The following is a 112,220-nucleotide window of genomic DNA, read 5'->3' as shown; positions in this document are numbered from 1 at the left end:
AACATTGGGCTTTTCTAATCATGGCAGAAATAATCAGTGATTTGAGAAGATTTATTAGCTTTATAGGGGATTATTTAGTAAAATTTCTAAACTAAGTATGTCAGTATTCAAATCACCGTGAATAATTCTGTGTCAGCTCAGAGGAGACAGTAAAATGGGCAAGAAATCCTAACATTTGGGGCTAGCCATTTTTAGGACAAATTGAGATTTGCTATTGATCTCTGTGAAGCCAAAATTTAGTCCCAGAAGATTTTAAGGGATATCCCTGCAACATGATGATTTGTTGCTTCCTACACATGCCTTTTCTGCAATTACAGGACAACTCGGAGCATGGGAAAAGAGGGTGAGTTTGGAAAGAGCGGAACACAGCTCTTTTGAGTAACTATGGGTTTACAGCAGGGTTCATGTGCCTTCCTTGGACCTTCTCCCTCAGTAATGAATGAAACGTGTGGGGCATCCTCTCCTATATATATGTTCCATTAATAAGCAATTATTTAGGCCAAACAGAAACGCTTGGATTCACTGCTGACTCTGCTGGGGTAGATACAAAATTAACCCCAGATTCAAACTCAGAGGAGAGGAAAAGAGCAAGATTCACTCAGCAGCACCCTCTTCAACCCAAAGCCATTACCTTAAGCTTAAGATTACCCGTTAATGATGGTCTCTGGCACCTCGGATCAATAAAGGGTTATCTCAGATCTCTCCTGCAACATTCTAATTTTCTGTAGGCAGCAGCATTGGCTGTCCAGGGTTTATGTTATGCTATGTCAATGTGACCCAGAGCCTTGTCACTGGACTCCAATGTCACCTGCCTTGCCCTTACTCTACTGAGCCTGATAGTTATTTCACATGTAATAGAATTACACCAGAGTAGATGTGCTGTGCTGAATAACACAACTCCACTGGGACTCCAAATAAGATCAAGCTATCAGCACCTTCTCTCTGCTGTGCTTCTGTGAGATGCAAAGCGTGCAGGAGGGAGAAGCCTAGCACGCCCTGGAGCTGGCCCCACAGGAATGATATTGCTCTTATTTCCATTCTCCAATTTTCGGAGACTACCATAAAGGCTACTCAGGTAATGCACTGACTGTAACTTCCCAGGCTCCTCCTTGGAGATGCTCCTTTTTTGTCTCCATCTCCTCTCCCACCCCCTGCCAGCACGATGGCTTGAAGAGGGGCTGCTTGATGAGGTGATGTGAGGGTGAAGTCACCATAGAAACAGGGATTCTGGCCTCATTTACACACTGAGCTGCTCCCCGTCAGCCTGGAGGGAACACAGAAGCTGTCGTAGGGATAATCACAGCTCATTGACACTGCCCGTTGTTCAAAACCATGTAAAGCAATATCAGTGTACACAAGGAAGGATATTTGGGCAAATAATTTTCTCAATTGCTCTTCTCATATACAGCCCCTGAATCGAAAGCCCTACAATAAACCTGTTACATGTACTTCTCAGTATACCTATGGAGCTTTTTCCATGCGCATGTACCAGGTATAAAACCTGATATTCTGATTTTACTATTTTGGTGTGTGCCAGAAGTCATCTAATTTCTCCAAAAGCACTAGGGCATTATGTAAGAAGCTTGGATGTGATTCAGGGTGTAGATAAGAGCATAACAGGAATGATAGAAATTCCAACAAATTGGTAAACAAAGGATCTGATTCACTATTGATTTATTAATCTTCAGCTTGCATTAGTACAGTGATTTTTCCCTAGCCTTTGCAAATGTAAATTAACAAATAAAATGTCAACTTATCATATTCAAAATCCATTAAAACACAGGAATGAAAAAACTTATTTTCAAAATTACTTATGTTGAGCTCTCACAGGTGTGTGGGAGAATAAAAAACAGAGATAAATTTGCCAACATTTTCAAAAGTTCCTAGTCCAAGAGTTATCTATGAAAATGGCATTAATCTCACAAACTTAGATATGTACAGAAATCCACTGATGCTAAAATACAAATCATAATGAGTAATTACCAGAGAGACTAAAGACAAAATAAGAAGATGGGTTATCAGTAATAAGATGACATTAAGGCACAGAGTAATTCAAGAGGCACCACTGGTGAAAGGGAACAAATTGTTTAACACCAGCTCTTGGAAAACCTGTTTAGATGAGGGAAAGGCTGTGGATTTTATGTACTTAGACTTCAGTAAAGCCTTTGACACCATATCCCACAGCATTCTCTTGGAGAAGTTGACAGCTCATGGCGTGGAAGGGTGTACTCTGTGATGGATAAAGAACAGGCTGGGGGGCCGGACCCAAAGAGTTGTGATGAACGGAGGCAAATCCAGTTGGTGGCCGGTCACGAGTGGTGTTCCCCAGGACTCAGTATTGGTGCCAGTTCTGTTTAATCTCTTTATCAATGATCTGGATGAGGGGATTGAGTGCACCCTCAGTAAATTTGCAGATGACACCAAATTGGGTGGGACTGTTGATCTGTTGGAGGGTAGGAAGGCCATATAAAGGGATCGTTGGGCTGAGACCAGTTGTATGAGGTTTACCAAAGCCAAGTGCTGAGTCCTGTACTTGTATCATAACAACCCCGGGCAGTGCTACAGCCTTGGAGAAGTGTGGTTGGAAAGCTGCCTGGGGGAAAAGGATCTGAGGGTGTTGATTGCCCTTGTGGCCAGGAAGGCCAATGGCATCCTGGGGTGTATTAGAAGAGGGATGGTTAGTAGGTCGAGAGAGGTTCTCCTTCCCCTCTACTATGCCCTGGTGAGACCACATCTGGAATGTTGTGTCCAGTCTGGGCCCCTCAGTTCAAGAAGGACAGGGAACTGCTGGAGAGAGTCCAGTGAAGGGCAACAAAGATGATTAAGGAAGTGGAGCCTCTCCCTTATAAGGAAAGGCTGAGGGAGCTGGGTCTCTTTAGCTTAGAGAAGAGGAGACTGAGGGGTGACCTCATTAATGTTTACAGGTATATAAAGGGTGAATGTCACGAGGATGGAGCCAGGCTCTTCTCAGTGACAACCAATGACAGGACAAGGGGAAATGGGTACAAACTGGAACACAAAAGGTTCCACTTAAATTTGAGAAGAAACTTCTTCTCAGTGAGAGTAACAGAACACTGGAACAGGCTGCCCAGGGAGGTTGTGGAGTCTCCTTCTCTGGAGACATTCAAGACCTGCCTGGATGCCTTCCTGTGTAACCTCATCTAAGTGTTCCTGCTCCGGCAGGGGGATTGGACTAGATAATCTTTCGAGGTCCCTTCCGATCCCTAACATTCTGTGATTCTGTGATTCTGTGATTCTGTGATTGACAGCGGCTGAACATGAGGCAGCAGTGTGCTCAGGTGGCCAAAAAGGCCAATAGCATCCTGGCTTATATCAGGAATAGTGTTGCCACCAGGACTAAGGAAGTGATTGTGCCACTGTACTTGGCACTGGTGAGGCCCCACCTTGAATCTTGTGTTTGGTTTTGGGCCCCTCATCATAAGAAGGACATTGAAATACTACAGAGAGTGCAGAGTGGGGCGGCAAAGCTGATGAGGGGTCTGGAGCACAAGTCTGATGAGGAGCAGTTGAGGGAACATACTGTGATACTGTGATATATCATTCTATGAATTTTGCATCTGGAAACTTGTGTGTATGGTAATGGGATGTCACCTGGAAGTCAGTGTAGCAAGATACAGTTCCAGTCTAAACAATTATACATATTCATAAGCTATCAAAACAAGCATGCCAAATTAACATGGAAGAAATTAAAATTAAATTAATAGTAAAAGAGGAATTAAAAAAACAAAACAAAACAAAACACTCCAGAGTCTCTCAGCTAACAAAATGAAGTGTTTCGTCACCCATTTCCTTGCTTCAGCCCATTTTTAAAAGGTAAGGGTCTACGTACCCTACCAATCAAAGGGAATTGGACACTTCAGCGCCTTTAAAGTTGCGTAGCTTCATTTTATGCTTGCCTGCTAATGCAATGTCCAACTGCTGGGATGTAAAGGATCATTGAAGAAAAATCACCCACTGTGGAGAAAAGCTCTAGAAAGGTCTAGAAAGGTGACCTTATTAGTCACTAAGTGTATGAGATTGGGATGGTTCTGCTTCTCCCAAATTCCCTTTAGGCACAGAGGTAATACTCTCTAAACCCCTGCAGATGCAAACATTGTTCTTGTCACTTAAAGCTGTGGTGGAGCACAATAATGTAAGGAGCTCTGCCAGCTGCTTGAGCAAGTCACGAGGAGGATTTTAAGGATTAACATGAGTAACAAAACCCTTATATTGACCGTGGGCCAACGCTCGGTGCGATGCAAAGGTTGTGGCACACTCTCGTTTGCAGAAGGAAGCAGACAGACCACCTCGGAGCCTGTTCATGAGTAGCTTGTTTAACCATCCATCTAGTGCTAGAGAAGAGCTCTGAGGTTTCCTTCAGTCATTTTCTTTTACATATGAAATCCCTCCCTGGAAAGGGCTGTTTGAATGTGCTGCTACTGTGCTAGTGGCCAAACAGGAATAATGGTTTTCTTTAGCAGCCAATGAGTATGCTACATCAAACACAATGAGACAAGGTACAAGGCTGATTAATCTAGAGAAATTCCATATTTTAATTTTCATTCCTTCACACTTCGCTATAAAATTTTCTGTACCATTCCTCTCTCATTAGCCTTGTTAAGTAACCAACGAGCTTTAGATACTAATGCAACATATAGACTATGCAGATATATGCTTATATAACAGGATTTATGCACATTTAGTATAATCCTATCCTCTGAATACGAGAAAGTAGAGTTGAAGGAAACACAGAGAAACAGATATATATATATATATGTAAACTTTTTTTAGTGTAAATAATGTCTGAAGTTACAATTTCTTTTTAATTATTATTATTTTTTAATCATCCTAGTAACATAAGGTATAGCAAGTCCTGGAGAGAGAGAGAGAGAGAGGAGTAGAAGTAATTTTTTTAATAGAAATGGTTGAGCAGCACTGGCCTGTTTAAAGGCATGCTCAGTTCTGTCACTCTCTGAACAATAAGTACAATTGATTGCTGTAGGAATAAAAAGCAGTATGAAACTTCCTGCGGCCTTCAGAAAGGCTGAATGAAATGTGTGACAGTAAAAACAGAAACAAGCCTTTGTTTGATAAGGATTGATTCTAATAAGCAAGAGACCTAATTTCACCTAGTTTTATTTTCCATTGACAGAGCCAAAGATTGCTTTATTTTTCATTATAATTTTAATTTTTTGGTGCCTTGTCACCCCCCGTAAGGCTAAGAAACCAGCCAAGTGTTGGAATGCATGGGTTAAACAAAGACAAGTTTGACATAGTGTATGGCACACAGACAGATTTGCTGAACTGGGATATAGGAGATCCTTTACAAATATGAAGGCTGAAGAGGTTTCCTTTACATAGCAGTGAAAAGCAGCATGATCTTCTCCCTTTGGGGTGGATTGTCAGAGAGGGTGCAGAAAGGGTATTGCTATGCCTTTGGTGGGACACCCCATCCCCTTGGTGGGGTCTGTGGCTATGAGTACATAGATGAAAAGAAGGTGCAGCCTCAATGTGTCATGCTATAGCTGTCTTTGGCTGAGATGTAGCCATTAAAGAGGAGGAGGAAGAAAAAGGAGAGACATACAACAAACAGGACCACCATGATTTTTACAATGATCTGGTCAAATACACAGGCCAAATACTCCTGTTTTAACAAACTATTTGATGCTGTTAACATGCTTTTATTTGATGAATTATATGAACTTAAAATGTTTCTTAGCTTTGCTTTTTCACCGAGGTGTTATTCCTCTTCAACATAAAGTTTTCTTCTTTTTGAAATATAATTGTTTGGTGCTGTGCAATTTTGCCATGCAGTATGTCTGGAAAGATTTTCCACTTCCAAGTAAATAAGAAAGGAGAACTTATAAAGTATTCATTGTTTATGCTCAGATTACTGCTTGGTACAATAAACATCAGGGCCATTTAGTCAACATACTAGAAACTGGTTGAGTTAAAGTCTTGAACTTTCAGTTTTCCATGGATAGAGAAAAAGGGCTCTGGCCCGGTGAATAAGTAGTCGTGTCCAGCACATCTCCTTGGGCAGGGAGATAAGCTGCAGCTTGTGCCAGCTGGGGCAGTGCCAGTACCATGAATGAGCACAGCATGGTCCAGCAGCTCCTCTTTCTGCCCAGCACAGCCCAGCATATTCCCAGGAGGGCAGAAGAGGTGAGTAAGCAAAGTGGACAAAGTGCAGGAGCTGAGTGCCAGTCAGGCATCCTCATGGAAAACAACCTCTCCAACCCACTTCTGAAATCTCTTATTAAGGTATTCTCTACTGAAAGCTAGGAGGTCAAGCTTGGGTCATGCTTTTAGGGTGTTATGTAAAGGGATTCTCATCTTAACTTAGGAAAATAAACTTATATGACTTAAACTGAAACTCTGCTTGGAGGAGAAATTCTTTCTCCCCCTTCTCTTCCTCTGCTTCTCTTTCAAACTAGTGTCCTTTCCTCTCTTGCATAACTATGTACAACTAAATGCAATCATAAGCTGAATAAAAAAATATGTCTCTACTTGAGAAAACTATAATGGGGACTAAAAAAAAAAGGTATTCACAGCTCTAATTTGAGTCAAAATGCTTTAAGCTACTTGAAGGCAAAAGATGACTGAAAAACTCATAGGTATGCTTTACCAGGGTGCCTAAGTCACCAATGCATGATAAGAAATCTAAGCAGGAAGAATGAAAAATAAATGAAGAAAATAAAAGAAGGTGGCAAAGAGAGAGAGGCAAAACTAGAGGGTGATACTAATAGGATAAGAATTTTCATATGAAGCCAGATCAAAGATATTTTAGCTTGTTGATGGGTATTTGATTGTGGTCAATAGTGGATGCCAGAAAAGAACACAAAACCACACACTGGTATCTCTCCCAGACAATTTCCCAGGGAAAAAAAAAAAAAAAAAAAAAAAAAAAAAAAAAAAATTGTGAAGAGCTTTTAGAGTTACATGGTCTGCCTTTGTTGTCCCAAACTAATTTTTCTTTTTTCATTATCTCGTTCAATCACTTTTTAAACCCATGTAGACCCTTACATTCACAACACTCTCTGGTAAGGAGTTGAACAGCATAACCACAAGAACAATTTTATTTTCTGTTTTCATTTGTTGTTTGTTTTCTTTTTAATCCATTAGCTGTTTGGCTCTTCCATTCACATTTGCACTTTTGCACTGCTTGTATGGAAAGAGGCTGTAACAGTGAACATTTTACTCACATTCAGTTTCGTCACTAAAGGCTGTAAAGACCTGAGTCACGTTTCTGCTCAGTCACCTCATTGCCAGCCTGAAGACTCCTGCCGTGCTTAGTCACTCTGTGAGCAGAGCCACTTCAAACACCGGACACCCCTCTCTGTACCTCACCCCCTTCCACCATGCCTGGTTTAAATGGGGGTCCCTTGGTAATCAAAATCTGCCTGTACCATCGAATTATACTGGACCAATAATTTATTTTCTGGTCTGCTCTCTACTTTTTAAATAATTTCTAATATTTGGTTTCCATTCTTTTGTTTGTCACTGACATTTGAGCTAGTGTATTAATGTAACTGTTCAGCAGCATGTCAGTGCTTCATTCCTGAATGGTAATAGTTAACTGAGAGCCCCTTTTTTTCTATGTGAAGTTAAGGTATTTTTTTCTGCATATTATTTCCATCCTCAGGTTTTTAGAGACTCTACAACAAATTATTATAATAAATGGAACTTTTACTGCATGAACTTTCCTGTATAGGTCTCTTCATATGAAACTTATTCTAGGGTAGATATAATTATTGTATTTATTATATCATGACCTACTCGTGATGTAAAATGCCTACAGAGATCTCACAGTAAATTTCCTAATGGAAATACAGATTTTATTAGCAAAAGAGTGGTTTAGCTTGTGTAGATTATACATATTCCTCTCAGAAGAGTAAATGATACGAGTAGAAACATTTTTGCACCCGTGTCAATTTTTAGAACTGTGTCAGCACTGAAGTTTTAGCCAGAATAGAAATTTTGAGAATAAAGTCAGCAATCCCAAATGACATTGAGAGATGGGCAAATTTTTCTGCCATAGGATTTGTCTCTACTATCAGCCATATGGCCTGACAATGTAGATGTAGAAAATCTGATGACCTGGTTTTCATTTGGACACTACTATGAGAAAATAAGAATCTGTATCTTTCCAAAAGCACAATAAAACTTGTTGTAGGTGGTATGAGATGTCATCACATGCCATTTTTGTTTTACTGTGGAAAGTCCATGCAGGGGTCTCATCCACTGAGGGAGCAGAAAGGACGCTAATTGCTGTCTAGTGCTTAAAGGTAAGGACTGCTGTGCTTGTCTTTCTATATGATGGTGTGTAGACAAAATGTAATGTCATTATGCTGACCTCATCATTGTTACTCTGTATATTCACTGAAACAAGGAGCATAGGTGTTCTTCTAGTAGAATCTATCCACCACTTTCATAGGAAAATTTCTTAACTCCAGCCCCAGAAATGTTTTGTATTTTCATTCCTTATATTTTCAACAAATTGTTCTGTTTAGTTGGTATGACTGCAATCAATATTTATGAGCTTCAAAGGCCTAACAAATCATTAAATATTATGAATTTTAAAAGTAGCTTTTTGCCATCCCACTGTTTTTGTTCTTCAGCATAATTGTTCCATTTCCTATTTTCTGATTGTCCTCAACTCATCATATTTATATATATCTGGTTCACACAGTCCCTGGGGTCCAGGCTGGAGAGTATGCCTTTGCATGGAGGGGGTGGAGTACCTTTTCACATCCCAGGATATGCTGTTTCAGGTGTGTTGGATCTTGTTTGTCATATAAGAAGAGGTGGAGAGGAGTGTGGGGCAGTGGCAGCTGGAAAGGGGGCAGCTGCTCTCCTCTGGACTTGCCATCCTCCAATGGCTGCACAAGGATCTCACAGATACATATATATATGTACATACAATATATAAAACTATGCATATATATGTATATACAATATAGAAACCCACTGATATATATATGTATATTTTATATGTGTTCACATGTGTGTATGCACACCTGTTTATGTATATACATATGTACAGTGTATTTGTGTATATATATTTTGTATATATACATATATGTATATGCTGGCATACCAATGGGCAGACAGGCAGACACACAGACACAGGTGTGTCCAGGACACTCCCACGCACAGCCATCAGAGGCAAATACCCCCTCCTCGGAGGGCAGGGAAAGGGAAATAAAGCCTTTTTTTTTTTTTTTTCCTTGTCTTTGTAATTGAGAGAGACTTCAAGCACGAAGTATTAAGAGCCACCTAAGGTTCTTCAGAGCAAAGACAAATTCAGCTCATGATAAAGAGGTGAAACAGATGCGGTTTGCCCACGGTACGAGTAAATATGCATTGGCCCGTTAGTCCTTGTGTTCAAGCGAATAACTAACACCAGGGGATGATTTTCAATAGAGTAGAGTGGGTTGCTTTTGTTTCGCCCCGTCCTGGCCGTGGCGGGTCCCAGTCAATGGGATGCGGTGGGGGACCGGCCACCCTCCCAGCGAACAAAGGAAAATCCTGTTATCGTCCCGCTGCTGGTGCAGCAAGCGCCCGGCATCCCTGCCTGGTCAGGGCAGGTTCCTCTGAAAGAGACACTAAATAATTGATGAGAATCGATTGCCAGCGTGGGTTGGGAAGGCAAACAGGACGCATCCCTTGCATGCAGCCTGTTTCTTCCCGTTTGCTCTGTAATCCTATTCTACCATGTGCAGATAAAGGGACGCAACTCAGCCTTCAGGCCTGGGCGGGGTTCTTGCCGTTTAATCTTTTCTTTTCTCTTCCCTTCGCTGCTTTCTTCCCTCCCCTCCCGCCCCCCCCGCTTTCCGTCTCCCAGGCCCAGTGAGGTCAGCTCATGAATATTGCTTCATTTTCCTGAGAGGCTCTGGCAGCGCCGGGTACCTCGTGCGCGAGTGCCCGTCTCTCCGTGCATGCATTTCGCCAGCCCCGTGGCAGACAAAGTGGTGGTGAGTAATGCGGCTGGTTTAGATTCAAACCTTTTTCTTTCTTTCTTTCTTTCTTTTTTTTTTTTTTTTTTCTCCAAAACGGAATGATATTCTGGATTCAGACACAACAAATCCACCAGGTATGAAGGGGGGACATGCGAAAATCCTCTAACGCCTTTAAAACCCGGACAAAAGGCAAACGCCCTCCCCAAACTGAAGGCGCGGTTGAGAACTGGGATGTCGGAGAGGGAGAGGAGGGAGGCTGGCGAGGGGAAGGGGGGCCGGGGGAAGCCCTGCCTGAAGCCCCAGGCAGCGGAGATCCCCGCGCTGACGGGTGGAGCCACCGGACCTTTCTCTTTTGTTGCTGCCGTTTATTTATTAATTTTTCCGCCTGGGCAGCTGTTCCCGACTGGAAAACCTGCGGAGACGCCACGTCCTGGCGCCACGTGGGTTTGCCTCTGGAGATGAGGTCGTGTGGCAGAGTTCTATGAGGACAAAGATTTCGGATTTGGGCTCAAACAGGGCTTTAGCTGTGCCAGTTAGAAGAAAAAATAACCAGCCAACTGAACGGTAGGCGGTAGCCGGTCCTAGAATTGGGGGCAGGCACGGTGCGGGTTGTGCTCCCAGCAGATCGCAGCTGAGCCTGATGACTTTGGTGCAGGGAAATATCCCTAAGAAATACAGGTATAGTGTAGTCTCCCACTTATCGTATTTAATTTAATTTTGAACCTCAGGTCAAAGGAAAAGTAGTGAGCAAGATACAGGATCTGAGCTGAGTCTTGGATTTTTGCAGTTTCTTTTGGTTTGGATTTCAAGAGTGACATTTCGTACCTGTACAGCTCTGAACAACAGCAGTTTGGGAATTCTGGTTGTGACAGCTAATAGAGATGCAAAGCAAACATTTTATGGTGGTGTGATACAAGTTAGTCCCATGTTTCCTTTTTACTAATTAATACATGGGAAGTTTCTGCCAAATTGTGTTCTTTTGAGCATTACTTTTCAGCATGTTGTTTAAAATCAAGGCGGTAATGACAGTGCATTTGAGAGGAAACCTAGTGTCCCTGCCAGTGAGAGCAGAGCAAACACAGTTTTATTGTCTAGTATGTTCCAGGGAGTAAACCAATCGTCAGAATGTGGTGTAATGTCTATATCGACTTTGTCAAGTTTGGTTTCTATCTTTATTCTTTGTTCTAGTAGGGAATGGTTAGGCCATATTCTAGGAGGGAATCGTTAGGCCGTGTTAGGAATGCTGTCATTTCTACTTTGGCCATGTTTTCCCTTTAAGGCCGGTTAAATAAAGGCTATGTGAAAACAGCTTGTGTATCATAGCCATTATTTTCAGAATATGTTAAGGAACATCTATGCAGCATGATATGCCTTTTAACAGCCCTTTTTAAGGATCTTTTGTGACCATGAAAACTCTACTTTAGTCACTATAGGGGGAAATTGCCATCTGAGCACCGGGCAGTGAATACCATATAGTATCTTGTACTGGGTGAGGCTGTTTTGAAAATCTGCTGGAGTCATTATGCCTCAGTCATATGTCAGTATAGCCAGTAGCAAACCTGAATCATAATCATCATAAGTCCTGACAAATTCTCTGAAAAACAAACTGGGACAAATATTGGTTTAGAAGATGATTGAAGGGCCCCTTTTCCTTTATGACTCTTTATTCCTGTGTTTTGGGGTCCTATACTTGTCCTGGAAGAGTCTCTCTCAAAGCTGAAGGGAAATCTGCATCCACGTGTGCAGCCCTTTGTACAGCAGCCTTTCCCCACTGGGCTCTGACAGACACCTGGAAGAGCCCTCTGAGGAAACAAACAGGTGCAGTAGTAGCCCAGACTGGTACTCGGTTTGGTAATGCAGATGAGCAAGAGGGAAGGTTGTGTGTGGATGGACATTTAACTGTGAGTTGCCAGCCCGTAGCGAAAGGGCTCGGCATCAGGGGGGAAAACCTCCCTTAACGCAGGTGGAGAAGGAGCTGATCTCAGCCTCAGCCCTGCAGTGTGGACTCTCTCCCGAAAACCACTCCGGAGTGACGCCGGGCTCTAGCCTCTGCCGGCAGGTGCCCGCGGGGCAGAGCCCGGGAGCAAGCGGGGCACTGCGGCGGCAGGGGGCGGGGACGCTGGCCCTCGGCGTGGCCACCGAGCCCGTATCCCCGCCGCCACCGGGCTGTCCTCCCCGTCACCACCCGACCGTCTTCTCCGCTTCTCCTCCCCTAGTTCTCAGGGCGGAGGAGGAGGCGGAGGACGCCGCCGGTGATGGACGTCTTCCCGAGATAGCCGCCGCCATGAGCCAGCCGCCTGCAGGGGGCGCCCCCGCCGCCTCCGCCGAGCCTCGCCTGCATCCCGAGGGCAGCAGCGGCAGGAAGCAGCCGCGAGCCTCCTCTCCGGCCAGGGCCCGCGATAACCCCCCGCGCCCACCGCCCACCGCCGCCGCCGCCGCCGCCGCCGCCGCCGCCTCCTCCCGTGTCCCGGCCGCCGCCGCCAAGGCCGCCTCGGCGCGGCCGCCGCCGGGCCAGGCCCCCAGAGCCTCCCGCGGCCGCGCCGCCGACAAGCCGCAGCGAGGCGCGGGCCCTCCGGGAGCTGTCCAGCCCGGCGCCGGTGCTGAACCTCCGCCCGCCGCCGCCGGGAGAGCCGCCGCCGAGGAGCCGACGCCGCGCACCGCTGAGCCCGCCGCGCCGCGGGCGGCCGAGGAGGCGCCCCCTGCAGGAGGCGGCGGCGGCGTGGGAGAGCGGGAGGGGGCGGCGGCGCCGCAGCCGCCGCCGCCGCCCAAGCACTGGCGGGGGAAAGCGGGGCGGTCTCCGCTGAAGGGCGCGGGGGAGGCGGCCCCGGCGCCTCCATCTTCCTCGGGCGCGGGGAAGGGCCGCGGCGCGGCGAGCGGCGGAGGGTACTGGAAGGAGGGATGCCTGCAAAGTGAGCTCATCCAGTTCCACCTCAGGAAGGGGCTGGCGGCGGCCGCACAGATGCAAACCAAGGGCAGCAACCACAGCAGCAGCGGCAACGCTTCCTCCTCCTCCTCCGCGGCCGCCGCCCCGGCCGAGCCTCCCCCGGCCGCCTCCGCCTCCTCGCCCTCTGCCATGGCGGCGGCCGGGGCGGAGGGGCTGCCGCAGGGCGAGGCGGGAGGTGGCAGGAGCGGCGCCCCCGAAGGCGCCCTGAGCCCGCAGCTGCAGGAGGAGATGCAGGAAGAGATGGAGAAGCTGCGGGAGGAGAACGAGAGCCTCAAGGTGAGGGGCTGGGGTGGCAGTGGCAGCAGGGGTGCCGAAGCTGGGGGCGAAGAGGGGGCTGGGGCCGGGCGATACGGGTCAGGCAGCCTCCCCACCCCCGCACCAGCAGACGGCTTCCCCGCTGCCGTCTCCCGCGGCGCTAGCGCTGGAAGCACAGTTAAGATGGCCCTGTTGGCCCTGTCGATGTGTGCGGGCGCTGGCACTTCCCTGCTTCGTTGCGGTGCTTTTAATGAGTTGGGTTGTATTTAGGTGGTGTTCCTGCAGGGAGGAGCTCCATTTTGGCCACCTTCCCGTATACATTCTGACATTTGTGCTTTTAACCCACCTGTTGTGTCCCTGTCCCCTTCTTGCCCTGGTGCAAGAATGAGATAGATGAACTGAGGACGGAGATGGATGAGATGAGGGACAGTTTCTTTGAAGAGGACGCTTGTCAGCTTCAAGAAATGCGCCATGAACTGGAGCGAGCCAACAAGAACTGCCGGATCCTTCAGTACCGGCTGCGCAAGGCTGAGCGCAAGAGACTCCGCTACGCCCAGACCGGAGAGATCGATGGCGAGCTCTTGCGCAGCATGGAGCAAGACCTCAAGGTACAGATGTGAGCAGATGTCACGGGGAGGGAGCGCTCAGATGGAGACACAAGCGTGCTCTCCATCCTCATGACTCAGGCATTTCCATCCATTCTGTTGTACACTGTGCGCCCAGTGCAGCTCATAGGATAGTAATGGCCAAGCTTGGTGATAGAAGCCCTTCAGTATGTAGGCAGGCTATTTTCAGCTTCAGCCCTATCATTTTTTGTAATGATAATGTGCGAGAAGTGACTCAAATATAAATTAGGACCTGGAAGTTTTGGATCTTTGATGATGAATGCAAAAGATATCCTATCACTGCAAAATTAAACCAACCTCACTGAGTTTTTCCATTGACTTTGAGGGATTTACTGTATTCTTTACTAAAGATTTCAGAGGACTGGTAGATTGAATAATTGCAGAGCAGCAACATGAAATCCTGACTCTTTGGTGTCAGTGGAAAAACTGCTGTTATCTTCAGTGAAGGTGAGATTTTCCACATCCACCTGAAACCATACACATCAAATTTCAATGTGTAATCAACTCTATTTAATCCATAACATCTGAATGAACCACAGACCATTGTTGAGGAAGAAGTTTCAGTCCTTGTTTAAAGGTTGTTGTTGGTAAAATATCCATCATCTCCATTCTCGATTGGTCCAATTACAGAAGAAAAAACGTTTCTTGCACTAGTTGAAAGTTGTTTAATTTCTATTTCCATCTACTGAACTTTGTTAAGGCTGGTACTTAATCGGGACTCCTGAATTTTTTTCACTTGATAGGTCTTCCTACATTACTGATGGAAGTACAGACCTCTGTTTAGGACTAGTTACGTATGTCTTGTTGGATTCAGTGGGCTGCAGTTGAAAATACTAATTTAATACATGAACAGGAAGACGGTCATTCTTAAACTTCTTTCTGATAAGTATGATAGATTGAGAGTCTGTTATTCCCAAGCCTGGTTTGCAGACTTGGATCATTTTTTTCTGAAAATTTTCCAGCTTGTTATCATTCTTATTAAAATGTAGACACCAGTCTAAGACATGTTTCAGTATTTTTCTCACTAATGCCATTTAAAATTCCAATGTATTTATCTATATTTCTGTTTGATATTCCTTTCCTGTGCATATTCAAAACCCACATTTGCTGTTGTGGCCATGACAGTTCTGTACATACAGCTGTTCATGTGGCTCTTGACAAAGCATAGTCTTCCTGGTCAGAAGCAAAATGACCCCTTTGTCAGGCGTCAGATGGAATTGCTGATCAAAGCAAGGGACATTTTGCACACTCAGAATGATGCTTAGGTGAACAGTGGAGACACGCACATTTGCAGACAGAATTTGAACGTGAGCCTTCATGTCCCAAGTGAATATTGTGATTTCAGCTTATGGAATGGATTTATTTGTTGACTCAATGTTATTTTGTATTAACAAGTAACACATACACAGGGCCTGGGAGAGAAATGGTAAGGGCACTTCTGGTGAGGTGCTCACTTGCAGCAAACGAGGTATCTACTAAGGCCTTAGGTTAAGCTGGACAAAGGGCTCACTTCAGTCAGGATTTCTCCCATGTCTTTCCCAATAGCAACACAACTGAGTATTTGGAAAGAAATAGTGTTTTTGCAAAGTGTTCCCACAGATCATTCATGTGTTCTGCTTTGGAGTAGGGATGAACGTCTAATGCCAAATTTTTGCCTAATTGAATTCTGCATGCTGGCTGACCATAACTGTAACTCATGGGCAAATCCTTGGTGTTCCCAAGTTCTTTTCTGAAGAATTTATATCCAAAATAATGTCTATTTTGCACAAGTAATATATTAGGGGACTTAATCCTTCAGAGATGCAGTCTTGCATTTAGCTCTATTAAAATGCATCTTGCATAAGTGAGTCCTGTTTCCCAAATGATCTAGAATGTTCTGTAGGATTTTTCTGCATTAACTGACACTCCACCAAATCTTGTTTCAAAAGATCACTACCAGTAATGATCTTGTTATTTTGTTGTATTTACTGACTCAGACTGTATCTATGGACAGAAGACAGATTCTGATAGGATGCTGTTAAAAATGCTCCACAAGATTTTCAATTTACTTTTGTTGGACAATCAGATGAGCAGTTCAATACTGAGTGTAGGAGAAGACATGAAGATGTAGCCCTGTCATGTGATTCACAGCTCATCCTGCAGTCTTTTTGGAGTATGGTTATAACTGAAATTCCCCTCCACTCTCCTTCTGTTGGGCATTGTGTGTCTTGAGTGTGCGTGCAGTGGGAGAGGTTATTGAATGATCTGGCACTACACTGCAGTGTTGTATCTGTAATTCACACACATTGGGTTTCTTGTCAGGGAAGGCTGAGTCACTAGCTGCTGCTGTTTTCTGATAAATCGGATTCTTCTAGACTGCTTGCTTACAATTATTAGTTTTTTCTTTAGAGTTTTATTATGTCAAAGAGAGCTCCTTGACATATAAACATAAAGATTGTTCTAGTGAAAGCCATAAAGGATAGCTCTCTGAGCTGCTCTAGCTAATGCTAAGAAGGATTAATTACACTTTCCAATGTTCTAAAAAAAGCAGGAAATTAGGCTCTTCAAACTGTGTGTCAAAATCACCATCATAACAGTGATTAGTGTACATTTAAATATTTTTGGTGCATGATTATAGGTTCTAGTGGTTTCTCAAAATTCAATGAGAGTTGCTTGAATGGCAAAATTCTTATTACTTTACATGAAGAAGAGGAATTGGATCTTGACTTTTAAGTCTATTCCTGTGAAAATGGATTTTTTTAAAAAAAAGCAAAAAGCAAAAACCTTAGCGTTCATTTTCATTTAAAATATTAAACATCATTTGAGTGAACATAAGGTCAGTAAAAATGACATTTGTTCATACTTTACTCTTTAAATTAACCAATAGTAGTAAATACTAGATATTTAGATTAACTGTCCATGCAGGAGAGAGAACTAGCAGGGTCGAAATAAAGATGTGTCTGTTTGCGGTCCACTACAAGGCACAGGTAGGGTAGATCTGAAGAAGGTGGGCCCTGATTTTAGATGTTTCTGCGTGTCAAGAATTTGAAGTGCATATGACTTAGTGCATTGAAAAACACAAGCTAGCAGTGATTGTGAGAAAACAGATGCTGCTCTGTCTACAGGAATAATGAGGGTTCTGTTTCACTGTTGACATAACAGAACCTAAGAAGGAGTTGGGGTTTAGTATCTAATGTGGTTTTCAGTGCAGGCCATGGGAAGATTATACCATTTTTGGAAGGAATCAGCTTGAATTTTGCATCATTTAGAATTCTGTCTGTAGATGTCCTTGTGTACAAGTTTCCTTTCATACCACTTCCATAATTAACATGTAAATGGTTGCTTAGGCACTAAGCACTGCAGCAGTAATTTTTTTTAATCTTTCTTCTGAAATATCATTTCATTTAGGTTGCAAAAGATGTATCTGTGAGACTTCACCATGAGTTAGAAAATGTGGAAGAAAAACGTACTGTAACAGAAGATGAAAATGAAAAATTAAGACAGCAGCTTATAGAAGTTGAAATTGCCAAACAAGCACTACAGAATGAACTGGAAAAAATGAAAGAGGTTAGTGTTATTATTTATTGCTACACAAAGTAGTTGAATTTCTCAAATTCTTATTGCTGAATTAACTGGTTTTATTCCTATAACTTATTCTGAGGGGCACAAAATATGTCAGGCAAAAGTTGAAAGTTGCAAAGGGTGCTGAAGTACAGCTTGAGGATTGGGAAGCTGAGAACAAACTAAAATACTCAGTGTTTCCTAGGCAAAACAGAAACCAAACTGTGGCTTTGTTTTTCCTGTACAAGGAGGGAAATATGGAGCTGAGTAATAGAGTTCAGAGGCTTTGAGACATTGTACTTGCATTAAGATACACAAGAAGAGCACTGAAGGGAGTGGGAGGAATCTAACTTTGCAGGTGATGTTCTCCACAAGGTTTTACAGAGACCAGAACTTTTCCCTTTCTTAATACTACTAAGGAGCAGCAGGCAAACTGAGACTGGGTGTTGAGCCACCTTCCCATCCTGTTGGCTCTTTTGGGAGTATCGGAGAGTGAGAGATTCTACCTGGCCTTCACTCTAAGCATAATTTTACATTATACCTAATTCATCTTCAGAATTACTCAATTCATCATTGTATAGATGCAAGATATTGTGCCATTGAGTAAGGAGAAAATTGTGTTACAGTCGTAATAGCCTGGCTGATAGAGATAACAAAGCATACAGTAAAAAGAGAAACTGTTGACGAAGAATGACTTCTTAGAACAGATTTTAGAAGCAGCTATCCACTTCATTGTTTAAAATTCAATGAATGCCACTGATTTTCACTTTTAGTAATATTCCCTAGTAGGAATGCCATTGTCTACTTTGATCCTGTATGAAGCAGGAGAAATGTATTTCAGTTGTTAAGAAAGGCAGGGAATTTTCAATTGTATGTAACTTACAGTATTTTTAGGAATGGCACGTGCTTACTTTAAGTGATGTAGTATGAAAAATATTATGTTTTCTTTACAGGAACTGAATTTCAAATATGTTAGTAGAGGATAAGCGTGGTTTTTTTTCCACCTTCTGCTGCTTTCCCAGATAATTGCACATTTGAAAAGAGCATGAAATCTAAGACTTATTCAGCTTCCTTTTCCTATGCCTGATACTTTCTTATTCTGTTTTCACTCTGGTTTCTGCCATCAAATATTACTCAGTTTCTAGGACTATCTTCTTTATGAGAGCATGATCTTTCTGTAATTATCCTTATGACTTCTTGTTAAGCTTGGCTTTTCTCCAAATTTTCCATTATTCTTGTCCATTCATGTCCATTCAGACTCTTGTAGCTTCCCATGTTGCATCCTTTCCTCCTGCTCTGTGATAGGTTGTACCAGAGTAAGCTTCTTTTGCCTTGCTTCTTCTTGTGGATCTTCAGATTACAATGAGCTGTAGTGGCAATTTAATAGCTTATGCTCTTTAGGAACTATGTATCTGCAGGAAATTAATGCAGTAAGTAGGCTGCTTCATCTCTGTCAGCAGTAGTCACTTTCTTGTTATCGTGATTCTTCCCTTTGGCTCACTATGCTGAACTAGGGGTTCTGCTGCTCTCTTACTGCTTTTTCCACTTCTTTCTTTAGCTTAAGTGTTTGCAGCTTTCTGTCTTTGCTCTTGGTATCAATGGAAAGATACTTGAGACTTCAGAAGAAAGTGTCCTGTTGAAACTAGGGGCTCCTCTACGCGATACTATTTTAATGAAGCTGAAACAGATGGATGATTCCCATTGGCACAGAATGGGGTCACTGAGCCAGGATGGAAAAATGAAGTAAGACTCTATGCCAGAGTAGAGGTGGAGTGGACAAAAAGTCAGAAATATGTCCGTATACTGAACTGGAGAGAAGTGCAATGCCCAGTCATTTTATGTGTCATCATAGTTAGGCAAGAGCTTTCATTTACATATTTCAAACAGGCTGCTGAGTGCCTTTCAGTAGGAGAAGGATGATTTTCAGGCTAGGACTTTCATCACAGCATGGGGCAAGTTGGAGGATGGTTGTGGAGGTGCAAGTCAGAGAAATGCAAGTTTGAAGTGCAGCCAAATTATTACGCACTTTGCAAGCATGCCATGACTTGGGGAATCAAGGTAAGGATGCTGATGAAGAATACTAATTCTTACAAATTTTAAACTTAGAATTTGTGAAGAAGCTATGAAAATGTTAACATGAAACAACCATGAAAACAACCCAAAGCACTCTGAGGTGCTTTAGAATTTTTCTGTGACAAATACCTTCTTCTCTGGCAATTGGAGGTTTCATGCATCTTAAATGTCATTGTCAGATAGTCATAATGTTAATTTTCTGTTTGCTTGTGAGTTATTTCCTTCAGTTTCATGAGTTTACAACCTTTTCTCATTTCAATACAGCCATTATAAACAATGGAACCTCCTGCTTAAGAAGTTCTACTCAGCATAAATAGGAATGCAAAGTCAAGACCTTTTCTCTGGATTGTGATTTTCACTTTATTGAGCTTAGAATTAATGAGACAGTTAATCTCCAAAGACAATGAAGCATTTTTATTTTGCAGTATAATAACAGTCCTCAGAGTATGTAATGTCTGATTTCTGTGCTTTCATGACATCAAATATACTGCAAAAACACAAACCTTCCAATTTTTCTTAATAACTATGTGTGTACAACTGCCATGGGAAATTTGTTCTCCTTTTATAATGAACAGTGTGAGATAGAGAATGGTTAAAAGACTTAATAGAAAATGTTGGAGGCAGAAGCATAATTTTGTGTCAGGTAGTCTCTAGAGCAGGACCAATTCCAAACATCTCTTCGTGTAGATTCTATATTGTTTTAAAAAACACCGTAGACTTGAGTACAAGCATATATAAAAGATAAATGGTAGCAGATGTTTGTGCAGAGACAAATCTAGAGTTCTCCAGTGAATATTTGGGTGAATATACTCTTGTGAATGTATTTGTCTATTAATATAGGGACGTAGTTGCTGTTTTCTTTCTTGGTTTGGAGCTTTTGAAAAAAATAATCAAGAATATTCCATGACAAATGGAAGTTGTTGTTGATGGCAGCAGAAGCTTGCAAACATCAAGGATCTGGAAGAGTGTTCCAGCAAAGCATACATTTTCTATCAGCTACATTTACTTTCAGTCCTCCAACTTGCATCTATTTCATTTAATGTTAGTCCTGCATATGTCCACATGGAAACACAAGATTTTTAATGTGCCTTGTCAATTCTTGGAATTTGTTTGTAGCAACTGCTGCTAATTTCCTCTTGATTATTTGTTGTTATTAATTGTAATGCTTTTTGGGAATCTGAAAACAAATTAGAGAAATTGTTTCCTGAGAGAAAGATAAAACAACTGTATCTAGATGTATTTTTTTCAGATGTAAAAGATTTGTTAAATAGCTGGAGTCTTCAATGTGTTCATTAATTTGTTGGTAAACATTTGTTAAAGCCTAGGTAACTCTTTTAGAGCTTTTAATGTTAATAATATGAACTAAGAATTTATTCATTTGCTATAGCTACATAAGAAACACCCAATTAGTCATGCTTTAGATGGTATGTTGTGAGACAAATGAAGTAGGAGGAAAACATGATAGGTGTGTTGGACCCCAGGCTTTACAAATCTTCACTGCAATGCGAATATGTAATTGCAAGAGGCACACTGTTTTTCAGAAACATATGTCTTTATGGATAGAAATAGATTGCTCCCTTAGTGCTCCAAACTGGGCAGATGCAAGACAGCTTACAGCTGTCTTAGGGTGTCAAGCCACCATTTTCTTCTTCTAAGCATAAGTTATTAGCCCAGTATGGAGCTTGTGACAATCAGAGATGTCTTTTGTCCTGTCAGTTCAGGCTGCAGGCAGAGGAGTTTGTGCCTCTGTATGCTGGTCTGTGTTCTGCTGGACTGGTGCCCGTCTTGTCAGTCAGTCTGGTTTATACACTGCATGGAAATGGGAGAAGCCAGCAGGGAATGGGAAACTGGGCACTGGAGCTGGGAGAGGAATCTGAATTCTGTTCCTGATTTTGATACTAACCTGCTGTGGGATCACAGGAAAGTAATTACACTTTTCTGCTTACTCTTGCAACCTTTGCCTGCCCTGTTTATGCACAGATTAGCTCTCCATACATCTCTGAGTGCTCAGGCTGCACAGAAATCAGGAGGGTAGCTGGAAATTTCATAACAAAACCTGCTAAAACCACCCCCCCAAAACCCAAACCAAATCAAAACCAACCAACCAACCAAACCCCCACAAACCACCCAAAGAACTCACAACAGCAAAACATCTCCCCAAAAAAACCCCAACAGCAACAAAAAAACCCAAAACAAAACACACACAAAAAAACCCCAAAACAATCAAAAGAAAACAAAATGGAGGCTATGGAAAGAACTGGTAAGGGATGATCCTGTCCCAGTCTCCTTGATCACTAATACCAGCTTGCCTGTTATGTCTCATAAATAAAAATCCACTCTCTCTCCTTTCTCTCAGCCCTTTCTCTCTCTAACCTACTTCTCTTGCCATTTAAGCACAACCACTTATTTCCAGTCTTTCTCCTGTAATTCACAAAATCTCAGATTCTCCAGATTCTCTCTGTCTTGATCCTGTTTTTGTTTTGTGTTTGTTTGTTTGTTTGTTTGGTGTTTGTTTTTTTTGCAGTCTTCTGTCTTCTAAATCACACTCTTGTCCTTCTCCATACCATCCTCTCCTTCCCTGCATCCTTCCAACTCTTCTTGAGTGTCCAATCTCCTTCCTGGATTTCAAGTCTTTTCCAGTTCATTTCCCTCTTATTCTACCCCAACTATATTATCCTATTATCCCCATTTCTTAGTTACAGCTTCTGTCTTCTGCAAAATTCATAATTTTCCCCTGATTTTTCCACTCCCTTATATAAATGTGTACGTCCTTGGTTTGTTCTGTTCCTTTCCTTGTTTTCAAGCCTCAGGTCTTCACTTTTGCATCTGGACTCAGAGACATGAAGGATCACACACTATGCTAGGAAACAGCAGCTATATCACTATGAACACTGGAGAGAAGGTTTCTGGTTCTAATGCCTAGCCTCAGCTTTATCTAGACCTGCATGAAGCAACAATTTGCCTTATGGGCTGCGGCTGGAACATAATCTGTCAGCTGGAGAAAATGTGCAGGTTGGTGGCTGGGATTAGAGAGGATGTGGTAGTTTGTAAATACAGAATTTTCACCAATTTAAACTGGTAAACTCTAAGAAATGATCATGTGGTAATGAGTAGGAATGGAAGATTTCTGAAAGGTTATAGTTTGGCAAGTTGATGACTTATCCTTAGACAGATGCTTGGTGTGGAATATCTGCAACATCTAAAATGTGAGGTTGTAAGAAACTGGAAACAAGTCTCACAATGAGTGGTGGTGTGCGGAATTTCCATTAGGCAAGGCAACCATATCCAACAGCAGCATTACAGTTTTGGATGCCTTCAGAATCAAAACTTTACTGACTGCTATTTGTCTTAGTCCCTTCTCTGAGGACCTTAAGCTTCATCTCACAGTCAGGGCTGCCAGTGGTGCCATTGGCCTTTGAACACCTGATCAATGCTTCCTTATTTGCAAGAGTCCATTAAAGTGATTCCCACAGCTGACTTGAAAAAAAATTGTTATAAGTCCATTGTATAAATCATGTGACTTCCAGTTGTCTAAAAACCACTTCATCTATTCCTTCTTATTCATCTGATGGTCTGTAGAAGATACCCCAAATGATGCCATCCATGGTTCTCTGTCTTCTGCCTCTTACCTATAGCTCACGGCTGGCCCGTCACCTGTTACAAAGCAGTGCTACATGCAGTTGAACTGCTCTTTTTTGTAATACACAACCCTTCTTCCTCACCTTTAGAGTTTTTATCAATCCATGGCTGCACTACAGACATTGTAAGCTATCCTGTCATATCTCTGTGATCCCAGTGAAGTCATAGCTCTGTAAATGTCCATGGTTTTCTTTCTAGCTTCTGTCTGTTGCCCATGCTGCATGCATACAAGTCACTGGAGATGGATACTTGGTTGTACTGCTTTGAAAGGGGAAGTTTGAGTCTCTTCCATCATACTGTCTCCTCAGTGCTTCCTAATTGCACCTTAGGCTTGCATTCTGCTTCAGAGTTTAAGCCTCAATTCAAATAGCTGGTAATGGAAGGGGCAGGGACAAGGCAGATAGAGAGATGAGATGCTAGTATGCCTGCTGATGTAGCTGATCAGCTTCACAGGATCAGTGTAGTAAGTGATACTCTTAAAGTAAGTACAGTAATTTACTTGCTCCTGGCACCAGATGGCAGCAAGGGAGGATTTAATAAGTCTCTCACAAGCCCGGTTCCTTCCTGGGTCATTTGGAGGATCCAAATACCAAGTGTATCAGCAACACTTCTACTAAAAGTACCCTTAAGCAGATAGTCTTTTGTGATCTGGAATCTCACTTTGCTGCCTCATGAAAATTCAGTATGCTTTGGTGGAAAGAACAACAGGTTAATGAGGAGGCTTTTTTTTAAAAGGAGATGAGAAACAAGTCTCTGCCTGTGTTATACAAGAAAAAAGCAAGAAATTCCCCTGTCTTCAAGAAAGGCTCAGGGATTCTTTAAGTGCCACATCCCTGCAGATGCACAACCCCCAGTTACTTCTGTCAGACTTGCTTGTGTGAAATTCTGTTACCTTTGGTATCCTGCCCAAATATTTTGTTCCTTTAAAAACAGGACTCAGCAGGGATGCTATTCATCATCTGTGAGGGTGTGATTCTGGCATCTTTGCTCAGAGCACACTGTGATTTCACAGTGAGCAGGATAAGCAGAGTTTGCTTCAGTTTGGTTCTTTGAATATGAGAAAATAATCATAATGCAGAAAGAAATTTATCTCAGTTACAAAATCTCTTATAGTAATACTCTAAAAATGTCATGTCATAAACAGGAAAAAATATTATGTGTATTTGAGAAGCAGTTTACACTTAAACCTCATAAAATTACATTTTAATTATGTAACAGCCATCAGAAATTCACATGAGCCATTTGCTTAAAGAAAGTTTATTGAAACTGAAAATAAACAGCCTGATGGTCAATAATAATGCAGTTCAAAAACATATGTAATAAATAGTGAATGGTTTCAAAAGAATAAAGCTTCATAAATATCTTATTGTGAAGAGGTTTTGTGAGTAAAGATGCCTGGGGGGTAGTTTTTTCAGAGAGTCATTGAAGCTGGTGTGCTGCTTTGTGGATTCCCATTGAATTGTCTTAAAATTTACAATGATGTGTAAAAGGAGTGAGAGGATTGCTTGTTAACGGAGAAGTAATAATGAAAGAGTGGCAACTGTAGTGAAAAAGAGGGTATTTGGAATATGTTTGAAACAGAAAATAATTTAGCCATCACAAAATAAAGTTTAATCAGTTCTTTCAAACCTGTAAACATAATGCTGCTAGTCTGGTTTGATGGGGGCATAGAGTTTCTTCCTTGTGGCAAAATGTCACTTTGTTTTCCTTGCTTTCTGTGACGAGTATCAGTGGCCTTTGATTTGCAAGTTCTCCTGTCAAAGTTGTTATGGATACTACATACAATCTCCAGGTAAAATCAGAGTCTCATTGCAGTAAGATCTATTTTAAAGAGAAAAAAAAAAAAAAAAAAAGACCATCTTAAACAAAAAAAAACCAAACCAAACAAAACAACAACGAAAGAAAACAGAAAAACTCCAAACAAAGAAAAAACCACAACCAGCAACCAAACAAAAACCCAACAAACCAACTAAAAAACAAAAAGCCCAAACAAAACAGAAAAAAAAAACCCAACCAAACAAAAAACCAACCTAACCAGAATGGAGGCACAGAATAAGAGCTGAGCTTCCATACATATGGAATCTATGTGTTAGAGAAAGGACATGAGTCCCTACATCCTGGTCTTAAGTCAGCACTTGTGACCTTTTTTTTTGCTTAGAGCATTCTTCTCAAAGTTGTTCTTTGCTACAGAATTGCTTCTGTTAGTAAAAAACTAGATTTGTAAAGTAAGTTGGGCTAAGGAATAGGTCCACACACTGACGAGAGATTGCTAGCACATCCCTCGGATGGTTTTTGGCCTGGATCAGCTACCAAATCCTCAGGGCTTGGGTAAGATTTGGGGTCTAGCCTGGGGGAGAGCTCATTCCTGATTGACAGTTTGGATGCTGTCTGGCTTGCTTGGGAATAAGCTGTAGGGAAGTATAGCTGTATTGTCACTTTAGCTGAAAGGAGACCAAGTTGTGCAGTGCCAGTTGGCGTTGAGTCCTGAGAACAGTCCCTGACCCTTTCATTTATTAGTGTGAAAACTAGGCAAAGGGCCTCTGGCTTGGTATGGAGCCGGATGAGATGGCAAATGAGACCCAGAATAACAAGTCCAGTCCATTGCTGCCATGTGAATTCCCGCTGCTGAGAATTATTGACAAGGAGTAATCACCAACAGTGAACCTCTGGGCAACACCGTACCGTGAGTAGGGCTGTGGGTGAAAGCCCCACATGAAGCTCAGCAGGGTATCCAAAGCTTATTAACACTCAGGTCTCTGGCAAGACCCCAGGGGTCAACACTTGGCCAATTGTGTTTAACATCTTCATTACTGACCTGGATGAAGTCAGCAGGACAAGGGACGTGATCCTTCCCCTCAGCTCAGCTCTGGTGACGCCACACCTGGAGCGCTGGGCTCCTTAGCAGAAGAGAGACATGGACATACTGGAGCAAACAAGGGCTGTGAAGACGATTAAGGGCCTGGAGCATGTGCCAAATGAAGGGAGGCTGAGAGATCTGGGACTGTTCAGCCTGGAGATGTTGGGGAGCAGATGTTGGCAGCTCCTTGCAGGATGAGCAGTTCTGGGGGACAACATGGCTGGGGGGGCATGTGCAATCCTAACCAGGAACACGGACACCAGGATTTAGATGTTTGTTCACTACAACCCAGAGGTTTATTTTTCACCTACCACAGTTTTCATACTATTCAGAAATGCAAATCTCTGCCATTTTAGCAGATTCAGGTTTTGATAACACTACATAGTTTAGAGTTCTAAGAACTGCTTTTCTTATTTTGAAGTAAAGGGCAATGTATTAACATTTTAGATATCCATATCCAGGTGTGCTTTTCTGAAGTGTTTGGTTTTGCTGAGGTGTTGTCACATATTATGTTGTGGTTTGTTTTGTTTTTGTTTTTGTTTTTGTTTTTGTTTTTGTTTTTTCCCACTGCTAGTATTAACAACAGCATAAATCAAGATGCATAGAATTAGACTTGTGGATATCAATTCTGTTTTGCTTTGTCTGACCCTAGTTGTATGATTGTGTTAATTAACTTTGGCCATCTCAGCGATGAATCCAGGTTAGGATAATAACTGAACTCTTTGCTTAGGTCACAGATGAGTACTTGCACTTAGAAGGTATTTGCCATGCATCTGTTTCTGTATGTGTTGTGTGTAATGAGAGGCTCTGTAAAGCATAACTGATGATGACATCCAACTAGTCTAATTACCAAGCGTGTTTTATATTACAGGCTTGGCTGAATAATTTTAATTTTTACAGATGCTATCAGTTTAGATCTTTGATGAAGTGATTAATTGGAAACACCAGTAACAGTGCCCTAGGAAGAGTTTTGAACTGAAACATTGCCTTGATGACACACATAGGTACACTCTGAGGTTCGTTTTCCTTGTGGCGTGCTTCTAGGTGTATTGTTGCTGAACTCCCAAACTTTGGTCAGGTTTCATGCATTCAGAAATTATGAGGCCAGAATTGTATAATATGACCAACCAGTCTGGCTTGCTGAATAACATGAGTCATAAAATACTCCCAACTATTTTATTTAAAGTGATACTTACTTTTCAGAAAAGGGTGTTGGTCTGTGTTACAAATTGACAGCTGAGACAGTCTAACACATCTCTTCCTGAACTGTCACAGGAACAGTTACAATTTTGCCCCTTCCTTCTCATCTGAGTTTGCTCAAAGCTAATTACTAGCCAGGAGATGTATGTTCTTACTACCACACTAAATTCAGGAGTCCAGCATCAATGCCTTGATTTTTTTTTGTTGTTGTTTTGTTGTTTTGTGTTATTTGGTTGGTTGGTTGCTTTGGTTTTTTTGTTTCGTTCTGTTGGTTTTATTTATTTATTTATTTTTAAATTTTCAGGCTTAGGGTTGGTATCATTTAGCCATCTGAAAATTAGGCATTTAACCTAAGTTAGGCATTTGGCTTCCCTCAAAGGAGAAAGATGGATACTTCTTGGAAGTGATTTATTCCACTTGTCTGAGGGTGGTTTGGCTCTATGGAGAGGCACATCCCTTTCTAGCTATTTCACAGGGAACCTCAGTTTTGACATCTACAGTGTGTTTCAAGAAGATGGACTCAATTTGAAATCACTGCCTTTTGAAATTAGGTCCATCTTTTTGAAACACCCTGTACACCTTAAGACTAAATTAAGCCTTTTGGTACCAAAATTACATTTGGACATTATTTCAGTTAATTATCCTCTATAGCTCCATAGCCTTTTTCAGAGATGTGGCTTTTCAAGAGATCTCTATTCTCTAGGCTGTTTTCCTATTGTCTTAGCATAGCTTTCACTCCATTTTCTTACATATGTATCTTCATATTTAGTCATATTAAACCAGATATTATTTGATTCCACCAAGATTTCTATCAATGACCATCCTTTTCAGTATTTAACATTTCTCCAACCTTTACTCTACCTACAGTCTTTATCCAATATTATTTTATATTTTTTCCAGGCAGCGGCAAAAAATGCTAATTAATGTAGAACCAAGAATTGATTCTTGTGTGACCCCATTCGGATGGCTGTGGCATTAATCTGCAGGTGATCTGCTGGTTCAGTGACATTTACAATGAAGAATCAGATGTTTGTCCGTGACAACTAGTTAAAAATGTGTCCCAGTGATGAAATATTTATAATGAGCTGAAGACTGTCAGTCTTCATATCGGAATGAGATTTTCACATTCTTAGCAAAGGGAACCTCTAAGTAAGAGACTTAAGTCAACCTCCACAAGGTTTTAAGCCAGTCTAAGAGCCACAACCCCTTCCCTTGCTGGTAATAAGCATTTCCCTTAAGAAGTTGAGCAAGTTTCATTTAGGAGAAAGAGGTAATTTGGAAGGAAGAGGCCATGGGTCTTCTGAGCCTTTTGTAGTCTGTGCAGCCTCTAGACACTCTGCTCCAGACAGCACTGCAATATTCTCCCTTCCCTCATTTCCATCTTTGCATGACAGAAACACCAGGAAAAGTGTGAGGTGCAGGCTTATGGTAGAGCAGATTGGTACCAGACAGTATGGGAAAGGCGGGTGTGGGGATGTCCAAACTTCTTGTAGCCTCCATGGTTTATTTTTTCAGAGCACCTTCTTTAGACGAGCTGCTCAACAAAACTTAGACCAAAACTTGGATTTGGTTTTTGGCAGGGTCACACTGGCATAACTTAAGAGCACTGCAGAGTCTGATCCTCTGTTTTCAATAACCTAAGTTCCCAAACACCCTTGAAACTTGCCCATATGTTGTATTATGGAAAATATTTTTCAGCCAGTTTACAAATGACTAGCTTTACATTAGAACTTCCCCAGTGAACACAGACAAAAGAGGAGACAATGAGTAACAGAAGACCCTGTCATAGTCACAGGACACAGAGGTGATTGCTGGATGGATTTATTTCCTCTGTTAACAGAAAATCTTCTCACTGCTCAGGCTTCTAGACCAAGTGCAGATCAAAATTTCTCCTGCTTGAATTATTCTTAAATTTTTGCATCTTCTCAAACTCTAAAATCTGATTTTTTGGTGAGACATCCCTGTAACTGGATGTGTTGACCAAGGTGCACTGCCTCATAGGGTGAGATGCAAAGCTCCTTTCTGTGCTGTGTGCCTACAAACCTACAGAGAGATGTGCATTTTCTTGATGCCATCCTACCCTGTGAATACAGGGGAGGGACTGTAAGAGGTGTCTCTACATTTAATACAACTGTTCAATATGAAACAAGCTTGAATGCAAATGTACACGTGATCAGCCTGCAACTTTGCCAAACTGGCTGCTGTATACATTTCCAGCGAGCAGTGTAGAGGTGCACGTAGTGTGCAGAATAATTCTTCATTTCCTTCTCATTACTTTTAATTTTCAGACTAACTTTTTTTTTTTTTTTGTCAGTATATGGGAACTACACTGATTTTTATATATGCACTTTTGTAACCAAGGCAATGAACCTAATCTGGTTGCTCGCACTTTCCCATTCTTCTAAAAATTTATTTGGAATCTTTTCTGAGATAGTCTTCTAAGACAACTGAAAACCTCTGAAGGTGATAATAGGCATGAGAAAGAGAGTGCTGGTGAATGGGGCTGCATCTAGCTGGCGGCCAGTCACTAGTGGTGTTCCCCAGGGGTCAGTGTTGGGTCCAGTCTTGTTTAACATCTTTATTGACGATTTAGATGAGGGGATTGAGTCCATCATCAGCAAATTTGCTGATGACACCAAGTTGGGAGGGTGTGTCAACCTGCTGGAAGGCAGGAGGGCTCTGCAGAGGGATCTGGATAGACTGGAAAAGTGGGCTGATTCCAATGGGATGAAGTTCAATAAGGCCAAGTGCCGCGTGCTGCACTTCGGTCACAACAACCCCCTGCAGCGCTACAGGCTGGGCGCAGAGTGGCTGGAGAGCAGTCAGGCAGAAAGGGACCTGGGGGTACTAATTGACAGAAAGCTCAACATGAGCCATCAGTGTGCCCAGGTGGCCAAGAAGGCCAATGGTATCCTGTCCTGTATCAAAAATAGCGTGGTCAGCAGGACAAGGGAAGTGATCCTTCCCCTGTACTCTGCATTGGTGAGGCCACACCTGGAGTATTGTGTTCAGTTCTGGGCCTCTCAGTTCAGGAAAGACATTGAAGTGCTGGAGTGGGTCCAGAGAAGAGCAACAAGACTGGTGAAGGGACCTGAGCACAAGACCTATGGGGAGAGGCTGAGGGAGTTGGGGTTGTTTAGTCTGGAGAAGAGGAGGCTCAGAGGTGACCTCATCACTCTCTATAACTACCTGAAGGGAAGTTATAGCCAGGTGGGGATTGGTCTCTTCTCCCAGGCAGTCAGCAATAGGACAAGGGGGCATGGGCTTAAACTCTGCCAGGGCAAATTTAGGCTGGATATTAGGAAGAAATTCTTTACAGAGAGAGTGGTCAGGCATTGGAACGGCCTGCCCAGGGAGGTGGTGGACTCACTGTCCCTGCAGGTTTTTAAAGTGAGGTTGGACATGGCACTTAGTGCCACGATCTAGTAAACAGACTAGAGTTGGACCAAGGGTTGGACTCGATGATCTCTGAGGTCTTTTCCAACCCAGTCGATTCTGTGATTCTGTGAAAACGCTTTTTAGATTTGGCAAAATCTCATGTGTATTTAATACATAGTTGCCATATTCATGTCTGTGACTGTGATTACTGGTATTGTTATGTGGTGGTGTTTTGGACTATGTTAACACACTGTCTGTCATACGGGGAGTCTCAGATAAAGGCTGGGACAGTGCATTGTACTAGGCATTGTGTACATCCTGACAAAAAGACTGACTCTATTTTCCCAAAAAAAAGACAGATAGCTGAGCTGAGAAATAAACAGCAACTTAGGAAGATCTAGGAAATAGGTTTAACTTGCATCACTTTGCAGCAAAATACCTTATTCCTGCACTTTGCCTCCAAAGGATGCATACTGTTCTGAGATTTGCTTTTGCATTTCAGGATTAGGAGCTGAGTGTAAGCTGATTGTGATCTCTGCCTCTTTAATGAGACCCAGTTGGGTAGTACTGGGGAACTAAGCACATCTAGCTCTTCCATCTTCTGTCAGGTTCAAATGGCAGGAGACCTCTTGCCCTTCAGAGAAGTTGCCTCTACTGTTTTATGATATCCTGCTAGATGAGAGAGTGTGCAATCCCAGAAGGCAAAGTATTGGAGTTTAGCCAGCTATTTGACCAGGTCATATGGAGAGCTTTGAAAAGGCAGCTTTCATCTTCTACTGCTAAGGATTTTTTTTTCAAATAAGAAAAGAAAGAACAGAAATGTAGTGAGAGCATAAATGTGCTGCTTCATTTTATGCCTTGCAAAGGATGTTTTTACCTGGTTATACCACAGGGTTTTCATTATTTACTCTAGCATTGTGGTTTCAGTTCAAAATGCAAAGGGTTTCTCTAGGTAAAGTGCAAATGTTGTGTATCTTTTACCTTCTTTTATTTTTTGTATTTAATTGGCAAAGGACCTGAAGATGATAACCAAAATATCTCATAAGTAAATGCAAATGAAATAATAAAAATATTGGAGGGCAGGTCCTCTTATCTATTCTGCAATATGAAGACATTCAAAAGACTACATAAGAATTATTTTTCTCTCTAGGGTGAAGTACTAAATATTTATTTTGTTTTCTATCATTCCTCAACAGTGTTTTCAAATATGCCAGTTTTAATATGAAGAAATCGTTGCTAGAGCTAGTAGGGATATGCTTAGCGTTTGCTTCATGGATGGGGTGCTGTGTTTCTTTGCTTTTCACTTATCCTCTGCTTTTCCTTTCCTTTCCTGCCTTAATCTTGCAAGCAAGTACAATACTGAAATACTCAAGACTCTTCCTGCTCTTGAAGGGGCTGGAAGGACTAAAGGATTGTATGATTCTCTGCAATTGTGTCAATGAGTCAGTGTCTTGAGTTTGTTGCTGGCAAATTGCACTTTTAGAGTTGTAGAATAAGAGAGATATTTTAGACACAAGGATTTTTTTTTTTTTTTTGAGGATAATATATATTTTTGATTTGTCAAAATGGGTAGCATCCATTTAGCTTTTTCTACATATTCTGATACACTGAATTAGAGTCTGTGGCAGTAAACTAAAAAATCTGTCTTGCATCTGATTTGATCCAGCTCCATGAGCCAACTGACCTTATTGACTGAAGGGAAAATGCAGAGAGAGACTTAGGGCAAATTTCCATTTCCCTGGTCATAGTCACTCTGTGCCGAACAGACACAAGTTGGTGCATCCCAAAAGTTGTTCAATATTCAGTGACTTTTCAAAACTGTAAAGATGATGGTAGGTTTGCTCTGATTTTTGCAAGTTCTGCAGACCTGGCACAGGAGTTTGAAGGCAGGTAACTGCAACTGTGTACAGTAAAGTTGTGTGCAGATGAGAAGGTTCAGTTGCAGATGTAGATGTTCAAAAAGGTGCATGCCCTGTGCCTTATCCTGCTCTGTGAGGAGGAATGAGGGCTATTTTGGGGGCCCTGTGCAGCCATAAATCCCTTTATTTATCAGGAATTCCTCCTGTGGTTGCCTGCATTAGGTCTTGGATCATATACACCCAGATGAGGCTTGAAATAATCTAACATAAGTGCCTTGAAAAATCTTGGCACATTTTGCTTAGGTCTTCTTTATTAATTGCTGAGAGATTTACTGTAGCTTAAGATCAGGTAACAAGAACCAGAGTTCGTTTTACAGCTTTCCTACTCAGTGGAGTGTGATGCTATTATTTCTGCATTATGTTATTCTCAGAGTAGATTTCAGTTCTTTTTACACCTGAGAAGAACTGAGCATCACAGGTGGTGTTAGGACCACACATTTGGCTTGCAGTTTAGGTCTGGCAAGAGAAGGATTATACCATCTGGTCTTCAGAAGTGCTTAGCATCTCCAGCAAGACATTGGATAAACTCCAGTGGAGGTTACCTGAGAATTGATGCTGCTGAACATCGCAACAGAATTGCCCATTGTGTGTTGTCCCATGTGTATATAATACAAGCATTATCTATGGTCTTATCTAGATTGTGGAAACTCCTCAGCATTGCCAGAACACACATGCAGCCCCATGTGTGCTGTCTGCAGTGGATGCTGGAATAGTCAGGTCAAACCCAGTTTTACCTCCTAGACTTTCAGATGTAAGCAGAGATTATAAAAAGTAATGATAAATGCCCCAATTACAGGTCTTATTATCCCTAGTGCTGTCTAAATATTTCATTAGTACTCAAGCAGTTTAGCAAACTCCCCATTGTAGAAACAGCATTATATGCATTTTTTGCTTGTTTTCTCCTGCAGATGGGTAACTTGGTTTGAAGTTATTAAAACCATAAAGCTGTCTGGTGAGCATTACTGATCAGATAGTGCAAAAGCAGTCTTATGTTTGTTACTTTTACCTTTATCTTTGTTTACACATAATCTTTGAAGAAACTTAATATGATTTTTTGAATTATATAGAAGAAAAATTATCTGAGCCCCAAAATTATCTTCCACAAAAAAATCAAATTCAAAAACCACTTCTAGAATATGAGGAGCAGATTTTTTTTTGCTATAGTTTGAGAAAACAGCAGAGGTGGCTGTTAGTGGCACTACGGTGTGTTTTGTGGTACACTGTGACATGGGAAAAGGATCAACAAGACAATAATTATATTAAAAGGTGAACAAACACTAAAACTTCTGAACAAAATCTGAACAAAAAATGTTATATATGAAGGTGACTGATTCACTCACTGGCCTTGTCTAACACTTGTTAGTATAGCAAAACAAGCAGCATGCAGACTGGTCTAGTACTGTCCAGTTGCATGCATGATATGAAGATTCACTTTTGAGAGTCTGGCTTGCTGGTTTGGTTTTGACATATGCTTATTTGAACCTTGTTTTTTTTCCTTTTTCTGTTTTGCTTTGATACTCCTTTTCATTAGCAGCAATATATTGTTTAATGACAGTTGAATTGGAAGAGTGGACTAGTACAGGGCTTGAGAGACATCATAGAAAGAGTAGCCACAGTAAACTGTGAAATGTACCTCTGAAGTAGCTGTCAAAAATTCATCATTTATAGCAGGATATGTGGCATTCTTTATTCAGTATGAGTATTGCCTCAGTGCCCTAACATTATGTTATGGGGCACTGTGATTTTGCAGATGATGTCTTAATCTCTAGTGATCAGAAATTGTCTGATGGTATTTTTCACAAGAAAAGAAATCATGTCACTTCCAGCTGGGCCTAATCCACTTACCCAAATCATCCTGCTAATTGAATTGTTCATGTTCTTCACTGCTTTCTGCAATAAAATTGTGTTGCTAAATACCATCGTTTGTTGGTGAATAATACAAACTCTGTGGATGGTTTGTTGTAATTCAAGCAGAGCAGAATACAAAGAATTATTAGTGCCTAGTCATTAGATAGTGACAACTATTGCTGTAATTAAAATGTTACTATCCTGACTACAAGAAGGAACTTTACCACAAAAGATATGGAGAAAAAGGAGAAAACTAGATTTTTCCTCTTGTGTCACACCCATAAAAATATTTTTTGTCCTCTGTAGTTTCTCTGTTTTTTGGTCATAGGAAACTTTTGTATGTATCTCTTACCTTTTGAAGAGTTGTAGGGAACACAATAAGTTGCAGCTCAGCATTTCAGAACCTCATTATATCTGGAAAGATGCTGAGTTTGGCAGGGCGACTAGAAGGCATTTAGATAATCAAGCAAAAATATAGTTTAACTATCTCTTAGTTATTTTATCAGTGAGTGGCATTGGCAAGAATCCGGTGCAAGGACAAGTTTGAAGGGCTAAGTGGTTTGAAAATGGGCTTTTCGAAGTGATAATACATAGTGGTATAATCAGTGGCGATACATATGAGGAAGCTGCACCTCTGAAAGTTTAACACTCTATAAATTTGCCCATTCAAAAAGAAAAACAATGAAAAAACCTTCCACATGCACATGCCATTTCTGTGATAGGATAACTGATGGGTGACCATGGAGAAGAATAATTTTGTTTGTAGACTGGATCTCAAAGTTGTTTGGTTTATTTTTAAAGGAAAATTAATTCAACAATTTTCGTGTCTTTTCTGGATTATTTTAGAATTCCTTGTTTCACATCTATCCAAGTATCACAGTTAAAATGATAATGATCTTTTGTTTGGTTTTGTTGTTTTGTCTTTTGAGCATTCAGTGTTTCTGCAAGAGGCATACAAATTTTAGTTCTGGTTCTTGGTGGATCCATCTGTGAATTTTAGTTCTGATTTTGAATCTGAGGTAGTTTTTCTAAATTCTTGGATAACACTATAGTTAATTTAAGCAGAAAGCTTAATGAGAAATAATCTGTTGTGGTTGCTCACATTTATATGTGAGTCCTTTCTAGGGCATTGACTTTTCCTTTGGAGTGAGCAGTCCATGAGCTTAGTGTCTCTTATGGGGACGATCTGCAGAGAAAAGAAAACAATTGGTACCAGCAGGCAAATAGGGCACAGGATCATTATGTACAGCATACTTACTTGCTGTACTCTGTTCCTTGGGGATTATGAACATGTTTTAATTCCCAGTATATAGAACTGTGTGGCTTTTAGATACAGCTGGATTCCCTGGCTGGTGCAGGCAAATGCGTGTTTCTCAGAGGCACAAATGATTCTTCTATCAGAGAATGATCTCAGAGGGAGATGGTGTTGGTTATATCACTGCTCTGCCTCAGGGCCTTCATTTTACCTGGGAAACATAAAAACTGGAAACAGCTGCATGTGGCATGTTATGTATGAACATATTCTCTCATTCACTTTCCTCTCTCCTGCTGTTTTCTTGATGATCTGTACTGACTACTGACAGTGGGATGGTTGCAGTTGTTTTCTACTTGCCCACTAATGAACCTTCTACCATCAGCAATTACGAGATTTTTGCTGGTTGTGCTAGTAGGCTTCAATTCCAGACCCTCCTGATCTAAAAGCAGGAGTTTCTTGAGAAGACACCAAAGAAGTTTGCTCGCACAGTGGTGCATACATGCATTTGTGAGGAGCTGTTCTTAAGCTAATATGCTTTGTTTCTCACTGGGACTTCGTAGTCCAAGAAGTTTTAAATTTTATTTACTTGAATATGTTCTGAAAACAGAACCAATCTAGTGACAAGGTCAATGTGTGAGTTTGCACGGAGTTTGTCTACAGTGTTCAGCTACGGAGGTGTGACCACAATACACTGCAAGCTTGAAGCCCGTGGATGGAACACAGAGAGAGGTTTCCTTGTAGATGTACACCAAAGTCAGCTGATGGATCTCAGTGACACTGTTTTATGTAGCTTGCCTATCACAAAGGGTAAGGCCACATGTCTGACTATATGCATCATAATGTGCCTTGGCCTCATTAGAGTTAATATAAAATGGGCAAGACTGAATCTGGGTTTCACTGCTTGCTCCAGTTTCCCTACCTGTAAGTTACCACTTGGCATACCTGCTTTCTTACCTCTCTTGTCATGTGTTAAGCATTCATTATGCACTAGTCGTAATATGTGTTAAATTAAAAAAGGTAAGAGACTGGTTAAACCCTCTTCTTCCATCTGCATTTGGTATCAAGGATTACAATAAATTAATTCATTGATAGTTGCATTTGACTTGCTATGTTTTAAAAGAGTGACTGAATTATATACATCTTTAGTGAAATATTCAGTGCATCTTGTTTTGTTGTTGTTACAGCAATCACTGAAAAGAAGAGGGAGCAAAGACCTACCAAAATCAGAAAAAAAGTCACAGCAGACACCAACAGAGGTATTTTGCAATAACAGTAGCCTGGTTTCTCATGTGACTGCTTCAGAGACACTATGGGAATGATATACATGATTTGTAGATTTGCACTTTGCTTGCTTGTTTGCTTTCCTCTTTGTTTTCCTGTATCCTGTGAAATGGAGAGCCTTTACCCCAGATCTGCAGTCAGACAACGCCATGTCAAAGATCATCTAAACAAACATCTGGTCCTGCAACAGAACCCACCAGTTTTCATGTACTCTATATTTTAGGGAAAATAAGTAAATAGGAGCATCAGGGAAACAACATTATAGGCCCTTTGTGTGCTGACTTCATGATTTTTGAACCCTGTAAGATCTATTATAGTGTTGCAAGCCTAGAAATGATACGGATTTTTTTACAAGCCCCACCTCCCGCCATGTATTTTCTGGGGACTGTGCAAACTTCAGTTGTGCATAAAATAGTCTTTTCTCCTCTTTTAAACATAAGTATTTATTTCCTTCTCTTTAATTTATTGATCAGTGAAAAAAATGATTGCAGGAAAATCTTTGAGTATGTAAAGCTATGTACCTGTGCTTGTTAATCTTGTAATTTAAGACCATCCACTGGAGGTCTCCTGTTTTACATCAAGTTTCTTCAAATACTTCTTTTTTCTTTATTCTAAGGAGGACAATGAAGACCTGAAATGCCAGCTACAGTTTGTCAAAGAAGAAGCAGCCTTGATGAGGAAGAAAATGGCTAAGATTGATAAAGAGAAGGACAGATTTGAACATGAGCTGCAAAAATATAGATCGTTTTATGGGGATTTGGACAGTCCCTTGCCAAAGGGTGAAGCAGGTGGTCCACCTACCACAAGAGAAGCTGAACTCAAGCTTCGATTGAGACTTGTGGAGGAGGAAGCTAATATTCTTGGGAGGAAAATAGTGGAACTAGAGGTGGAAAATAGAGGACTGAAAGCAGAGCTTGATGATTTAAGAGGAGATGATTTCTCAGGGACCACTAACCCACTCCTGGGAGAGCAGAGTGAATCCCTGTCAGAATTACGACAGCATTTGCAGCTAGTAGAAGATGAAACAGAATTGCTGAGGAGAAATTTAGCTGACTTGGAAGAACAAAACAAGCGCATAACAGCTGAGCTGAACAAATACAAGTACAAGTCTGGAGCCCACGAGAGTTCTAGACACCACGATAATGCCAAGACAGAAGCGTTACAGGAGGAGTTAAAAGCTGCACGAATGCAGATCAATGAGCTGAGTGGCAAAGTCATGCAGCTCCAGTATGAGAACAGAGTCTTAATGTCCAACATGCAACGCTACGACTTGGCCTCTCATCTTGGGATCCGTGGAAGTCCCAGAGACAGTGATGCAGAAAGTGATGCAGGAAAAAAGGAGAGCGATGATGATTCCCGTCCCCCTCACCGCAAAAGGGAAGGCCCCATCGGTGGGGAAAGCGACTCAGAGGAGGTACGCAACATTCGATGCCTGACACCCACAAGGTCTTTTTATCCGACAACATCTGGGTGGCAGAAAAGCTTCACTGACAGGCAGCAGATGAAGGACATTCGCTCAGAAGCTGAGCGGCTGGGCAAGACAATAGATCGCCTAATTTCTGACACGAGCACCATCATAACAGAGGCGAGAATTTATGTAGCTAATGGGGACCTTTTTGGACTGATGGATGAGGAAGATGATGGCAGCAGAATACGCGAGCATGAGCTTCTTTACAGGATCAACGCACAGATGAAGGCCTTCAGGAAAGAGCTCCAGGCTTTCATCGACAGACTCGAAGTTCCAAAGTCTTCGGATGATCGAAGTGCAGATGAACCTTTGTCAGTGAGTCAGGTAGACTTTTACTTATTACAGCCTACAGGTAACAAGGCTCTGCCAAATGAATTAATCCTCAAATTTGATGTATGGCACATGAAAAGTCTTTATTCTAGACAGTGGATGAAAATTGCCATTTCTTAAATTATTTTAAATACTCATTTGGCCATCTGAAACCTTGTTCTACCAATGGGGCTGTTTGTGAACAGTGAATAAGTCTAGTCTCCTGGAAATGTAAAAAAATGCACTCTAGGGGGTATAAGATTTTATTCCTTTCTGGCTTTGCAACTGCATTTGCCAGAGCGGTGCCTTCATCACCAGTAAAGGCAGTGCAGAATGCATTTTTGGTACATAAATTAATATGATTGTTTTCTTTGTGGTTGAGTTCCAATTAAATAAATAAAAACAAAATCTTATTAAATTTAACAGGAGGAAACATTACATTTCCAAAAATATAGACAATATGACAAACTACACATCAAAATAAACCATGCAAATGTACTCTACAGAGTCACAGAGCCACACAGTAGCGTGAATATTGGAATTCCTGTAACGGATTGTATCTTGTTGAAGGCCTATGGGTCACTGCTTACATGCAGTAGTGACTAGCATATTTTCTGTAGTACATTTGTATGCAGAATTGTTCCAGAGAGGTTTTGGGGAGCAAATGCCCTGCTGACTCAAGATATTTTGCCATGAAAAATGAATATTACCTACCCTTATCTTATCATTAAATCCTACAGTTGGCAAATCTTGTTATTGCTCATGGTATTATCTAATGTTTTAGTAAGTCTCTTGCTGTGTTAATTTACTTTGTGCTATCCTGCTAGTTTACAGTCAAAGTAGTCGCCAGGTGAAGCTGAAAGCTATTATTTCTTGTTCCTATGCTCACTAATTAGTCTTTTGTTTCCTTGTATCAGAAAGTCACAGACGCAGTGAGTTTAAAGTTAATCAATTACTATACACGTATTGCATGAAATCAAACAGAAATGGTATTTAGCATGCTCACTTTCTGATCTAGCAATAGCTTCGAGCTTGTAGAGCTCCCATTAACCTGAAGGCAGAGCACTGCATGGGCTTATACAAATTTAAAGCAAACTAATTAGTATTTTCTCTAAAAAAATAACAGCAATTATTAATTTTGGCATTTTGTGGCTTGACCATGCAGAGCTCCTAATGGAGTCAATGGGAGATGGGCACTTGGTCCCTCCACGAGCATAGTCTGATTCACTATTTATTTTGTTTAAACTTTGGACATGCTATTCCATTAATTGACTGTTCTCTTTGTCTTTGTATTTACTTTCCCAGATGTTCCAGCCTATCATTTTACTTATTCTCATCCTTGTATTATTTTCATCCCTTTCATACACAACAATATTTAAACTTGTCTTCCTTTTTACACTGTTTTTTGTACTGTAAGCCATTCATCATTTACTGTTCATTGTAGTATTCTTTTCAGTTTGTTTATTTTGTCCACCCTCCAAGATAAGAAGTGCAAGAGACATAGTTTCTGTTATAGCCACTGCTGTAAAAACACTGAAGACTACTTGTTTGCCAAAACCAAAACAAAACCAAAAAAACTGCAAAAATTGTACCAAAAAGTCACCCAGTTGAATAGGAAACCCACTCACCACAGTGTTCCAGGTAAGCAAACAGAAAATGATATTTTTCACTTTGTTTGGTTTTATAATTTTTGAATAAAAATATCCTGAGTGGCTGGAAGCAATTTAATATTAATTGATTTACACCAAATCAGAAACAAAGCAAAAATATGCAGAATGACTCTGAGGAGTCTATTTTTTTCCTCTTCCTACTCCCAGAAAAAGAATTTTTATTCTAGCCACATACAAATAGCAAAATTACATTCGATGTGTATTCTGCAATTGTACATCACAGCTTCTATATATGTTGCATAATTGTGATGATGATGTTTTTCAGCCCTGTATTACGTGGATTAGACACCATGGAGGGGACAAAATCATACTGGTTGGTATATTCAGCACTATATCTGGAAATGTGGAAAGGAGCAGGATCTCCTGAGAAAGGGATGCACGAGGAGGAGGTATCAGAGTAGGCCAGGAGTCCTCTGAGAGATGTAGGCTGCTGCATTCTCTCTGTGCTCTAGAAAAATGGCCACAGTGCAGTCTGACTTGAACAGAAGAGAGTGATGTGAGTCACCTTGTCCGATGTCAAATAACTGTTCCTGACAACCTAGTTTATCATTTTCCAGTCTGTAGCTGCCAGGGCTCTGGATTCTCCCTCCAGGTCTCAGAATGAGTTTTGAATGAGCATGGTAACTCTTGGCTTGCTGAGTGATCCCCATCTAACCATGCCATTGGTAACAAGTGACCACAGGTGAGGGAAGCTTGTGTCCATAGATGTGCATCAATAGGCATTGAATATTCCTGTCTTGCCTATGGAAGGCTGCACTGAGAGTGCAGGCAACTCATGATCTTTCTATCACACTGAACACAGGCAGGTCCTACAAACAATAGGTCTCGCACTGTGAAAACCTCATCTGAAATGCCCAGTGGAGCTCAGTTTTCTGTTTTATTCATCCCATGTTGACATTACTGAGTCCCACAAATGTGAATTCTCCAAGGTGATCATTTACAAGTACGTGTATTAATGAAAGATTTGTGAATGCAGATGCCATGATAAAAAAATCTAGTAATAGTGGTAGTAAATAAAGCAGCTGTTTTTCTAGCTGGTAGTAAGATTTCCCATTCCTCAGGGCGAACAGTCCATCTCCATGCCAGGGTTGTGATCTGCTACATGAAATAATAGAGACACCATTTTGAGGGAAACCCCTCAGAGGGAAGCAGAAGTGGGGCAAGAAAATTTATTTTATGAGAATGAAAATAATAGTAAACTCACAATATTCAGTATTAAACAAAGCCTGTGGTTTTCTCCTTGTTTGTCAAGCTTTCCCTCAGCATACTCTGCAGGTGTATTAACCTTGATCACTTAAATCACTAAGCCTCAATTTAATCCAAGTATTTATTCCTACCAGGGGATGTTGTCATTATTTATTTTGTAGTCATCAAGATATGTCTAAAGGAAATTATAATTAATATATGAGATTAATAGGTAACCCTGCCTACTTTCCTGACTAAAGAGAAAGTCAGGCCCCAAGTAATTTTGAGGATTTTCTAAACTGTTGTAATTTATTCTCATGTTCCTAAAAGTTTAGTTAGTTCTACATATTAGAAACTCTTTTGGCAAGATATAGTCAAGCATATCATACCTTCAATGTAAATTTCTGTAACTGTAAAGATAATTCTCGAATCACTGGGGAAAAGGCCCTTTTGCTGCTTTTCTATCAGGAACTGTTGTAAGAAATTTTACAACTGCTTGAGAAATTACTCTTTTCCCCCCATAGATCTGCAATTTGGACATTAAAAGTATAATAATTTGAGGCTTAAACTTTTTGAGTTTCTTTCTGTTTTACTGTTTCCCTTGGGGGAAGAAAAGATCATTTGGGTTTTCTTAAATGTTACTGGCTCAATCCTATACAAGAAAAAAAAAATAGTACTTAAATCTGATCTGAACTTCTGGGCTTTCAGATTTTAACCCACACTTGTTTATACCTTTCTCAGCCTTGCATGTAAGAAAGATGTGTAGAGAGGACTTGATTTACACTGAACATATCAGTAACAGTACTACTGTAAAGCAGTAGAAAAGTTTAATACACTGAATTCATACATTGAATACATATTGGAAGTAATTGGAAAAGATTTGCTTCTTTCTTAGAAATCAGAAAAGGTGAGAATGAACCTCTTGAGGCAAAAGGTGGAGATAACCTCTGCACAGGACTGGCAATTGATTTCCCCATTGATTTCTCACAGTGTTTTTTCTTGCATATAGCTGGAGCTTCCCTCATCCTAATTCTGTCAGGCATCAACAAAGCAAATCAAAGCTGAGATCTTTTGGGACATTTAGGGAGCTATTACACAGGCTTCAGTCTGAAATCAAAGCATACTGAAGCATACAAAATCATTTTGAGAAACTCCCCACAGTCTTTGAATCTGTGATGAACAAGGAGAACCATGAGGACCTCTGAAAACCTCAGTACAGAGGAATCTCAATGAGAAATTAGATGTGTTTTTCATGTCCCTCTGCATTTAGCTTGAAGGGAGTGATTTGAACTGCTTATCTGTTTCACATCAGATATCGCAGAAAAGCTCACAGCTCTCAATTTTTCACTATTTTAAAAGCTGCTGAGAAAGCTAATAAAATTGGTATGGATATGCGTCTGTAGCCAGAAGATAACATCTAGCCAGAGAAATGTGTTCTGTGTCTTGCTAAGTTGGAATAACTTGGTCTCACAGAGAAATACAATAATTATACTTGCCAAGAAAGGAAGCAGACTCTCCCCACTCGGTCACTGGGCTGGTGGGCAAAGTCCACCTCCCCGGGGAGTGAGTATAATAAATGCAGCTGAACACGTCCACAGCCTCCAGCAGGATTGCGTGGGAGTCGGGTAGGGCAGAGCCAGGCAGAACACTGCTGGTTGCTCAGATTCTGCTTGCTGCATAGCATCTAATTTTGAAGAGCAATAATAAGAAGAATATAAGATTTTGCTTTCATGTAGCAACAAGCTGGATATGCCAAGTTACCCACCAGTTCAAATCTCAGTTATACCAATTGCAGATTCACAGTCCCTATTTTGGAATATTCTGGCAAAATATTAATATTCTGGAAAAATCATGATTGAATTTGAACCCTGAGATTGCCTTAATTTTGCATTTCTCTGAAAGATTAAATTTCAGTTTCCTGTGTTCCCAGGGAATTCATTGTATGTTCTTTCAGAAAGAAAACTTGCATCTATATCTATAGATTTAATTCTGACATTTTTACACTTGAGTAAATTTGCAGCTACTCCAATGAATTTTTATGTTGTTTAGAAAACAGATGCATGTTTTTTCTTTAATGCAACCACCTACATTCAATTAAATTCGTTTCATATTTAGAGTTGTCTGTGAATGTCCTGATGAAATACCTCTAGAAATATTTTCTTTCCTGTTACTGAAAAATTCCCATGACACTAGAATGATCGTCTTCTCCAGGATCAGAAATATTTCTTTCAACCAAAAATATCCTTGCCTGAAGCTCCAGTTAGCGACAGAGTAAGTGTCTGCTGACAGGCGTCACCAGTGCTTCAGAATCAAAACTAGACGAGAGCAGGTGCTATAGTGCAGAAATATGCCTGGCAGTCGGAAAATAGAAAATTGCCAAAAACGTGGCTGTCTAAATATGTGTTATAAAAAGATATGAACTGCACATGAACTTTGGGAGTTGTTTACGAAAACAAGCAGAGCTTTAGGATATTAGATGCCCTTCCCCTTATTCACCCCAGAATTTGATAGGTGAGTAGGAGACTTCTAAAGGCATCAGTATCAGGGACGTAATTCCCATTGGCTTACATTTCTGTCTCTGATTTAATGCCAAGGGAAGTGATATTCAAATCCAACTTTTGCCATTACACATGCAGTTGCCTATGGGGAAAATTACAGTGGCTCTATTTAAAGTAAACATCTAAAGTATCTGCCACCGATTTCCAATGTAACCTTGGAGAAGTGACATGACATAACACTTTGTTGGCTCTGTTTCTCCATTAAGTTATATACTATGGCAGAAGTGCACAATAATAAGAGGAGACAGAATTTGTATTGCATCTGCCCATTTCCTGATTTGTATACCCACTCTTGAGATGTATATGCCAGCAATATTGAGGGGTAAAAAGTAACATAATTCAGGAATCTGACGTTGTGATTGGGTTGATTACAGTGGCAGCAGTGCTGTTCTTCCTTCTTCTTACCAAACTTATGTGGACACAGCAAAACAGATGTGCCATAGCCAAACAAGTACAGCAGAACTGGAGAGGTTCTACAATGATCTTGAGCATAGACTATTAACCTGAATACACATTGCTCTGAGAATGGAATCAGATTATACCCCATGCAGAAACTTAGGCTCCTTTGACTTGAGTCTTCTGTGATGAAGAGAAATTTATCAGAGGGCTTGTTTAAAATGCCTTTGCAACTTTTTTTGTTGAGGTGCTGGCTTTTAACATAAGCAGGGCTGATACAAGGTATAAACAAAGGACACTTTCCCTGTGGAAGCAGCATGTTGGATGTAATAGACCTAGAATAGCCTTCCTGCGTATTTCGCCTGTGCCAGAGGCCAGAAAGCTATGTTTGTTGCTTTGTCTGCTGCTGCTGGGTTGCATAACTTTTTCCCCAAAAGCAGAAGTCACTACTGCTACACTTAAGGGTGTCAGGAGCAATGAGCTCATGTTTTTAGAGCTTGCTTTGTGGGTTTTTTGTCCCAACTTTGCTCTTCCTTTCCCGTATTTTAGGATGAGTTTAACATGGCCCTGTGACTTATGAGTGATGTCCAACACTTGCCTCCTAATGAGCCCCTTGATCTCACATGTTTCTAATTCCTCATAGTGATAGAAATGTAGGATTTTGCCTGACTGAAATCTCAAGTCTGGGATTTAGTCCATTATTTTCTTTAATTTTACTGTGTTTTATTTCAAAGAGTTCATGTAGCAAGATGAGGGCCATTGAGCCAGCAATGTTAAATACACAAAAATAATAGCCTATGATGATGGATAGGAATGAAAAAATACATCTTCAGAGTCAGTTTTCATTTGCAGTGGTGCAGCTGTGCTGGCTTCAAGCAGGAGGCAGCACTGTGGTTCCCGGCCTCCAGCTATGGGCTCGGTTCTGTTCCCAGGCACTCAGGACATGTCAGGTGGCAGATTGGGACATAACCTCCTAAAATAAAGTCACACTGCTGCTATATGAGCAGGGAAATTTTAAATCCTCAGAGTTCAGAGGCTGAGGATTTTTTTCAGGAGCATTCACTCATGTACTTGGGCATCTCTGTTCACTTTCTAGATCACTAAAATTTTCATAAATAGTCTGAGTCCCATTATTTATGTTGCATGGGAGCAGAATAAGCACCCAAGTAATGTATTCACTGAGACTTACAGCTAGACCATATAAGGAGAAAAAATATGTTTTCCCTGAAACCTGCTTTGATATTTACTATAAAATGCACCCAGAGCTAAAATCTTTGTGCTGTGCATGGATTTTATCACAGATAGAGCCTTGTTGTTCTAAAGAGGGGAGTGCTGACTAAGCAGAGGATGTGTGAATCCTCATATCGTGTCCTTCATCTCACGGATCCTCTTGTCATCCGCTGCTCTGCCTACAAAAATGTATGTCAGTCCTGCTTAGTGCGTTCAAAGACACCCATCTGGTAGCAGAATTTGTATAGTTTTATTGCTGCATGAGTCAAGGACTTTGTGGCCCTTCTCCAAGTACACGTGGGAACAAACATTCCCTGAAATGCGTATTTTCTGACTATGGGTGATCTTGCTCACTGTTCACAGACATATCTGAGCACAAGTAGCTGGCAGGGCAGTGGTAGGTGCGTGAAGCTTCTGCTGGGGATCTCTCTCAGTGTACCAAATGAAAGTAATCTGACATATGATGCAAAAGGAGAGACACTGCGTTGGGCAGGGACTCAAGAAGCAGGCTGAGCTTCTCCTGCCTGCGGCTCAGCAGGGGGAGCAGCTCAATTTCCCTACGCTGGCTTCAGGATCTCCTGTGGACTTTCATTTGCTGGATCACTTTTGTCACATGCGTTCTCTTCTCTCACCCCACACTGACACTTGCTGTGGGCACGCTCAGTGCTTTAAATCCAGGCTGAGGTGGTTTTTCAACCTTCCTTGTTAGTTTTACGATAGGGATGAGTTTCCCTATGCAAGGGAGATTCTCTATCCAACTTCAAGCACTTTGCTGAGACACAAAGTATCTTAACAGACTGGAGAATCTGATCCAGAAACCTTATAAAGTAGCAGAAATATTTAGGTGTATCCCAAAGAAACCATTGTCACCATTCCTGGAATGCAAGACAGTAAGATTACACAGTGCCCAATAATTCTGCACTTCATAAGTTATAGTGTATTTAGAATATAGAAAAATATTTTAGGAGGGAGTGGTTTGGTTTTAACTCTTTAAGATAACTGTTAACCAACAAAACTGCTTTAAGCAAACTCCCTTTTCAAAGCACTTTATGAGGATCAAGTTGTAAAATTCAAAATTGTCATACTGAAAAATATAACGTGAAAACTGGATTTGGAAGGCAGCAAAGAATCTTGCTGGACAACACGAACGCTGATAAAAGAAACCTAAAATTGCCTATTGTCATAGCTTTAATATTAGCACTGGCTGCTTTGGCAAGCTTTAAAGACTGGACTGCACTATAAAACCTAAAAATGTCCTGGACTTGGAGTTGTTTACACAAAATATGAGGAGATATAAAGTTACAGAGCTGGGGGTTGGAAGAGATGACTTTAAAACCATCCTCCGTGCACTGACGTCACGTGGAAGCCAGCTGCTGGGATGATGCTGAACGGAACTGTTTTTCAGTTTGCAAAAGTTGCGGAGTTATTCAAAGAGAGTTGCAAATGCTGCCCCCGTTGAAAGGCTGTGTCTTGCTTAGCATTCTTGTTTCTTTTAAAGATCAAGATTCGCAGAACCGGATCCCAGCTAGCTGTGCATTTCATTTCTTTCACTGCTGTTTAGAAATGGACTGAAAAACTTCTACAGGATTTCTTATTCCATGAAAGGTATGGTTACAGTTTCTTTTAAATCAGTTGTTTTGAACAGTTAGGATTTAAAAGGGAGCAAATTACTAATGTGGCAAACACTTATTTAAACATCTCTCTAGTGTTATTTATAGGTAGTGTGGTGTTTATGTACGTTATATATGGTCTTTATTCTTAGAGAAAGACTATTCATTAGTTCAGCCTGTTCAGAGCATGCACAGATAAATCAACAGGACGAGGATGACAGGTAGCATTGGGAGCACTCATGTCTTTTATTCTTTCTTTTACTTCCTTTTATCCTTTGTTCTTCCCTCCTTTTTTCTTTCATTTTCTTTCCTTCTTTCACACTCTCATTTATCTTTTTTTCTTTCTCTTCTCTCTCTTTCACTCTCTCAACTGTAGTTTCTTTTTATGTATAAAGTGCACAGTATTGTGACACATGACACACTTCTATAATTGAATGAATACATAAATTTGCAATTTTGTTAGTCATCCAAAATACAGCACTCTGTTGGAAATATAATTTAGTAGCTTTTTTTCTGTAAAATCCAGGGAAGATTTGGGTATCTGAATGGTTGTGCATATTCAATCTAATTAATCTCTGTTGATGAATAACATCTCAGCTGATGTCACTGCAGATTATTTTCAGAAGTTGATAGAGGTTGGTTGCAAACTATTTTGCATTTATAATATGTGGATAGAAAGGGCATGAGTAATACATGGGGGAATAATAACATTAGCACCAAATAGTTGCTTATAAACATTTTTTGCTTGAGAGGAGGGAGGGCGAAAGGAAAAGTTAAGGGAAAATGCAGCTGATGTAGACAGAATTGATTATTTGCTTGAATTTGATTTCTGTAATGAGCTTCTGACCTTGTCTAGGACATGCAGAAAGTGCCAATACTGCAAGAGCACAGACACTGTTCCAATCCACACAGCAAATTATAATGTGGCATTTTACATCCCTTTGGGTTGCTTGAGCCATGTGAAATACCCATGGGGACATCTTGATGCACTATGCAGACAGAGAGTATGTTACCAGGACTACAAATTGCATTTAATTGCTAGTGTGGGGGGGGGGGAACGAAACAAAACAACAAACCAAAAAAAAACGCCAAAAAACAAGCAAACCACCCCACCCTCCCTCAAAAAAACCCAATCCAAACCAAACTAACAAAACAAACAAACAAAAACTCCCAAACAAAACAAAACAAATCACCCCAAAAACCAACCACCAAAGAATAAACGAGGAGTCATAGAAATAGGAGTTAAAACTCTCTGAAGAATTTATCCACTGTACAATAGCAGCAAAAATGTATAGTCATCCAGCTGCTAACATTAATAAACATAAGTTTTCTTCTCAGAATTTACATCAAGAAGAAATCGGAGAAGCATAAGAAGCAATACAAGCTTTTTGTGGAACTTAGAGCTGCAAGTGACTATTTGTAACTTCTGTAATTAACCTCTTCCAAGACTTGGTTTCATTTTGATAGTCTCTAATCTCTTTTTATCATAAGAGTCCCAAGTGAAACAACTTGGAAATTATTAAGAGGAATGCAAACATGGCAATAGTAGTTCCCAGCACTAAGAAACCACCAGAGGTCTTTTAAATGCTATATGCATGCTTGGAAGGAGTACATATTATATATTCATTCTTATATGTGTAAAGAAAAAAAGCTATATAGTATTGACTTTCTAGTAATATGGTACTGAGTGAAGCATTGTCATTGTTACTAGTACTTCACTAGCAAATTCACCACTTGTGCAAGTTGTAGATAGTTTACCCTGCATTTACATGTCCTTCTGTTTCTATTTGACATTTATCTGAGGCATTGTATTGGAGCAGAGAATTGACTTTTGTTTACTCCTCAGAGATGTCTTGAAAGTTTGTAAAGACATGAGGATAGCCAAAAAAACCCACCCCAAAAAAACAGGAAATGACCATACTAAAAATTGTAACTTTTGAATTAGCAAACTGAGAAAGTATTGAAAATATTTTAAAGTTCATTAGCAATAGATGTCTAGATTGCAACAGACCTTAAGTGCAGTGGTTGGTGTTTTTTTGTAAGTTGTTTTCAGTCACTGCTTATCGAAGTCTGGCACAAAGCTGAAATTGTTGGCCTGGAGAGATGCAGCCTCTGTAGCCTGGCTGCCTTCCCTAAGAAGCCATGAGCAAACCAGTGCTTGACTTCTTTTATGATGAGAATGTTGTACTGTCTTCCAGCAGCTCATAGTCTCAGAGAGTTTTGTTTTTTTGTAAATCTGTCCCAGATGATTTTAGGCAGGTAGAAGAAGTGTCTGAAACCTGTTTGTAAGTAACTGAGGGATAGATAGATTGCCATTTCAGAGCTTCAAGGCAGGGGTGAGTCAGAGTTTGAAAGAGTAATCTCCAATGCTACAGTACATGGTGACATGGGTACACTGTTGTGAAACAGGCTGATAGAGATGTTCGAAGAATAGTCAGCTTGTTCTCTAAGTCCTCAGTCTAAAACTACTTGGGGTAAATGGTTTTGCAACACCTGAGCTAGGATGAGGCCCATGGCGGCTGTCAGTTGAGAGATCCTGTAGGAGGACTTTGTGACATGAAGACCTGAGTAACCCGTTGGTCTTCAGCTGAACTCTTCTGCTTATTTGTTCATGAAAGGAGCTGACTCCAAGTTTGGCATCACCTTTCCAGTCAGTTGAAATAACGCAGACACTGGTAAGCAGTGATTACTCAGTAGCCACAGCTGAATCAACAAGACTTGTCTAATAAAATACAGGATGGGGAAGGACTTTGTGTGAAGCTTAAGAATGAATTTTCACTTTATCAAAGAAAATGTGGATGATAAAATGGGCAGTTCCCGTGAGTTGAAATTCACTGACCATCACTCAGACAAATGAACAAATTACAAGAAGGTAATCTGGGCTTATCCGTAGTTAACTCTCTGACAATTCATTTGTCTGCCCATAGGCTTGATTTCTGGCAGGAGACCAAAGCAATGCAGAGGCATTTTGTGACTAGAACTAGATTCCATGTCCACCTAAGTAACACAACAGCTGGCTCTGAGAGCCAAAGTTAACAAAGTCAAGTGTCAATTTGTGTGTACCAGCCATTATACCACATGAGCCGTGGTAACGGAATGAATGAGTGTTACTTCAGCCCTGCTGGCGTAATAAACATGCTGATGGTAATGGAGTTTCTATTGTAAAGCCCAAGAAAGCAAGAGGAACACCAGGCCCATAAAATCTGTAGCTGTTTTGTTCAAAAGTCAGACGAGCAGATCCAAAATATTTCCCTTAAAATATACATATTTAGTGGTTCAAATAATAGTTTTCCATCCACAGATACTAAGGTACCAAGGACTTCTGAAGGGGAAGGAGAAACTGAAGCACAAATTAGTTAAATACTCTGAGCATGGGTTTGAACTAAATTTGAGTTATTTCTATCGGAGGATACTTCCTACTTTTCCCTATGCTGGTTCTGGAACTAAAATAGATTTAGATTTTAAATCCAAAATATATGAACTCTTTATAGTGACCTATAGTACTTTATATGGTAGAATGATGCTTACTGCATGTTTATTATCTGTTATTAGCTTTCCCCTCCTGTTTTCCTTCATGTATTTATTCTAAAGCATTCATGTAACCACGAGAATTTTCTGCATGTATCAGTTTTACAGTCTTCAATTGCCAAAAGAATGTGACAGTCTTTGTTGTGCTACATGCATGTGTGAAAGGACTGTGTGAGCAAACATGATACCTTTACACTTGCAGTTGTCTTCTGAACAAACATAAAAATAGCTTTCACCCTCAAGGGCAGACGTTACCATTCAATATTATGCAGACTTGAATTTCATTGAAAACAGGTTTATAGTGAAGAATAATGACAAGGATGTGAAGTGGCCATGGTACAGAGCCCTCTGTGGCAGACATTCCTGAATTCTATGATGCTGGGTGTGCGTCCCCCTTCCCTTTCCAGATTTGGCCTGTCTGCCCTCGGGTTTGTGTCCCATAGCACTCAGTTTGTCCATATGCCAGATATATACTCACAGTCCAGATATATATTGTGCAATCATGTGATGTTGTCTCCCGCAAGCACATTTCAGTTAATTATTCTGGGGTTTTGCTAGGTTGTTTTTTTTTTTTTCTCTGAATGCTAGAATCAAACACAAGTAAGACTTATTCTGATAAACTTCCAGGAAACATTCAGGGAAGAAAGAAAAAAAGCAGAGCTATCTTCTTGCTGTTACACAGACTGTAACCATGGACCTGCATAAACAACTGGAAAATACTGAGAGGAACTGGAATAAAGAGAAGATGGAATTGCTGGAGAGATTTGACAATGAAAGGAAAGAATGGGAATGTCAATGGAAGGTCATGCAGAAGAAAATAGAAGAGGTACTTTTAAACAAAACTCTGAACACTGACATTTTCAGTTGAGTCTTATCAGTGACTAGTGGTTGCTTCAATTTATATTTTTCTGAATTACATGCTATTTCCTGTCTGTCGCTGGAAGTTTCTAATAGCTGATTGTAGAACGCAAAACCCAGGGTTAAGCAGTATTTGCAATTGCACATTTAATAGTCATGAATATGAAGCACGAGGTTAAATGTCACTTTATGTGAAGTTTGCAATGATATTGCTGGCTGCATATACTGCTGCCAGTTCTGCTAGGCATGAGCCATGCTGCTGATATTATACATGTTTTTTTCATGTACATGCTGAACAACTCCATATATGTGGTTTAGGAAAATGCATATTTAGTAACAAAAATCTAGGTATCATAATTCCCTGGCAAAAAAAAAATTAGATGGTACAGATCAGGGGGGGGTAAATGGTAATATTAAGAAGAACATCATACATTAAATGCTGCATGATGCAGAATAATTCTGACTAGAACCTGCTCCATTTATGGACAGCTTTTAGCAGACAAAACGGCTACAGTAAATATAGTAGTATGAAAGTCCTGACACCCCTTGTGTTTACACGTACTAACAAACACTCACTCCCTGCCAGTTCTAATGCATCTCCTTCCAGAAACAGTTGAAGTAATTATTAATTTTTCTTTTATCTCCAAATTGTCCCTGCAACAAAACCCTCTGGCACTCTGTAATGCGTAAATTGAATCTGCCTTGGCAACATATAGAAGCAAGCTTTTCACCACCAAGCTTTCCACATTTTTCATTCTAATATACACATGGAGTATTTTTTTCTTGTTTTCTGCCAACACCGTCCTGTGGCTGAGCAACACAGGAATGCATGGCAGAGATTGCTCACATGAAAGTATGAGAAGGAAAATTATCAGAGCCAAGTGAATTGTAGCCATACACTGCTCATTGAACCAGCCTGCAGCATAATTCCATCATGTCAGCTCTCTTCTATTTTACCTGCAGTTCTTACAGACTTTGGTATAATAGTCTTTTCCACATTTTGTCTTTTGTGTTAGGATGTTTCTGTGCAGTCTTACCAAATTTCACTGCCAAAGTGGGAGTGCTTAAAAAATTAGTAATGTGATCTCTGTGTGTGATTGAAATTCAGTTTGTTAGTTACATGAGCTGTTTTGGAATGAAGATAATGTGTCATGAAAAGGTATTCTGGCAACTAGTAGTCCTGACAATGGCAGCTAAGACCATGTTTTTCTTATGTTCTTTAGTAGTATATGGATTAGAAAAACATGACAGAGACAGAAATAAAGAATGGAATGGAGCTGAGGGGAAGGGAATAAAGCAAATCACTGGGTACTGCAGGACCAGACAAAACTGCAGATGATACTCCAAGGTTACCAGTATCCTAAGGTCCCCCTCTTAACCTCTATCTAAAGCTGCTCTTGATTTCAGTTGACTGACATTTCTTTGCCAAAAGACACATGGCTGGAGAAAAAGGGAGATACATTTTAAATGCCATCATGTGTAAAGGGATTTCCTCAATAAAACTCGTGCTACCGTATCAGCTTGTATTTTTGTTTGATAGTTTTCTCTAGCCCACCAAAACCTAACTTAATTCCTGGATTGCTCCACTAAGAATTTTGTGGTTTAGGAAATTATATTGTTGAGCTATGAAGTGGTACCCTTCCTTCTTAGTGCTATGCTGAGTTTATATTAGGCCCTTATTTCTTGGAAACAACTAAGTTAAGCCCTCAGGTTCCATGAACAGCTGGGCTTTGGGAGGGAAATCTGAAAGCCCAGGATGAGGTCAAGTGGACATCTCTGAATGTAAGAATGCTTCTAATCCACAGCACTGCCCACGAAATGGCCCTATGTTCTTCATGTTGTTATTCTTTTTCACTATCCTTCCAAAAGCTGTTGTGATGGCCTTGTGCACTGCAAGGGAGCAGGCAGATGGCAGTTCAGAGGTGCCTGCTCTGTGCTTTCTACATAAAAGCAAGTTAAGAATGAATGTTTATAAAGAGCCATGTGATTCTTGGCACTGGAAATGATACTGTAAGCAGAAGAGGTTTTTTATGATGTTACTGTTTTTTCTAATTTATAATTTATCACAGTTTCCTAGTTTTAATGTCCCAGGTGACAGGAATTAACACTTTTTCTTTTACTAATGAAGCCACTGCATCTCAGCAGATAGCATGAAAGAAGATAAGAGGGTGACAGCACATTGCGAAATAACACCATTCTGCAGTACTGATTTATCACGACAGTCATAGAGAAGAATTCCACTTGCCTGAGAAGCAGAAGAGTCTGTTCTAGTGCACATGTTGCTGCGCGTGATAAGAATTAACTTCCTTTCCTTAAGTTAATACACGTTAACAGGCTGTGACATAGCCAGAACACTCTCCCTCCCTCCCGTTCTGTCACATTCTCCATCCAACAAATCAGAGCTGTATCCACCACATAGTGCGTTGATATTACTTGGAAGAGAACAATACAGCTTCTGGCTCCAGGCAGGGCCATTGACCTCATGAGATCTCTTCCAAACCCGTCCTATGGGTGGAAGCCATACATTAAAACCATGGCAAGGAGTTTGTTACTGGTAACAGCCCTTTCCTCATCCTTTGGCAATAACAGTCTGTGAACTATCATGCTGTGTGACTCAACACTTTTCTACCAACACGTATAAAATCTTTCTACTTGGTGCTACTGAGTGAAACTTTTACCATAAAATCCATCACAGTACTATGATTTAATATAAGGTTCTGTTGTTTTTTTCAGCTTTACCAGGAGGTAAAACTTAGAAGGGAGAGCAATATGAATGTCCATGATAACAAGGCCATTCAGAGCAAGATGCTGCAGCTGTCCATGCATTCCCCTGCTTCAGAAGAGACTGACACAGTGGAGCTGAACTATCAACACCATGTGGCAAATGACAGGATGAAAAAACGGAGTTTACTCAGTAAAACAGGGCACGAATGTAAAGAAACCAGAGCCAAAAGCAGAAACAATATTCTGTTAACAGATAATGTGGCCTTTGAGACCTGTGAGGAACCTGAAGACAGCCTCAGCATCAAAACTTCCACAAAAAATGCCAAGAATTATATTGGTGACCTCAATGTAGTAAGTAAAGTATAAGCATGTTTCAGTTACAAGAGTGAGGAAAATACTGAGGGCTTTGGCCTGCCAGGTTAACCTGAAGAACTAGTCTGCCTGATCTTAGTTTTCCAGAAAGACATTGTCCCTTGTTCCTCCTTGATTAGCTGTTGATGAGTGTCTTCTCACTGTTTAAATGTGTTAACAGCATGCTCTTTACCTCCATTAATAGCCTGGGGGAATTTTTGTATCTTCCCTTGCGCTACTTTCCTCTGCTGTGAGTCTTAAGTGCAAGTCACCACAAGTTTCAAAATCATTCTGGAGATACCATTGAAAAGGCTTATGTTAAAGAACTGTTTTTATGTTTACAAAGGCTCTTAAAGAACTTGCCAGAGTCAGTGAAGAATTATGCAGCTATCAAGAGGAAATTCGGAAGAAGTCCAACCACAGAAGGTAAAAAAATATTTTAACTTTTTATATTAGAAGAAGAAAATGAATAATGTAACTGTGCTCCTTTTTCACTTTGAAGGAGTGTTTGCTGTTGAATTTACTAAGAGTTGGGCAGTTTCTGTCCTCCTAATGTTTCAGTGCTCAGCATAAAAGCATTCAAATGAAGTATACTGAAACAGGATACAAGGACACACTTTACTAGCAAAAGAGAGTTTATCTATAAAATGAAATCAGTATTTATACTAAATAAAATCAAACTTGCTTCTAGTGGCTATACAGAGGATTGGGAAAATAAACTGATATTTCTGTCTGCCCTGGTCCCAATTTTATGCAGTTCTATGCAATACTGTATGGGTTTCTTAGGCTGTGAGGTTCCTTACATTAAGCCCAGATATAGCCTTAAGTCTGGGGAACATGTCACAGACTGACAGTCCAAAGACAACAAGAAAAGGAAGAGCAACCATACATTTGTACTAATAAGCCAAACCCTGAAAAGTACAGTAAATGAACATTCCAGTGTCTGTTAAAAATTCAATATTTGTGGTCTCCTTTAGTGAGACAAACACCAGTCTTCCTATCGACTTATGCAGAAATGCTCACAAGGTAAGACTGTACCCATGGTGTGAGAGGGTACACACCATGGAAGAGACTGAGAAAGGCTATGGCTCAGTTATGCCTGCTGAGACCCCATGGAAGTCTACAGCATGGCAAGCTCTTCTCAGATGCTCCCAAAGAACAGAAGGACTTATTATGCTCCCCCATGCAACCAGTTGGCAGTCTGTCACTAACTCATTGTTGCAGCTGGGTTAGCATTTGTATCTTTAAAGCAAACAGATCCATAGCTGATGCATAGTTTCTAAACCCAGGCTGAGAAAGGTGACTTCTGAACAGATCTCAAAAGACGCATTTGTACTGTTGTGTGGAATGTTAGAAAACCTGCATGAGGGATGCACTATGTCCTAAAACTTTCTTCATTCAGTTCATAGTCAGGTAGCTTCTCATTGGAGTCATTAAAGCTCACAAGATCCCACTGTCCTTACTGCAGGATAGTTAAGAAAACAAACAATCATCTACAAAACCTCAGAATTTTAGTGACAAGTGAAAGGAATAAGAGATATTATTTCCTTTACTGAGCTTTCTTAAAATTCTTCATGTATGTTTCAAATATGTTTGGTATATCAGCTACAGCAAGACTCCTCCCAAGTCCTTTCAAGCAGCTGGTATTAAAACACCTGCTCATGGGGAGAATGAATCCATGCTGAGGTCCTCTGGGGAAATACCCTTATTGTTCATCCCTAAAATACCTCTAATTTCCAGAATGAAGTCACTTCCTTTCCTGGGGAAATCTGAGGAAACCCAAACTACAGTTATTCTGCCTGAGATGAATCATGTGCCCAGCAATGAATCACAGACTTCAACGGCTTTTGAAACAGAGGAACATAACAATAGGAAGAATCTAATGAGCTCCACCAAGGCTTTGAAAGACATATCTTATGGTGCTCTTACTGGTGACAGAGGATCAGACTTCAGAACTTGGCAAAAGAAAGAAGCTCCACCAGTTCCTCCACGGAGCACTTCTCGTCATCTAACAAACTCACTTTCTGCAGTTGTTCAGCTTTCTGAAGCACCAATAAGAGATCTAGGCATCAAAAGCAATTGCAAGGCTCAGGACTGTAGGAGTGGAAGGAAACTAATGAATCCTTCACCTATAAACCAGAATGAAACTGCAGCAGCCTGTGCAAATGAAGGGCAGGCTGTGCAAGGTCCTGTGATGGTAACTTCTGCAATACCTGTAACCAAAAATGAGTGCAATGTACCATCAAGTTTCTGCCACAACACATGGGCATATGATGTGGGCAAACTTGGAAAAGATGGTAAAAGTGAACCTTCCCCACTGTCACCCCAAAAGAGTTGTTCAGATGGAAATATGGCCCAAAGCAACAAGATGCACCAGAAACAAAATCCCAAGTCTCACAGCAGTCCTTATTTCAGTAATGACTTTTATGCCCCTGCTACCCTGCACAAGGATCTTTTGGGAAACTCTAGGTATACTTTGGAAAAGACTCAAAGAAATGAAACTTTAGCAGCAAAGATTGATGAGTTTAACAGGACTGTATTTCACACAGATAAACGTAACAATGCTTTGCAAGATAACCAGGTGCCTCGAGCAGCACCAGAAGACCACAAACCCTGTGGCCCACTGTGTGACTCTGCTATTAGCAGGACAGAAACTGTAAATACATCTTGTGTTTCAAATCCCAAATTCTGTGCAGCAAAGGAACAAGAAACTAGCAACTCCAGCAAAGCTGTCACAATAGCAGGGCAGCAAAAGCAAATAAATGGACTTCCAAATACTAGTGGTTATAGGCACATGCTTCACGAGCATGACTGGCGACCAAGTAATTTATCCGGTCGCCCGCGTTCAGCTGACTCAAGGTCGAACTATGGTGTTGTTGAAAAGCTTTTGAAAAACTACGAAAAATCAACAGTGACTTCTCCATGTAATGCAAAGTGCTGCAAAGATAAGTGGACATGGGCAAATTCTGAATTCACTGATGGGGGTTGTGAGACATTGAGTCAGTATGTAGAAATGCTCCAGATTGAGCAAGGAAAGCAAGAATTTCCAAGGAATTCGGCCAGGCATATTGGGCAGCAACTCAAGCAAGGAAAAGAGAGGCAAAAGTTACCAGAGGTAAGGTTCATAAGAATGGCAAGAGCAAAATCATTCCGTTTTGTACCAAGCTTCGGATTCTGAAGAGGCAGGCTAATGTGATATTGTAAACAATTACATTAAAATAGACACTTTAGGCCAGGGTCTGGATAAATCAGGAGTATTTCCTTAGAAGATAACAGTGTTGTGGGAGGGCAGAAGCACATTAGTAAGCATGACCAGTGAAGATGTGTGCCAGATCTCTGCTGCGGTTGTGTGAATCTAGATTTTAACTGCAGTGTAGTTATTCAAGCATCGAACTAGAGAAAACTGCAATCAGGTTTTAACTCACTCCCCCCTTCCTTTAGTTGACAAGCTATTTAATAAGTCTTCCCAAAAGGCTTAACGATACTCAGCCTTGTCAAAATCCTAGAGGGCATAGATAAGCATCCTTCAGTGTCTTGAGTGCTGCTTGGTTCAAGATTTCCTTGGAAGTGCCTGTGAAAAAGGGTATTACAGCTCCATAAAGTTTTCAGTAATAAAGTGACCTTCTCTTACTCATGTCTCAGTTTCAGGCTTGTCCTATGTATTCAAACATAGGCTCACAGAAACAGAAGAGTATGGCATAACTAATTAATTTGTATTTGGCTGAATTTTATTTGCAGAAGTTTAGAAATATTACCTTTGCCAACATTTTTTCTTAATGAAAAGAGAAACAGATGTTTTTGAAAATATACTATAAGTTGCAGGTTCTGTAAAAAGCCACAAAGAAAAAAAAAATCCATTTTCCTGAAGAGCTCCTTGGCCAGTGAACACAAAGAGACATGCACCTTAGCGTCTCCGAAAAGAGAAGGCAAATGTGTTTAGAGCTGAGGAACTTACATCAGTTCAGCCTGTCAGCTGGTACCCCTTAAACTGTCACAAACTGACAGACTGCAGTGGAGCTATGTGGATTTAAACAGCTGAGAATCTGACCATGCAGATTTTCTTCTGCATGTCTTCCTGACAGCCTTGCAGTGACGCAATATCTTGCTTAGCTGAAACATCTTTACTACTGTGTAGCAAGAAAAACCATGAAACTTCTGATTTCTTTTTCATCCAATGAATGTTTGATAGGAAAATGAATTTTTATCAATAAATATGTAGACAAAAAATAACGACCAGATAATGACTGAATTTACATAGATGTAAGTCCAAAATAACTTTACTAAGCCAACTGACTTTTCTTCATAAGCTCACCCTTTATGTTGTCATTTCTATCTGTACAAACTGAGCGTGGAATACTGCCTGGTAAAGGAAAACCATTTTAGGTCCAGCAGCATTCATGTCACAATGACATAAAGAACTACAGTTGGCATAAGGCATTTGGTTTATTTTAATTATTTCCAATTTACTCCACTGTAGCCACAATCAAAATCTGTTGGTTTTCCTGTGTATATGAGGCTCTGTATGCAGACATGGCACTTCATTAATACACGGCCATTCTGAATTAGTTACCAAGTGTAAACAGCTCCACGTTGCACTAACAAAAACAGAGTTCATAGCAAGATGTGACTGCTGAAATAGGATCTATCAAAAAATACACAAAAAGTATGTATATCATACTCCAGTAAAGTATGATGGTATTCTGAGTTCTATGTGTGGAACAGTAAACAGAGTTAGCTCACAAAACTTTCAAAAATGAAGAGAAATGAGAAGTGAATTTCAGTTTTGGCTTGCATTAACATTTTGTACCTTTCCTTGTGTCTGACACTTGTCGCTATATATTTTAAACCACAACTGATGGGAGAATCCCTATACATAGAAATAGCTGTTCTCCTGCATTCTGCACATTACTGTGCTCCTTTTAATAGCTTCAGACCACCTGTTCTGAGGTCACCCCAAATGTGTTCCTGCATTCCTGCTGCATTTCACAAAAGCCATCACTTGTTAAAGCAAGGAATTGCCTTTGTGTTCTAGATATCTGTGCCAGCTAAATGTTCAAGTGGGAAGGGTTTCTCCCGGCCTGCTCGGCCAGCGAATCGACGCTTACCTTCCAGATGGGCATCCAGGTCACCATCAGCACCGCCAGCTGTGAGAAGAACGGCATACAACTGCTCTGTCTCCTTTCGGTCAGAGACCTCAGTCATCTGAACCCAGAGTTGGGTTGGATGGTGGTGTGAAAGCTCTACGTCTCATTGTAACTGTGTTGGGTATGTGGTAGAGCAACCAGTTCTACACTGTTGTGTCTTACCCAAGAGTGACCCCTACCACCTGCCGGACAAAGCATTTTGAATCTTAGGTCATCATCACCAAGGTCTTCAGTGTTTTTATTGAGATGAAATAATGATACCCCTGGTTTTCTCTGTTTTTTTTGGTAATAGCTCACATGGAATTTCTTTTGAATGGCATCTTCCTTAATTTGCCAATCAATTTTGAGTTGAAACAATGTATAGTGCTGTATATTCTGACTCTTCTGCAAACAGCAGAACGTAAAGCTGTATGCATGATCATGTGTTTGTAGGTGCATGTGTTGGACTAGGAAGTATACAGGTCTGTATTTAGAAGAGACAAACTGTGCTAGTGTTGACATTGAAATTACAACCTATATGCCTACCTATATATACTTTGTGTTTATTTTAAAAAGTTTGAAATATACAGTCCTGATGACATTTATATTTTATATATCTTTTACATAGGTTCACAGGTGTAGTATTTAATGAACAAAAACTAAATATTGCATTTTTGTGACTGATTGCAGCGATGATGCCTTGCACAATATCTATCTGAAGCAGACTGGCTTGACTGATTCATCAGTCATGCTTCATGACATCCTCATTCAGTTTCCTAACCCTTATGATGTTAGGTCAAAATACCCAAACATATTTTTTCTGAATTAAAATATTGTACTATTTGTAATACATTAGCCTTTTTCAGCACCAGAGACATTCCCAAAATGTTCCAATCCCTTTAAAAAGCTTAAATGTGCCATTATATATATATAGCATACTGTAAACACTTCGGTAGTTTCAACTAGAGTAACATACAATTTATGAAGGGAAGAAAAGGGTTGTATACGCTCAATTCTGTAAAACTTATTTTTCCTTCTAGCATTATAACTTTGAGGTTTGGCAAAGGCAGATAACAATGGACTTGTTTACTTTCACCCAAGGCAGGAGAACAAGGACCGTTGTTCCCAGGGCTGCAGCCACACTCCTTTTTTACTCTTCTCCTAGACTATAGAGTGCCTGAGCCACTTGCTCACTTACTGCTCCCGGACTGACTCGTGGCAGTCAGTTGCGAAGTTTACTTGCACTCTAGCAACAAGCTGCATCTAGTATGGAAAAATTGCATCGAGGTATGATCACAATGGTGCCCCAAAGCCTAGACACATGGCGTTGGAAGTATGTTTCTGCCATCACCTGACTTGCTATTATGGGCCATCTGAATGATGTGCACAGAGCCTGGCTTGTTCCTTCCCGCAGCATGAAAGAAATATGGATGCTACCCAGACTCTTGCTGAACCTTCAGAAAGACAGTGTCCTTCATCCTGGAATTTTAGCACCCTTTTCTAGGCTGTTGCTGGATGCGTAGTGTGATAATGATGACAAATGTTACCTTTAAACAGCATGTCTAGGTTAAAAGGAGTAAAGAGGCACTTCTTCAACATCAGCCTGACCTTGTCTTGCAACTTTTCTTCTTCTCCTGGAGAAACCTGGTGGGTTCCAAGGAATTTCAAAAATCATCCCCCGATCCGTTAATGTGCACATCTTCCTATGTGAATGTAAAAAGGATTTTGGACAGAGTGTAGGCTTTTGTCCTAGTGAATTGTATGTATGGCAATATAGGGAAAACTAGTTGTGCTTAATTTGATAGTGATCTGTTGTCCTACTCGAGTCATGTTGAGAATCCATGCCTTTTCCCTTCCTTTAGGGCCTTACTCTTCGTTCCTCTGTACAACTTTGGTTTTGCAGAGAGAGGAAACAGGAGGCCATATGTTCTGAGCAATATAGCCTGTATGGTAGTACCAGTAACTGCTCAGGCATAGCAGTTTCAGAGCTAGTGGGCACTGGAGCTATAAATCCAAACTTATCACACAATTGTGGCTGCCTGCATGGCAAAAACATGTAATTTGCCCAATCTAGACTTCTGGTCCTTTCCAGACATGAGTGGTTGGACATACCAATATATGAAGGCTTCAAACAGACCAACAGTTCATCAAAATTTACTCAGACATTATTGCAAAGTTCTTACTGGAAAAGATACAAGGACAGAAAACCTGAAGAAAATTTATACAGCTTGGATAGAGAAAAAATCTGTGTGCTTGACTGAAGAATCAAGAGTAATATAAATTAGCCTGTTTGCCCCAATTTAGAGATTGCACTCCATTAACTTCCTTAGAACTAGAAAAATTAGGGATGATTCATAGTGGATTTGGAAAATGGCTTAAGATTCTAGCTTACTGTGGAAATTAGCAAACCAAAATGCCTTCCAAATTGACCTTTTAAATGCCTAAGTAGCTGAGCAGCTTTAAATGCCTCAGGCTGAGGAAAGGGTAATATGAGAGAACTGTAAAAAAATGGTTCTTAATTCAGTCAGTGTTGACTGCAACAAAACTTCTTCAAATTGCCTTCATGGTAAGTTAAGAAGTTTTGCTTTGAAAAAATGGTGGTGCACTTCTGTTTGAAGTATGTAACTATTAAAGTGTTTCCCTTCGTTAGTCAGTGAAGGTGTTTCTTTAGTTCCCTTCAGTTTCTTTGATCACCTTTGACGGATATCACATTGTTGAATAACACAGAAAGGATCAAATACCTACAACATTCCCTGATGTATGTAAGTTTAATGAACAGAAGGTTTTTGAAATAAACTAATAGGTCAAGGACAAGTCCTTTTTGTCAAGATTTTCTGTGTCCATCTAATTACAGACATTGGTTTTGCTGCCCAAAAGTACCAACACTGATGATTTTGGTCTGTAGGTGGCTAGTTAGACATACCAATTTTAGAAAGTTGCCACTAACACTGTTTAAATATTCTCTTCAGCTGCACCTGGAACAGGGCCAGTGCTCTGTGGTAGCTTTTTTAGCTGCCAGACTGTGATTACTGAGTCATAGAAATGGCTTTATTGCACTTATTTGCTATAGGAGGAAGAGCTCTGTTGGACTTTCAGGTTCCTCCCATGTTATCTCTGACAAGGAAATAGAGTTGCCTTGGAAGCTCTGAAACAGGAGTCTCTCTATACACACACTCACTCACACATATACACTTATGTAAGAACCACAAATGATCTAAGTATAACTTGGCCTTTCTATTAATCCTAGTGTCACCTATGGAAGTGGTGATTTTTGTAAGCCTGTTTTTAAAATAGATTTTTAATATTATCCTTCCACATGCTATCTAAATTCTTAATGCAGATATAGGTTCTTCTTAACTGTGCTCTGAACTAGTTGAAGACTCTCTTTATTGCATGTTTGGGCTTTAATACTGAAATAAATACAGTGGGGAGTTTTCAAACTCCTGGCACACATGGAGTCAGCTGCCCATTGAAATGGGATTGTTCACTAGGAATCAGCTGGCTGGTACTCACTTGACAGAAAACATCATCCTCTCTCATGCTGGGAGATAGAGCCATAATCTTTCCCTGAGGCCTTTTAAGGGTGGAGTGTGGCAGGCTAAAAACCATAGAAAAGAGTCAGTTGGGCCTTATCTACAAATGCAACAGAGCGGGCCACCTGAAGGCTGGAAAACCAGCCTGACTCAGAGCCTCTGCCAGAGGCAGAAGGAGTAAAGGGAAAAAAATTACTTTAAAACCTTTGGGTATCATTCCTCAAACTCAGAGTACAGTTCCACTACATGTTTTATCTTTCCAGTGTTTTTCATTGACTTCTTATGTACCTTTAAAATGTTACTGAAGGGATGAAGTTTGTTTGTTCTCCAGCAGCAACACAGTTATCTTTCACTACTACACATAGTGTAAGGGAGTTAGCTGCTATATATAGCAGAGAATTGCCAAACAATGTAATATAATTTTCCAGAGTATTCAGAGCACCAATTTATTTCTCCAGTTGTCTATTTTAAAAAATGTTTCTGCAAATAAGGATTTTGCATCCAAATGGCTTCAACAGCATTTTAGCAAAGATCTACAGCACCCCAGCAGGCAGGCTATTTCCCTTAGAGTTTTGTTATTTCTGGACCAAGCCTAAATTTCCTAGCATGCAAAATTTATGCAGTTCTCACAGTGCTGCTCTGCAAATACCTTCTTTGGCTTTGAGATCTGTAATATACAACTCTAACCATTATACTGCTGATATTCTCTATTGGACTAATCTGTAATGGTGTCTTTGGTTGCATACATGGTCTTTAAACTGGAAGGCAGAATGCGTTTGCTCTAAACACACTAAATCAAAGCCCCCTGTTGCTTCTGGCCTTTTCACCCCTCCTCAGCTTCCAGTGGATGCATATTTTTATGTGATTTATTGCCATTGGTCTATACGTATATGCCATACCACAGGACTTTTTATTTGTACCGCAGTCAAGATATTTTTTGGACAGCCTAGTCTAAAAAGTGCTGATACTACTATTTCAATTCAGAAATATATTAGATGGTGATCTATTGTTTTGTATCACTGAAAACGCACTTTCTTCATCAACTGTTAGTGGCATACTTTATACAAAACTTGTGCTCTTGTTCTTTGAAATGGTGATTAATCTGCTTTTGAGGTTTGGTTCTATCGCTCTCCCTCTCACCTTTCTGTTTTGCAAAGTACTTGCATCAGCAGAAACATGTTTCTGATGTGTACGGTTGATACAGTTGCTGTGCAGCTATGGGAGCTCTTACCTAAGGGTGCCTTGCTAACTATGTTACTCTAAAAATAATTGTATCAGAATTTCTATGGGGTAAGAGAACTCAAACCCTCAATATGATCAAAGTGAAAGTCTGCAAATAAAAGTTAGAAAGAAAAAAGAACAAGAGGAGGGTGCAACACTTGTAGTAAATGTTGTGGCCAGTTCTTTGCTTCTAATGGAAGATCCCTCTGCTGCCTACTTCACTACTTCATACCACCTGAAACTTACAGTAATGTACTGTCTTTTTTCAACCAGCATGTACAATTCTACTGCTCTGTGAGCCTGTAATAGCAAGAGGTACTGATGGGCTGATGTTAGTAATGTCAGACTAACACCAGTCCTTCCACTTCCCATATTTGGTGGTGTGGTGGTTATTGAAGAATGCTCAAGTTTCATTTGTTATTCCTTTCTGTGGCAGCAGGTGGTTTTATAAGCAGGTCCATGATGGTGCTCACTGCATGAACATTGTGGAATGCACAACATGTGTCCTCCACCCATGCTGTATTCCCAGCACTGCACAAGGGCATACTCTGTCAGGCTGCTCGAACAGGGAGATTCCTGGAAGATAAGTGTGAACCAACCTTGTGCTTCAGTACAAGAGCCACACTCTACCTCAGCTCCACTGATTGTATCAGGCAGCAAGACTAGACTACAAGCAATTTCCATCCTCAGTACAGGATGTTTTTTACCACACTGGCACAAAAAATACAGTCTTATGCTCTTTTGGAGAGGGATGCCCTTCTCTAGGGACATGTGAGGAACAAAGAGTAGAACCTGTCCTATGGTGGTATGTCTCCTGAATTCGGATCAGACCCATTTCACATAGTGTTAAATACCATACTGCTTTTGAGGGAAAAGTGGCAGGAGGAAAAAATGAGTGCAATATACCAATTAGTGTTTATTCTTATCCTTTTCCTAGTGCCTATCCAGGGGCTGCTGTTTTACACATTTTCTCTGGTAACCACAGTCTACAATGTTTCTGTTTAAGGGTCCAGGGTTTGATTCTTTCTAGCGGTGTATGTTTGTGTGTATGGGCAAGATTCACTGAAAAATGACACTGTAAGGGTAAGCCCATACATCTTACACTTTTAAATCAGTTTATCTGATGTTTGAACCCCAAATATACTGCTCTGTTGCATGAGATTATGTTTCCTTTTGCTACAGGGCAGATGTGATCCCAATATGAATTGTGGGGAAGAGAGTAGTCACCGCACAGGTGTGTCTAAGGCAGTAATACAGGTAGGCAAGCTGTACTGGCTGATATTAATGGGTGAGCTAAAATCCCTTGACTAGTCACCCCAGGAAAGCCAGATGTTCTTTAATATTCAGTCGCAGTATATGTGTAGACTTCTACTAACTTGCTAATGTGTCACAGGGATCTTAATGTTGAGGTTTTGATTGCCTCTCCAACTGGTGGCATATAACTGCCTGTGGCAGACATCCCTGCGAAATCATTTTCCAGTGGCCCTCCAGTTTTCCTAAAGTAGTTTACTGCAGTTGGAAGAATTTCTGGCATCACCAAGTTATATTAAATGTAGAAAAGGACTTTTGTTAAAGAAAATTGCACTCCTATGTGAACTCTGCAAATATGACACTGACAGCTGGCATGGTGACATAGAAAATCAGACTGGTTTACTTCTGTATCATTTCTGTATCACAAGATAGCAGCAGCAGATCAGCTACTCTGGTACTATATATGATACATTGCTGCTTAAGAAATTATTGATGGCAGCACACCACAAATGGTTACACGTGCGCCTATGGTCTGCTTGTTTATTTGCAGACTCCTAGTTTCCACAGAAATATTCTGATTGTTTGGGGAGTTTGGGATTTTCTTTTTTCAAAATCACTTGAAGGCAGCTGAGCTACCCAAACTACCAAAGCTATTGCTGGTAAGAAGTTACACAGGGAGTTTCTCTGAACCCAGAATGTCTGCTCAGAGAAGAAAATGGCTACCAAAGGAGGTAAGATGTTCACAAGCTAGCTCATACACTGTCACATCTCTTCTGTAAATGTATATATACATCTATCTATACATCTATACATTGACATTGACACATCTTAGCAACTTTTCTTCCAGGAAGTCCCACAGTGTCCTGTGCAGCTGTTTTTTCTGTAAGACAGCATTTACTGCATATATGAGTACCACAGTTAGATAAGTAATACATACAGATAAACTATATCTAATACTGTATGTAAACAGACTCTTCCCAAAGAATGGTACTGAAATGCTTTACATTAAAACCAGAATGCAGCTTAATGGGATACAGCACTTTTTGAAAGCCTATTTTCATATAAGTAAATGCAATCATAAATATATTATTTGTTAATTAAACCAAATGTGCTTATGCATGTCACCTTTTCCTTCCTTATTTTGTAAGCCTACCTTACAGCTCTGATCCTGATTTTGCCTCTTGTTCTGGAGGGCGGGGAAAAAAGGTGGAAATAGAGATAATCAGAAAAATCCTCTAGTTTAGGCCCTTCAAAATGACTGTTACTGGTCTCCCAGTACATGCGTATGAGACTGACAATTTCAGATTAAGCAGTATTGTCCATGTGGAGAAGCTTGAATTTCCATTTCTCCTTTCTGTAGTTTTACTTCTTCCTTCTCTCTCCTTCCATTGGGAGGTGAAGATGCAACCACCCAAGGAGAAGACAAATAGGTCTGGTAAAAATAGTTGCCTGGAAGATTCTTTCCACTCTGGTGTCTCCTCTGCAGGCCTCCAGACCTGCAAAACACATGATGTTTTCACGGACCAGCTCTGAGAAGCCAGAGAAAAATGCTTTTTGTGGGTTTTCTCCAGTAAGCACTAAAGTAGCCAGTTTGGGGCTGATTAGTTTTCTGGTTTTTTGGTTTGTTTGTTGTCTTTTTTGGTTGGTTGGTTGGTTGTTTTTTGGTTTTGTTTTATTTTTGTAGTGTGGAGAAAGCTTTTGCCTTTTCTGTGCTGGAGTCTGTCTCCATCTCAACCACCTCTTGGTTGGATGGGTTTCTGCAATTTTAATTCATTTTACAGCAAAATTTCACAGCAGTTTGGACAGAAAGTGAAGAATTCCTCATTCTCTGTTGGAAGTTAGCCAAAAAGTGAACTAGATGTACAAAAGTCCAATGAGAATTTAAAACTGTTTAAAAATATCCAGCCAAAGTGATCTGCAGTCAGCCCACCAGGGTTTTTAGAACTGAACTTTCTCTTTAAGCTTGGCGCTGGGACATAAACCAACTTGTTTCTGTTGTAGTGAGTGGAAAGTGGATGATGAAAGTAATTTGCAACATTCAGAAATGAAGATAACAACAGTCTGGTGATTTAAGTATTGTACAGCCTCCTATGAGTAGTTTTCTATTATTCTGTTTATCCTAGGTTGCCATTCAGTATCAGCCCATATGTCTTTTGGTCCAGACTATTGTGTTTCATAGGAGGTACACATTTAAATATGTCTTGGAGAATGAGGCTGATGTAATGCTGAAGGCACCATCTCTGTCACCTGTACACAGTTACAGTCAGTCTTAGCTTAACTGGAACAAACAGTGGCGTGACACTGGACTTGGGATCCCAACCAAAATCATAGTGAAAGGAAATGTTGAGACATTTTAGGGTAGGGAGTTCAAGTCATTTATCATTCATTTCAGCTAAAGTAGTCTTAACTCCTTCTCATGCTATTCTGTTCAGACATTATAGGTTTGCAGCTTCTTTACAGGGCCAGTTTGAGTATATTCGTATTTTTCCCTACCTACATTTTCCTGTGATTTGGAGAAAGACAGGCTATAGAGAAAGGACTTTGAATAAGATTGAATATTTCCCAAATTCAGGATGATTGGATTCAGTCCATTCACTTGGCACACAGGGGTCAAATGTAAACTGTGTCTGACCAGAATTTATCAAAAGTTGGAGAGGAACTGAGTCTCCAAATTCAGACCTTTGGTTTAGTTTAATTGCTGCTTGAACCACCCTGAAATCCAGAAGCAAATCTCAAATTAATCTGCTAGTTCTGGTACCTCCCACAGACTTTGAATTTTGAATGACTTCAGAGAGAAACTTCAAATTTTACAGGCGTGTGTAAGTATTACCAGCATGCAGAGACTATAATGAATATCAAGGCACTTCATGCAGCTCAAAATTTTATGCTAATATTTCACACTGGCGTTCTCCACTCTAGCCTGTAATACCAACTGTATAAAAGCCATGAACCCCAACACCCACAGGAAAAAGAATGACAACAAAACCACCAAAAAGCCTACAGGGAAAAAAAAATGTCAAACTCCAGCCACACTTGGGACATCTCTACTAAAACAAGGAAGAAGACATCAGCTTTGCTGCCTGGGTTTCAGCATCGGTGACTTGTTGCCAAAGATGCATGCGGAAATGGAGTGGTCTCTTCCTCCTGTACAGAGCAGCATTTGAAGGACTTCCCCATGTTCACCACTGGATTCCTAGGTTTCCATCGACTTTCTTGAAAGAGCAACAACTGGCAGAGCTGAATTTAAATCAGGTCTTGTGCAAGGAGTGGATACTGATGTCATTAGTCATCATCTTTGTTCTGAAACTCCTTGCTGTTCCTACCGATCAAGAAAGGCAGGAGAAAAGAAGGGTCTTCTTGCCACCCATAGCAAGTTTAGGATTGCCAAAGGGTGACTCTTACAGCATTTCTTTTCCAGTACTAAACCAAACAGCCTCACTTCTACTCTTTCTGAAATGGTATGTGCACACAAGTGGTCACTGTTGACTAAAACAGTTTTTCATTACAAGGAATGTCCACCCGGAGAAGCTGAATTTCCATTTCTCCTCTCTGTAGTCAACTTGCTGTTGACTAATTGAGTATTACAGAAAAGGCCAGTTGCAGCAGGGCAGGAGTAAGGAAATGCAATTCTTTAATTCCTTATTTATTTGGCAGAGACACAGAGAATTTGGCTTTCATTACACACACAGTTTTCACCTTTCAGTTGGATCAAGAGGAGAGAGCATTTGTACATCTTCATCATTTCAGGCAGGTCTTGATCTGCAAAATTCTTAAATGCTATCACACAAGAACTTCTGATCACTAGACTTTGTTTGGAGGTAGGATAAATGACTGTGGTCCAGCTAAGTCATAAATCTGAGGATTAGGAAGACCACCCATCTCCCCACAGGCAGCTTACAGTGTGAGACCATGTTAGATATGAGATGTTAAATCTTAAAACACTGTATTGGTACATGTTTATCTTTTAGCTGTGTTTTCTGCAGCCCTGTGGAGCAAGCATTAACATTCCTATTGTTGAAGTGAAGAAAAATGAAGCAGGATGAAGGAAACAAAGCAGAAGACTGGAGCAGAAGCAGCTGTAGCAATATATGATGTGCCATGCACTTTTTTACTGCCTTTTCACAAGGGAAAGAGTGAAACCTCCACCATGTTACAAGCCAAATGCTCAGATTGATATCGGCTCACCTCATGCTGAGGAATGGAAAACCTAGCTGATTTGGCATTGGAGGGGGTGAGGGACTTGCAGGATTCATTTCAGTAGCTCTTCCTGGGAAGGTGGGTGCCTCCTGCAGAAGGAGGGAAGCAGCTGGTAAGAGGAGGCACCTGCTATGGAGCCAGCCTTGTTCAGCTTGCTGTCACTGCTCACCACAGCCTAAGCAGAATTTCTGCACCCCGAGAGCTGCTCCAGCTCAACTATGTTACTGTGCCATTAATACACTCTTGTAATGATACAGCAGATTTTCTGTCACCACTGCCCCAGTAGAATCAGTCAAATCCAATAATGCATTAGCCTGGGCTGAAGCAGCATATAAGATATTCCTCTATGCACCCTGCAGTGAATCTGGGAATGTGTTGGTTTGTTATAGCCAAAGGCAGAACAGCCAAGTAGGGGGGCAGAAATCAATCCCTAGCAATTGGTACAAGGCTGCCCAAGGGTAAGTCGTAGGTCTCTGGTTAGAATGCTGAAAAGACAAGAAGGCAGATCTGTTTCATGAGCTTTGCACTCTGCTTCTCCATGTGGGGCTTCAGTCTCTCAGCCCTTTCTCTTCTCCCCTCCCCCTAACATGAAATATCAAGCTATTAAGTAGTTCAGAGCTATATATACATCTCTCATTGAAGAATGTACCATTTGGTTCTTAGACTCAGCTCACGGTAACTTACCGGTTGGGTACAGCCTTTGGTTACTTTCATAGATTAGCAAGGAAAGATTTATTTAGAGATTTGGTTGCTTTCTCAAGTAATTTGATAACTGTCGAGCTTGTTCTACCCAGCGAACTGGGTAACATTTGGTAAGTAATCCTGTAAATCTACATCCACAATCTAAAGGTTTTTGTTTGTTTATTTGTTTGGTTTCTTTTGAAATGGATGTATGTTCTACAGAGGTTCATCCTTGTATGTACACCTCTGGTCTAGCAACTGCACCTTTACTATTAGTTTTCTGTTCTTGTTCATCTGAAGGAGCTTAATCCAAAGAACAGAAACAGCAGCAAGATGGATCATGGGACTGGGACTTTGGAGATCTGTGCTTATGTTTTTTTTATTTACCAGGACATGTCGTAGCTGATCTTAGCTCAAATCACTGGGAGAGATTCTCAAATAGGGACCTAGTGCTTCTTCATTCCTATAGAAGCAAGTGAGGCACTTGTATAGCTCTGCGGCCCTTGGCTTTCCTTCCCCATGTACAAAGTAACAGTTATAATAATACTTTCTTTCACTGATTGGTCTTTTTAGATTGTGTTAGTCACTCTGCAGACATAGCAGAGAAACAACAAGAACTCCCTTTCAGTGCAAAGGAATGGTAACAAATCCAAAATCCACTGAAATCATTAGAAGTCTTTTCTATCTTGGATCATGCCCTGTGTGTTTAAGATCAATTTTCAGTTAATATTTCCTGTCATTGAATTTGTGAGAATACTAAATGAAGGAACCATGAAAGAAAAATCTGAACAGATGCAAAGATAATACTTTTTTTCAATTAACAAATATTTCCCAATTACACTTTGGCAAAATTTGCTGAGTGTTAGTCCTAGTTCTAGGAAAATGTGGATACCCCAAAGGCTAGCTGACAGTCTTGCTGACTGTCATCAAAAGACTGATGACTGTCATCATCCCCTATTATCAAGGTAGTGGATAAAGTTCTTAAAATATTGCTGAAGTTACCATACAAGGCATACTGGATTCAAAACCGAATTGGTCTGTGACAGTCAGTATGAGTTAACAGATTCCCTGCATCAGGTTCCAAAACTGCAATACTTTATTCTCCTGCCCTGATGAAGGTCTTGGATCCATGCAACTCCCACATTTAATTGCTCCCTACTCGGTTAAAAACACATCTTCAATCCAGTGCTGGGCAGCCACAGTTAGCACAATCAGATGTTTTAATGAAAGAAAGAAGTTGTAGGTGTTGCCAGCAGAGCTCACACAAAGCACACTGAAAAGAGGGGCAAGCCAATGGCTGGAAAAGTTTCTCTCTCTTCTCTTTAATCATCCCTCCCCTCTCCTGCTGACATTTTCTAACTCAGTAGAAGCTGCCAAATCACAGATGGTTGTGGGGCCTGCATGAACCAGAATAAAACAAGGAAGCTAGTATTTGCAGGAGAGATTGGAACAGCAACAAATAAGACTGACCTGATTATTCAAGCATGGCCAGAAATAATGCCAACCTTCATCTTCTGATACTTGCTGTGTGGCTTATATACCAGTAAATACTGCAGAGTGCAGTCAAAAAGTGCTGCATCCCCTTTTTTCTCCTCTGGTGTGAATCTAGTAGCTGTTTGGTGCACCGAACCTGCTGACTTCTAAATTTTGCTATACCAAGTGCCTCAAACACAGTTTGCAGGGGGCAGCAATACAAAATGTTTGCTCACACAGTCATAAATATAATTTTTTTTACAAAGATTCTTAATTCTTATGTAACCAATATTCCATTTTGATGAAGATGTGATGTTGCATGCTGGGACTTGTAGTTTTCGCACTGTAAGAGTATATAGAAGGTAAGTAAAGGATCAGCAAATTGCTGACAACAGTTGATTCCTGGTCACTTTTGCTGCCCTTTCTGATGCTTTGTTATCAAAGGTCCATGCTGGAGTAAACGTATGGATATAAGTTCAGTCACTGAAGTTTAAAGAATACAGAAGGGGAGAGGAATGCTGAGTTGCAGACAAGACTGGTTGAATAACCTCCTCCAAGAGCAGGACTGCTGCTGCAGTACAAGCCCTGCCAGACCTTAGTAGCAGCCAGCAGTATTGTGTACTTTGGGGGAAGGAGAAAACAAAACAAAACAAAACCCAACCACACAACAACAACAAACAAACAAACAAAAAAAACCCCAGGAGTAGGAACATGAGCTAATTTTTTTCTGAAGATACAGTTTCTCCTGTTCTTGGTCACAAGAATATCTATCTGTGCACATGGATGGATTGACCCTTTCATATTTTTTGGATGGAGTACAATGCCATTGTTCCTGCTTTGTAACTGGAGAGCAGAGGCACAGAGAAACTCAATTTTTAAAGTCACTGAACTGTCTAATTCCAGAGACTTCTCCTGGGAGTTGAGTTGAGTTTCCAAACCATTATGATGTGGCCAGCTATTGTCTTTCCTCCCTTCCTGGTCAAACTGAGATTACAGGGTTGAGAAGGAAATTGAACCCACACCTCTCACATCCACTATTATAGCTACATCCCCACCAACTAGGACTGCTATTTGGGCCCTGCTTATTTGTACTGTTCCAATTCTGTAAATTGCTTTAAGCTGTAGGCATACATAACTTACATTCCTGCTTTAATGGCAACATAGGTTAGCTGTGCACATAGTGAAAATATACATTTTTTAACCTGCTTTTCTTTCATTCCTCCCCCTGCCTTTATGAGACAGAGAATGAGTGCAACTTCCTAATTGACATTCTCTGGGTCATTTTATGTCATTTTAGTCTTGTTTCTTTTTATTCAAACTTCTAAAATCAGACAACTTCTAAAATCTAAGAAAATGGTCTCAAACTTTTCAAACATCCTTTAAGGGGAATTTTGCCTCTAACCTTGCCTCTAACTACAGTTTGAAATTGCCTCCAACATTATTCTGTCCTCTCAAAATAAGCAGGAGTAAATAATGTGTTTTGAATAAGAAACTCCCCCTGGATTATCAAATGACACATAGCATATTTCATATTGTTCTCCATCCCTTTCTTTCTGTATTCATCAGCTCTTTTCACCACTGCTGCAAACTAGGCAGAGGTTTTTTTGTGGTTCTCTATGCTGACACCAAGTTAATTCCTAACATGGATAACAGACGCCTTGGAGCTGGAGTACCCACTGACCTGAAAGATGCTAAGCCACTGAATGCCACTTTGTGGTTGTCTCTGAGTCACTTCAACACAGCTTAGTCAAGGAATTAGCACCTGGGTCCCAGTTAGTGAGCTCTGCAAGTTCATATGGTGCCTCTGAAAGATGATTTTCAAGAAGCTCCAGACATTCACTTGCAGGCAGTGAAATTACCATTTCTATTTGTTACTCATGTGGTTAGAAAACACACATACAAAAGAATAATCTTTCCTTTTAGAAACTTGTAATTTTGTTTTGTATAGCAACGGGCAGCAAATGCTAATGAGAGACTAAAAACCATCACACAGACTAAATGACGTGTCTCTTCCTGCAGCCAAATTTAACTTGCACTTCATGGGAGTTTTGCCAATGACTAGTGGAAATACTTTGTTCCTCAGGGTCAGATGAACAGTAAAACTATATAGGGAAAAATCTAGCTGAAAGATGTGTTTTAAATATATATCTGTAAAAGTTAGTCCTGTTTGTAAGAATTTCACTGACTGGGCTTGCACAGCTGCTCAGGAGCAGCCCCTGGACCAACCATGGGGCTGAGTTTACCCTGCCAAGACCACTTGTCATGGAAGCTACACGGATGTGGCTCCACGGAGAGCCAGATGGTGCTCCCTGATGCGAGCCCTCAGCTATGGCAGCTTCCCTGGCACATCCCCCTGCTGTGCAAAGCATCCCATGGCCCCATCGCCTCTGCCAGTGGAAAACCACAGGTGGAAAGAAGTTGATCCTAAATCCTGCCTTGGAATAACCTGCTTAGCTCTTACTAGAAGAGTCACCTGCCACAGGTCAAGTAATGGTTGAAAGGAGCCTAAGTTCAAGATAAAAGCAGTGATGCAAGTTCAGCCTACACAGGTACAAAGTAGGTTAGCCCTTGCTCTGAAACATGCTGTTAGGGAATTTTGGGTTCACAGTCTCATTTAAAGTTTCTAGCTTTCTTGTTTGGTAAAACACAACCTTCTCCCTCTTTTAAGAAGATTATAATTAAGGCATGCAAATGCAGTACACAGAATCCTGTTGCTTAGACCATGATCCTGTTTAGTGTTTCTGATCCCTGGCTTCATTAAAGAAGTGTTTAAGTGGATAATTTTGTTTCAGTAAGTGAACTGTTATCTTAGATTACCAGAGACTATTTAGTGGTCTGCCAAGTTAGGGTTCAGAAAAAGGTGCCTTTTAAAACAACGCAAACAAAATAAAACAGGAGGGTAGTCATATGCTGGCTGATTGGTTAAAAACATCAGAATACTAAGGGACATGCATATTAATGTGAGAAACACAAATCTAGTTAAGTACTTTTTGAAGGCACCAGGGCAGATTTGGACTGCATTGTGCAAGACACATACAAACACACGTTGATCAGAACTTGTGGGCATGATCAGTACACAGCATTAAATGGATGAGGTGGAGAGACAAAAATAATTGTTTGTCCTTGTGCTGAAAGTTCCGACAGTAGGAAGAATTAGATGGAAACTATCACTGGCAATGTTATAACTGAAATATTTGTGGCTACCACATCTCCAAATACTCTAGTATAATTTAGCACACCAAGAGGCATCCTACAGCCTACATTTCTCATAACTGTGTAGACAAATATTAAAAGACGCTTTACTGTAAAATGAGATAAACCTGCATGAACTCATAGGCTCAACAAGTTCAAGAGATCAGCAATGATTAATTTCTGAATGAACAGGTCATAGCAGAGGTACTAACTATTGTCTGGTATTGAAGGTGCCAGGTGTGACTACCTCCTAACATTGTATTTACATATTTACCCCTGTTATGCTATTTACATAGCTGTGGTCATTCTGTCCCTATGGGCCTCAGTACTGCCTGTGAACCTGGATAGTGCTGCCAGCAATGAAGAATGAAGAGAATGTCACCAATTGACCATGATAGTTTAGCACACCTGATGCTTATACGACATGTTAGATCCCCAAAGCACTGGGCAAGCAGTGATTTAGTAATGTAAATTCACATTTTATGTCAGAATAACCATTGGGCATCCCTAGTAAAAATGTTAACTTGGTACCTTTGTATGCTTTGAGTATTTGAGTACTACCACGACTTTACAAAGGGGGAGAAAAACAGCTTTTGGCAAAATGTACATCGTAATAATGGACAGTTTTCTGGAAATTAGGCTTCAGACATTAGAAAGTCCCCAGGACACAGTCACAGTCCATGAGCTCAATAGTCAACAGGTACAGATTAAGAGCAAGCCCACCTCATCTTTCTCAAAGGCAAAACTATCTTGGCATGCAGCCTGCCAATAATGTACTAATGGATATTTTCAGGTCTTGGCTTCTGACCTCTGTAATTCATTGACAGTAGGGAGTTTCCTCTCACCAAAGGATGATTGTGTCCAAGAGACAAATGAATCTGTTTGCTTTATTTCTGAGGCTACCTTATATTTTGGCCTTGACTGCTACCTGTTTCTCTTCCTGATTCTCAATCTCTCTCTCCATGTTTCTCTCCCTGTTTGGAAGTTGAAAAAAGCAGAAAAGCATGAGCAGTGTCTTTAAATTTGCCACTTTCGGGAGACAAAAGAAACTTTATATTATTAGTTTCTGTAGGCAACCTCCATGTAGATGCAAATTCTCTCCTGGAACATCAAATACGTTCTGCCTCCCTGCTTTCCACCTCCTAACAAGTCATCCTCACCAGCTGTCAGAAAATGTTAAGAGCTCTGGAGAAACCAGATATAAAAGCTGCTATGGAAAACAGATATATGAAATTATAATAATTACCATTGTACTTACCATATTGCAGCATATAATTGAAGGTTGTTGGGTTTTTTTTTAGAAAAAAGCATTAGCCAAGCTTTTAGATCTGTTAGGAAAGAAAGATAAAACATGCACTTTTCTCAGTGTTTCTCATAACCTCATTTCTGAAGAGAGAAAATGGCTAAAAGTCAAAACCGTGTGCTTCTCCCAGGTCCAGTTCTCGTTAAGTGTTAGTAGACAGTATTTGGGTTTTATTTACTCGTATTCTGAGTATTTGAAGTCTACAAGTTGATCATGTTCTCTGAAGGTTTTCCTCAAGCTCATATGGACATATGAGATCTCTGCCACTTGACCAAATTGTTGGTTAATTGCCATGTGCCACCTAAGACCTGGATATCACTTGTAATCCTCTGTGTACCAGCTGCTGGGTTGCCGTAGATACAAGGTTATGCAAGATAGCTCAGACTGTTGTGAAAATAAAACACGGTACCCAAGGACTGCAGTCAGACTTAACAATGTAGAGGTTAGGAAACTTGGAGTTTTTCCCTCTCTCTGCCACTCACCTGCTGTGCAACTTTGGGCAAATCACTTTGACTTGTCATCTTCCCCTCTTTTTTTACTTTTCTTCTCTCTCGTTTACTTAGGTTGAAAGAACTTGAAGGATCATATGCCCCCAGGATCTTAAAACTTCCCCATACAAATAATTCTCATGTTTGTTGGGGTTTGCATCCAGCTAGGATATGAGCCTTTTGGTTCATATGACTTTAGAGAGCACTTTTGTGAAGACAGCCATATATGGAGTGAGTTCAATGAGGGGATTACATATTCCATATTAACTGCAGCAAGACCAGTGAATGGTACAATGCCTGAGTGCAGAAAACAATAGCCATTAGTGTGAAATATTCCTAATTGAACCTGATTCCTAACTAAACCACTGCTGTGAGTCACAGCAGTTCTGCAATGTAAATACTTTTCTCAATCAGAGACAATAAAATATAATCAGAGTAAGCTTGTTGTTATTGATTAGAACATAATGTGTTAGACACCATCCTTTTCCATACACTCTATTTATATTGTCTGCATCACGGAACAGTCATTACAGCTTTTCCACCCTCATTGCACAATCATGAACAAAGCATTAAACATGCATTCCTGCTAGCACACTAACTCAGGCCTGTCAAAAATTGTGAGGAATAAAGCCAATCGGAGAAGTTAGCGTTCAACGTTCCTGTAAGAATCTATCCAAGCAGAGTGAAATCCAAGGAAAAGGGGTGTGATTTAGCAAGGGATGTTAGCTTTCTTCTTACGGGGCACGTTACACTTCGAAGACATAATATGTATGTTTACACTCCCAAAACATTTACAGGGCAAATGGAACTACGTAAGTCTCTTCTTCCTGCAAAAGCAGCTCTGTGGCTGGTTCTGCGGCTTTCTCTCCACTCCCTCCATGAAGCTGCAGTCCCAGGAGAGCCTTTCTCAAAGAGGTTTGCAGTGGTAAGCAAGAGTTGTATTCAGCCAGACCCAATTCACTTTAAACTGTGATCAGCTGAATGAGGTACGTGTTATACAGGCACGTAAGCAGGAAAGTATCTTTAGGCTAATGCAGAGCAACTGCATGCACAACTGGAGAGAAACTGATGTACTGCCAAAATACTCTTCCTAGCCATTGCTTTCAATGCCATGAAGAGTTCAGCTTTGAGACTGCTGTCTTCAGAACTTTTACTGCAGGGTAGTAATAGACCAGTGTCACACAGGGCCTCTAATTTAGAGTCTGCTTTCTGCAGAGGACACAGAAAGTTGCCACCTCAAGAATGCGGTGTACACAGGCTGGGACTGACACTATGACAGCATGTTGCGTTCCCAGGGGAAACAGCAACACTAATGCTCTCGAATAAGTCTACCTTGTCTAATGTTTGGAGTAAGCCCACAGAGCCCCAGAGGTGAGGTTAGATGCTTACAGAGCCCCGCTTTGTGATATGAAGCAGGTAGTTAATAACCAGGATCCCAACTGAGCAAAGCATGTAAGCACATGATTAATTGCTGAAGTTAAACATGAGCCCAAGTAGTTCACCAGGCTGGAGCCAAAGGATGGAAAAGGTGTTAGCAAAGGGGACATTCAACTGAAAAAGAAGCAAAGAAGCATTTTACAAGAAACACTCATGATACTTCTTTCAAGTTCCTGTACTGCAATATAGTCTTTATTTTGTCTCAGCTATGCAGAGCTAATCTGGAGTGATTCACCCTGGAAGGGGTCTCTATTTCAGTGGAAATTACTTTAGGAGTGTAATTTATTCTGATTGTTAGTAGTAATTGTCTACTTTTCTGGCAGAGAAATTGAGTAGTATTTAAAAGTAAGTAGCAAACAGCAGTGGAAGAAGACCTACAATAAACTCTGTTGTTTACTAGCCATAAGCAAATACAGCTTGCTCCAGATTGTGCATCCTTCTGCTACAGCAGAGCCTGGACCTCAGAGCACCACAGAGCAATGTGCACCTGCTATAAATAGCCACCAAGGGCTGTTTGAGAGTCTTCTGAAGGTACTAAATATTTTTGCAGGACTAGATCTTTCATTTGTCCTTCATGGTATGACACATGAAATGATATTGCGATGATATATTGACTTGGATATTTTGGGCCTAGCTGTCATTTAGGGCAAAATAGGCAGTAAAAGCACCAATCAAGTTGATACAGAATTTATGTCTATTTCAAGGTCTTTCACACTTTCTGCATGGTGTAATATGTGCCAAATGAAGCCACATTCCTCACTGACGTGCTTGTCGTGCTCTTTGTTCCCTGTGGCCTCAGTGGCACCTGTGAGCAGGACCATCGAGCTGTGGTCCTGCCTTCTCTCTGCAGGAGCTTTCATCCCACACCTTCAGTGACCACGGTCCATCACGAGCTTTAGCTGACAAAGTGTCTCCAAGGCAAAAGCAAACTATATATACAGATGAAATGATGAATATAGTTCCCAATGCACAGGACAAAGTGTAGGAGGAACTGCAGGAGTGGGTAATGTCCGGCTGGATCATCTCATGTCAGATTCCTGTGTGTCCCAGGAAAACATGCAGATCCCACTCCTCACTGCATGTGGTCCATGAGGCTATGCTGAGCAATCTGTAGACCTGTGTGAAAGAGCTGTTGCATCTGCAGGGAATGGTTTGACACTTGCAGTGTCCTGTTGTCTATGAAAAGGTAGGCATTATCTTTTGGACCATGAATTGTGGGATATGAGTTTGACCTTAAGCACTATACTGTGTCAAGAGGTGACCTATAGCAGCATGAGGGTGTGCTTTCTAGCAAATTGCTGTACAGCAGGGGCAGAATGTGTACAAACACACAAACTTTCCCAAGGCCACCAGCCAAAGGCCATATATCATCTCCAAGGAATGACAAGAGCTCTGATTGTTTTTCATGGGCCAGAGCTGGATTGACTGCATGGCTGTTAACTCAGACAAGCCAAAGCTGTCAAACCCAGAAGCTCCTGCTGGCCCACTGCTTGACACAGACGGCATTGTGCAACAAAAATTGAATTGTTCATGAATTGCTCCTCATGAACCTCCTTGTAGTTCCTGAACTCGTGGAAAGGGCAAACACATCCTTGGAGGATTTCTGTCCTGCTGCTGCTTCCCTGGCACCTGACAGACTGACAGGCATCAGAGTATGCAGTGGTTGAACGAAAGAGAGGGTCACCATGAAAGGAAGCCAAAAGATCAGGCGCTGTTCCAGGCATGGCTCTGATATACAAAATATAATCCAATTGGCATGCAAGCCCTTGTAGTTGCCAAATATATCCCAAGAAGAGCTCAGGGTGGTCTCCAGGGCTGGACCACTGAAAGGAAAAAATGCACTAATGGCAGCAAGATGGGGAAGTTTTGCCAAGTCAGGACAAAAATCATATGTGTACCAGTTTTCACGCCTGTGAAGGCAGCTCTGTTATGTCTATGGGAAAGGACCCACACTTGGACATGGTCATGCACACATACGGACACGCTCAGCTCTGGCACATACAGCCCTAGTTGGCTCATATAGCGTCACCCTATGATGCCATTGGTGTCAGATGGGGCTGCTTGTGCAGACCATGGTGTGAGCTGCTGCTGCCCAACGGGTCTCTACCCCGAGCCACATATTCCCAGTGTTAATACTTGTGCCCCCACCTGACACCCCCAATCTGGGGAGGGACCCAGCTGAAAAGCAACCTAGAGGAAAAATAAAGACTCATGTTCAGTCTGACTCACGTTCAGTCAGACTGAGTCTGACTCAGTTTGCTGCGTGTCCCCACTTCTGCTGGTGACAGTGCAAGGGAGGCTTTGGACATGTGCAGTAGGTCCAGTCTTGACCCTTTTGATGACAGTGTGAAATCAGATCTGTGTAATTCCACATGAAACCTCAGCCAGGTTCCTGTAGGTCAGACTTGGAGGAGCATTCAAGGGTTTGTTTCAAGGAGACCGTTTGTTTATTTGGCCTGTCCTTTTAAATTAAAATAGAAATAAGTATTAACCATGAAGAATTTTATCCTCCTGGGTATTTAGATTAATTTAGGCTGCTTGAGAGCCCAGTTGCTGGCTGACCTGGCTTCTCTCGCTTTTTCACTTCACCCGCCTATTCCCAACTGTGTCCTGCCCCCTTGCTGCAATGGCTGTGAGGTCTGTTGAACCCCACACTGAGCAGTTTGGCATGTTAAATCCTCAGCACACAAACCCATCACAGGAAGACAAATTCTTCCCTTGTAGGTCAGGGTACTGGCACACCTTTTGTACATCCTCTGATAGCCACCAGAAAGGGGTGGAAACATGGGCGCAAGAGCAGCAAGGCTGGCAGTCTGTGGATAAACCAGAACAGGGTCACCTTTAGGGACAACAGTCCCAGAAGACAAGTTATCTTTTGGACTGAAACAGTGCATTTCCTCACCTGTTTTGTGAATGGCAAAAATAGTGAAAGGCAAGTAAAAGTCTACTCTTTGATCTTAATAGTGCTTTGCAGGTTAAAGTCTAGTCTTTGATCTTCATAGCACTTTTCAGTTAGTTCTGAGTGAAACAATCACAACTTTAAAATGTAGTGATCTGCTTTTTGGCTTGCTTTCCCGGCTTGCTTTCCCTTGGTGGCCAGAAGACAGGAGGTGTTGAAATAAGAGATGTCTTGTCCAGCTGGAGCAGTCATTTGATATTTGATATCATTTCCATTGTGAGGAATAATCAATTACATGAGTCATGTGTCCTTCGGTGTGAACTTATTTAACCTAAAAGCACAAGGCTTTGATCTCCTGAGCACAGTTAGAAGGAGTGGGCATTTTCTGTGCTCAGTACCCCCCAGTTTGCCACACCAGCGAGCTCTGTGTCCATGAAGCCCAGTTTCTGTTGCCTCCCAGAAAGATCCGTGATGTTTTCACTTTGGTTCTCGTTGTCAACACATGTTTATCTTTAGCTTATATGCTCATCCCAGGCTTGTGACTCGGCAAACTTCAGCACTGCAACAGGCTGTGCAGCCTTCAAGGGCTGCTCCTCTTGTTTTCATGAGGTTTTGCTAATGGCAGCCAGTGGCTGCTCCCATTAAGTCAGAAGAAGTGACACCACATCTCTGGTTTGCAGTCATGTCTCATGCAGTCACGTCTCTCATATCTTTTAAAGGTAACACAATCTTGTTTTAGGATAGGTAAGACTGCCAGGACTTGAAGACAGATCTTCAAGAGGTTAATTTCCTGATGTCTTTTATCTGCACAAGCGTTGTATAGTGGGAGGGGGAACAGCCCTATGCAGCCCCCTTCTCCCTATCACCCATAGAGCAGCAATTCTCTCTGATACAACAAACCCATTCATGGTCTGCAGAAGGCTTAGTCCTGCAGATATCTCATGTCTGCACCAGGCAACACTGAGGTTAGTACTCATATTTCTAACAGTGTATTTGTTTCTGCTCATCAGCTTTTATGTTCTGGTTCTCCCTTTCATTTGTTCATGCCTAGTTTAATTCTTTTCTCTTTACGCTACACTGTGTTTCTTTCCATTATGTTTTTGTCTACCAGGAACGTGTTGTTTCCAGTTGCCTCTTTCCCTAATTCCACATGCAGCTCTGCACTCCCATCTCCCCAAACATCCATCAATTTGCTACTGGCTTGACCCACTGTTGTCACCCAGTTTCTGGGAGCTGTTTTGAAGTGCAGTGAAACACTCTGTACAGACTGGAAATGTCATTACATGCATAGACTTGAGATTGCCAGTAATGAGCATTCAGTAGCTAGAGGACTTCCCTGAAACTCAAAGCAACCTTGAGCCAGTAGTTTTTGATAATAAATTACATCAATAAATAAAATAATACTGGAAATTTAAAAGCATTTACATTTACTTTTCCAATATTTTTCATTTACTTCCATTTTTTTCTGTTCTCTTCTAGAAAGACAAATCTATAGATTAATGATCAATTCTGGCCTTTCAAAGACTGGGAACTAATGCTTTGGGGTACGTTGAGTGCATTATCCAGGAGGAGTACTCTGATTGTGTGTGCACACGTGCCTATGTATGTGACAGGTATGTGACAAGAATGTGACAATGTGGTTTCACCAAAGGTGACAGATGCAAGACTTGTTTTGTAATAGAGCACATTTTCTCTAAAAAGGGCTTCTGTTTTGAACACAGAAATATCCTAAATACAGACATTTGCATTTTCAGGTTTGGTCAGTGTTCATGCTTCCAAAAAAAAAAAACCCCAAATCTCTAAATCAAAAATACTGTTATAGAAAATGCACTTTAATGCTCCAGTGAATGCCCAGTGTCCCACTTTCCTGGATTATCAAGTCTCACACCAGCCTACCAGACTATCTTTCTTGTACCAAAAGCAAATGAGACTGAAGATGGCAAGTGGCACTGGAAACATTAGGTTGCCATTCTACACCTGACTTGAATCCTGGTCTGTGAGAGAATAATAAAAATATTTCTCTGCCCTAGGTGTTCTGAGAATTCGTTAATTAGCATTTGTACTGCACTCCCAAATTCTCTGGTGGAGGCAGGACTCTGCAATTACCCTTAGTAGTAGTAGCAGGAGTGGTTTTAGCCATGCAGGCAGAACTGGTTTGGTAGCTGGATGCAACACCATGCCCGCTGCTATCATGCCAAAAAAAATGCGAAGTTCAAAGTTATTTCATGGATCATGTTACACTGACCACTTCTTCCCATCTCATATTGAAATCTGATGTGTTTTTTAGAAGAGGCCGCTTCCCCTAATCCAGCAGGACTGTTTTAATTATCAACAAATGTCTCGCAGTGGGGCTGGAGCCTGCTCTGCTTTGTGCCTGTTGGCTCTGGCAGCGGTTCCCTGGGGTGGCATGGACGTGGACAGAGTGTTCCAACGCCTCCGGCCACCGGCGCTTGCTTCAGCATGACGGCAGCTCCCCAGCAGCCCGTCTGCATCCTCTGACCCTCTATAAATCCTGTGCCGCATCAGTGCCAGCCCCACCAGAGCATGAACTAATGCAGGGAGAGATGGAGCACTGCTGGAGGGACACCCCAGCGCTGGCAGCAACTGAAGAAGGCACAGGAGAGGGCTGGAGGTGGTGGATGGAGGCAATGGGGAGTGGGAGCCCTGCATGGAAAGCCCCTGGGAGCATAAATGAAGGTAGAGAGGGACGATGGAGGGTGCCTAAGCAAAGGGATGCAGAGCTAGAAGACAGGGTAAGGATAGCGGGCTAGGAAGGGGAAAAGATAGTGACACAGGAAACCATGGAAAGGAGGGCAGAAGCGGGAAAATAAGGAGACAGAGTGATTTCGGACCCCCAGGAGGGAAATCAGATGCAAGGAAATGGGAGGAACTGTCTGGGGAGGGGGACAGAGGGATACAGGGAGCAGACTAGCATCAGGGATGGCATGAGGAATGGAGAGAAAGCTGTGGGCAAAAGAGAGATAGGACAGAGAAAAGCTAATGGGGAGTAGACAAAGGGAGGCTGGACTTGAGGTAAGAAGAATCAGAAGAAGGAAAAAAGGAAAGAGAACATGCAAGAGGTTAATGTAATGGAGAAAAATAAAGAGTGAAAGTGAAGCAGCAAGGAAGTGCTTGCAACTCTTAGAAACTTCAGTTCATTCACACTTGTTCCAGCCCAAGTTTTTCGGGTGACTCTTCAGAGGGGCTCAGGAGCCTGTGTTACACAAACTTGTTTTTTGGAAATTTCCTTCCAATAGTAATGAAACAAGATGCTTGAAAACTGGCATGTTTCCTATAACACAGAGGAGATGGAAGGAAAGAAAAATAATAGACTTGTCCATAAAGACAGTAATTACAACCACATGCTCTTATAGTAGAACTATTTTAGACTATCATTCTAGTATTTTTATTAACTGTCACTGGGATGGAAAAGTACCATAGTGTTGTAAAGGAATTAATCAACCTGTGTTTGCAGCACTGCCTGCTGCTGTATAGATGCGCACGTATATGCTGTAGGATATATGCCTATGCTCCACATCATTCAGCAGCAGGTGGGGAGCTGAGGTGCATTTTCACCAGAGGTTTTAGCCAGCCTGGTGTTGCTGTGCTGCTGGATGGACTGTGATCCTGGAGTGGAATCGGGGGGGAGGAGGAGGCCCTCTTCTGGCAGGGGAGTGATGCCTCTCCGTCTGCCTGGGGGACCCCGCATCCCTGCCACAGGGCAGCTGGAAAGGGGCTGATTTCCAGCCAGTTCCCGTGGCTTGGCTCCTTCCACCTCAAAAGCTGAACAAAACCAAGGGAATTCAGCCTCAGAAGCAGCCAACACTCCACGTATTCCAGTACTGCCAAATCCTAAGAGCAGAGACTTGAATTGTATGTAAGCAATGCCATGAGAGCAAGGCTGAGACTGGAGGGCAGGTTTTCCATCAGATGTCTTGCTGTCGTGAGCTTCACAAGTTGCTCAGCTGATATCGCCAAGCTGCTTTTAATCTCTAGCACCCTTCTCAACCCCGAACATCTGCATTTTGACTACCCAGTTCATAGCTTATCCCCTTGCTGGCACAAGGAAGGAAGGGCCACACACACACAAAACAAAGAGATGCATGTGTCATTGTCTGTGGAGATTGGGCTCATTTCTGCAGCTGCTGTCCCTGGAAGCTCTTGGCTGAAGCCTGGAGGGGAGAGGCTGGTGGCAGGGGGCTGCAGCCACGCCGGGGTGCGCAGAGGAGGGTTAGCCAGGTGGCTGTGGGGACTCTACCACTGTCACCAGCCAGTGCCACATGTGCTCCTACCCTGTGCCCTGCACCCCCTCCTCTCCATGCCCCCACCCCATCCCCAGCAGAATGTTTACCCTGATACATGCACCGAGGACAGAAGGTAGGTATAACTGATCACAGAGGGGAAAAACCCTCCCCACTCTGGTACCACCGACTATATATAGCCAGGTGGGGACTGGTCTCTTCTCCCAGGCATTTAGCAATAGGACAAGGGGGCATGGGCTTAAACTCTGCCAGGGGAAATTTAGGCTGGATATTAGAAAGAAATTATTTACAGAGGGAGTGGTCAGGCATTGGAATGGCCTGCCAGGGAAGTGGTGGACTCGCCATCCCTGGAGGTTTTTAAACTGAGATTGGACATGGCAATTAGTGCCATGACCTAGTAAACGGACTAGAGTTGGACCAAGGGTTGGACTCGATGATCTCTGAGGTCTTTTCCAACCCAGTCGATTCTGTGATTCTGTGATTCTGTATGGAAAGCCACCCCCCAGCTGCACCAGTGCCTTTCTCCTCACACCTGCAGAGATACACACCCCGAACAAAAGCCACTGTGTTTTAGCATCCCAGAGCAGAGCCCATTGACAAATGAGTTCAGCAGATGGCACAGGCTAACACCACGCACTGGAGCTCTCCTCCTAAGAAATTTTTCTGCATTAAAGTGTGTTGAAAGCTTTAAAAAACATTAGCAAATATAATGGTTAGGTACTCTCCTGCATTTTAAATATCTTGTTTACTGCATGTGACATGAGAGAGCTACATTTTAATGTCATGTTCAAAGAGATGTATATGTCAGTGTGAACTGAGGGAACTGCTGTAGCCTTGTAAACATAGTAGAGGAGTCGTGAGAAGCCTGCTGGCCACACTGCCTGGGGAGGCATTTGCTGATGGCAGTGACTCCATTAAAGACATCGGTAAAGTAAAATTCTGTAAAAATCAGATGTGCTCAAGCAGCAACCTCTTCTGGAAACCTAGCTGGAAGAAATGGCATCTGTTCCATGAAGATGTAATAAGCATCACTTAGCAACATAAAAACAGAGCATGCATTTGATGAACTCCATTGAACAAGAAAAAATAGGAAGAATCCGTGGCACTAAGACTAAAATTTCTCAGCATATTTGACTCTTCAAAATCTCTGCTTACAGATGTATAAACAGTTTTGTTTACTTCATAGCTGTCGATGTTATAATGTCTTAAAACAAGCCTCATGAGATCTTCATTTGGTTTTATAGGTCTTTCCTGATACAAGTGCTGTTGGGAAATGGTCTGGGTTCTGGCATCTTGTTAGAGATAGAATTGTATTGACTGAGACAGACTGTAAATAAACCTGCATGCAAACAGCCTGTTTCTTGCCACAGTCCATATTCTGGTACTGCATTCATGTATATGCTTGTTAGAGTCCTGTTTTTCAGAGAAGCTGACATTTGCATCTCCTGCTCATGGCAGGAACATTTCTGGATGCACCAACCTTTTAAAAATCAGGTCAAATGAAGTTTTCTGTTTTGCTGCTTCCACTTCAGCATCTTAAGAACATAATGTTGGTATGGTGTAGAAAATGTGAACCTGCTCCCTGCTTCCCTGCTCTGTGATAATAAATTGCTACTCGTTACTGTCATTATATCAATTATTTTTAGTAGGGTAGTGAATTGCCATGGAAACTGCCAGTCCATTTCTTCCCCTTCTGCATCCTGGCATTTCCAGTCAGCTCAGAAATGCAGGCTGAACAAGCTGCCTCCCGTAGCAGTACCTGTGGTCAACTGCGTGCATGGGCTGATTCTTGAGGGGTTCACAGAAGGAAATGCAAGCCAAGAAGAACAAGAAAAAAGGTTTCTTTCTCCTCTGGGAAATGCCTGGTGCTCAGAAAACAATAAAAGTGGGAAAGCACTGGGTTAGCTTAGCTTCTCTTTGGCAAGGGCTGCCTGTGAGTTTACATGCTTGTGGTTTTGCCAGACTGTGCTATAGAGCTGCCATTGTTTCTCTCTCCTTTTTCTTTCTTTCTTTCTTTTCTTTTTTTTTTTTTTTTTTTTTAATTCTTTATTAGTTATATGGCCATATATAGTTGACATGGACATTAGCTATATTTTCTGTGGACTTTCGCTTATTGGTTGATGCAGGACCACCTGCTAAGGCATGAATTCCCAGGGAATTACAGGCATTTCTGCACATAAGCAAATGACATGAAAACTATTAGCACACAGAATAGCCTGGGAAACTCCCAGATGCTCTGAGATTTAATAAAAGTTCTGTTTGTATGATGCAAGGCCTGGACAGAGGACAACTTCATTGGTCAGGCTAGTTTAATCCTAGGAAAAGGTATTTGTTTTCTAGAATAGTTCATAAAGTGACAGGAAATAGGGATGGAGGCAGCTTCAGGAAGAGTCCCAAATATCAAGGCAGGATCAGACAGACTTGAACTGCCTCAGAGAGGTCCCTTTCCATGCCTCGCTATCCTTGATGTTGGGAGAGCTTTCTCCAAAGGCTGAACAGGACATTTGATGTTGCACTTCATTTTAAACCCTTTCTTGCCTTACTCACTATTGCCAACTGGTTTTCCCTTTCTCCTCACAGTATTTTCTTTCGTGTCCACCACACCTTTGCATCAAACATCCTACTCCAGGGTAGTCCTGTCCATGTTGGTTTACCCTCTACAGAAAATAGTTGCCAGAAGGGTCTCTTCTTTAGAAAGCCTGAGCATGGTCCTGCACAAGGTTTAGACAAGACCTCTGTTCAGACTGGTATTGCATTTAATCCATCAGTGCTGCCAGAGCACAAGCAGAGCCAGAGGGACATGAAAAACTCTGCTCAGGACTGGCTGTGTACAAGCACACACCCACTTGCACACTGCAGTTCCTCTACCAAGGCAACCCACATTTTTGCTGGCTTTGGCTTCTTTGCATAAAAATTGTAAAGTGACTTTCCCAGGACAAGAAAATGGGGAGAGGGAGTGTATAGAACCAGGTAAAGTGGTGACTTGTTCCCTTGGGTTATCATGAAATGGTGGTCTTCAGTATTTTCACTGTGATAAATGTATCAAGATATCTGAAACATATGGGAATAACTTAAAATTTAACTCAGTCCCAGTCAGATCAGCTTGCAACAGACATATTGTTTCCTATTGTCAAACTGTAATTGGATGCCTTATTTTATTTGTGGGAAAGGGCTGAATGCGCATCTTGAATGGATTAATTTCACTTCTTACACAAACCTACAGAATTCCCCACAGAGCTAATCTATATGAAAATTGTTCTCTTGGTAACAGCTCTTTCTCTTAAATTCTATCATTCTTAATTCTAAAAATCCATCTTTACAATAAATCTGAGCTGTGTGGTTGTGCAATTTTGGTTTTCCTTTAAACTACAAATAGGTTTTCAGGACTTACAGAACAGCAGTTGGTATGAACTCTCCTTCTGCAGTGTTTGAGTGACAATATTAGTCCCAGAGCTACACTGTCATCAGAAAAGACAAAATGCTTTCTATGCATGGGAATAATAGGCTTCTCAATGCCAAACTTTCCAGAGGGACAACGAGGGGGGAGTTGAGTTTGCCCTTTCCTCACACAGCCCTCCAGGTGGATGTAGGAGCCCCACAAGGAGAGGAGCTGGTGTGTTTACACACAGAAGGTTGTAGTTTGGTAATACAAGACCTTTAAGACTAGGAAAGTTAGGGCTCATAGTACTGGATCAAAACCTCCTCAGCTCCTGAAACCAATCTGACACCAATAAACTCTGCCAGTTCCCACTTGTTCAAAGAAAAGTTCAGCTTTTATCAGCTGGCTTTATATCACCATTTTAAGTTCACACATCAGGTGCTGCTGATTCTCCTGCAGCTTGTGTGAAAGATTCAGGCTGCCGGAAACCACTGCTATGGGCTTCGGTTAATTTGGTAGGAATGTGGTTGTTTCATCTCATTTATCCTGTTAGGACAGGTAGTGCCCAGGTCTGGTACTAATTATCATGAAACCACAGTCTTGAGTGAAGGCACCAGAAGTGATTGGAATGTAAGAGCACAAGATAATTAAAAGAGACTATGAAGGAATAAAAGGCAGGTGGGGGTAATGGAAATCTCCAGAGAATAAGTAAAAGCAGAGAAATAATAAACTCTTTGGGGATAAGTAGCCAAACTAGGCATGGTGAGGGGAAAGGATAAGGCCTGATAGTTTAATGAACCCTTTATCCAAGCCACTTCCCAGTCATCGCTGACCTAAAAAGAGGCAGCGTAGGAGATGGGTAAATAGTCATCCTCCCATTTTATAGCTGGGGAGCTGAAGATTGTCATAAGTGTGTGGTATGGTTGTCTGGCATCTCACAGAAAACCTTGGCAAACCCCAGGCAGCTTTCTTGGGCCTCAGCAGCAGATGGTCCCCCCTCTCCAGCTGGGAGCTGAGAAGCTATCGTGAATGGTCTCTGTTTTCCGCTGGAAGGTGTCCATCTTGCTGGGGTGGCTGGAGGGGGTACAGTTGAGGATGGAGAGTTGGAGGAACTGAAGAATCAGTATTTCACTCTCCCTCATGAGCACAACTTCTGGCAAGTCTTCACTGTGAACTTTCAGTATCTGCTAGCAATTAAAAACTCTGTGTCAAAGGAAGAACAGCCTCACAGGTAAACAAGCAGTGTATTTCTCAAACCAGGAGAATCTCATCCAAAATGTGGTCTAGCAGTGGGCTTTTGTCTTTCTTCACATGCTTCTACTCCTGAGGACCTCCTATGGCAGAATCAGAAATATCAGTGAAAACAACCTCCTTAGTCTCTGATTTAACTGCACCATGATGTTTTCTTAAAGGACTTGGCCCCACAGTAACAGTAGGCTTAAGTGCACATGAAACTACTGTTCATTTTAATGCTTCTCTGCCTCAGTGCTTTCTGCCTGTGAATTCTGTAGGCAGGGCTCAGAAGCTGAGATCCCAGCATGGCGCAGGCCAAGGGGAAAAAGAACAGCTGAGCACACCAATAAAGTAAAAATAGACATGGTAGCCACGCCGAGAGGGACAAGGCTCTGCAACCACTCAGCCCAGCTCAGCATTGACCTCAGATCAGAAAACTAGGAGTGGAAGGGAGGGAGGGAATCACTTTTTCTACATGGCTTCACCCACATCCTGCTGGAGAAAGATCACGTTTCTTTTAATAACATGGATCTGGCTAAGGAGGAGCCAGAACAGTAAATATTGATGTGGGCAGAGTTCATAAAGTCCTGCTCATTTTTGTTTTCTTGAAGGATTATGTAGGAGCAATAGTGGGTCTTTCTCCTCTTTTTGATGCCTTCAAGGGAAATGTGAAGCTTTTCTTTTTTTTCTTTTTCTTTTTTTTTTTAACTGTGTGGAGTCAAAAACTGGAAGGTGGATTCAATGGTCTGAAACTCAACATGCTTCAAACTACTCCAGAGCATTTCTGGGCTGGAATTTTCTTGGGAGTGCACCTCTAGATACCAATAATTTGTTCTTACTGTTCATGTGGAGTTTATCTTTCCTTCTTTAATCTTGTCCCCTTTGGGGAGATTCTCACAGAATTGCATCATAAATTCTGATAGAAGAGCTAAAGTAATTTCTTTCTGCTTCTTTTATGTAAAAGGTAGGACATTTAGCCATTGGACTGCTGTTGATTTCCTTGTGAATTAGGCACCTAAGTATTTTGGGGATTTGGGCCAAACCTCTGTGAAGAGATTTCCTTTTTGCACTTATAATATTTTTGGTCAGTCTATCCACAGCAAAGTGCCATAATCTGCCTTGAATCTTACCGTTCTCAGCCATATGGCCCATATTCCTTTGCCAAGTTTGCAAGCACAAAATCTACCCTCACTTTGAGAGCTGTGAGCTGTGCAGCTTGGTAAGAAATGATGCATGGGTAGAAGGACCTTCCTCTGCTCCCATTTGAGCCACGGAGTGAAGAGACACTCGGGTGTGCTGGCAGCTCAGGGAGGATGAAATGGGGATATGTGGGGATGTTTATCAGAGAATGAAATTTGCTCAGATGTATGTTAGGTCAAACAGAAGGCTAACAAAAATAATCCTCAAAGCAAACAAAATGCAGCTGGATACAATTACTAGCATGAGGTCTGTCCACTATCTGGCCACTTTGGGTTCTTACACCACAAGTAGTCACTAATGGAGGTTTTTGGCAACAGAAAAATAAAAGGCACTTTAGTGCTACCTTGGTTAGCTTTAAAGCACATGCTCTCTTGTATCATTTCTGCAGAGTGGATTTTGGAAGACGGTCTGACTTTGACAGCGTGTCCTTTTTGAAAGGCTCTGCTGACCTTTCCTTAGAGCTACAAGACAGAAGTGAGCTGCCTGCATCATTTTCCCCTCACTCCTTGACAGCTCCCTATAAATAATAATATTTACAACTTGCAGCTGACATTTACATTGTCTAAAGAAAATGACCTCAAAGGAGAGAGGCCCCCTGACATGTGAAGTTTATAAAATGATAGTGAACTTGTGTGTTCTGCAAAGTCAAATATAAAAATAGGTGGGACCTGGTGAAGGTGGTGGAATAGCTCAAGTGAAGTTTGACAGTTTTACTATGTGTCTGTGCTTCATCACAACCCAAATTGCTCCTTTCTGCCTTTAACAGCTAGATTAGTTTCCTCACTAGCATTACTATTGCAGCCCGCAGCCAGGAAAATGAAGGCATGCAGAAGCACACTCTGAATTTGGTCTGTCTCCTGGCTGCTGGGTTTTACTGTCTGTCTCTGAAGCCCAGCTTCAATCCTGGGTTTCCCCTGTTCATTCATTTCCCACCCTGCTAAAGTCTTCTTTATAATGCTGATATCATATGCTGGGTACGCCCTTCAAACCAGACCCCTCTAGCCCTGCCAAATCTAAAGCAGTGCTAAAACAATCTTTGAAGACACTGGCTGGTATTGAACTACTTGATGGCCTGGATTTCTAGATGATGCCAGCAGATGTAGTTGCAATTGTGTTGCCTACGTGAAGTAAGACTCTGGTCTCTCTCTGCACCTGGGATTTTCCTAGAACCTACATTTCAGCTTTTTTGGGTTCAGCATCTCTGTGTGCCCCACCTGTCCTAGCCTTCTACTCACAGTGCAGCAAATAGGAAACACCCAGTGTTTACTACTTGCAACTGGGTATGGTTGCTGGAGCAAGAGCTCCCCTGAATTCTGGGGAGCTCCCTGATTCTAATAGGCATGAGCATTTCTGGGTGCTCCCACTGTGGTGTATTATATATTAGGAAGATAAAAGTCACCCAGCCCTGACCACTCAACATGCTCATACTGCCTTAAGCCATGTGTTTTTATCTAAGATTTGTAGACTATTTCTAAAAAGTCTGGGAGAAGGAACTAAGGGAGGCAAGCCTGTTGTCACTGGGTTTAAATTCAGCGGCAGGACAGATGCTTAAAAAAATTAAATTAAGGATCATCAAGTCAAAAAAAGCTTCAACACACTGTCTTAGGATATATTGTTTTGCATCTAAAACATGCAGGTTAAAAATCAGTCCTTATATAGGTATAATAAAGAATTCTGTTCTTGAGGGTTATTGTTGCTATTGTAAGTCATGAAACTAACAGGCATGAAGAGTCCCAGCAGAATTTTTTAGTATTAATAGCATACTGAAGATTATATAGTTTCTAATCTATCTCCATGTCTCCATGTCTGTGCTCCTCAGCCATCTAAATAAGAAATCTGTTTAGATTGTACAAAATGCATTGGGGATCTGCTTTTCACATATAACTTTCTTTTATTGAATCTGTATGTATGAACAAAATCTTTGTGAAATAAACTCTTGTGAAAGGTTGTGTGCAGCCTTCTGCCATGTAGCGATCAGAGCCTTGGCCTGCTCAGTCCATGCTGCCTCCCAGGCTGCTTTGTAACTTGCAATAAAAAAAAACACACTGCCAAAAGGAGGATGGCAGCTCTGTGAGTTAACCCCTTGCTGGGTGCAGAGGAACCAAGGATCTCTGAACACATGGCCACAATAGCCCATATCATGGTGTTTCCAGAGTATAATTTCAGGACAATATGTGTGAAAGATGAACATTTGTCCTTGGGACTGGCTTTTTGAATAATTGTTGCTAATGCTTTTGCTAATGATGCTAGTTTGTTGCTTCAGTGATTTAAAGGAACAGTTAGATCATCAAATCTGGCTTCCTGTAAAACAACAGGCCATTACACTTCATCCAGCTTTTCCCGTATTACTGCAATAATTCATTTCTGACTCAAAAATGATGTGTTTAGCTAAGGCTTCTGGAAAGAGACTAAAGGCAACATTGATGGAGAATCTGTCACACCACTCAGTATGTTCTGCATTATTGAGTTTATACATGTATACACACATACGCACATACACAAAGGGAGGTTATAGGTATATGCCTGGCTCCTCATATTAATTAGTTTGGCTTCATTTTCCACTATGTGGAAAATTATTGTAACATCATGTCTATACAACTAGAGATATTTTAAACCCTATGTATTTCCTCTGTATTTCCTCATCAAATGTCATCATGTAACCATGTCACCTTGGTTTTTTTTCTTCATGATTGAATGCTTTAGGTCATTTTGTTTGTTTGTTCCTAGGACAGTGCCTTCCAGTCTGACAGCCTGGCTTGCATCTCCTTCCTTGGCATGAAATTTAGCAGCTTTGTGTTGTGGCCATTTTTATTGAATACCCTGTTTCCCCAAAAATAAGACAGGGTCTTATATTAACTTTTGCTCCAAAACTTATTACTTTTTTACATGTATAGCTGCCTGGACAGTATTTAAATTGACTTTTTTATGAACTGTAACTAGGGCTTATTTTTGGAGTAGGGCTTATATTTCAAACATCCTCAAAAATCCTGAAAAATCATGCTAGAGTTTATTTTTGGGGTAGGTCTAATTTTCATGGAAACAGGGTAGTTCCAGTTTATCAAGTGAACAAGATCATTATGGTTGACAGCCTTAGTCTGATCTTATCTATTTCTTTCATCTTGTCTTTGCCACCAGTGTTTTTATATTTACGTCTCGGTCTACACAAAACCTGTGACTACTGCTAGACTGGAGCTGAGGTCTGCAGAAGCTCCCCAGATACAACCTCTTCCAATGTTGACTCATTGCTAACAGTCGGTTTTGAGATATGGGGTCACATGTCTCTTTGTACTGGAGTGCTGGAGAGTACTCATTTTTAAAACAGGAATACTGTGCATTTCAAAGATGATTGCATTACACAATTAGGCAAAGTTTGAGGTTAAGGTCCTATCTCTTATTAGAATATCCAAAATGATGAAAAGTTACATATATGCAAGCTACTTTTATCAACTAAACTCTCCAATGGGTGAAATGAGACCTGCCTTACTCTAAACATTGTCCATAAACTATGGGTCTCGACACTGCTCACACATACTACGTTGAATGTGATATCAGGGTAGATGGCCTGTAATTGTTTGAGTCTTTGTTTAAATACTTCCAAATGTGGGATTTTTTCAAGTATACTAAGATGTATTAGAAATAATGACAGAAGGTAATTGATCTTTTTAGCTTATTTTTCCATGACAGGTGAAAGTCATCAAGATTCAGGCTGTATTGCATGTTCAGATTTCAAAAAATTCTACTTAAATCTTTTTAAGAAAAATGCACTATTTTCTGCAACATTTTGTGTGTATGTTGATTGCAAAATTGTGGGGGCTTTTTTAAGGAGAGCTGATTGCAGTTTAAAAAATGTCCTTTTCATCAGCTTAGGTAAATTGAATTCACTTATAGTAATACATTCTGAAGCAGTATTTCTGAATCCAAATCCATGACAACAAAGAAATGTATTTGTGGGTGAGTACTGCTTATTACTGCAGCTGGTGGCAAGGATTAGCTTGACAAAAAAGGTGCAGCCTGAGGAAACCGAGAGAAAAAAAATTGTCACATTTTTAATAGCTTTACCATGCAAATCAATGCACTTAATTTACACTTACCATTTACTATAGATACTGCAGTACCTAAATTCAGCACTGTAGGTAAGACCATGTAATCCTTTGGTTTCACCACCATTAGGAGATGATAAAATGTGTGAAACATTGCACTGTAATTATGGGCCTTGTGCTCCTAGGAAGTCACAGTTCCGATTCTTATTTGAGGATCCTTTGAATAAGTGCTGGATAGAAAGAAATTTCAGCAATATTTCAGGAAATTTCAGGAGAATTCTCACTTTCCCTAAGACATTATTCTGTTTTTACATTTCTTAAAAGAAGGATGTGAAATGAAGATTTAACTGTAGCTTCCCTTGTCTTCTTTCCTGTTGACAGTTATTTACTAAACATGTGTGAATAATTGCTAGCAACCAAACAACTCTGTGAATTTGATCTTTATTTGCCTGCAGTGCAGGTGGGTTTCTTCCAGTGTTTTTCTTGGCTGTATTCACCCATGTGGTGACATTATTAGAGCTTGCAAACTGGACACAGAGGCCATTCACTCTGACACTACTTCTTGCTGTGCTTGCTCTCAGAAGTGACACGATCACTTCCGATGGCTGGCTGGCTCCAACTCCCGCTTAAAAATCCCACTAGATTTTCTTTTTTCCTGGGAGACACTGACATAAATAGGAATGAGGAACTCCAGAAACTATGAAATCATTTCTTTTCCACCCAAACAGGCTGTATGTGGGACATTTTTCCAACAATAAAGAGGGTTCTGTCAGATTTATTGCCTGGCTGCACAGTTTGCATTTAATTTTCCCTCCTCACCATCACATGGGTTTACTGCCATGTCCATATGAAATAATCAGCAGAATTGGAGATCCAGATCCTCAATGCACCTTCTACCACTGAGGCAACTCTTTCTATTCAAAGGGGCCTGTAAAAATCTTTAATCCCTGTGTGGAGGCAGGACACTTAACCATGAGACTTTCTTGAATGATAAAGAGGAAGCAGATGGAGGAGCCAAAATCTCATCTCTGTTTTGTTTAGTGAGATACTTCCATGATGAGATGAGTCAATGTTTGACTAGATAGACACCCTAAGGATAGTCAGGTTTGTGCCAGAAGTTGGTTTGTCTCCTGAATAACTTTGGCTTGATGGGCTGTTAACAGAAAGTCCTCCTTGGCGAGGCAGGAGACAATTTTTGAAACAGAGGCTGAGTCTCTGTTCAAAAGAAGAGGCAAGTCTCATTCTCCTGATCTTCTAATTGTAGAAATTGGGCTAAAATCCTCATTTGGCATGTTAAATTTTGTATTTTAAGAGTGCATCAGAGAGCATCTCTACTAACTTGTAAACCTATGTCCCATCCAATTTGATTTTCAACACTGCCACTGAGGATGAAGTCTTTCTTCTGGAATGCTCCTGCAGAAGAAATATTTCTTTTTTGAAAATGAACCTTCCAGGACCACAAGAACAGCTGCAGTTCATTGATATTAACTTATGACACACACCCCTTGTTATGTTTTGCGGTATGAACTCAGCTTTCATTACTTCCTGAGGAGAAAAAAACTTTGCCTTCCTGATGGGCCTGCAACTGTTTATTCATTTCCCAAGAAAGCTAATTCAGTGTGTCTCTTTCTTCTCATAGTCAAGCTGCTCAGGCAAAATTATGGGAACATCAAATATTATTTTAAAGAAATTCACACTCCATATTTCATTACACTCTCTCATTGAACTGCTCAGCATATCAGAGCATCCCAATGACAACATCATGGAAGCATGTCTTAATTATGTCAATCCATGAGCATAATGATGCTTGTGTATGAATACATACATTTCTAGCAGTTACAGCTCATAGGTTGTAAAGCTGATGCTCTAATCTGAAGCAGTAGGTTGTTTTGGCCTCTGTTTCTTGTCTGTAGAAACCCAGCATCACTTCCTCATACAGATGTACTCTGGAGTGCAATGTTAGCACAACATGCATCTCTGCTGGCTAAGCAAGGGCTGCTGCCTTGAAACAAATCTGAAATGTGTGGCTGGGATTTTAATTTTCCACCAAGGTTCTTAGACATCATTAAAAGTGATGAGGAAAAAAATAAACTTTTGAAATTAGAATCATATCAAGTGAGCCTACATGAGCCTACAGGCACTTTGACTAGTCATGCTGCCAGGTGGTGCTTCTGTCAACATTGTTGGAGTTGGTTTCAGTGATTTATTAATAAAAACAGAGTAAATACTGTCAGTTGTGGTGCTGGACAACCTGTTAAACTGAACCCTTACAATCTTTTGTAGAACAGATGAATGAAAAACTTAAGCAAAAGCAGTTTGCCTAAGAGCAAAACTACGCCTGCTTTTGGAAGGCATTGGTTGTACATGGGCATCATGTGAAACTTCAGTTTTCCCAGTCTGGATACAAAACCAGAGTTGTTTGAAGAGTTTGACCGAGGTTTCCTTGGGTCTTAGAGCTTTGTTTGACCATCCTTTCTCCTCTGTCCCTCCCTCTTCCACGTAGCAAAGGGTTTGCAGAGCAAATTCTGTTTTAATTTGACTGAACAAACCAAATGTTTCAAAGGAATGCTGCCCTGTAAATGACACGATTCTTCCCCCTTGTGGCACTTCCAGCAGAAATCACAATTTGTGATGTTTACGGTAAATATTTTGCAAATCTGACAGACACAAACCCTTGTATCTCATTTGTAGCTGCAGGCAGGGAGAGGGACGATGAAAGCAGAGGTTTGAAGCAACATCTGAAGATGACTTCTGTCACTTCTGACATGAGTTCAGGGCACAGCAGTGCTGCACGTCAAGGTAGGGCTGTGACACTGGCTGCCCTGTGGTGCATGGCCTGATAGGACAGTGTTGGGCTCTGCTGAGAGGCTGTTCTGTTTTCAGAGATCTCACACTCCTTCAGTGACATTATTTAACTCCCCACTGTCCCAGCGACCACAGGAGTCAGCAAAGGTAGTGTGTCTCTGCAGCAAAGAGACGCTTCTTAGCAGTATCTGATTAGCATCCTGTTCTTCTTTACCCTGGTCCCCCACCATTCATTTAAATAGATGCTCTGGAGGTCAGAAAGGATTCCAGGCATTTGATATGCTGTCAATGCAGTGAAGTTATGGTTCCTCATAGGAGATCACTCATTCTTCTGTCTCGGAGCAGTAGTGACAGGGGATGCATTTTTCATGTACCATTGCAGACTACAGAGGAAGTTTCAGAGGAACTGCAAGTGAATTTCAGGGTGTAATACCATGTTATTAATTTGATGAAGTTATCAAAATATAACCTAGAGAAGGACTTTGCTTGCCACTGCTCTTCCTCTAGTGACCTGGTGTAATAAATCTGCATAGCAAATAACTCTGCTTCTCTACATTTATCTTTATTTTATAATACCTGATACCTGCATCAATACATGCCTGAGCTTGTGACGAATAGGAAACTAGACCTCCTGGAAAGGGGAGGGAACACTTTCAAGTCACATCACAGAAATTCCCGTTTGAATCTCTGGTCCTTACTTCAGCCCCATCTTCAAGGCCTGCCTGCAATCAGCATTCAGCCTCTGTTGGAGACCTTCTTGTATCAGTGTGAAGTTGTCAGCGTTATAAATGAGGCACATCAGTAATTTAACAGCAGAAAAGCACTCCTCACCTTCAAGTTTTTGCACCACCTTCAACTAATGCAGAGCTGTGCTTCACTGAATAGCATCTGCACATTTAACTTCTTTACTCTGTACTGCAGGCAAATAAGGGGCACGCACTTCCAATACAATTTTTCCAGCTTGGAAAATCAGAGCCTAGGGCTGCTTTTGACGTGAAAAATAAAAACCCAAGTGCACTTTCCAGTCAGTTTCAACAGCCTGGCCCAGAGACTCTGTAAATTCACTCTGCTGCTGCAAACTATCATTCTATGTTTCATTCTGAGTTTTGAAATAGTAGTAACCTCTTATTTAATGTCCCTGGTAAGTCTATGGAAGAGAACAGAGTATTCCCTGCCATAGATATGCAGATCAATAACTGAACTGCATGATGAGCAATTTCAAAATATCATCAGTATTTGCCACTGCAGGATATTTTTTCCTCAGTTCTCCTATTTGTTCCCACACAGGTTCCCAAACATTTGATTACCAAAGTGGTCAGATCCATTGTTCGGCTGCAGCTGTTTTGTGGCACCACAGGTACACACTGGCTATAAGCTGAAATGTGCTTTGTGGCTGCTGTGCATTAGTGGAAGTCTCAGGTCATTAACTGAATAACAGCTGTAGACACAGAGGAACTGGGATCTAGTTCTAACATGGCAGCTTGGAAAAACTCAGCTACAAATGACAGATATATGTGTCCTGCACAAAATGTTATAAAATTGGCTCTTTAGTCACCTTTTCTGATCAAAACAATTAGGCATCACAAAGAGCTGGATCACTAAGGAAAAAGCCAAGATTGGGCTGAGGTAGTTCAGCCTAGGGTGGTAGAACAAGCTCATCAAACCATGGTCATTTTGCAAATGACTAATAAAAGCCAGCTTCGGCAAGGTTATACAGCACCAGTTCCCCTGTGCCGTCAATCAGGGCTAGTCACCTTTTTCATATAACACCTTGGAAAAGCAGCTCACTGCCAGCAGGCTGGTGGTTCCTTCCCACAACAGGACCAGGAAACAGTCTCCTGCAAGACAACTGAAAACATGTTTCCTAGAGCATGTGTTGGACTATAGCACAGCGACATGGGCACATATCTGCTTCTGTCTAATGAGTGTGTCTGGGCCATTTAATAATTACGGTGATGTAAGTTCTCCTGACTGCCTGTGAGGGCAAGAGTGCAGGCAGGCCAGCTGTGGGGTGTGATACTGGATTATTGGATTACAGAGAAACAGCTGGCAGTTCCTGCTCTGGCTGCCACAGCTGTAGGTCAGCTTTGTAAGACTGTCACCTTTTATAGTTTGGGGCATGACTGACTGAAGTTCAGGTTATATCAACATACATTCCCTGTCTACACTGATATATTTAAATGCTTGGGTTTTTTCCTCCAGGGAGCATTTGGCCTTCTGTAACACAGCGTACTCAAGATGGTGCTCAGTGATGGACACTGATTTAGAAACTCTGAGGCCAGGATAGACTGGGAACCATCTCATCTGACCGCTTGAACAAAACAGAGCATTGGATTTCACCCATTTATTCCTACATTAAGCATAGTTTTTTGGGAATTTCATTGAAGACACTTGAGTCAAATGCACACCAAGAGCTAAAACCCTCACTAGTTCCTTTGGCATTTGTTCCCATGGTCGATTCCCCACCCTGCCCCTGCACTTAAAAAATGGGTGTCTATTTTCTCACTTGAAAATATGAAAGGTTTCTTAGTCGGTATTAACTGGTTCACATTGGTTCACATTATAACCTTTTCTCTGCTACCACAAAGGCTGGTGTAGGAGCTGGTGCCTCCTCCTGGTGTGGACAGGAGGATACAAAAATTGAGCCAAGTTGTAGGTGATGCACAAACCTCGATGTGGCTCCTGTGAGCCTCCCCTGGTGCAGATGAGTGCTGCATGCGTAGGCTGCCGGCATCACCTCCTCATCCTCACCAGCACCTGAGGGTTTGCCTCTCACTGCAATTACTCTGGCATCTCCATGGCAGAAAGCATGGCCATTCCTCACAGCCTGGTGAAGATGGCAGTAAATGAGGAGCTGAAGTGCTTTCCTATTAAGAAGCTGCAACTCCTGAAGTCTCCACTCTGAGGTAAGCTTTATTTCTGTCTTGAAGTGGAGCCTGTCTTGTGAATACCAGGCCAAACTAAACTGCACATTGATTACTGTGTTGCCTTCCCTGGGGTTGTATCAATAACATAATCAAAGTGCCTGCTACGATATCCTATATTCCTTTGTCTTGCTCCAAACATTAGTTTTCCCTATTTGTCTGACCCTACAGGGAATATAAATTGTCTTATTATTGTAGGAAAAATGTATTTCCATTTAGTTTTGTTAAAGTATCGCTCAGTTACTTCAGGAGTGCATATAACTGCTATTAATTATAAATAACATCGTTTAATTTGGAAGAAAAGCTGAGACAACCAGCAGCTCCTCCACTATTTGTTTTAAAGCAAACCCTGTGATTATGCCAGACCCAGATCCCAGGTTGTCCCGATAGCAGCAGGAGCAGCAGAGCTTCCCGCCTCTGCTTCTGACCTCAGGGACCTGAGGGCAGCTGCACTGGCAGCTCTCCCCATCTGCCATGGCTGCAGTGACTCTTGCTGGGAAAGGAAGGGGCGATTCCACCTCTGTGCTGGAGCAAACATAGGCTGTGTCTGAGACTGAGACACATGCTGCATGCTGCTATGAATCCCACTGTTTCTATGATTTTCCCTAGGACTAAATGGAGCCCCTCATTACGTTTTCCTCTAGAAACTCAGTGCAGCACCAGAACCTGAGGCGGAAGGACAGTAATTCTGTGTCTGCCCTCAGCATCCACCCTTAACTCAAAAGGGAGGTCTCAGACTAGGGTGGTCCTGCTGCTAAAAGTGTCATTCTTGTTTTGTGCTGAGACAAGGCTATGCAGAGTAGATACCTCGAGATTATAAAAATATGCCAATATTTCAAAGAGCATGGTGAGGTCAAACTGGGCCAATATCATTTGTGTATGCACACACCTCTATCTATATAGCTAGCTATCTGTAACACAGATTGCTTCCTGCTTTCTTCCCCAGCTGGGTCACCATAAAGTGTTACATGCTAGAGAAATTCATCTTGGTTTTCTCTCCTAAGCCTCAGTAAACAGATTATGACCTCTGTCATACAGCCATCCCAGACAGGATGACACCTGGGTGTTGCTAAACAACACAGACAGTGTTTACCTATCAGCTCAAGTCCTGCAGCTGCGAAGCTCAAAACGCATTGCCATGGCAAGGGATCCTTCTGCTTCATGTCAAAAGTGCTGACCAGCCAACACCATTTTTGCAAATAGATTTGATTGTCTCCTGTCTTGGTGAGGTCAAGTAAGCTGTATGTGCACAACGCCTTACCCATCTTCTTTCCCTCCTCCTCTTTTTTGTTACTGTCCTACATTTCCCTTCTGCCTTCACTGTATAAACTTGCCATTGTTATTAATACCTTGCTCCTTGTTCCTTCCTGCCTTGACTTTATAAGGGAAGAACAGAGAAGCAGCCCCCTTGGAAAGAAATAAATGTTATTACGAGGGGATGAAAACTGCACTACTCCAGGGCTGTAGGCTCCCACATTGCCATTGTGTTTCTGGGAGAGCCAGAAAAAGCAGCTAAAGTCCTTAAACTACCCATATCACATGAGCTATAAAACCTGAGAAAGTGTGCCAGGGAGCCCTGAACGTCTTGGGCAGACAATACTGTTACAACAATAAATTTATTCTCTGAGCTCATTCTGCTTGCAGGTGACAGATACATGTGCAGTCCTATGATTTAGCACAGGCCTTATGTGTCTAAGTCTGGTGTCAGAGGAAAGCTATATTTACCAGAAATGGTGCTAGTATCTGGTGGTATTTGATTGCCTTGCATAGGAAAAAGCAGAGGTTTCCCTGATGTGAACTGCTGCAAAGTACATGAGGCTCCACGTATCAGACTGACTTGATCCGGAAAGGGAGCTCAGAGAACAGGGCAATACAGACCAAATGTCAAAAAGACATTAACATACTGGGGAATGGAGAAAGAAGGAAATTTAATATTTATTCTGTCGAAAAAGCTGTTATGACAGGTCAGATATATGTCTTGGCTGTGTTGTGTTATTGTAATAGACATATTACTTTTCTGTTGAAACTTATTTTATTTTTAAAAGGACAGGAAACCTGCCAATGAGGGCTAGTGTCTATACTTCATTGTAACAGGAGATAATACTTGGTGCAGGGGTGATCAGAATTACTAGTTTCTTCTAAAGCAGCCTGTGTTATGGCTGCATCGACCTTTGAGCAATGCCTGCTGAAGTACCTGCTTGTTCCTTCTCACCTTGGCATCTTGTTCCTACGCTGCACTTCCCTCCTTTATTGTGCCTGGCAGAGTTGCTTGTATAGTCACACCATGAACTAGATCAGAGAACTTCTCTGAAAGTCAGCTTGCATTTCCTTGGCCGTGCTACTTTTCAGACAAACCAAAAGATCGATTCAGTTGATAATCTGGAAATACAAACCCTTGTGTCAACATGAGGGAAGAGGCTTAGGTTAAGAATGAGCTCCTAGAGGAAGGTAGGGTGCTACAAAAACCGTAGCAGCACTGCTACCAAATGTGGGGAAACTCTACTAATGCAATGTCCTGAGTGCCTCAGCCTTACTTAGTGGTCACTTCAGGCCAGCACCTCAAGACCACAGGTCTGTAGTTCAATCCAATGCTTACTGAAAGATGTTAATGGGCCCCATTCTCTGGTCTTGCTTCTCTTGCTGCATCATGATTAACTCTGAAGTTATTATGCTGTAAACTAGTAATGTATTCAAATCCATGTATGCTCAGAGGGTGATGTAATCAGGTTATCTGACAATTTGTGTTCACATGCTAAAGCACTAAGACTAGCAGCAGCCATCTGGCCAGGTGGGGCCTTACGAAAACATCTTTATGCTTCAAAGTGGAAGCAAATATAGACAAACCTCCTTTACTACAGGAGCCAGGAGAAAAACTAATGCTATTATTAAATCAGTTACCAAGAAAGGAAGGGATGGAAGTGGGGCAAAACCATATAAAGTAAAATTCTGCTCCAGGTGATCTGGCTTCTCCTTCTTCACAGGTTGCCTGGTCCATCCTTGCTGCTGACCTGCTCTCACAGTGCCAGACAGTGCAGGCAGGAAGCCCCAAAGGCTGTGAGCGTTTGTCCCTCTACCAGACTGCATGACAGCAGCTGCAGAGGCTGCCAGCAAGGATGTCAGCCCAAAACAAACCTCTCCCAGTGAAAATCCTTACCTGTAAAATGGGGATGATGGTGCTTGAACACCCTCTTCCTGTCAGTGGTGTTCCACTGCACTGGCAGCCAGGCAGCACACATGCTAAGGTGTGCTGCCTTTGCCTTGGGGTACCCTGTGGGGAACACTGGGTTGTTACAAAGGAGTTAGAAGAGCGACCAGGTAGGCACAAATCCATAGGAAAGCACTTCTTATTTTTCTCACTCACAGGTCAGTTCCAATACTGAGTCTCTTGGGCTTGGAGTGCAGGGGATAATGAATGCTGGTGTTGCTGTGGTGTGTTGTCTTCTCTTACTCTAAAGCCTTAAATATACATTATGATTTGGTAAATTAAGATGAAATTTCAATGTTGTTTGAAACAGTATTGATTCCACCTCAGAAGCCATGTGGCAGAGTAGAAGCATGGTAGTATATAAGGGACCCGAAAAGTCCCAGGTTGTTATGTGGTAGGAAGAGAAATGAGCTCACATGGTAGCTAATATAGAGAAAATTTTGGAGAATCACTTCTAGTGTTTTCTGCTTTTTATTTGTCATGTTTGACAAAAAAGAATCCTGAAAGATGTCTCTTGAAATAAATGTTCCTAGGCCAATAAGGACTCCTTCCACCTTCTAGTATTGAAGAGCTCATTTGCACTAATAATTCGTATTGACAAAGCCTTTACAAGTTGTAGCAAGACAGATTTTTAACTATAGCATGGAAAAATCCTTTATGTCTTCTGAGAAACCTTTGTGAGAAGCAGTGGCTCAGCTCCTGGTTCTGAAAGAGTCTGGGCTGCAGCAGGAGCCAAACACCACAGCTGACCCACATGTCAGCTGCACCAGAGTCCAACAAGAGATGGGATCAGGGAGCTACCACTGCATTTTTGGCAGAACACTTTTTCCACCTTTCTCTCAAAGACCTGTATCACATGCATTTCAGGCAGTATTTTGTCCTCTCTTCTAGTTGGTAAGGATGTGGTGTTGTAGCTGTTTGACAAATGGGTGTGATACACCAGAGAGCAATAGAGGAAGAGACTCAAGCACTGTGGAAGTAGAATAAATATATGGGAGTGCTGATGCTACTTATGGGGGTCTCTGCCCTTGCTGTGTGACCTGGCACATGACAGACTGCCTGTCTCAAGCTGCTAAGATATATATGGCCACAAATGTTTGATCACATTTAATGAATAAAATACCAACACGTAGTGTTACAAAACACTCTCTAAAGGATGTCTGCCTAGCCATCATTCAACAGAAGGGGAAGGGAAGGTAAATGGGAAGGCAGGAGGTTCCCCTTGCCACTGTCCGTTGTCTTCATTGGTGGGGAATGTTTGCTTGGTCTCGGCAGAGATGTCAGCTCAACCTCATGGACAGAACATCCCCTCCTGCCAGTTCACATGGCTTCCCTGCCTTCCTTTGGAATGGCAGCAAGGTCTGTGCCCAGCATTGTGTGGAGGGAAAACCAGCACAAATCCTTTGGAAATGATTACATGATACCTCATCACCAACTTTATAGGAACAGAAAAATAAATATGTCTCCATTAAATAACTTACTGTGATTTATTCACTTGATTCAACAATTACAAACTTGTAAAATTGTTTTCTTGGTATATTACTAGGAAGTACATGTTGTTTAAGCACTGGAAAGACAGAAAGACATTCTGTGAAGAGTCAGGCTTTTTGTTAATATTTTAAAACCTGTTGTATTCACATGTACCTGAAAGGCGATGAAGAGAGATAATAAAATCAACAAAGTGTTCTTTTTATTTCTTTATGATATTTCTTGTCAGGGGAGGTGGGTCATATTTGCAGATGTACTCTGCAGCAGCATCCTGAAATAAAGCTGTCTGAATGTACAACCAGATAATGTACAACCAATGCAAGCAGGAGCAGCCCTTTCTCAGGGACACAGATCACATAAATTTGTGCTCAGGCTGACTCCAGCCTGCCGTCCCCTGGTTGCTTTTGATAGTCCAGGGATTTTGCACTCCTGCTACTTCAGGCCAGCTGGCAACACGTACCTATCTAGATTAACTTAAGCAAAATAAGGTTTGACTGCGCTGCTAGTGAAAACATGGGAAGAATTATGAGGTAATTCACAGATATTCATATTCAAGTGTTACATTAGGCTTAAATTATTTAGTAAAAACCAAACAGTTATTTGAGATTTTGTATGTTGTTTATCCAGTTGTCATCTGTTGACAGGGGAAATGGGTCAGCACAGGAAGCATCAGTAACATAACAGTAATCTTGAGAGGTCTAGTTTGCTTCCAAATCTTTCTGCATGTGGTTTTAGCTTTGAATTAAACCACAAAAGTGGTAAATTTTGACACTGTAAAAAGAGTGATGTGTTAGAACATTAGACCTAAACAGGATTATGCTTTAAATGGAGGAAAAGTGACAGGCCTAGTTAATCTATAAAGGCTTTAAGAAACAGTAAATATTCAAGATATTTTTATGTGAAAAACAAACAAACAAAAAACAAACCCAGTGTTTTACAATATTAAAGAATACTAACATGTAGGTATAAATTAATTTATTCTTAAATTAACTGTTTCAGAGACAGGATCGCAGCCGTTGACAGTTCTTTAATACCATTAAAGCATTTAATATAATGAAATTTCTGATGATAGTCAGACGTTTATTTTTATTAATTACCTCTTTTGCTATTATAGTATATTTACATGCTTTGTGTTTCTATTTAATGTGGTGTATTACAATATAAGCTCTAAGCTGATCAGCTTTCCCATGTCAAGTCCAAGTAGCCCTGGTGAAATCAAGGTCATAGGTTTGAGCAGGCTGCTCTGCCTCGACCCAGCCGAGAACCTCATTATCCACCTTTTGAAATAATTCAGCTGTGGAAGGCCTACACTTACATAATGTCCACTTCAGACAAATAACAGCAGCTCTGCTTTTAAAGATAAATGCTCTGCAGCTCCTGCTGCCATTTAGTTCTCACAATTTACTCTCTCTGTAACATGTCAACCAGAAAAAATAGTATGAGCAAAAACCAACAATGACCAGAAAAGAAGAAATTGATGAAAAGGCAGGTGAAAGCAGGGATTAATGCTACCTTAAAAAAGGTACCTAAAAATATTTGAGTTCTGCCTGTTTATCAACAATCTTCACATCATATCAGAGCATTTTCCCTTTCACCCAGAAACACTGTATCCCTCACGACGGGTGCCTCTCCAGCATGGCAGGAACGGGGGCTTCTCCTCCATGGCCACATTTTAAGAGCTCAGACCGGAATCGAGGGGTTGTCTTTGCTTTAGCTGTGGAGATTTGGCTGCTCCATAGATAAAGATCTGGCCATAAATGCAGTTATTGGTGTTGGTGGCAGCGTACGTAACGGTGCTTTGTGGAACTGCCGCAGTAGTGAAAGTCTGAAATCTTCAAGCAGATCTCTGCATAGTTTCTCATAGATGGATGTTCTGCACAGGTATCTAGGCACAAAAGTGCCAACATCTACTATGATTTCATGTTACAGCAACTAATAGCAACTGGAACTGCTCTCCCAGAATCTTTAATGCACTATGAGGCAAGAGGGAATGTGGTTTGGCAGGCAGAGCAGACCTGGTTCAGCAAAGTGCTTATGTGTCACTGAAATCAGTGGGACTATTTAGGGGCTTAATTGCTTTGCTGAACCCAGTCCAAAGAAACAAAAAGCAAGATGGTTAAGCTGCAAGGCCTGGACAGATATATATCTTTAGTCTGGAACACTTAGATCCTTTATCAATATCATGATTCTCCCTAAAAATTCATGGTGGTTTAGAAAAGTTTCAAAGGAAGCACAGGCCTTACTTTTCTGGCCCTGATGCGGCAAACATTTTGGTGTCAGTGTAACATTATTCATGCAGATAGTGCCATTTTCTTAAGAACAGAAAGACACAAGTGGAGCACGACAACAGGCAGTTTTCTCAGGTCAGATCTGTATTTTTAACATCTAAAGCATTTAAGCATTCCTACCAAGGTTATACAACTCCTAGAGACATCTGGACCTAATACTGCAATGTTCCCTACTGCAATCTGTGTGCATGTGAATATTCCTGTGCCAGAATATCTGTTTTAAACTCTCTTCAAAAGAAAGTACAATAAGCTCAGGGAGTTATATTTTGTCCAGTTGTTTTTCTTTAAATAGTAAACACATCTCAGACAAATAAAAATAAACAATTCCAATACCAATGTTGGAATCATGCTTTTACTCACTGGCTAGTCAGAACCTATACAAAATGGTTGCATTTGCCCTAATTAATGGCCCATTTTCAGGAGCATCTTTTAATTAACAGCTGACATTTAAGCAGCACTACAATGTGCTGTGCAATTATCACCTGGCCTACTTCTGTGTAATTCAAATGCTCTTGGAGAAAAAGGCACTATGCCATTTTTTTTCCTGAAACTTTTACAGAACAGAGAGAAACTTTTACAGAATGTGGCAAGAGAGAACTGAGGAAGAGGGAGGAAAGATGGATCTTCAAAGGGATTTACAGTGGAGTTTCCCAGTATAATTAGCCTGACCCAGCGACTGGCTGCCCCCTCAAAAGGAGGGCACCTGCTCACACATCTCTTAGCTTTGTCCTAGGCCACGTATTTCTAACCCACATCCTCTCCTCAAATTTTGCCAAGGGGAAAGTCAGGAATAATAATACAACTGAGCCCATTTGATAGCTAAGTGTTGCTAAAGCAGCACTTTTAAAAAAAAAAAAAAAAGGCAAGAAAAAAAAAGGTGGCCTTCTTATTATGCTTTCCTCCATCTTCTTTCCCTTGTTTTGTGTCCCTGTGTCTCACCTGGTAGCAAGCCAGGCTCATTCAGTTTCTTAGCCCTGGAATGAAATGTGCTTAAAGCAGTTTTCTGCTAGTTCAGTGAGCTCAACTGGCTTTCTGTGCAGTCACCCTTGGTACTTGTTCTAAGGAAGGAGAAAGAAGGAGTGTGGGACCACCAACCCTAAGCAGAGCTGGGCTGTTCTTTTAAGCTGTACTGTAAATTGATCAATCTTGTGAAATAAGATCTTATCTTGTGTAGGAAGGTAAACCACACACCAGCATATTTTTGTACTGTATTAATTTCCTGATAGAAAATTGATGTCTAATTAAATAGCACTGTGGTAAAGTGAAAGGTGGGACAATGTGTTAGGGGCCTGCTGACCCTTTTGGCAGCAAGTGGACTGAGCCCACTCTTCCACTGGTGAGCTGTAACAAGACAGAGGACTTTGCTGAACAAGAACATGCTTTACCCTACCAGTTCAAATTGTTCCATATCGCATGCAATAACTTAAGTAGCTATTAATGTTTAAATGCATCAATATTTGCTGGGTCACTGAGAGAGTGAGCAAACACCAAGCTGTGGCCATACTGAACCTCACTCCTGCTCTCTGGCCTGATGAATATTTCATTATGCTACATCAAGTGAAACAGCTTTCATCACGGAGGCCTGGGCTTCTTTCCCCAACTGCCCCACAACACAATACAGCCCAGCCTGCTGATCATGGCACGTTCCCCAGAAAAATGAGGTGGTTTGCCTGGGCTGAAGAGGGTGTTCAGCCCAGCTGGGTGCCACTTCCCATGCCTTCCCACCACCAGAGGTGGATGTTTCTTGGCCTCTTCTTCCAGCCATGTCTAGCTGGACACTGGGGTCAGCTCTGCTGGTTCTCACAGAGCACACAGGATGGGCCCCTTAAACAATGTGGGCAGAGAATGTATAATCAATATGTCATGGTAGGACAGGTATGGACCTACCTGGGAAGATCTGAGCCCTTTGCGGATGTAACCAATGACCCAGTCTTGTGTGGGAAATAACCTCAGTCTCGCATGCTGGTGGCTTTAACTCATGAGGTAGACAGGCTGACATACAGGTGCCTGATAAGGTTGCATGGTGACTACCTTGTCCCCAGCCAGCCTCTGCCTGATGAAATCAAACAGCACTTAACTTGGCATGCAGGGCTGTGTTTAGAAAGCTGCAGCAGTTCATGGCTATTTCAGACATCTGCAGTGGGGCCAGGAGAGACAGCTGGGGTAGCAGCCTTGTTAGATAGCCTGATATAAATTGCCTCTTCCCGTGAATCACAGCTGCCAGGCACCAATGGGATTTGGAAACCTCCATGGCTAGGCAGTGAGGAAAAGCTGTGTGCCACGATTTTGGATCCAGAAATCTAAAATTTAGAAAGATTTCAGAAATCTAGAAAAAGAATGCAGGTATTGACATTATATTTGTGGATCTAATATTTGGAATATGCATTAGGCCATCCTTTAGCTCATTACACTTCCACACAGAGCTGATTATATTTGCCTCCAAAAAATTACAGTCAATGGACCCTCTATGTGGGGTCATATGTAATTTATTATCCAATAATTCCTGAGATCTAAGCCCAGATTTGTCATCGGTTTGTTCCATGGCTCTGAAAGGAGTTTATAAAAATAGCACTAGGGAGCTCTGCATCTATTGGAATTCAATATTTCAGTCTGGCAGTCTTGGATCCCAGAGTGAGGCATTGCTCTTTTAGCCAGTACACCATCGCCAGCTTCTGGGTCAGTGATGAGGAATGGGAACATGCTAAATAATTCAGGTGGTGACCTGGCTCTCCTAGGGTGGTACTGCTTTAGCAATGCAAGGAGAAAGTGTGATTGAAATCAGTGAGATTGTTTGTATGAATGAGAAACTTTTCTTTTCTTTTTTTTTTTTCCTTCTCATTGTACAGTCGAACATGTAGGGACCAGTGTCACCATCCTGCTGGAAGTTACAATCTGTAAGGGGTCTGTAATGTCTCTTTTCAAAGAAGATCCCATCACCTGTTCGATTTCCTACAGTCCTCATTCTGCACTCTTAGTATATCCTATGCTATTCATCATATAGTAGAATCATAGAATCATACAATGTCCTGAGTTGGAAGAGACTCACAAGGATCATTGAGTTCAACTCCCATCCCTGCATACGACAACCCCACAGTTCACACCATGTGTCTGAGGGTGTTGTCCAGTCTCTTCTTGAACACTGTCAGGTTTTGGGCTATGCCTGCCTCCCTGGAGAGGTGTATAATACAGCACAATAAAAACAGAAGTGAGGCAAACTGTTGTTTATAGAACTGAGCGTCACGTTTGTGCTACTTTCACTAAGTGCTGCTAGGTGGCAATATGTTACCTAGAAAACGAGCATCACTCTCCTGTATTTTGGAGGTAGCTGGGATGTGTCTGAGCATTGCTCTGCTCAGAAGGGGACAAGGCCTTGGAGCACGACCTGATGAGAGCTGCTTCAGTTACACAGATTTCCAACTTGGTGCTGAGGTTTTCCAAAAACAGGTTTTCCAGGACAGAATCCTACTAGTAAAATCTCTCCTCTGTGAACCCAAGACAAGCCTGCCGGTTTGCAATATTGCTGTTTATACTGGGAGTGTTGTAATAAGGGAATGAACCCTTCTGTTGTATAAAGATGTTGTCACCTGGAACTAGATTATTTTGTATTCTCAGAGGATTCTTTTAGACACATAAAATCAAAAATATCTGTTCAGAGTGCAAAGATTTTGTTTTTCCAAATGTATGATTAATTGAAATCCTCTGCATGTTCAATCACAATATTTAATCAACTAGACCAACTTCAGGACATCTGTATTGACAGTTGGGTTGAAAAACAGCTTTAATAAAGGTGGAGAAGATGTATTTCCAGATAAATCTTTCAGCCATGCTACAGATACTTAAAACTGAGTCATCTTATGTATGTGTATTAACAAGAAACTAGTAATAAGGACTGGCTTGTATTTGCATATTGCTTTGAATACACAAAGTAATCTGC

General features: G+C 41.3%; 2 protein-coding genes across 2 annotated transcripts; both read left to right on the top strand.

Moving 5' to 3' along the window:
* Positions 1–12,246: 12,246 nt before the first annotated feature.
* On the top strand, positions 12,247–39,970 carry MTCL3 (MTCL family member 3; the record flags this gene model as incomplete). The annotated part of the gene is made up of 6 exons (XM_080343024.1): positions 12,247–13,182; positions 13,545–13,769; positions 17,175–17,333; positions 36,681–36,752; positions 37,394–38,569; positions 39,860–39,970. 6 exons carry the CDS (start codon positions 12,247–12,249, stop codon positions 39,968–39,970), a joined length of 2,679 nt encoding a protein of 892 aa, XP_080199150.1.
* Positions 39,971–51,364: 11,394 nt separating this feature from the next.
* On the top strand, positions 51,365–59,870 carry KIAA0408 (the record flags this gene model as incomplete). The annotated part of the gene is made up of 5 exons (XM_080341421.1): positions 51,365–51,557; positions 54,323–54,664; positions 55,011–55,090; positions 56,405–57,779; positions 59,697–59,870. The coding sequence occupies exons 1-5, from the start codon at positions 51,423–51,425 to the stop codon at positions 59,868–59,870; spliced, it is 2,106 nt and encodes a 701-aa protein (XP_080197547.1). The 5' UTR covers positions 51,365–51,422.
* Positions 59,871–112,220: the final 52,350 nt, after the last annotated feature.

This window comes from Nesoenas mayeri, assembly GCF_963082525.1.
Source record: "Nesoenas mayeri genome assembly, chromosome: 3".
Taxonomy (NCBI): Eukaryota; Metazoa; Chordata; class Aves; order Columbiformes; family Columbidae; genus Nesoenas; species Nesoenas mayeri.
The sequence above is the reverse complement of the archived record's forward strand: the minus strand, read 5'-3'. Positions and strand labels throughout refer to the sequence as shown.